The 102,445-nt window shown below is 47.6% G+C and overlaps 22 protein-coding genes across 22 annotated transcripts; 16 read left to right on the forward strand and 6 right to left on the reverse strand.

The window, feature by feature from the left end:
• Positions 1–222: 222 nt before the first annotated feature.
• RhiXN_05542 (glycoside hydrolase family 115 protein) lies at positions 223–4,663 on the reverse strand (the record flags this gene model as incomplete). Its single annotated transcript, XM_043325358.1, has 26 exons — positions 223–278; positions 332–432; positions 482–700; positions 782–1,336; positions 1,394–1,403; positions 1,458–1,542; positions 1,592–1,647; positions 1,708–1,760; positions 1,816–1,882; positions 1,937–2,091; positions 2,147–2,376; positions 2,429–2,501; positions 2,554–2,627; positions 2,680–2,752; positions 2,803–2,854; positions 2,903–2,926; positions 2,981–3,103; positions 3,162–3,200; positions 3,250–3,276; positions 3,335–3,409; positions 3,463–3,580; positions 3,632–3,768; positions 3,828–3,919; positions 3,975–4,032; positions 4,098–4,323; positions 4,376–4,663. The coding sequence occupies 26 exons, from the start codon at positions 4,661–4,663 to the stop codon at positions 223–225; spliced, it is 3,066 nt and encodes a 1,021-aa protein (XP_043180790.1).
• A 1,893-nt stretch (positions 4,664–6,556) lies between these two features.
• RhiXN_05543 (peptidase C14) lies at positions 6,557–14,919 on the forward strand (the record flags this gene model as incomplete). The annotated part of the gene is made up of 13 exons (XM_043325359.1): positions 6,557–6,904; positions 6,962–7,092; positions 7,149–7,287; positions 7,337–7,384; positions 7,433–8,971; positions 9,024–11,085; positions 11,140–11,353; positions 11,424–11,503; positions 11,662–11,774; positions 11,920–12,040; positions 12,449–12,566; positions 12,903–14,680; positions 14,735–14,919. 13 exons carry the CDS (start codon positions 6,557–6,559, stop codon positions 14,917–14,919), a joined length of 6,876 nt encoding a protein of 2,291 aa, XP_043180791.1.
• A 1,857-nt stretch (positions 14,920–16,776) lies between these two features.
• On the forward strand, positions 16,777–18,906 carry RhiXN_05544 (WH1 domain; the record flags this gene model as incomplete). The annotated part of the gene is made up of 10 exons (XM_043325360.1): positions 16,777–16,992; positions 17,045–17,134; positions 17,222–17,312; positions 17,371–17,648; positions 17,699–18,074; positions 18,128–18,259; positions 18,303–18,377; positions 18,434–18,517; positions 18,567–18,658; positions 18,712–18,906. 10 exons carry the CDS (start codon positions 16,777–16,779, stop codon positions 18,904–18,906), a joined length of 1,629 nt encoding a protein of 542 aa, XP_043180792.1.
• Positions 18,907–19,320: 414 nt separating this feature from the next.
• Positions 19,321–21,201, forward strand: RhiXN_05545 (uncharacterized protein; the record flags this gene model as incomplete). The annotated part of the gene is made up of 11 exons (XM_043325361.1): positions 19,321–19,347; positions 19,402–19,440; positions 19,496–19,708; positions 19,767–19,820; positions 19,877–19,954; positions 20,009–20,029; positions 20,083–20,115; positions 20,173–20,265; positions 20,320–20,681; positions 20,741–21,103; positions 21,156–21,201. The coding sequence occupies 11 exons, from the start codon at positions 19,321–19,323 to the stop codon at positions 21,199–21,201; spliced, it is 1,329 nt and encodes a 442-aa protein (XP_043180793.1).
• A 5,644-nt stretch (positions 21,202–26,845) lies between these two features.
• RhiXN_05546 (Retrotransposon-derived protein PEG10) lies at positions 26,846–30,342 on the forward strand (the record flags this gene model as incomplete). Its single annotated transcript, XM_043325362.1, has 3 exons — positions 26,846–27,398; positions 29,042–29,946; positions 30,004–30,342. The coding sequence occupies 3 exons, from the start codon at positions 26,846–26,848 to the stop codon at positions 30,340–30,342; spliced, it is 1,797 nt and encodes a 598-aa protein (XP_043180794.1).
• Positions 30,343–35,434: 5,092 nt separating this feature from the next.
• RhiXN_05547 (Retrotransposable element Tf2 protein) lies at positions 35,435–40,025 on the forward strand (the record flags this gene model as incomplete). Its single annotated transcript, XM_043325363.1, has 3 exons — positions 35,435–35,971; positions 36,043–36,588; positions 36,639–40,025. The coding sequence occupies 3 exons, from the start codon at positions 35,435–35,437 to the stop codon at positions 40,023–40,025; spliced, it is 4,470 nt and encodes a 1,489-aa protein (XP_043180795.1).
• A 1,697-nt stretch (positions 40,026–41,722) lies between these two features.
• RhiXN_05548 (Retrotransposon-derived protein PEG10) lies at positions 41,723–43,253 on the forward strand (the record flags this gene model as incomplete). Its single annotated transcript, XM_043325364.1, has 3 exons — positions 41,723–42,082; positions 42,150–42,560; positions 42,657–43,253. 3 exons carry the CDS (start codon positions 41,723–41,725, stop codon positions 43,251–43,253), a joined length of 1,368 nt encoding a protein of 455 aa, XP_043180796.1.
• Positions 43,254–43,489: 236 nt separating this feature from the next.
• On the forward strand, positions 43,490–45,919 carry RhiXN_05549 (Retrotransposable element Tf2 protein; the record flags this gene model as incomplete). The annotated part of the gene is made up of 1 exon (XM_043325365.1): positions 43,490–45,919. The coding sequence occupies one exon, from the start codon at positions 43,490–43,492 to the stop codon at positions 45,917–45,919; it is 2,430 nt and encodes an 809-aa protein (XP_043180797.1).
• Positions 45,920–46,456: 537 nt separating this feature from the next.
• Positions 46,457–49,828, reverse strand: RhiXN_05550 (Retrotransposable element Tf2 protein; the record flags this gene model as incomplete). Its single annotated transcript, XM_043325366.1, has 1 exon — positions 46,457–49,828. One exon carries the CDS (start codon positions 49,826–49,828, stop codon positions 46,457–46,459), a length of 3,372 nt encoding a protein of 1,123 aa, XP_043180798.1.
• A 35-nt stretch (positions 49,829–49,863) lies between these two features.
• RhiXN_05551 (Retrotransposon-derived protein PEG10) lies at positions 49,864–51,063 on the reverse strand (the record flags this gene model as incomplete). The annotated part of the gene is made up of 1 exon (XM_043325367.1): positions 49,864–51,063. One exon carries the CDS (start codon positions 51,061–51,063, stop codon positions 49,864–49,866), a length of 1,200 nt encoding a protein of 399 aa, XP_043180799.1.
• A 1,100-nt stretch (positions 51,064–52,163) lies between these two features.
• Positions 52,164–52,943, forward strand: RhiXN_05552 (uncharacterized protein; the record flags this gene model as incomplete). The annotated part of the gene is made up of 1 exon (XM_043325368.1): positions 52,164–52,943. One exon carries the CDS (start codon positions 52,164–52,166, stop codon positions 52,941–52,943), a length of 780 nt encoding a protein of 259 aa, XP_043180800.1.
• Positions 52,944–58,315: 5,372 nt separating this feature from the next.
• On the forward strand, positions 58,316–63,004 carry RhiXN_05553 (peptidase C14; the record flags this gene model as incomplete). Its single annotated transcript, XM_043325369.1, has 7 exons — positions 58,316–58,537; positions 58,591–58,721; positions 58,772–58,910; positions 58,960–59,007; positions 59,056–60,594; positions 60,647–62,711; positions 62,766–63,004. The coding sequence occupies 7 exons, from the start codon at positions 58,316–58,318 to the stop codon at positions 63,002–63,004; spliced, it is 4,383 nt and encodes a 1,460-aa protein (XP_043180801.1).
• A 766-nt stretch (positions 63,005–63,770) lies between these two features.
• On the forward strand, positions 63,771–64,268 carry RhiXN_05554 (Copia protein; the record flags this gene model as incomplete). The annotated part of the gene is made up of 1 exon (XM_043325370.1): positions 63,771–64,268. The coding sequence occupies one exon, from the start codon at positions 63,771–63,773 to the stop codon at positions 64,266–64,268; it is 498 nt and encodes a 165-aa protein (XP_043180802.1).
• Positions 64,269–67,517: 3,249 nt separating this feature from the next.
• On the forward strand, positions 67,518–68,198 carry RhiXN_05555 (uncharacterized protein; the record flags this gene model as incomplete). Its single annotated transcript, XM_043325371.1, has 2 exons — positions 67,518–67,523; positions 67,788–68,198. The coding sequence occupies 2 exons, from the start codon at positions 67,518–67,520 to the stop codon at positions 68,196–68,198; spliced, it is 417 nt and encodes a 138-aa protein (XP_043180803.1).
• Positions 68,199–68,489: 291 nt separating this feature from the next.
• Positions 68,490–71,637, forward strand: RhiXN_05556 (Retrotransposable element Tf2 protein; the record flags this gene model as incomplete). The annotated part of the gene is made up of 3 exons (XM_043325372.1): positions 68,490–68,589; positions 68,746–69,082; positions 69,240–71,637. The coding sequence occupies 3 exons, from the start codon at positions 68,490–68,492 to the stop codon at positions 71,635–71,637; spliced, it is 2,835 nt and encodes a 944-aa protein (XP_043180804.1).
• A 183-nt stretch (positions 71,638–71,820) lies between these two features.
• On the forward strand, positions 71,821–72,678 carry RhiXN_05557 (uncharacterized protein; the record flags this gene model as incomplete). Its single annotated transcript, XM_043325373.1, has 1 exon — positions 71,821–72,678. One exon carries the CDS (start codon positions 71,821–71,823, stop codon positions 72,676–72,678), a length of 858 nt encoding a protein of 285 aa, XP_043180805.1.
• A 3,169-nt stretch (positions 72,679–75,847) lies between these two features.
• On the reverse strand, positions 75,848–80,802 carry RhiXN_05558 (Retrotransposable element Tf2 protein; the record flags this gene model as incomplete). The annotated part of the gene is made up of 6 exons (XM_043325374.1): positions 75,848–77,936; positions 78,072–78,590; positions 78,649–78,695; positions 78,758–78,987; positions 79,155–79,829; positions 79,887–80,802. The coding sequence occupies 6 exons, from the start codon at positions 80,800–80,802 to the stop codon at positions 75,848–75,850; spliced, it is 4,476 nt and encodes a 1,491-aa protein (XP_043180806.1).
• Positions 80,803–83,640: 2,838 nt separating this feature from the next.
• On the forward strand, positions 83,641–85,821 carry RhiXN_05559 (WH1 domain; the record flags this gene model as incomplete). Its single annotated transcript, XM_043325375.1, has 11 exons — positions 83,641–83,662; positions 83,912–83,976; positions 84,029–84,118; positions 84,206–84,296; positions 84,355–84,632; positions 84,683–84,989; positions 85,043–85,174; positions 85,218–85,292; positions 85,349–85,432; positions 85,482–85,573; positions 85,627–85,821. The coding sequence occupies 11 exons, from the start codon at positions 83,641–83,643 to the stop codon at positions 85,819–85,821; spliced, it is 1,431 nt and encodes a 476-aa protein (XP_043180807.1).
• Positions 85,822–86,235: 414 nt separating this feature from the next.
• On the forward strand, positions 86,236–94,497 carry RhiXN_05560 (Multicopper oxidase; the record flags this gene model as incomplete). Its single annotated transcript, XM_043325376.1, has 28 exons — positions 86,236–86,262; positions 86,317–86,355; positions 86,411–86,623; positions 86,682–86,735; positions 86,792–86,869; positions 86,922–86,942; positions 86,996–87,028; positions 87,086–87,178; positions 87,233–87,594; positions 87,656–87,898; positions 91,380–91,461; positions 91,519–91,781; positions 91,924–91,990; positions 92,042–92,199; positions 92,247–92,362; positions 92,414–92,430; positions 92,481–92,626; positions 92,679–92,767; positions 92,821–92,908; positions 92,964–92,967; positions 93,020–93,064; positions 93,118–93,225; positions 93,285–93,342; positions 93,400–93,638; positions 93,688–93,844; positions 93,894–94,201; positions 94,256–94,370; positions 94,424–94,497. The coding sequence occupies 28 exons, from the start codon at positions 86,236–86,238 to the stop codon at positions 94,495–94,497; spliced, it is 3,297 nt and encodes a 1,098-aa protein (XP_043180808.1).
• Positions 94,498–95,141: 644 nt separating this feature from the next.
• Positions 95,142–95,588, forward strand: RhiXN_05561 (Copia protein; the record flags this gene model as incomplete). The annotated part of the gene is made up of 1 exon (XM_043325377.1): positions 95,142–95,588. One exon carries the CDS (start codon positions 95,142–95,144, stop codon positions 95,586–95,588), a length of 447 nt encoding a protein of 148 aa, XP_043180809.1.
• Positions 95,589–97,440: 1,852 nt separating this feature from the next.
• On the reverse strand, positions 97,441–100,734 carry RhiXN_05562 (Retrotransposable element Tf2 protein; the record flags this gene model as incomplete). The annotated part of the gene is made up of 1 exon (XM_043325378.1): positions 97,441–100,734. The coding sequence occupies one exon, from the start codon at positions 100,732–100,734 to the stop codon at positions 97,441–97,443; it is 3,294 nt and encodes a 1,097-aa protein (XP_043180810.1).
• A 113-nt stretch (positions 100,735–100,847) lies between these two features.
• On the reverse strand, positions 100,848–102,041 carry RhiXN_05563 (Retrotransposon-derived protein PEG10; the record flags this gene model as incomplete). The annotated part of the gene is made up of 1 exon (XM_043325379.1): positions 100,848–102,041. One exon carries the CDS (start codon positions 102,039–102,041, stop codon positions 100,848–100,850), a length of 1,194 nt encoding a protein of 397 aa, XP_043180811.1.
• Between the last annotated feature and the right edge of the window lie 404 nt (positions 102,042–102,445).

Raw genomic sequence — 102,445 nt, forward strand, 5'->3', positions numbered from 1 at the left:
ATATGGATGACCTCAAAACGAGCACCTTCTGCCTTACTTTTATCGGTAGGGAGATACTGTTACCGTATACATATATTTCGACGCCACAAGTGCCGGTTTCAGATTTGCCGCAACTAGTGAGCAATTGACTCGATAGCTCGCCACATGTATTCGAGATATGAAGTCAGATCAAATTTTCAGTAATACCCTAATCGTCGTATATACAGTTATTCGGAGCCATCCCTATACTAGAATGGATTCAGGGGGACCAAGATAAGATGGTCGTACTCCGCCAGTATCTTTAAAAGGAGGTTAGTTAAAATTTTCATTGGGCAAGATTGCTAGTACATACCTATCACGAACTTCTGCAAAACTACTGCCGGTTCCAACATCCATACCTTCAATGTATGCGCACCTGGAGAAACCGCATGCGTCGTTTTGGCATAGGTAATACTAAGAAACGTGAGCCAGGCGAGTTTGATCGCGTGTGCATATGACTCACGCATTAGCTACCCATCCGTCAGGACCTCCCCATCCTTGAGGATCACTCCGCGAATTCGTGACAGGGGAATAGTAGATGGATTGTGGGGGAGCCGAGTCTATTTGTACAGCAAATCCAACTGGTCGATCATTTCCATTTCCATTAAGCGCGGGAGAAATGAATGAGGTAAGCGTAATGTTTCCGTTTTTAGGGGTAGTGAACGTGTAGAAATCGTATTCCCTATTACATTTGGGGTCAGCAAAGTTTTGCGAAATAACAAAAGGTGCTGCGCCAAGGAGTCATCTCAGAGAGACAACTCACAAACTAGGTCCAGAGCCAGCGGCAAACGCCTTCCCGTTGTTAGCAAGTACAGGATAAGGAGTGACCGCCCCATTCGTCCTTCCTAATCCAGGCAAGACTTGCCACGCCACTCCTCCGGTACTCGAGTTCCTGGTCGGATGGGTAGCTTCGATTGAAACACCGCCGTCGCCCTCCACAAACCCTTTAAACCCTGAAGCCGGAGAGCGTCCGTATGCTACAAGGTTGACGGTCACAGAAGTAGCACCTCCAACCTGTTTGGAAGCCGCGGATTTAAGAGAGATGGCCGCATAGCCGGCAGAATTCCCGAGCTTGGACCAATCCACTGAGATAGACAGTCGCGTCTCCGGCTTTGAAGGAGAGATAGCTCCGGACGAGGGAGTGATGGTAAGCCAGGATGCGTTGGAAGATGCAGTCCAAGAGAATGTATTTGGCCCACCAGCGGAGACGTCGATATAACGGGTCTTACTGGGAGTAAAAGGATCCAGAGGAGGAAGCGATGGAGGAGGGCAATTATATCCTTGTTCGCATTGGTTACTGTTGTCTCCGGGCCAAGCACTGAGATATTGGACCAGAGCTCAGCGAATATTCCAGGAAAGGTTTGGTGAAACTCACCCAAGGGACCCTGACAGTGGGACTTGGTAAGACCACTTTATTTCTCTCATATCTATTCACTCACCCTCAATAGTGACTCGCATCGGTCCAGCAAGCGCCTGTTTCTTCGCCGCCACACGATTTACAGCGGGCATGGTGTTCGTCATGGGCTTTGGAAAAGGTTAGTAGGGTTTCGAATCAAGGGTAATGGGCACACACTTGCTGCCAATAATAATAGCCAAGATGAGTCTGATCCATGAAATGATCCCATTTGCCTAATCACCGCGCGATGGTTAAATTCGAGTCGCAATTCAGTTGCTTGGAAAGTAACCTACCACCGAGTAATTTGTGGTATTGATCTTCAAGTTCCCAGTCGCTATCAAAGATTCTGGAAAAGAATGATAAATAAGCACATCATAAATATATGAGCTTATGATCCATACTTGGCTGCTTGATCTGCTAGGTCATTTGTACTGAGCCTTGCCTGAGATGCGTACAAGTTGTTTCTGCCTAAAATTCCAATTCAGGCGGGGAGAGCTGAGCTTCGTAAGATTTCAAGCTTACCAACGGTGTAGTACAGTTCTTGTACGATAGACGATGCCTGAATTGGATGATGCACGAGTTGAAAATAAGCTGGCTTCGCCCCCGAGGGCAAAGATTTATAAATGGCATCGGATCGAGAAAGCATATCCTTCCACGCCGCCACAATGTTCTCAGCCCTAAAACCCAATAAGACTTCTACTTAACAGGGGTTAGTAGGCCTACAGCACTCACTCGTGATAATTGACCAAGGAATAGGTTGTAGTATTTAGAAGCTCGTGCTTTCTCCTTGCATTCATCCTGGTCATATTCCGTACTAGCCCTGCAATTTCCGTAGATTTCGACGGTAGGTTGAACTCGCGAGTCGCCCATTGAGTAACAAATGTCTCGATTGAGTCATTTCCTATGCTACGTTCGCGCCAACGGTTAACGTCACGACCGAGTGCAATAAAATATTCAATCGCCTAAAGAGCTCAGCTATTAGATAAATTCATATGACGAACTCAGATTACCCACCATCTCGTACGGCTTTAGGTCTCCAACGTTCACAATCCACATCGAGTTCGCGCCACGATCTGATGCAAGGACCCTATTTCAAAACGAAGATAAGCGACCACACAGAGTATGGGGAATAGGCTTACATTTGCTCGTTAACCTTTTCTAACTGAGTAGTCTGGATCCACTTGTAGTCTCGGGGGTTGCCAACATAATCAAACTAATTGGATTCAGCCAGACGTTCGATATGTTCATTGGGTCATGGCACGCACATGGTAGTAAACACCAGCCCCTCCCGTGCGATTACGCTCATTTTCGAGTGGGAAGCGACGAATGTTTCCCCAGCTGTTAGACAATCAGTCCCGTAGCCATAGTGTACACATGAGAACACGCACTTGTCGTCAGCCCATAGTAGTATAACATCATCCGGAACGCGCATCCCGTCCTCTACAAACAATCAGACAGTGCAGTTTTTCTAGATTCTGAGGCTCTAACCGTAGTAGGATTGTACTTCCTTATCTACGAAAAGGAACTTTTAGAGCAAGCTTTCATTAGAAATTCGATTCCACGTACACAGACACCACATTTGTGGAATAGTCGATGCATCCGAGGTATTGTAGACCTGGGAGAGAATCTTGCGCTGAGCGTCTACCACTGTCTCAAGATTCTTGATATTCGTCGATTCCTCGAGAGGTACTGTATGTCACGTAAATCAGTATTGGGTAGCGCGATAGACTCGAATATGATAACTCACGGTCACCCTCCCCGCGCATCCCAAGAGTAAATACGGTTTCTACCGAAAGTTATGTATCACGATTCGTTTAGGGATCATTATCACATACCATAGGATACCACGCGTTGGACACCCTCTAAGGCATCATTCACCAGATTAGATGGCTATACCCACTTATATCTGGAAATACGCACCAACCCAGTACTTGGACACATTCTCTGCGTTAGAGGTGAAGTTCCACTTCCCACGAGGCGATCGGTTCCATTCATCTTTATATATATTAGATATCTCCGAAGCATGTTTCGACTACAATGCAACTGACTTGGAGTAGACCTCGCCATAGGCTCCTGATGGGACGTGCCCATCACAATTCCATAGTGATCGGCCAGCGCTCCGTTGGCGGCGTCATCTACGTAAAACATCCCACTCCACATGGCAGGCTTTTAATCCGTATTAGCGTTTCCATTCCTAATCTGATTCGTGCTACTCACCCATAGATAGTTGGCCCTAAGCCTCAACAGTAATTCAAACACATTTGCGTAAAATAGGTGATTAAACGGTGCGCCTGTACCATTTGTGAATTTTTCCTGTGCCCAAGACTGGATGGCTGGTTGTTCATCATTGATGACTGGATATGGTTTGATTAGGTTGATCAATTCTGAGACATCGATCGCGGAGTTTACCCACATATTCCCCGATATTTCACAGTCGGTTCGCCATGTGCGCAAGTGCCGATAAAGTACACATTGGAGTGTTTTTGTATAGGAACGTCTGCCCACCTATTGAAATAAGATCAAAATCCAGAGGATCGACGTGTGAGATCAATTAACTTACCAGTACCAGGGGCTCACACCCGACTGCTCGCTCAGCTCGTAAAGTCCATATATAGTGCCTGGGATGCGAGTTAGATATGCCATCGATGTAAAGAATGCCGATTGGACTTGCCTCGTTTGTCACTTCCGACGATAACATACGCTTTGTCAATACCAGGAAGTGGGTCGGACACTTGTTGAGCAATATAACTCTCCCACTTTCCAGAGACGGCCGATACATCCAATTTTGTGGAGTTGATCACTGCTGCGATCAAATCCGAGTGACCAAGGGTACCAACGATAATCGGAGTTTTAGTTTGAGAAGCAGTTGATGAAGTCGCGTTCACAACGGTAAGTGTCTTTCCCGTTACCTAGAGAGACATCGTGTTAATATAATCAGATGTAATACTCACCATCACGTACTGTGCTCAAGTCTTTAGCAAAGTCGCCAGCAGCACGAACTACACCCGGCCATTCATCCGGCGCAACAAGCACCCGAGCGCTACCGGTGGCTGCGACCTGGAATCCTCCGGCCTTGGAGTCAAAAGAAACGCAGTTGCCGCTAGAGATCGTAAAGACAGGTCTCAGCAGTGCAAGGCCCAGTATCAAGGACCGAGGAAGCAACATGGCAAACTCTGAGAAAGTGAACAAGCCACGCTCTGCTAGTCGCCAGGTGGTGCCCCGCGGGGCCCACACTGCGCCTTTATTCATTTATAGTGTCGCCCACGCAACGAAGCACAAGCCTCGGTCACCAGCCTAAACTGGATGGTTTGCCGACCAAGTCATAAATTGCCCCATTTGGGTGGGAGCCCGCAGAAGGCTCGTTATTCCAAGTACACTATCTCCGGTCATACGACTCTTTGTGCCTAGACAAGGATGCGTTAAATTTCGATTGAGAATGCACGTACATGAGAGAAGCTCCGAGGTCACTCCTTTGGGTTCGAACGATCTGGTTTTCAAATTAACCTGTCACATGGATTGGAAATTCGCCGGTGCTTGCTTTTGACCACACTTACATCCGGTCCGTTGCTGGCTCGCTGCCCAGCATGCGCAGTTGCAGCATCAAGGGGTTTGCGAAGGCTCATCAGAGTAGTTTCGCACACTTTGGGGCTCACTTGGCTATGAAACCACTCGAATATTGGTTGCGGATGAGGCATGATTCAGTTACCTCGTCGACAATATAAATCTATACCGACCAGAAGTAGTTAAGGAAACTGTAATACAGTATCACGGCTCATAAATTACAACAGCGAGCTCAATCGCAGCACTGCCGGAAAAGAGTGGTCTTTCTCATTGAAGTTAAAACGTCAAACGTTCCACGTTCGTTCTGCGCATGATTGACAAAGCCAAAAGTGTTGAATTTGTTTGGATTCATATGCTTCAATTACTCTTCTTCTATTCCTCTTCAAAGTTCAACTGCCCACAAAGCGTACGCCCTCGTTTATAAGGAATACACTTCCGTTGGGTGAAATATTGGGCTACGCCGTGCTCCCCTTTATCAATGACTTTATTGCACTCCAATTAGAATTGAAAGGCCAGCTATACGTATCCTTATGAAACAATTTGCTTGTGGATTGCTATACTTCAAGATACTGTTTGTCACTTTAAACTTCTTCTTCACAAGCGATAAAGCGATGTGTTTGAATCATGTCATCGAGCGGAGCCGGCGACAGCAGTTATTCAAACGAGCTTTTGCATTTGAGTAATAAGTACGTATAATCCTTCGTACCAATCCGTAGCCATTAGCCAGGACAGAAATATGTAATCCAATGAAGAGCTTGAGTTCGGATGCTGGCCATCATGCATAAACATGCCGCAGCTGAACAACCACCTGTGAACCTTGCTAACGCATACATCTACACATAAGAATACCAATGCCCAGGATTGTATAATATAATTACCGCGGTCAAATAAAAGGTCCACCTTGTTATGTATTTTAGTAAAAAATGACTTACCGACATCATCTGTACTATAACATTGTGATTTGGGACTATTGTTCTGGTCAAAATTCACTACACAACTCTTGCTCTAATGCTTGATACAATTGAAATATTCTCTACGAAGTTATAATTAATCAAATTTATCAATAGGCAACAAATTCCCCAAGCAACTGAACACGCTAACTATCACCATGATCTTGTCAATCGGAGCAGTTAGGAGATTCTTGAACTGGGCTTGGCCAAACGCTTTCTCAACTATATGGTATGACTTGGAAAAATGACATTATATGCTCAAATGATGCTAGGATATCTCAAGAAGTGCCTCAAACACAATTCAAAAGAGTCGGTCAGCAAAGGGTGTGGCAGGCAAGGTAGGTGCAGTGTCCTGATTTCGATGTTCTTGCTTATTTCATTTATCATAAGTCACATGTAAACTTGTATCCCTCTAGTTCTATTAAGCAACTTAAAGTAGGGGAGGGGTGGATCATAGCATTTGAACCCGCAGCCGGTACTCGTGTGCATCCGCTCTAGTCCCGATATCTGCATCAGTTCCGAAGCACGTGACAGTACAAGGGTATGGGCACAGCTGAACGGATCCATTCGGCTCTTAGCGCTCAAACACATGAGTGGTACACAACCGCAACGCGGCATAATGCCGTTCTTAATGAACCTAAGCGATTCGCTCAAATATTCAAAAGACAAGTTTAAAAGACGCCTGGGCATGAGATCTAAAGACGACAGTCGCCCCTCTTCTGCGATAGGTTCCCATCCATGTCCAACACCCTTATCCGAGCCTGCTCAGCTTATTCCACCTGCGGCTACGTCTACTGAGGATGGCTCGCAGGTTGTTGCTTCTGATCCGTCAGTCTCCGCCGATAGTACTATAGAAAAACCCTCGGGCGCCTGGAACGCAATTAGGGCCCTTCTTACTACCCTCGAGTCGAGTACTGATGCGTTCGGCCCACTCAAGTCAGCGATCAGCGGTCTCAAGGGACTTATAGACATATACGAGGTATGAACCCTTCTCTTATCGAAAACCTCTATCAAGATGCCATCAGCGCTTGAACAGAACGCATGCAAGCAGCGCAAGGAGTATAACGAATTAGGTATCAGGCTAAAGGAAATATTGCAAGATCTAGCAGATCATATCGAGCGACCAGCAGGACTTATAATGACCAAGAGTGTAAAACGGATCCAAGAGTGAGTATATCGGAGTTTGAATCTGAGTATGATAGCGTCGCTTACACAAGTTGTAGCGAAATCATGCAAGAAGCCAAGAGAGTGGCCAACAAACAGGCAAATAAGACAGGAAGACGGTTGATAGATGCTATGGAAGAATCTGACGGAATAATGGAATGCTACCGCCGTATTGATGGTCACCTGCGAAGAATCACGGTGAGTCTTGACAGGACGATCACACATCATCCTGACCAATTCTCAATAGCTCAACGCGAGCATGGGCGCCCTGGAGGCCATCAAGGAGCATACATTAGTGCGTGAAATTATCGAGTCAAAAACTCTGGTCTGATGTCTAGTCAAGGAGTCACGGATGAACAGAATGTCGCCCCACACGTCCGCAACGTACAACTCTGCCGAATCATTGGACGTCCAGAGGGGAATCTGTACTTCAGGAACCCGAAAAGCACAAATCAAAGAGCTGATGGAATGGGCGAATATGCCAGACACCGGAAAGACATGCTGGATGAATGGAATGGCCGGCACAGGCAAGACGACCATTGCATACACTGTGTGCAGCAAGCTCGACAAATCCAACCGACTGGGCGCCAGTTTTTTTTGCTCGAGGGCAATCGCAGAATGTCGTCAAGTCAAGCATATAATCCCATCCATCGCATACCAGCTTGCCAGATTCTCGCGCCCCTTCCAACGTGCACTAGCCGAAGTCCTTGAAGAAGATTGCGATGCCCATACTCGAGCACTAAACTTGCAATACCAGAAGCTTATTATCGACCCGCTAAAAGCCGTGGAGAAGTCCCTCCCGGAAGATTTTATTGTAGTTATTGACGCCCTGGACGAATGCGAGAGTTTGACAGCCGTTGAGCAAATACTGGAGCTACTCCTGTCGACTACTCACACGCTCCCCATCCGATTTCTCATATCCAGCCGCCCAGAGCGAGAGATAACAGAAAGAATAACAGGGCGATCGAACGGGCAGGACGAGGCCCGACTTGTACTGCATAACCTAGATTCGAATATGGTGAAGACTGACATCGAAACATATATGCGCGAAGAGCTGAAAGGGATCCCGCTGAAAGACTCGGAGTGGACTATTATGATCGAACGCTGCGGGGTGTTGTTCATCTATGCGGCTACCATCTGCCGTTACATCAAGAACGCAAATAAAATGAAAACGCTGAAAAAAGCCGTGAAGGTGATCATTGACTCGGGATCTGCTTCAATGGAGAAAGGAGACGAACGTATAATCGACGAGCTTTATAAGACTATTCTCGACAATGCCTTCAAGGGGACTGAACTGAACGAGACAAATAGGCGAACAATGAGAGAAGTACTTGAAACGGCTGTGTGTGCGACAGAGCCAATGTCGTTGGACGCTATGGCTAGCCTGCTGCAATTGGATAGTGCTGAGGAAGTGGACGCCCTCCTAGGCCCCCTTCGATCGGTGCTAAACATAACGAAAAAGACCAAACTTGTAACTACTTTGCATGCATCATTTCCCGACTTCATACTTTCGCAAGGCCGCTCTGGTAACTATTACTGTAGCCCAAACACCCGCCACGCGACGATCGCGGAAGCCTGCTTACGACTCATCGACGGTGCCGAGCCAGAGTTCAACATATGCGCACTGCCTTCTTCCTTCTTGCTAGACGACCAGGTCAAAGACCTCGCCCACCGGGTCACCCACTCAATCTCACCCGGCCTCGCATATGCATGTCGCTACTGGACCACCCACCTCACTCTCGGCGAACACACGAATCGCCTGACTGGGCTTGTTGGCGGCTTCTTCCAGTCCAGGCTGCTGCTATGGATGGAAGTCATCAATCTCACCAAGAACATACGTTATGCGACATCCATCATACAGAGCGCCGAGAAGTGGTGTACCGTAGGTTGCGAGCTTTATCTAAATTCCACACTCTGATCCGGCTTTATTACAGGAGCGAGACGTACCCGAACATATCACAAAGCTAGCCCACGACGCATCTCAGTTCGTATCGGTCTATGCCAACCATCCCGTATCTCAAAGCACTCCACACATCTACACTTCCATGCTTCCCTTCTGGCCCAGATCTCGGCCACTCTCGGCAGCATACATGCCAAGAACATCCGGACTTGTGCAGCCGACAGGAACAGCGATCGATCGACGACGACTGGCACTCATAGCCACCTGGAAGGTCTCGACCGGGGAAGTGAGGTCGATGAGTCTGTCAAGAGACGGAAGACGACTTGTGGCACCTACCGCAGACAGCATCGAGGTGTACGATACGACGACGGGCGAGAGTGTGGTCAGTCTCACCGAAGAGCGCACAAAGGATGTCTACTACGTTGCGATATCTCCCGACGGATCCAAGGTGGCCTTTTCTGGCCTTGGTGGTACCCCATATGTGTGGGACACCGCCAACGGAAGCGCGGTCACGCAACTGCTTCCTGATGGCGTGTCCGGTGGTCATTCGCTTGCATTCTCGCCTGACGGGTCTCGCGTCGCCTGTGGCCTGAGGAACGGAAAGGTGTACATCTGCGCGTTGGGACCAGACGTCAGCGCTCATGGTCCGTTCACGGGTCATATCACGTACGTCAACTCAGTCGTGTTCTCTTCCCACGGCTTGCATCTTGCATCTGGATCGAACGACAGGACTGTGCGAGTGTGGGATGTACAGACAGGCCAGCCGGTTGGCACGCCCTTCGAGGGTCATACTGCTGAGGTCTGGTCAGTCTGCTCCTGTCCCACTGACTCGCGCATTGCCTCGGGCTCTTGGGATAAAACGATCCGAGTGTGGGATCCGCAAACTGGACAGACGGTGCTAGGACCACTCACGGGACATTCTAGCCATGTATTCTGCGTTGCGTTTTCGCACAACGGTGCTTTCATTGCCTCTGGATCAAAAGACAACACAATCCGAGTGTATGACACGCGTACGGGTCACATAGTGCTTGGACCACTCGAGGGACACACCAACGCCATCAGATCGGTCATCTTCTCTCCAGACAGCACTCGCCTGTTCTCTTGCTCAGACGACGGCACGGTACGCGTATGGAACGTGCAGGACATCGACACCTCCAATTCTCTTCCGACTGCCTCATCTCTTTCCTCTCGTATCTACTCCATCCGATACTCTCGCAGCGGCACACGGGTTGTCTCTGGCTCAGAAGATGGGTCGATACACGTGTGGGATGTGGCGACCGGTCAGCTGATGCTCGGACCACTCCATGGCCATGAGGGCGAGGTTGCATCTGTGGACTACTCAGCCGATGATCGGTACATTGCGTCTGGTTCAGGAGACAGGACACTGCGAATCTGGGATGGACTGACGGGACAAGACATCCACGGACCGATGGAGGGGCATAGTCGATGGGCGAACTGTGTGCGATTCTCACCCGACAGCACGGTCGTTGTCTCAGGGTCTCATGACCTCACTGTCCGAATATGGGATGTGAGCACCGGCCAACAAGTGACCCAACTGTTCCAAGGGGATGGCTGTATCCACTCGGTTGGGATCTCTCTTGACGGTCATCGAGTTGTCTGTGGCTTGATTCATGGCAAGATAGTCGTACTAGACCGACATGGCGGCACCACCCTCGTTGGCGCAATCGATGCTCACAAGGCCCAGGTTCTTTCGGTGGAGTTCTCCCAAGATGGCAAGCGCCTCGTCTCAGGGTCGCCTGACAAATCAGTGAGAATATGGGATGCAGAGACATGGAAGCAGCTTGTTGTTTGCGGCGAGAGTGGTGGCGCCCACAGTAGCTCGGTTTCCGTGTCGTTCTCACCCAACGGTCTGTATGTTGCATCTGGGTCTTCTGACCATACTGTGCGCGTGTGGGACTCGGAGAACGGCAAGCTTATACACGGTCCTCTGAAGGCACATACCGATCGCGTGGAATGCATCCAGTTCTCACCTGATGGCTCACACCTCGTTTCGTGCTCGTGGGACCGCACCATTCGATTCTGGGACGTATCGCTTCTGGGAACACATTCACAAGAGAATGCAACCACAGGCACGAGTGCGTGTCGATATTTCCCGTCTTGTTGTTTCATTTGCTGACGCGTCCTATTAGACAATGCTGGAGCAGGCGTTCCCACTTCTGACTCCCATGTGTCTCATTTATCCTCTCTGGATGGCGATGGCTGGGTGGTGGACTCGCACGGTCGACGACTAGTATGGGTCCCATCAGACCTTCGCACCTATCTGGCACTCCCCCCGACCTCCTCGATCATCGCTGACCAAGGGGCTTTTACTCTAAACACGGACGGATGGAATATAGGAGATAGGTGGATGGAGTGTTACCAGCCTTAGGGCCATGTATACGTTCGAGACAATGCATCACATATCATGTATCAGCTACTGCACTAGCATGGACCAATATCAGTTTCGTTATGATGCTGAGAAAGTAACGGAAGAAAGAGGCATTAACATGGCTGGTGTGTTATCATCACCGACGGGCTTTACAGAAAGTGCCACATCGAAATGAAACCTATGCTCCACTTGAGTAATGATGGTAAATGGGTTACGCATTCATTAGTAGTAGGTGTAAACTACAGCTCGTTATTCGGCTCATTCAGAGCATTGGCTATCGCAGAAGGGAATGGACGTCCACTGAGCTCATGTATTCTTGCACTCTTACGAGCTGGCCAAGTTATCAAACTCGAGCACCGCGAGATTGTCAACTACCACCGTAGCCTTAGTTTACACGTATGTAAAATCATGGGAAGCACCAACCGGAAGACACTATCCATCCTCCTGGATGAAACCCTTGGCAGTCCGGCTCGCTAGGCTCATCACAACCAGGTCAATCACACCAATTCCGTGTGCGTCTTGATTATTCTTACCTCCACAGCAAGCAAGACAGAGTGCGTTCGGGTTCGGAGCGAATACTCGACAGCTGGTTGCTGAAAGTGTCGTCAAAGTTATGGCGCGCGTCGCTAGAAGGTGCATTCGTGTGAGAGACGCTTTCGGAAGTGCGTGCGCATCGTGATTATACTTACTTGATCGGTAGAGTTCTCGTCTATAGGAGTGGGTCAACGCGTTAAGCTCTGCTTTGACGGATGATTTTTTTTCTTACGCATATTCCGGTAAAGTTGGGCTCTGTACAGTAGTACAGCCCTCCGTTGAGCTGTGTCTGCCGTTTGTCCTACATTTCCACTGAGCTCGATGGATGCAATGTACGCCTCCCCAATCGACTTACAAAAGGTGCACCAAGAGCTACTGCGATATAGGATAGTACGATGATTAAATAAGATTGCATATTGGTTAGAGGCCTAAGGGAAGTCGGGTTATCATATACAAAAGTTAGTGCTGACGGTCCACATACCTCTTGCTACACCTTTTATACCGTTTCATCTCCATTTATCTGACTTTTTGCGTAGCTGTTCGGCATCCGTGTGCACTGATCGTATCCCGGCGCGCCCGCCACGGCAGAATCATGATGTATATGAGCTCTAGCAACCATGATCTGCTCGATTCAATGACGCATCCAGGCGCCGGGTAGCGTGGGGTGCGTGCCGTATGGGCACTTGATTTTACGTAATTAGTTCACAGTCGAAGGCGGATGCTCTATACGTCCTGGCGGTGTCGAGTCGATTATTGTTCTAAAAACTGGCTGCGGAATAAATAGTGACTGTGAATTTGTGAGCCCTTCGATTGCCCTGGAAAGGCCATGGCAAGCAAAGCGAGATCACAGGTAGAAATAGAAAAGAGCACGCCGAGGAAAGAGCACAAGGACAGAAGCTCGTTCCGGTTGCGCGCGCCGAGTAGAGATCACATGATGCTTGAGTGTTCCAACGCATGATTACGGAGAGCTGCCGACTGGCTGCGTCGCAGGGTGTTCCATGATCCAAGTAGTCAACTCGGCATCGAGGTGTACGATACGACGGGCGAGAGTGTGGTCAGCCTCGCCGAAGAGCGCACAAAGTATGTCGAATCCGCTACGATATCTCCCGACGGCTCCAAGGTGGCCTTTTCTAGCTATCGTGGTACCCCATATGTGTGGGACACCGCCAACGGAGGCGCGGTCACACAGCTGCTTCCTGATGGCGTGTCCGGCGGTCTGTCGCTTGCATTCTCGCCTGACGGGTCTCGCGTCGCCTGTGGCCTGAGGAACGGAGAGGTGTACATCTGCGCGTTGGGACAAGACGTCAGCGCTCATGGTCCGCTCATGGGTCATACAACAGATGTCTACTCAGTCGTGTTCTCTTCCGATGGCTTGCATCTTGCATCTGGATCGAGCGACAGGACTGTGCGAGTGTGGGATGTACAGACAGGCCAGCCGGTTTGCACGCCCTTCAAGGGTCATACTGCTGAGGTCTGGTCAGTATGCTCCTGTCCCACTGACTCGCGCATTGCCTCGGGCTCATCTGATAGAACGATCCGAGTATGGGATCCGCATACTGGGCAGACGGTGCTAGGACCACTCACAGCACATTCTGGCGCTGTATACTGCGTCGCGTTTTCGCACAACGGCGCTTTCATTGCCTCTGGATCAGCCGACAACACAATCCGAGTCTATGACACGCGTACCGGCTACACAGTCCTTGGACCACTCGAGGGACACATCAAATACATCACCTCGGTCATCTTCTCTCCCGACAGCACTCGCCTGTTCTCTTGCTCAGCAGACGGCACGGTACGCGTATGGAATGTGCAAGACATCGATACCTCCAATCCTCTTCCGGCTGCCTTGTCTCTTTCCTCTCGTATCTACTCCATCCGATACTCTCGCAGCGGCACACGGGTTGTCTCTGGCTCAGCAGATGGGTCGATACACGTGTGGGATGTGGCGACCGGTCAGCTGGTGCTCGGACCACTCCATGGCCATGAGGGCGACGTATCTGTGGACTACTCAGCCGATGATCGGTACATTGCGTCTGGTTCAAGAGACAGCACAGTGCGAATCTGGGATGGACTGACGGGACAAGACATCCACGGACCGATGGAGGGGCATAGTGATTGGGTGAACTGTGTGCGATTCTCACCCGACAGCACGGTCGTTGTCTCAGGGTCTGATGACTGCACTGTCCGAATATGGGATGTGAGCACCGGCCAACAAGTGACCCAACTGCCCCAAGGAGATCAGTGGATCCTGTCGGTTGGGACCTCTCCTGATGGCCATCGGGTTGTCTGTGGCTCAAATCATGGCAAGATAGTCGTGCTAGACCGACATGGCGGCACCACGCTCGTTGGCCTAGTCGATGCTCACAAGGACTGGGTTCGTCCGGTGGAGTTCTCCCAAGATGGCAAGCGCCTCGTCTCAGGGTCGGATGACAAATCAGTGGTGATATGGGATGCAGAGACAGGGAAGCAGCTTGTTGTTTGTGGCAAGACCGGTGGCGCCCACAGTGACTCGGTCTCCTCTGTGTCGTTCTCACCCAATGGTCCGTATGTTGCATCTGGGTCTTGGGACCATACTGTGGGCGTGTGGGACTCGGAGAACGGCAAGCTTATACACGGTCCTCTGAGGGGACATACCGATATCGTGCGATCCATCCAGTTCTCACCCGATGGCTCACACCTCGTTTCGTGCTCGTGGGACCGCACCATTCGATTCTGGGACGTATCGCTTCTGGGAACACATTCACAAGAGAATGCAACCACAGGCACGAGTGCGTGTCGATATTTCCCGTCTTGCTGTTTCATGTGCTGACGCGTCCTGTTAGACAATGCTGGAGCAGGCATTTCCACTTCTGACTCTCACGTATCTCATCTTTCCTCTCTGGACGACGACGGCTGGGTGGTGGACTCACACGGTCGACGACTAGTATGGGTACCATCAGACCTTCGCACCTATCTGGCACTCCCCCGACCTCCTCGATCATCGCTGACCAAGGGGCTTTTACTCTAAACATGGACGGATGGAATATAGGAGATAGGTGGATGGAGTGTTACCAGCCGTAGGGCCATGTATAATTTCGAGGCAATGTAATACACGTATCATCATATATCAACTACTGCACTGGCATGGGCCGATATCAGGTTCGTTCGGATGTTGAGAAAAGCAACGGAAGAAAGTGGCATTAACATGGCTGGTGTGTTATCATCTCCGACGGGCTTTACAGAAAGTGCCACATCGAAATAAAACCTATGCTCGGCTTGAGTAACATTGGTAAATGGGTTACGCATTCATTAGCAGTTGGTGTAAACTACAGCTCGTTATTCGGCTCATTCAGAGCATTGGTTATCATAGATGGAAATGGACGTCCACTGAGCCTATGCATTCTTGCACTCATACGAGCTGGCCAAGTTATTAAACTCGAACACCACGAGATTGTCAACTACCACCGTAATCTCAGTTTACACTTACGTAAAATCATGGGAAGTACCAACCGGAAGACACTATACATCCTCCTGGATGAGACCCTTGGCAGTCCGGCTCGCTAGGTTCATCACAACCAGGTCAATCACACCAATTCCTTGTGCGTCTTCATTATTCTTACCTCCACAGCAAGCAAGATAGAGATTGTTCGGGTTCGGGGCGAATACTCGAAAGCTAGTTGCTGAAAGTGTCGTCAAAGTTATGGCACCCGTCGCTAGACAGTGCATTCGTGTGAGGGACGCTTTCGGAAGTGCGTGCGCATCGTGATTATACTTACTTGATCGGTGGAGTTCTCGCCTATAGGAGTGGGTCAACGCGTTAAGCTCCGCTTTGACGGATGATTTTTTCTTACGCATATTCCGGTAAAGTTGGGCTCTGTGCAGTAGTACAACCCTCCGTTGAGCTGTGTCCTGCCGTTTGTCCTACATTTCCACTGAGCTCGATGGATGCAATGTACGCCTCCCCAATCGACTTACAAAAGGTGCACCAAGAGCTACTGCGATATAGGATAGTACGATGATTAAATAAGATTGCATATTGGTTAGAGGCCTAAGGGAAGTCGGGTTATCATATACAAAAGTTAGTGCTGACGGTCCACATACCTCTTGCTACACCTTTTATACCGTTTCATCTCCATTTATCTGACTTTTTGCTTAGCTGTTCGGCATCCGTGTGCACTAATCGTATCTCGGCGCATCCGCCACGGCAGAACCATGATGTATATGAGCTCCAGTAACCATAATCTGCTCGATTCAATGACGCATCCAGGCACCGGGTAGCGTGGGGCGCGTGCCGTATGGACGCTTGGTTTTACGTGATTAGTTCACAGTCAAGGGCGGATGCTCTATACGTCCTGGCGGTGTCAAGTCGATTATTGTTCTAAAGACTGGCTGCGGAATAAATAGTGACTGTGAATTTGTGAGCACCTCGATTGCCCGGGAAAGGCCATGGCAAGCAAAGCGAGATCACAGGTAGGAATAGAAAAGAGTACGCCGAGGAAAGAGCACAAGCATAGAAGCTCGTTCCGGTTGTGCGCGCCGAGTAGAGATCACATGGTGCTCGAGTGTTCCAACACACGATTACGGAGAGGTGCCGACTGGCTGCGTCGCAGGGTGTTCCATGATCCAAGTAGTCAACTCGGCATATTGCTTTCCCGATTAATTATATAAGACATGGTAGCATGCGTAATGAACTGCCGACGCGAAAGATGATGATGCATTCTTGGGGAGAAGATGATGGTCATTGCCAGTGGCCTTGACGAGGACCCTGGAGTGTTTCGTCATATGCGACACAGCCACAGACGCCACCGCAGCCAAGCGCCGAGCTATCTAATCTCACGACCCACCACCACCTAACGGTTGGTCCAAACATCCAACATAAACCCCGATGCCGTCCGCATCGACAATAACGGCCTCGGAAAAGGCGACAGTCAAACAGCACTTGCCGTCTAGCACGACCAAGATCCACACGGCCACTGTTGCTCGAGTGTACTATGCTCACCCTAATCCGAACGAATGGAGCTATTCGGGGATACAAGGGGCGCTGGCGTTTGTGAGCGACAAAGTGCGAGGAGGGTTCTGGTGGAGAGTGGTGGATCTACAGGTGCGCTTAGAATTGGTTCATCCTTACTTGAGATTAACGGGAAGATTGGCAGGGCACACGCGGTATCATCTGGGAACACGAAGTCTACGAGCCGATACTTTACACCCAGGACCGACCGTTCTTCCACTCGTTTGCAGGTGATGTGAGTACATTGGGCTACGCGGCCAGCTGCGGTGGATAATCATCACAGCCCGCGGTTGGTGGGCACGATGGGCTGACGTGAGACCAGGAATGCATGATTGGATTCTCGTTTCCTAACGAGGGCGAAGCGTTGACAATGTACAAGAAGTTTGAAAAACGCGGCAAGCTCTCGACTGGGGGTGAGTGATTCGTATCGCGCGATCCGCGCGTGAGGCCTTACGATGAATTTGATTACAGGGAAAGCGAAAGCACAGCCTGCGACACCATCGACTCCAACTAGATCGAAAACAAAGAGCAAGAAGGGCAAGATTGACAAATCGCTAATATCTGCACCGTCGGGATTCCATCATGTTGCTCACATGGGCTACGACGCGGAGGGCGGGTTCACATCCACTGGCCTTGATCCATCCTGGCAGGCACTTTTGGAGAGCCTGGGTCAATACGGCGTGAGTAAGAATGACCTACAAGGAAACGAGGACTTTATTCGCGGCTTCGTGGAGGAATATCGTGCACAGGTAGGTGCCGCGACGCGTTGATTGTGTTTGGGGACTAATTGTCGCGACAGGAGAAAGCACAAGTCCCTACCAAAGCCGCTCCGCCTCCCGTAAACCCGCGTGGAGGCGGGAAGAAACCCCCTCCTCCACCTGCTCCTGTCCGCAAACGTGGTGCTGAGACACGGGAAAGTATCAGCAGCCTTCCTCCTGCGACTCCAGTAGAAACATTCACTCCTACCCCTGCCCCTGCACCTCCGAGTAACGCACCTCCACGCCCTCCAAGTGCTCCACCACCGCGTCCACCTACTAGCGCACCTCCCCCACCTAGTGCTGCGCCTCCGCCTCCGCCAAGTGCGCCTCCTCCACGTCCGCCGACAAATGCACCTCCCCCACCTCCAGCCGCGCCACCCCCACGACCGCCAACAAGCGCTCCTCCTCCACCGCCAGGTAAGATATACTCTCCCATATTGCATCGTTGTTTTCTTACCTTTCGCTTTCAGCTGCCCCTCCTCCACCCGCACCCCCCGCTTCAGCCCCACCCCGTCCTCCGGCTGCTCCTCCCCCGCCTCCAGCTCCCCCTGCGAGTCGCAACGCGCCACCGCCACCGCCACCACCTCCAGGCAAGTTGATTTGTTGCCTGCGCAGTTTTAGTCATAACACATTTTTATTTCATAGCCGGCGCGCCTCCTCCGCCCCCACCACCTCCACCTCCCATGGGTGCGCCACCGCCACCCCCTCCTCCCCCACCTGGTAAGTATTACCTTTCTCGAGCCAAATGTAGGCTCACTCAAACATATGCGTATTAGCTGGCATTCCACCACCGCCACCGCCCCCTCCTGGTGCTCCGCCTCCACCTCCACCTCCTGGTGCCCCTCCACCACCGCCATCAGGTAAATCACTACTCTCACAGTTCTGTGTATTTACTCACAGCCTTCCTAGGAGATGCCCCGGGAAGCATGCCAACCGCTCAACCTGGTCGTGCAGATTTGTTAGCTTCGATTCAAGGCAAGGGTATTCATTCTCTCCGAAAGGTAAATTCCAGTATCATATTATTTGTGTCACCCCCTCACTGATCTCCTCTCAGGCCCCAGCAGCCGACGAAGGAAGTTCGAGCGCCGGAACAGCTGCAGCAGCCGCAGTCGGAGGAGCGGCAGTAGGCGCAGCAGCTGCTTCGGGCGGAGGTGACTTGGCCAGCGCCTTGGCTGCTGCCTTGACGCAAAGGAATAAGGCGATTGGGGATAGCAGTGACGAAGAAGAAGATGACGACTGGGATGACTAGAAGGAGAATGCGAAATGTAGAATGTATCGTACACCCCCCCTAATAGGACCGGATATTGGATTTCTGCGTTGCGTGGACTCGGTGGCTGGGCCTGACAAGTTGTTAACGTGGCGGTCATTTAACTAAATTGGTGGGGCTTCAAATAGGCGATCGCCTATACATTCGTGCTCCCTCTCGGCGCTGCTACTAATCTGTTCGTAATTCATCCACACCGCCCCAAGTGTGATCGACACTGCCGCCGGCTCGTCACTCGTATTACCAATCTGGTGACTTCGGTGTCGTGCAGTTCACCGAACCAACGCCGCCAAACGCACCACTACATCCAGCCACTACCTGATAAATTTCTGAATCCTAGGCACGAAGATAAACCCAGCATCACGAGACACCGAGCCGTCATTTTCCAACCACGACGAGATGGAAACGAGTTACAAACCTCATTCGGTATGTTTTGGGTTCTCCAAGCTGTTTTTGTGCATTATACTTATGGATAGATAGTATAGTCGCGCAATCGCGTTACCGAGCTTACCTCCAGGGGTAAATTAGATTTAATTTCAACCGAGTGGCTCGTTGAGGATCGCTTTGTTATTAGGTCTCTTTGGCGCCTATTGGTGGACAAGCAGGTCTAAAGCAGTGGGTTTGGGGATTATCATCCACTCCGGTCCCGCACTATTCCCAGGAAGCTATTGAACTTTGTCAAAAGCGATGGGAAACAAAGTGGGGTTATTACAAGGAGACACAGCAGGAGGAGCACTCGCTTTCAACGTTGGGGAAACAGGCGTTGTTCGCACATGTCCAACATCTGGTAGGCTAAATTGTCTTCCTCTATACTGAGTGCCATCCTAATGTATTTGAGTGTGTAGGAAGAAGAGTTATCTAGGTTACAGTCTAGGTTCACTGAGATGGACACTTCCGAGGTGGGTTTCTTGCTAGCGGGGTTGCTTAGTGGCTATATGAAAAAACATGGGGTCAGGCGTCGGCAGAAATGGCGTGTGGAGTACAATTTTTGCTTTCGTTGATTGAAAGTCAAACACCTGCGCTTTTTAGACTTGTGAGTTTTTCTTCTCTCTCTTCATTTCGAGCTGACCCTTGAAACACACCATAGAAAGCGGCCGAGATGGATAGTGTATGTGCTCCTTTCTATTACTGGCTTGTGGTGTTCACTCCTGCGATGAACAGGTGGCTGAACCTCTGGAAGTATTAAAGAATGAAGTCAGTGGTTTTTTAAAAATTCTCTTGCCGGCCTCGTTCAATGGGCATTAATTCTAGGTCAAATTAATCGATCAAGTGTACCAGTTTGCTATCCAATCCCTAGATACCATCACAAGACTTCGTATGCAGCAAGTTCTCGAAATGCGTGCGGTAATTGCATTCCGTCTGTTGATCACCAGCTCGCTCTAATATATTATGGAATAGACGATGGATCCAGACCTAGAGTCGGCTCGTTCCATCTTAGTTCGCTCGGAGCTCGAAGACCAGAAAGGCGATTCGGCCTCGGATAGACGAGAGGCCTATATGCCGAGTGCATCAATTAGAGAGTCCCCAGGTCAGGATATGTCAGATCCCGCTCCAGGTCCTTCTCGAATCGCGGCCAACGAGCGAACAATACCCCCAAATGGTGTGGTGATGGACGAAAAAGGGATAATACAAAGAGGGCCGAATTGTTTCAGCTATCCACCGAATACTAATGGCGCAACCACTGTCACTCGTGGGTCAGACCGTCCACCGGTCCCAGCTCCACCTGTCACACAGGCTCTAAGTACTGCAGCGTCTCATCGGTACGTCGTGCACTCAACCAAACTGGGCCCGTCTCTAATTGAAAACGTTCATCGAACAGTGCCACTCTCCTCTCGCTCAGTGCCATCTCCTTTTTTGGCGCTGGCATGGCCTGGGCAACGGTATTCTCGGGTACTCGTGGAGATTTAGTCCTCATCTCATGGGCAGCCAGTTGCTTTATTGTCGCCACCGCAACTGCCGCATGCGGAACATCGCTGTTGGATGCGGATGGAACACTTGTCGAAAGGTTTATGGCCGTTCGCTGGACTGTTCGTGTCCTTTCTTTGTGTGCTACCATCCATGTGTTTGTGGGAATTATGTTGGTTAGCGCTGCTATACTTATTTTAGATCCGAACATGGATTCACCAGCAGGGGGAACAAATGGCCACCGGTTTAATGTTGTCGCCGAACGGGTGGCTGGAGGGTGTTCTCTGGTGATTTGTGGGATAGCGGTCTTGTTGACGTTCATTGTACAGCGGAGATATAGGCGTAGGACTTGGTTTTCGATATGATCTACCGTAGTCTATCATAAGTTTACAATTTATCCATTGTAGATTACTTAATTCTCTCGATAAGAACTTGGCTGTACCAGTGCATGATTATATATAACTTGTAACATCATTCGCCCCTTCCCCGTTGTGCAAAGTGCATCAGGACCTCCTCTACGAATCGAACGGATCGCTCGGATTTCGATACCTCAAGGCTGTCTGATATAGATCCTCCCCATGCATGCACACATGTGTCGAACCAGATGATAATCAAACAGTTTATTTTGTAAAGAAGTGCAGCTAATGACGTAAAACTGAGCTCGATATAAAGGCACTTTGACAGACTAAGAGAGGGATGATGAAAACCGTTTGCTTGAGTGCGGTGAATGTTTTACTCTTTTACACTAAGTACAAGAGATATCTCCGAGGAATAAAAGTCCTCGGAGTGCATATGAGAAAAGGAGATACGGAAGATACAGGAGAACAAGCGTATGGATATCTATGGGGATGTTTCGAATTAAGTGCATATGAGGGAATGTATGCGAGGTGTGTCCGCATGGTCGTAATTATGGCGCGACTATGCGTCACGTTCAATAACATGTATATAGGGAGCAATGCACTGGGAGGAGGGTCCCGTTCTTGAGGTGGTCCAGATGTGTCAAAGATGGAGGTTTTTGGGCACGTCTTGATAAATCCTGTGATTTCTCAAGATGTGACTCAGGTTCAACCTTTTGGCGCATCTGGTCGGTGGATCTTGATACGCACGTGAAGCAGATGTGAAATAGCGCTGGGCGCTTGTTGTCATACAATTTATTGTGAAATTATCCGTATTATTCATTGGACCATAAGTATGTTGTATATTGAGTGATTATATGTACATTGTCTCAGATCCATCCCCCTCATCGTGGAATCAGCATAATATTTAATATCAGCCCGGCTCTGGTGCTTGCGATGAAGCGACCGCTCCCGTTGACTGTGATCTTTGAAACCGTAGTGACAATGAGCGATGAATATTGAGGATTGGTGCGTACCGTTTTGCTCCCTTCTACGCCCCTATGGGCGATGGCTAGGCTTACGAGCCAACCCTTGTCAATTTTTGAGGTACCGGAGGGATTGATTTTACGCGGTTGGGGGTATAAAACAATCTGTATAAGTGTAGTCAACTCGAAATTGCTTTCAGCCAACGAAATGAATGCACACAACCCACCTGCTCCTCCAACGGCTAGTCGGGCAACCTCTAGTCCGCAGCAAAGCCCCCAAACTGCCCTGGCGAGTCAAACTACAAATGCCGCAATGACGGTGGGACTTATTCAATTGACTTTGCGTGTTGAAGGAATTGATGAACGCATTTGTTTCCACCAAAGCCACATAGACAACCTTCAAATCAATGGGGCAATAAGATTGGGAACCTGTAATAATAATAGTTAATTATCAGAACATACTCATTAGTTGCACATTTGGGGCCCCTTTGTCTTGTCATAAACACTCACCCAGTCTCAAGCCCTCTACTCTTGATTCTGGAGCTACTGGCGGTATTACAACCTGCCTTGCTAGCCATTTTTTCTGAGACCAATAACTTTGTTTGCGTAACTGGTGCTGGCGCCATGCTGAATATTTTGGCATCTTAAACCCCTCATGAGTCCGCGTGCACTTCACTTTGCAACAACATTTGCAAAATTTAGCATAATTGGCAGGCTAACAAAGAGCGCCAATAAGAGGTAGACTAGGAGCAATAAATTCATACCATTTCTCAGGTCAAAGGTATTCATGAATTGGCCATGTAACAAGTGTCATAAGGTCTTGTGGCAGTGGTTGGCAAGCTTAGGGGGGTATGATATTTTATTCTGTTTACATGGTCCACTACATCACATTTAAGGTCCATCTGCAAGTGTTCAAGATGTATGCAAGATGGCACGTGATGTCCAGATGTATCAAGATGTGCAATTGGATACATCTGGGGTGCATCTGATGGTATCCAAGATGGGGCTCTCCTCCCAGTGATGTAGAGAATACAATGGTCTTGATTGTTCTTGACAGACTGTTCATTGTGTACCCAAAAGTTACAGATAGTCCATCCCTGGGGTTTGGTTGCCCAGGAATCTGTACCCTACTGGAGGTAGGTATGCTTGGTTGGGGTGCAGATGTGAAAGTCCAGCCCCTGGTGGGGTCTGGATCCTTGTCTTCTTCTGGGGTTGGACTCTGGCTGGGGTTGGATTTTGACTAGAGGGTTGGATTTCTGCTGTCCTCCAGGGTTGGATCTCCACTCAAGGGTTGGACTTGGCCTGGGGGTTGGACTTTACTAAGGGGCTGGACTCCCACCTGGGGGTTGGACTCTTGCAATGTCCTGGGGTTGGACTTTTGACCTTTGGGGGGGGGCAGACTTTGCCAGGGGTCAGACCCTTGTTGTCTTTGGGGGGTCAGAATATTTCTGTAGGTTGGATTTTCCAAGGTTCAGGTATTTCAGTAGGTGTTGGCAGGGGTTGGGAACCCAGTTAGGAGCTGTCAGTCAGACTCTCTGACATAGAACAATTGCCTGTTGTATGTATTAATTACATAAGGCAAACAATTAGGACATACCTTGGTCCTATGAAAGTCCTGCATACACCAATTAGCCAATGACATATGTACTTGTGCAAGTACCTAGATAGCAAAATGATGTATACCCATTGCTCATCAAAAATAATCACTAGAACCATGTTGTCATGCCCTAGAGGCATGACCACCTTAGAATCCACTAAGTCAAAGAAATAGTGAATATATGCGCTATTTTCTTGAAGATTTATGGATATATGCATTTGTATGCTGTTTAGGCGCTGAGCGCTTATTATGTAATCCAATCACATGACTAAAGGTCATGTGATCACGTCTTTCTTATCTCTGGTCATGTGACCTTATCTTTGTTGTTATGTTTGTACATGTAATTACTCTTCCCCTTCTCTGTTGAATATATAAGGAGGGTTCTGAGAGCCTTAAGCCTCCAAACTCACCCTCTTATCCCCCTTCCTACATCTACCTACCCTAAGACATACACTTAGAGTATTGCCTGAGAGCATACCAGTCCCTGTCAAAGGTTCTTAGCCCTGCTGTCTTTGCAGTATAGTGCACTTTACTATATCAGGTCTTGTCCTATTCCTTTCCTGGCATTGCCTTTGAGCATTGTTAGGCCCTACTAGCTGATAAGTCCTATATTAGGCAATAGCTTGTTAGGATTACCCTTTGGTAGTTGTTGGCTCTGACACATGTCAGATTAAATAGATAGGTGGATTACATCACCTATCTATGAGCCTTGAAGTATGCATGGGGCTGTGGCTGTTATATTGGTGTTGAACTTGCTGCTGGCAGTCATGTAATTGTAATACTACATTTGTTTCAAATAGTATAGATAGGTATATACATTGGAAAATATCTAAATGTGCAAGCTCAGTGTTATGTATCACATAATATTTCATTCACAGCTCACCATCCACAATAATCTGCATATATCTGACTTTCTGATTTAAGTGACCATTTGTCTCTTATTTCCATTATTCCTGTCATTACTCTATGTAATGCTCATATTGACTGTATGTGTTACATGTTGTTCAATAGAGCTCCTTTTGCTTGTTTTAACACTGCCTGTCACATGCTCATACAATAAGATCTCATGGAGATATTAGCTTCACAGGATTCTATCTATGTGGCTCAAGTACCTTACTAATCATTATATTTATATCTTTACATCTAGCTCATCACATGACTAGCTCCAACTTGGGAAATGAACCTTATTCCTGGCTTAGTTGAGTCATACCTCTCATGAGATTACTAAGGTTTTCCTTATTTATTAATTTCTAGTGGCACTGCAAATCCTGCTTATGAGTCATTCTGCTTGCCACCAGAATGACTCACACTAATGACTCACTCTAAGTGCTCATTGGCTGCCAGGCATTTCTTGATAGACTGAGTCATGTATTTAGATGTTTCTATTTTTAACTAATTGCAGTTTGTTACACTCCCAAGTTTTATACCATTAGAATTTGTTATAACCTCCTTACCTATACCACTGGATTTGCCTGATTTTTCTGATATTTTTAGTATTTTTTCCGAACTTGATATCTATTGTTTTTCCATCACATGACCTTGGCGCTTATTATGCCAAGATGCTGCGCCAAGATGCCGTGCCAAGAGCGCTTAGGAGAAATCCACGCTTCTGCGCAGCCCACAGCATGCTTCTCTTTTCATATAGACTCTTCCTTTCTCATGTGCATTGACCATGTACATACTTCTCCCTTGTCTATAAAAACAGCAGGAAAATTGCTTGGAGACCCCAAGTTGATTTTACCTTGTCTCTTATTCACTAGAGAAGGTATCCAGCCAGCTAAGTAGCCAGCCCCTAACAGTCCTCAGAAGCCACTCACCCTTTACTTTACCTACCACACCTCCCAGGCCTAAGGCCCCCATTGTCAGTAGATAGTAGTAGGTTGCCTTATGCAATGTTAGTATAGCCTAGATAAGTAGATTACATAAGTCTTGCTTGTAGTAGTACGGCCATAAGCGCCTGCTCCCACTAGTGTGTACCCACCTTACAGTGGTGTACAACATTGTAAAATCAACTTCTTGTAGGCTTGATTGACAAACAAGAAGACTCCTAGTACTAGCACAAGGGAAAAAACCGTGATTGGGGCCACCTTGTGGGACATAATAATCAAAAGTCCCCCACCCCCACGTAGTACCAAATTGCTATAAGGCTAAAGAGTCCTATTGTCCGCATACCATGTGTTTTGCTGGAACACAGCAGTTAGCAACCTTAGTCAGCTGAAACACCCACTTGTAGAAAACCCGCTCATATCACAATTGCCAGATGTCCTAGACGTCCTTAGGGGCCGTCTAGGTAGCGGGCGCTTGTGGCCATATAGAACTGAGTAAAACCGCTTAAGGCGGTGGAGAGGCTACCTATAACAACTAACTAACCAAGTACAACAACCAAGGCCCTAGTGGCAATGGCAAGCTATGTATCTACAATGAGAGAGTTGCTTAAGGCAATAAGTACAGGTGGTGACTTAGTAGTTACTGGCCTAAGGCCTTGTACAAGTTAGAGATGCAACAAGAGGTAATCAACCTGGGTGTTACCATGGTTGGTTGGCCTCCTTATATATTCTACAGAGTAACTAATTACAAATACATCATATCCAATATGTGGTCCAATAAGAACCCCGCTCCGCAGTTGGCCTTACTCATGCATACATGTCACTGACATGTCATGATGACATCATGGGTGGAGGTGGCTACGTAGCTGATTAAGCGCAGGTAGGGGCGTGGCTTGGCGCTTAGCGTATGATATAAGCGCCAATGTCACGTGATTGAAAACATTGTCCGTTTGCCTTTGTTTAAATCCAAGAAAATGGGAATAAATTCCCTGGTATTGAGTGTGTCTACGACACCAGATCTGTTGATTTGTTGTAGGGACTATTCAATGCTAGGTGCTTGATGCAAAGGTTTAGCGCTCACACACTACACAAAAACTGCTCATAAGTCCTGTATCAGGCAACTCTCCCCACACCGTTTCAAACATTCCATCCACACGCTCTGGCGTCCCACACCCCTACTCCTGTCCTTCCAGTTGCTCCAGTTGCTGCTCTGTTCCACCCCATTCCCAACTGCCCACTCACAGCCCATCTCTCTCTTTGCAAAACCTGCCAAGAATGGAACCAGAGCCGTCCCTTGGCACTCTCCTCAAGGCTATCACAGCCCTCACAGCCACAGTTGGGTCCCTCCAGGACCAAATCAGAGCGCAAGGCCAACAGCTCAGTGAACTCAAGGAGACTGCCAACCTACTTGGCAATAAGGACCAAGGAGGAGCCCAAACCCAGCCTGGCCCATTGACTGGGCCTATCACCCCTCCTACCCAATCAGGAGGGGAAACCCACACTCCAGGAATGGTTAGGCCTGGACTCAAGGCCCCTTTCCACCCATCCAGGGGCACCGGCTTTGACTCAGAGGAGGAGGAAGAACCCAGGCAAGCCCTCAAAAAAGAGCCTTGCAACACGCCTAAACGGAGCCTCAGCTCCCTCACCCCCTTTGACTCAGGGTCCTCTGTAAAGCGGCCCAAAATGGAACTCCCCAACCCATACAAGGGGGACTCCAGGGGACGCAAGGCAACTCAGTGGCTGGATTGCATGCTGCTATGGGTCGCTGTTGTAGACACAATCAATGCCAGGGAATTTATTCCCATTTTCTCGAATTTAAACAAAAGCTGTTGGACTATATTTTTGATCACGTGACCTCGGCGCTTATATCACACACTAAGCGCCAAGCCACGTCCCCATCCGCGCTTAATTAGCATATGTAGCCACCTCCACCTATGACATCATCATGACACGTCAGTGACACGCATGCATGAGTAAGGCCAACTGCAGAGCAGGGTTCTTATTGGATTAAGTATTTGATATATTGTATTTGTAATTAGCTTTCTTGTAGAATATATAAGGAGGCCAACCAACCATGGTAACACCCAGGTTGATTACCTCTTGTCACATCTCCACATTGTACAAGGGCCTACTGCCCAGTAAAACCTACTTAGCCACACCATCCATGTTGCCTTAAGCAGCTTCTCTACTGTATTTACTTAGCTTGCCATTGCCCTTATGGCCCTGGTCTCTGTAGTATAGTTGGTTGTTGTTGTAGGTAGCTTGCTCACTGCCTTAAGCAGTACTTACTTAGAAACGTCCAGCTGCAAGCGCAACCCTCCTCAATGTCCTTACAGACATCTAGGACACTAGGTAATCAACCTTAAGTTGGTTGCAAACCATGCCACTAGCACACCCACCACTCAGCTCAACAACAAGAAGGCCCCTAGTACTAGCACAAGGGAAATCACCTGATTGGGCTTGCCTTTTGCTATCAATAATCAAACTAGTGTTGGCCCCAGGTAGTACCAAATTGCTATAAGGCTAACAGGTTCTAATTGTCCGCATACCCCAGGTTGCTGCACCCTCTACCTGCAACCTTAGACAGTTGATCCACCCGCTTGCAGAACACCTACTCCACATCACGCCCGCTCATGGCTGTTGATTGGTTGAAAGGACTGTCCAACACTAGGTTGGTTGAGACAAAGGTTTAGCATTTGAGTAGTAAAGCGCTCTATAAGTCCTGATATAGTGTTATAAACCCCTAACATATACCATTAGAATCGCCTGAATTTTCTATTATTTTTAGTATTTTTTACGGACTTGATATCTCATGTTTTTCGATCACGTGATCTCGGCGCTTATTATGCCGAGATGCCGCGCCGAGATGCCGTGCCAAGGGCGCTTAGGAGAAATCCATGCTTCTGCGCAGCCCGCAGCATGCTTCTCATTCATCTTCTGTACTTCTTTCTCTCACGCGCACAGACCATGTAGATAGTGCGCTTTGTCTATATATACAGCAGGAAAATTGCTTGGAGACACCAAGTCAATTTTACCTTGTCTCTTACTCATTAGAGAAGGTATCCAGCCAGCTAAGTAGCCGGCCCCTAAATAGTTCACAGACGCTCACCACCCCCTTTACCTACCACACCTCCCAGGCCTCAGGCCCCATTGTTGCCAGTAGTTAGAAGTAGAGTGCCTTAGGCGCTATTAGTATAGCCTTAGATAGTTGTCTTACATAAGCTAGTGTAGTAGTACAGCCTTAAGCGCCCGTCCCCATCAGCGTGTACCCACCTTACAGTGGTGTACAACATATAGGCACACTTGGCTGTTAGGCCACCATTTCCACCTCCCACTTGCCCACCATTACCTTGCGTACCCCCACTTGCTCATCCTCACGGGCCTCTTCCCACGCTGGCCGCTCCTACCCGTCACATCCCATGGCAACCTGTTCCCGGCCACCCTCTTGAACCTGCTCCCCTATTGATCAAGGGGACTTGGGACCCTTCCTTCCGTCAACCCCCACTGTCAAAATTGGGGAAGTCTCCCTTGAGCGCATCACCTGCCTACTCCTTGGCCTCCTTGGCCAAGTTGAACAACTCAAACAAGAGGTTGCAGAAATCAAGGAAGCAGGGGTCAAGACCTGCACCAATGTCAAAAATATCTCCCAAACTGTTGATGTTGTCAAGGATGGGCTTAGAAGCCTCCAATCACACAGGCCCAGAACCCCAGAAGATACCAAGCCCCCGGTTGTGGAAGCAATGCCACGCCCCTTATCAAAGGTTGACCCTATTGGATCAACTAGTTGGGTCTCCTTCTGGGACAAACCTTCTAAGGGCCCCCAAATCTTTGCCCAGCCAACTCCAGTCCAAGCAGTGCCCCTGCAAGTCCCATCTCCCATTGCATCTCCACGTCTCCAATCCCCAATTGGAGCCCCTGCCCCTCCACCTCCGGCTCCAGCAACCCACTACCCCACTCCAGTCAAGGTTGACCACCCTCATGCCCACACAGGCAAAATAGGGAGCAAAGCAAAACAGTGGTTGACTTGTATGCTGGCCTGGACCCGCCTCAACTTGCGGATGTTCCCAACCAATCAGGAGGTTCTATCCTTCCTCTTGATGAACATGAAGGATTCCGCTGGGGCCTGGGCCCACCCTCACTTAGACCAACTAGGCTCACACCAAGCCATCATACAAACAGTTGAGGGTTTTAAATTGGAGTTCTTGGCGGCATTTGGCAACCCTGACGCCACTAGGGCCGCCAAACGGAAGATCACTACGCTCACCCAATCCAGCACATGCGCGGATTATATTACAAAATTCAGGACCCTGGCAATGGAACTGGATTGGAACAACGCAGCCCTTAGAGGCCAGTTTGCCCAAGGCCTCCATTGGGAGGTCAGCTGACAAATTGCAACCTGCAAACACCGCCCCCAAACCCTCCTTGAGCTGCAGAATGCAGCACTTGTCATTGACAATGCTCTCCGCAAAGAGTGTGCTAGCCATCCACCAAAGGATAATAAGTCTAGCAGACCATCTAACCCCACAAGGGGGACAAGTACTGGCCAAGCCACTTCCGGTTCAAAAAAACTCTCCAACAATCCCAATTTTGTGTCAGAAGAAGAAAGGAATTGCTGCCGTGCCGCTGGCGCTTGTATCAAGTGCGGCAAAATGGGTCACAAGTTTGCAGAATGCCGCACGGGTTGGAAAGCCACCCCAATTGAGGATAAGGGGAAGGCAAAAGAAACCGCCAAAATTGGCAAAGAGTCTGGACCCAAATCAGGAAAAGACTAAGGGTACCTGCTGCCGCGCGCAAGGACCCCAAGGACTCTGGTTTGGCTTTGGAAATTTGTAATATATCAGTTAGTCACAATAGAATCACTGTTAAGAGTTGTGTAAATACAGGAGTAAGAAAGATTTACTATATACAAAATGTATATGAGAATTGTCCTAGACATCTGTAAGGACGTCAAGGGTGCGGGCGCTTGTGGCCGTGTGACTAATACAATAAACCGCTTAAGGCGGCAACGGGGTACCCTACAACAACAAACTAACTAACTACGGTGACCACGCGCTATAAGGCGGCGGCGAGCTACGTATGTACAGTGAGGACAACGCTTAAGGCGTGTATCTAAGTATCTTACTGGGCTGTAAGGCCCTCGTACAGTGTAGGATGCAACAAGAGGTAATCGACCTGGGTGTTACCATGGTTGGTTGGCCTCCTTATATATTACAGAGCTACCTAATTACAAATACAACTATATGCAATACCATATCAAATAAGAACCCCAATCTGCAGTCAGCCTTACTCATGCATACGTGTCACTGACATGTCATAGTGATGTCATCAGGTGGAGGTGGCTACGTATGCTGAGGTAAGCGTGGGTGGGGACGTGGCTTGGCGCTTAGCGTATGATATAAGCGCCGAAGTCACGTGATTGAAAATGTCGTCCGTTTGGGTTTGTTTAAATTCAAGAAAATGGGAATAAATTCCCTGGTATTGAGTGTGTCTACAACAGAATAACTAAGAACTGGTATTAAGAATCAGAATATATGCACAGAATATATGCACAATATAGGCTAGGTTATCAGGAATAACAACTCCTAACAAATAGTCTAGCAACTATGAAGTGCAGGTGGTTGGTTATGTATAGTACCTTAGACTAATGTTACTTAAGCCTAAGTGACCAAGGGTATGTATACTTAAGGTCTCTGGGATAGTACCTTAAGTAAGAGGGTTACCTGACTAATGTACAGGATTTATAGGATTTGCCTAATAAGTATAGGACTTATATATGCTTAAGTAAGACTTAAGACTTATGGGGTTTACCTAAAATATATCTAGGATTTATGAGATATTGTAGGTAAAGATATCTACAATATAGGGGTTATGGTGGATTGAAACACTATCACTCAATCACAACAATCCTTACAGTATTGTTGCACTATAATCAATGTTGAACTCAACAACTGTGACAGTCAAGGGGCACAGGGTTGCAGTAAGTACACTAATAGGTTACCCTGTGTCTGTTGGGACTGGCCTATGGTCTTAGTGCGCTGAATAACCTCCTATGCTATTTACAGTGAGTCAATCACTAAAGTAAATGCGCAGATAAGCTGTTAAAGGCTTGTGTGTATATGTCAATATATAAGAGTGGATAAATGGATGCATTAGAAGCGTCTTCACAGGGTCCTTTTATACCCTGAGAAGGCGCACAAACAAGTATATACATGATTGATACCAAGAGGGGGTACAGGGGGTATATGTGGCAACTGAAACACTTGAGGGAGCCAATACTTTGGTACATAGTAAACAAACAACAGATCCTAATATTTGCCTCAAGGCAATGTTTGCCCCAAGGCATTATTTACCTGTGTGGGTCCTTAGATGTCCCAAGGCTAAGTGTTTCATCCTTGGAGTAAACAGTCCCAAAGGTAGGATACCTCTGCATTGGGTACTTACAGTAAATGGGGCATAACTCAGCCAAATGTTGTCCGTTTTGGGAGTTTGACCCAGCGTTCTGGAGCGCACAAACATGCGCACCTAAGCGCAAGCGATTCGGCAGTGTGGGATGCCCGGGTGATGGAGAAAAGGCGCATTTAGTGCGTCGGCGCTTAAGGGCTGATTAAGCGCCGGAGCACTTGTCTATGCGACAGGGGGGACCCTGAATATTTCTGTGTGTAGCCACAAGATAGAATCTTGAATAATAAATACTACAAACAAGAGAAATATTACTTGTTACTGTTTATCTACTCAGCTGAATTTATATATATTTAAATGAGTGAGAAAACAGCATATATGCAAAAGGCATTGCATATTAAGGGTATTCCTGAGCTTTGTAGGTTTTGTAAAGGTTACTATTGGATAGAGGGACCTTGAAAACCTTAGTTCGCATCTTTATCTCATTTGTTTACTGTAAGATTACTAGTGTAATTAATAAAATAAGTACAGATTAAAGAAGAAATGCCATATCCATAACAATTAGTATGTTTTATGGACTTGATATCTTTTGTTTTCTAATCACGTGATCTTGGCGCTTATTATGCCAAGATGCCACACCAAGATGCTGTGCCAAGGGCGCTTAGGAGAGATCCATGCTTCTGTGCAGCCTGCAGCACAATTCTTATTTCACTTGTATACTTCTTTTCTCACGCACACAGACCATGTAGATAGCGCTCCTTTGTCTATATATACAGCAGGAAAATTGCTTGGAGACCCAAGTCAATTTTACCTTGTCTCTTACTCATTAGAGAAGGTATTCAGCCAGCTAAGTAGCCAGCCCTCAGTAGCATAACACGCTTACCCCACTTATCTTACCTACCACACCTCCCAGGCCTAAGGCCCCATTGTCAACAGTAGATAGCAGTAGGTTGCCTTATGCAACAGTAGTATAGCCTAGTTAAGTAGATTACATAAGTCTTGCTTGTAGTAGTGTGGCCACAAGCGCCTGCCTCCACCAGTGTGTACCCACCTTACAGTGGTGTACAACACAGTTCAACCCAACAGCAGTCACATTCCATCCTAGTCATATCTGTGCCTTCTGTTGAAGACACACGTGTACCAAGGGGATTTATTCTAATTTTCTCAATTTTAAATGAAGACAAATGGACTACATTTTCAATCATGTGACTTTGGTGCTTATGCCATACTCTAAGCAACAAGCCATGTCCCCATCCGCGCTTAATCAGCATGTGTAGCCACCTCCACCTATGATGTCATCATGACATGTCAGTGACACATATGCATGAGTAAGGCCAACTATGGAGCAGGGTTCTTATTGGATTAGGTATTGGATATAGTTGTATTTGTAATTAGATAGCTCACTCATTTAAATATACATAAATTCAGCTGAGTAGATGAACAGTAACAAGTAGTATTTCTCCTGTTTGTAGTATTTATTATTCAAGATTCTATCTTGTGGCTACACACAGAAATATTCAGGGTCCCCCTGTTGCTTAGGCAAGTGCTCTGGCACTTAATCAGCGCTTAAGTGCCAACACACTAAATGCACCTTTTCACCATTGCCCAGGCATCCCACACTGCCAAATTGCTTGCACTTAGGTGCGCCTGTTTGTGCGCTCCAGAAAGCTGGGTCAAACACCCAAGACAGACAACATTTGGCAGAGTTGTGCCCTGTTTACTGTAAGTACCCAATGCAATAGTATCATACCTTTGGGACTGTTTACTCCAAGGATGAAACACTTAGCCTTGGGACATCAAAGGATCCTGTTATAACCTCCTTACTTATACCATTGGAATCGCACGATTTTTCTATTATTTTTAGTATTTTTTACGGACTTGATATCTTTTGTTTTTCGATCACGTGATCTCGGCGCTTATTATGCCGAGATGCCGCGCCGAGATGCCGCGCCAAGGGCGCTTAGGAGAAATCCACGCTTCTGCGCAGCCCGCAGCAGGCTTCTCATTTGTCTTCTATACTTCTGTCTCTCACGCGCACAGACCATGTAAATAGTGTGCCTTGTCTATATAAACAGCAGGAAAATTGCTTGGAGACACCAAGTTGATTTTACCTTGTCTCTTACTCATTAGAGAAGGTATCCAGCCAGCTAAGTAGCCGGCCCTAAGTAGTTCACAGACGCTCACCACCCCTGTTGTACACCACTGTAAGGTGGGTACGCGCTGGTGAAGGCGGGCGCTTGTGGCCGTACTACTACACTAGCTGATGTAATCTAACTACCTAGGCTATCTACTGAACTAACTAAGTCGCTTAAGGCAACTACTAACTAACTACTGATAACGCGGGGGGGCCTTAGGCCTGGAGGTGTGGTGAGTAAGGTAAGGGGTGTTGCGTTAGCAGAACTACTGGGGGGCCGGCTACTTAGCTGGCTGATGCCTCCTCAATGGATATGAGACAAGGTAAAATCGACTTGGTGTCTCCAAGCAATTTCCCTGCTGTATATATAGACAAAGCACACTATCTACATGGTCTGTGCTTGTGGGAGAAAGAAGTAACTAAGACAAATGAGAAGCGTGCTGCGGGCTGCGCAGAAGCGTGGATTTCTCCTAAGCGCCCTTGGCACGGCATCTCGGCGCGGCATCTCGGCATAATAAGCGCCGAGATCACGTGATCGAAAAACAAAAGATATCCAGTCCGTAAAAAATACTACAAATATCAGAAAAATCGTGCGAGTCCAATGGTATATGTTAGGAGGTTATAACAACCCCCTTGACCTATCACACCTCCCAGGCCTCAGGCCCCTTTGCCGTCAGTAGTTAGAAGTAGAGTGCCTTAGGCGCTAGTAGTATAGCCTTAGATAGTTACCTTACATAAGCCAGTGTAGTAGTACAGCCTTAAGCGCCCGCTCCCATTAGCGTGTACCCACCTTACAGTGGTGTACGACATTGTAAAATTGACTTTCTGTAGGCTTTGATTGACAACAAGAGGACTCCCAGTACTAGCACAAGGGAAAAAACCGTGATTGGGGCTACTTTGTGGAGCATAATAATCAAAAGCTCCCCACCCCCACGTAGTACCAAATTGCTATAAGGCTGACAAGCTCTGATCGCCCGCATACCCCAAGTTTTGCCGGAACTCAGTACTCAGCGACCCTAGACCGCTGAAATACCCGCTTGCCAAAAACCCGCCCATATCACAACCGCCAGGTCTGTTGATTTGTTGTAGGGATAGTCCAACGCTAGGTACTAGATGCAAGGGTTTAGCGCCAGCCCAGTACAAAAAAACCGCTCATAAGTCCTGTCACAGGCACCCCACTCCCCCACGCCGTTTCAAACATTCCATCCACACGCTCTGGCGTCCCACACCCGTACTCCTGTCCTCCCAGCCGCTCCTCCCAACGTTCCGTGGCAACCCACTCCCAACCACCCTCTCGCGGCCCATCACCCCCTCCGCAACACTTGCCCGGAATGGAACCAGAGCTGACCACTGCCGCTCTCCTTGAGGCTATCCTCAACCTCACCAACCAAATCGGGTCCTTGCAGGCCCAAATATCATCACAAGGCCAACAGCTTGCAGAGCTCAAAGCCATATGCAAGGAAACCAACAACCTTGTTGGTGACAAAGATCAGGGCGGAGCCCAAACCAAGCCTGGCCCATCGACTGGGCCTGTCACCCCTCCTACCCACTCAGGGGGGGAAGCCCACACTCCAGGCACGGTTAGGCCTGGGCTCAAAGCCCCATTCTGCCCCTCAAGAGGAACGGGTTTTGACTCAGAGGACAAAGAACCAAGGCCTCCCAAAAAGGAGCCTCAAGGAACGCCTAGAAGGCACTTGGGATCTCTCACCCCCTTTGACGCAGGGTCCAGCGTGAAAAGACCCAAGATGGATCTCCCCAACCCCTATAAGGGTGACACCAGGGGACAAAAGGCCACTCAGTGGCTTGATCAAATGATGCTATGGGTAGCTCTCCATCGCAATCAGTTTGACGAGGAAGAGCAGATGGTTGTGTGGATTTTATATCACATGACAGATAAACCGCCAACTGGGCTCTCCCCATCATTGGGAATATCATCAAGGGCAAGGGTAACCCTCCTACCACCATCCAGGCCCTAACGGCCAAATTCAAGGAAGCCTTTGCCAATCCCGACGCCAAATGGGCCGCCGCCAGAAAAATTGCGGCTCTTTCCCAATCTACCACCACCTCCGAGTACGTCACAGAGTTCCGCAATCTCATGGCGGAGCTAGACTGGAACAAGGAGGCCTATATTGCGCAGTTCACGCAAGGCCTCCACTGGAAAGTGAAGGAATTGCTATCAACCAAAGATAGCGTTCCTGACAAACTCAAAGCAATTTTTGCAGCTTCCATAAAAATTGACAACATTTGCTGCAAAAATGAGGAGAACCGCCCAAAGAAGGCGCCCGCCAAGTCCCCGGTCACCGCGACCACCACCTCCACTAGCACCACTCAACGGGTCCGACTATCAGAGGACCCCAATTACGTTACCCCGGAGGAAAGAGACCGTTGCCGCGCATCTGGTCTCTGTGTCAAGTGCGGTCAAAAGGGGCATGGCATCAAACAGTGCCCTAATGGTTGGAAGGCAACTATCAAGGAAGTTGCCAAGGTAGCTGAGGAGGAATCGGGAAAAGAATGAAGTCAAGGACTGCTGCCAAGCCCCCAACCAAAAAAATGGACAATCTAGATAGTGTAGAATTTGTATCTCTTGCCCTAGATTCAAATAAAAAACCTCTATTATTCATCAATCTATATGTCCAAAAATTCCCGGCAGAACCCCTCAAAACCCTCATTGACTCCGGAGCCACATTGAATTTCATTTCCCCCTTGATTGTGGAAAAATATAAAATACCAAAAACCCAACTCAAAAACCCACAAGTTGTGAGAATGTTAGATGGTACAATTTCACAGACTGGTTGCATATGGCACCAGGTTCAACTCGCGGTCTTGGCCAATGGCCACCCCCACACTATCCCTTTCCTTGTTTGCCCCATAGGCAACACACCGGCTATTCTAGGCATGACATGGTTAACGGCAGAAGCTCCTTTGATTGATTGGCAACAGGGACTAGTCACCTTCCCTGAACAAGTTCAAATTGCCTCTGAAGAAGAAGCGGACTCAGACCCTTTAGCAGACCTCCCCCCTCAGTACCATGAGTTTGCTAAAGTCTTTGGCAAAGAAGAATTTAAGGTCCTCCCTCCACATAGGGAGTATGACATCTCTATAGACCTTGTCCCAGACGCCAAACTGACCCCTGGCCCCATATACGGCATGATGGATGCGGAATCTAAGGCGTTGAAACAACACATCAACAAGGAATTGGCAACGGGCAAGATTTGCCCCAGCACCTCATCCGCCGGCGCTCCCGTCATGTTTGTAAAGAAGGCAGATGGCTCACTAAGATTGGTAGTCAACTACAGGAAGCTAAATGACGTCACGCACAAGAACGTTTATCTGCTCCCTAGGCAGGACAACCTCATGGCTAAACTCAGACACGCCAAAGTATTCACCAAATTGGACTTACGCTGGGGATACAATAATGTTTGGATCAAGGAAGGCAATGAATGGAAGACGGCCTTCAGAACCAAATATGGCCTATTCAAATACTTAGTCATGCCATTTGGTCTCACAAACGCCCCTGTTGCTTTCCAACATTTCATGAATGACCTATTCAGGGACCTCATCAATGTCACCGTGGTTATTTACTTGGACGACATACTGATCTTCTCAGAAGACCCCAAGGACCACCCAACCCATGTAAGGGAAGTCCTGCCACGGCTACTAAGGAATCAACTGTTCTGTAAACTCTCCAAGTGTCATTTTCACGTCACCACAGTAGACTATTTGGGCATTGTCATATCCCCCGCTGGCTTCTCCATGGACCAGAAGAAGATTGAAGCAGTCACATCTTGGCCACAGCCCAGAACGGTCAAACAGGTCCAGGCTTTCTTAGGGTTTGTCAACTACCTCCGCCGGTTCATCCCCAATTTCAGCTTGGTAGCACGCCCCCTCCACAGTCTCACAAGGAAGGAATCCCCATGGTCTTGGGGGAACCAGGAAGAAGAGGCGTTTCAGGAATTAAAAACCCTAGTCACCAGGTCCCTGGTCCTAATACACTCCAACCCAGCACTGCCTTATTATTTAGAGACAGATGCATTGGGAGTCGCCATGGGAGCTATTCTAAGTCAAAGAGGATCAGATAACCGGTTGCACCCCATTGCCTATATGTCAAAATCCTTCTCAGGTGCCAAAGCCAACTACAACACCCATGACAAAGAGCTTCTGGCAATTATAAAAGCATTAGAAGAGTGGCGGATTTTCCTAGAAGCAACGGACAGACCAATCCAGGTTTTTACAGATCATAGAAACCTGGAATATTGGATGCAGGCACGGACATTTAACAGAAGGCACGCGCGCTGGCGGATCTTCCTGAGCGACTTCAACTTTGAGATACACTATTGCCCAGGAAAACAGTCAGGAAAACCAGACGCCCTGTCCAGAAGGTTGGACTACACGGACAGCCCTCAGGAACCAGAAATCATGCTCCCAGCAGAGGTCTTTGCCAACACGTCAGAAGCAGAACTTGAAATTGTCACAGAAATCCAAGGAAAACTGAAGGAAGACCCCTCCCTGGAACCTATCATCCGTTTCCTGTCAGAAGACGCAGATAACGCACCCCCGTCCATCCGCAAGGTGTATAGGGATTATGATTGGGAGGAAGACCTACTATGGTACCGAGGGAAGCTAGTGGTCCCAGACTCAGAAATCCTGAAAGAACAATTGCTCAGAGAATTCCATGATTCACCCCTAGCAGGGCATCCTGGACAACAAAGAACCCTGGAGCTCCTGAGTTGCAACTACTGGTGGCCAGGAATGAAGTCATCCGCCAAGGAATGGGTGGAATGTTGTCCTACCTGCCAAGCCAATTGTTGCGCCCATGCCCCTGTCATTGCCCTGAAGCCCTTAGAAGTTCCCCCCTTCCCGTTCCACACAATATCCTATGACTTCATTACAGGATTTCCCAAATCTAGCGGGCACAACGCAATCCTGGTGGTAATTGACTCCTTTTCCAAATTTGGCCATTTTATACCAACCACAAAGAAGATTACCGCCAAGGGCCTAGCAGACCTGTTCACTACCCACGTGTGGAAACTTCATGGGTTACCAGTCAAAACCATATTGGACCAAGGAACCACATTCACAGGAAAGTTCCTCAAAGCCCTTTACCAACAATTGGGAATCAAGCCCTCCTTCTCATCGGCTTATCACCCGGAATCAGATGGTCAAACAGAACAAGTTAACCAATTCATCAAGTTTTACCTCAGATCATACGTAGCCGCCAATCACTCAGACTGGGCTACTTGGCTCCCCTTGGCAGAATATGCATACAATAATGCCAAACATGCCGCCACCGGGAAAACCCCCTTTGAACTGGTTTATGGAAGAAACCCGGTAATGAACCCGTCAAACGTCCCAGCCAATGTACTGGAGGCAGACGCCGTAGCAGATACCCTAGCCCGGGAATGGAAGGAGGCAGAAGCAGCCCTGAGAATGAGCAAGGAATGGATGAGCAGGAGTCAAGGAATTGTGCCAGAATATTCAATAGGCAAAAGGGTTTGGCTAGATGGGAGGAATGTTGAACTTAGGACCAATTCAAACAAGCTAGACCCCAAGCGACTTGGCCCCTTCAAAGTCATTGAAAAAATCTCTAGCCACGCCTACCGCCTAGAATTACCGGAATCCCTGAAGATCCATAACATGTTCTGTGTGGGATTATTATCTAAGAGCCACAAATCCCCAAGTCAGCATTTTCCAGAAAGACCCCCTCCTGAAACAATAGAAGGGGAAGAAGAATATGAGGTTGAACAAATCATTGACTCTAAGCAACAAAAGGGAAAATGGTTTTACTTGATTAAATGGAAAGGGTACGGACCAGAGGACAATTCATGGGAACCTGAAGAACTGCTGGATCACAGCCAAGAAGAGATCAAGCGCTTCAACCAAGCTAGACTCAGAAAGGCTTGTGACGCCGCCAAGAGCCTTTAAGGGGGGGCAATGTTATAACCTCCTTACTTATACCATTGGAATTGCACGATTTTTCTATTATTTTTAGTATTTTTTACGGACTTGATATCTTTTGTTTTTCGATCACGTGATCTCGGCGCTTATTATGCCGAGATGCCGCGCCGAGATGCCGTGCCAAGGGCGCTTAGGAGAAATCCACGCTTCTGCGCAGCCCGCAGCAGGCTTCTCATTTGTCTTCTATACTTCTGTCTCTCACGCGCACAGACCATGTAAATAGTGTGCCTTGTCTATATAAACAGCAGGAAAATTGCTTGGAGACACCAAGTTGATTTTACCTTGTCTCTTACTCATTAGAGAAGGTATCCAGCCAGCTAAGTAGCCGGCCCTAAGTAGTTCACAGACGCTCACCACCCCCTTGACCTATCACACCTCCCAGGCCTCAGGCCCCTTTGCCGTCAGTAGTTAGAAGTAGAGTGCCTTAGGCGCTAGTAGTATAGCCTTAGATAGTTACCTTACATAAGCCAGTGTAGTAGTACAGCCTTAAGCGCCCGCTCCCATTAGCGTGTACCCACCTTACAGTGGTGTACAACAGATCCACACAGGGAAATACTGCCTTGGGGCAAACATTGCCTTGGGGCAAATATTAGGATCTGTGTTGTAGACACATTTGATACCACGGAATTTTTTCCAATTTTCTCAATTTTAAACAAAGACAAATGGACTACATTTTCAATCACGTGACTTCAGCGCTTATATCATACGCTAAGCGCCAAGGCACGTCCCCTCCCACACTTACCTCAGCATACGTAGCCACCTCCACTTGATGACATCACTATGACACGTCAGTGACACGTATGCATGAGTAAGACCAACTGCAGAACAGGGTTCTTATTGGATTAGGTTTTTGATATAATGTATTTGTAAATAGCTTGCTTGTAGAATATATAAGGCGGCCAACCAACCATGGTAACACCCAGGTCAATTACCTCTTGTTGCATCCCCTATACTGTACAAGGCCTTAGGCCAGTAACTACTAAGTCCCCCACCTGTACTTGTTGCCTTAAGCAACTTCCTTGTTGTAGTTACATAGCTTGCCATTGCCCAAAAAGCCTTGGTTGTTGTACTTAGATAGTTAGTTGTTGTAGGTAGCATTGTCACCGCCTTAAGTGGGTTGACTTAGTTCCATACAGCCACAAGCGCCTGCTGCCTTGACGCCCCTTGCGGACGTCTAGGACACTAGGTAATTGACCTTAAGTTGGTTGCAAACTGTGCCCACTAGCACACCTACTCAGTCAACAACAAGAAGACCCCCTGTACTAGCACAAGGGAAATTGAGTGATCAGGATTGCCTTTTGCTGTCAATAATCAAACCAGCGTTGTCCCCACTCAGTACCAAATTGCTATAAGGCAGACAGGTTCTGATTGTCTGCATACCACCAGTTGCCGCACCCTTTGTTAGCAACCCTAGACAGCCAATCCACCTGCTTGCAGAAGCACTGCCCCGTATCACGCCGTCCACAGCAGCTGATCAGGATAAGAACTGTCCAACGCTAGGCCAGTTGAGGCAAGGGTTTAGCATATACACACAATAAAGCACTCATAAGTCCTGCCACAGGCACATACCAGCCCCCCCATCCTCCACCATTCTCTCTTGCACTCCCACGTGCTCTTCTTTGCAGGCTTCTTCACATGCTGGCTGCTCCTACCCCCAACCTACCATGGCAACCTGTTCCAGGACAGCCTCTCAAGCCCAATCCCCCTTTGATCAGGGATACATGGAACCCCACCTTCCAACAACCACCTCTGTCAAACTTGGCAAGGTATCCCTTGAGTGTGTCACACGCCTCCTCCTTGGCCTCCTTGGCCACGTCAAATGGCTCAAAAGGGAAATTGCCAAAATCAAGGAAGCAGGGGTTGAAACCCAAACCAATGTCAAGAACATATCTCAAACCGTTGATGTTGTCAAGGATGGGCTTAGAAGCCTCCAACTCCAAGGACCCTGCACACCAGAAGGGCCCCAGCCAAAAACCGTGGAAGAAACACCATGCCCCATACCAAAGACCAAGCCTGTTGGATTAGTTAGTGTCATAAACAGAGGAAAATAGAACTAGCCGGAATTGAACCAGCTTGACCACTAAGCCATAGAGCCCTATTATTCCTCTGCTGACAACCCATGATTACACCTGCTACCCCCCAAATTTGGGCTTGGGCCAGCATGCAACCACTTGTACTGGTCATGTGACCGTGTCCAGGACAGTTAGTAGGCCGCCCTTCTGGACCAAACAGCTGCAGGCCCCTGTCCCCATCACCCAGCCAACCCTAAGAAGAACTGTGCCCCTGCAAGTCCTGTCTCCCCCTCCATCTCCGCGTCTCCAATCCCCAATTGGAGCCCCTGCCTCTTACCCACCAGCTCCAGCAGCCCACTACCCCGCTTTGGTCAAGGTTGACCACCCCAATGCCTACACAGGCAAAACAGGGAGTGAAGCCAAGCAATGGTTAACCCAGATGATGGCCTGGACCTGCCTAAATTTGCGGATGTTCCCAACCAATCAGGAGGTACTATCCTTCCTCCTGATGAACATGAAGGATTCCGCTGGGGCCTGGGCCCATCCACACCTTGACCAGCTTGGATCACACTGAGCTATCATCCAGACCGTTGAGGGTTTCAAACTGGAGTTCTTGGCAGCCTTTGGCAACCCTGATGCCACAAGGGCCACCAAGCAGAAAATTACCACCCTCACCCAGTCCAGCACATGTGCGGACTACATTACAAAGTTCAGGACCTTAGCCATGGAACTGGGCTGGAACAATGCGGCCCTTAGAGGCCAGTTTGCCCAAGGCCTCCACTGGGAGGTCAGCCGCCAAATTGCCACCCACAAGCAACACCCCCAAACCCTCCTCAAGCTGCAGAATGCAGCACTTGTCATTGATAATGCTCTTTGCAAAGAGCACGCTAGCCACCCACCAAGGGACAATAAGTCTAGCAAACAAACCAACCCCATAAGGGGGACAAGTACCAGCCAAACTACTGCCGGATCAAGGAAACTCTCCAACAACCCCAACTTTGTGTTGGAAGAGGAAAGGAATTGCCTCTGCACCGCAGGCGCCTGCATCAAATGCGGCAAAATGGGCCACAAGTTTGCAGAATGCCGCACGGGCTGGAAAGCTACCCCTATTGAGGACAAGGGGAAAGCTAGGGAAACCGCCAAAGTTGGCAAAGACTCCAAGTACCAATTGGGAAAAGAGTGAGGGTACCTGCTGCTGCGCGCAAGGACCCTAAGGACTCTGGTTTAATGTTAGAAATATGTAATATATCCGTATCAAAAAATGCACCCCTCTTCACCATTTCTATACAACCAGAGAAGAAAGCGGAAAAACTAGAAGTCCTGATTGACTAAGGCGCCACATCATTGTTCCTTCACCCCTGCACTGCTGAGACACTATGTCTACCACTCATAGATCTCCCTCAACCCTGCACCATTACTATGCTTGATGGGCTGAGCCCCCAGGCCGGAAAAATCTGGAAGAAGGCACAACTAACCTTCCTACTTGATGGCAAGCGTATGACAGAAACCTTCCTAATCTGTAATACTGGGTCCCATGCTGCCATCTTAGGAATCAAATGGTTGGAACACCATAACCCGGAAATTGACTGGAATTCACAAACTCTCTCCTTTCCCCATGCACCACCAGAGCACATGGCCATTGCTGAAGAAGAGGAAGCCAACAAGAACCCCCTAGAAGGAGTACCCTCAAAGTACCACCAATACGCCAAGGTATTTGGAGAAGAAGAATTCAACAAGCTTCCTCCCCATTGGCATTACAACATTGGGATAGAACTCACAGAAGAAGGCCCCCTCAACCTGCCCCTATACAATATGACCAACGCCAAATCTGCCACACTCAAGGATTGGCTCAGGGACAAGCTTAAAGCAGGGAAGATCCGCCCTAGCAAGTCTTCTATCAGCTCACCAGTGATGTTTGTTCCAAAGAAGGATGGTTCCCGCTGCTTGGTAGTGGACTACCGTTGCCTCAACAATTGGACAAAGAAAAATGTTTACCCACTACCCCGTCCCAATGATCTCATGGCCCAGCTCCGTGGGGCCAAGGTCTTTACCAAGTTAGATCTAAGATGGGGCTACAATAATGTCCAAGTTAAGGAAGGCAACAAGTGGAAAACCGCTTTCTGTACCAAATACGGCCTCTATGAATCACTAGTCATGACATTTGGTTTGACCAATGCCCCCGCCTCTTTTCAACACTTCATGAACAACCTGTTCAAGGATCTATTGGATGTATGCATCATCATTTACCTTGACAACATCCTGATCTACTCCAAAGATGACGCATCCCACACACAACACGTCCATGAAGTTCTATGGCAATTAATGGAAAATCAGCTATTTTGCAAGGCCTCAAAGTGTACCTTCCATGTAACATCCGTGGAATACCTTGGTATAATTGTCTTGGATAAGGGATTCAGCTTGGATAAGCTCAAAATCCAAGCAGTTCAGGAATGGCCCACACCCACAAAGGTCAAAGAAGTCCAGTTGTTCCTAGGTTTTGCCAACTTCCTATGTCAGTTTGTTGCCAACTTTAGCCACATGGCCAGGCCCTTACACAACCTGGTCAAAAAGGACACTCTGTGGAAATGGGACACTAAGGAACAGGAGGCTTTCCAAAGGCTAAAGGAAGCCATAACCAACGCCCCAGTATTCCGCCACGCCAACCTTGCAAAGCCTTACTTCCTGGAAATTGATGCATCTGGTGCAGCTCTGGGTTCCATCCTTAGTCAACAACAGGAAGACAGGTGCCTACATCCACTTGGTTTCCTATCCAAATCATTCAAAGGAGCCAAGCAGAACTATGACACACACAATAAGGAGCTTCTAGCAATCATCTGCTCCTTTGAGTATTGGCACATATTCTTGGAAGGAACAGAACACCCAATCACTGTTTTCACAGACCACCGCAATCTAGAATATTGGAAGGAATCCCGCACATTCAATCAACAACACGCACAATGGCACCTACTCTTGGCTGGTTACAACTTTCAAATTGTCTACAGATTGGGAAAGCAATCCAGAAAACCCAATGCCCTGTCATGCCAACCCAATCATGCCAATATCCCACCTACCAACCAAACCATGCTCCCCAACCCTGTCTTTGCAAACGTGGCACTAGTACTACCGGAAAGGGAACTGCAGCGCCAGATCAAATCATTGCTTGATCAGGATGAGTCCCTGGAGGAAATCCTTCAATTCCTACAAAACAAGTCCAAGGCACCTCCCTCCATCAAACACGCTTTCAAGGATTACAAAATGGAGGCAGGTCTTCTCTTCTACCAAGGATGCATTGTAGTTCCAGATGTAGGGACCTTAAGGATAGATCTGCTACGCATCTTCCATGATAGTCCCCTAGCCGGTCACCCTGGAAGACAACAAACCCTGGAATTGGTCTCTAGGAATTACTACTGGCCAGGCATCCATGCAGATATGTACTGGCATGTTGACTCCTGTGAAACTTGCCAGAGAATCTGGAAGCCAAAATACACATCCATTCCCCTGCAACCACTAGAACTCCTGTCACAACCTTGGCAACATGTATCATATGACATGATTGTAGACTTACCCAAGGATGGAAGTAACAACTCAATCCTGGTGATCATTGACAGCTTTACAAAGTACGGGATATTTGTGAAATGCTCCAAAAAACTCAAAGCACCCAAGTTGGCAGAACTATTCCTGGAGAATGTGTGGAAACACCATGGCATGCTGGAAAAGACCATATCTGACAGAGGAAGGGTCTTTAACAACAAATTCTTATGGGCCCTGTACAAACGCCTTGGCATTGACCCTCACTTCTCCTCAGCATACCACCCTGTCGTACACCACTGTAAGGTGGGTACTTGCTAGTGAGGGCGGGCGCTTAAGGCCGTACTACTACAAGCACACGTATGTATCTGACTAATCTAAGGCTATACTACTAGCGCTTAAGGCGCTCTACTGCTAACTACTGCTGACGAAGGGGCCGGAGGCCTGGGAGGTGTGGTAGGTAAGGTTAAGGGGTGATGTCAGCTGAACTTCTGGGGGCCGGCTACTTAGCTGGCTGGAGCCTCCTCAATGGATATGAGACGAGGTAAAATCAACTTGGGGTCTCCAAGCGACTTTCCTCTTGTATTTATACACAAGGGGACTATCTACAGGTGGTCAAAGCTCGTGAGAAGGGAATCACAGATATGAAAAAGGAAGCGTGCTGCGGGCTGCGCAGAAGCGTGGATTTCTCCCAAGCGCCCTTGGCACGGCATCTCGGCGCGGCATCTCGGCGTAATAAGCGCCGAGATCACGTGATTGAAAAACAAAAGATATAAGGTCCGTAAAAAATAGTAAAAATATTAGAAAAAACGTGCGAATCTGATGGTATAGTTTAGGAAGTTATAACATTGCCCCCCCTTAAAGGCTCTTGGCGGAGTCACGAGCCTTTTTCAGTCGTGACTTGTTGAAACGCTGGATTTCCTCCTGGCTGTGTTCTAGAAGTTCTTCCGGCTCCCAGGAGTTGTCTTCCGGACCGTAACCCTTCCATTTGATTAGGTAAAACCATTTACCCCGTTGTCTCTTGGAGTCAATGATTTGTTCCACTTCGTATTCTTCTTCCCCTTCTATTGTTTCAGGAGGGGGTCTTTCTGGGAAAGGTTGACTGGGGGATTCGTGTGTTTTTGATAATAATCCCACATAGAATACATCGTGGATCTTGAGGGTCTCTGGTAATTTGAGGCGGTATGCGTGACTGGATACCTTTTCAATTACCTCAAACGGGCCTAATCGTTTGGGGTCCAACTTGTTGGAATTCGTCCTGAGTTCCACGTTCTTCCCATCTAGCCAGACTTTTTCCCCAACTGAATATTCAGGGATAGTTCCTTTATCCCTTGCCATGCGTTCCTTGCTCATTCTGAGGGCTGACTTGGCTTCTTTCCATTCTCGGGCCAGTGTGTCTGCTACGCCATCTGCTTCTGGTACGTTGGCTGGGATATTGGAGGGGTTCATTACTGGATTCCTCCCATAAACCAATTCAAAGGGCGTTTTTCCCGTGGACGCGTGTTTGGCATTGTTGTACGCATATTCCGCCAAAGGAAGCCAGGTGGCCCAGTCTGAGTGATCGGCTGCTACGTATGATCTGAGGTAAAACTCAATGAACTGATTTACTCTTTCCGTCTGGCCGTCTGACTCTGGATGGTAGGCCGAGGAGAAGGACGGTTTGATTCCCAGTCGTTTGTACAGTGCCCTGAGGAATTTTCCGGTAAACGTGGTTCCTCGATCCGATACAGTTTTGACGGGTAGTCCATGAAGTTTCCAGACATGGGTCACAAATAGGTCCGCTAGTCCCTTAGCGGTTACTCTCTTGGAAGTAGGAATGAAATGCCCAAATTTGGAAAAGGAATCTATTACTACCAGGATTGCGTCGTGACCGTTGGACTTGGGAAAACCCGTGATGAAGTCGTAGGAGATTGTATGAAATGGGAAAGGTGGGACTTCTAACGGTTTTAGAGCAATGACAGGTCCATGGGCGCGACGGTTGGCTTGACAGACTGGGCAGCACTCTACCCATTCTTTTGCGGATGACTTCATTCCTGGCCACCAGTAATTGCGGCTCAGGAGTTCCAGGGTCCGCTGTTGACCTGGGTGACCTGCCAGGGGAGAGTTGTGGAATTCCCTGAGTAATTGTTCCTTCAAGGCCTCTGAGTCTGGGACCACAAGTTTCCCTTGATACCATAGTAGGTCTTCCTCCCAGTTGTAATCTCTGTAAGCTTTCCGAATGGAGGGAGGAGCGTTATCCGCATCTTCAGTTAGGAACTGGATGATAGGCTCAAGGGATGGGTCTTCTTTTAGCTTGGCGCGTATCTCCGTGACAATTTCCAGCTCCTCTTTTGATGTATTGGCAAAGACTTCTGCGGGGAGCATAACCTCTGGTTCTGGTGGGGTATCAACGTAGTCCGATCGCCTAGAGAGGGCGTCTGGTTTCCCTGATTGCTTTCCTGGGCGATAGTGGATCTCAAAGTTGAAATCGCTCAGGAATATGCGCCATCTTGCATGCCTGCGGTTGAATGTCCGTGCCTGCATCCAATACTCCAGGTTCCGGTGATCCGTGAACACTTGTACTGGTTTGTCTGTCGCCTCTAAGAATATCCTCCATTCTTCCAGTGCCTTGATGATAGCCAGGAGTTCCTTATCATGGGTGTTGTAGTTGGCTTCTGCGCCGGAAAAGGACTTGGACATATATGCAACTGGGTGAAGGCGGTTATCCTCTCCTTGTTGGCTTAAGATGGCTCCCATCGCTACTCCCAATGCGTCTGTTTCTAGGTAGTAGGGAAGGCTGGGGTTGGAGTGGATGAGGACCGGAGATTTGGTGACAAGACCCTTTAGTTCCTGGAACGCTGCTTCCTCTAGGTTGCCCCATGACCAGGGGGTTTCCTTTTTGGTAAGATTGTGTAACGGGCGTGCAACAGAACTGAAGTTGGGGATAAACCGGCGGAGGTAATTGACAAACCCTAGGAAGGCCTGGACCTGTTTAACTGTTCTGGGTTGGGGCCAGGACATGACGGCCTCAATCTTCTTCTGGTCCATGGAGAAGCCCGCAGGGGATATGACAATGCCAAGGTAATCAACCGTAGTGACGTGGAAATGGCACTTTGAGAGTTTACAAAACAGCTGATTCTTCAGTAACCGGGATAGTACCTCCCTGACATGAGAAGGGTGTTCTTCAGGCTTTTCCAAGAAGATCAGGATATCATCCAAGTATATGACCACTGTGACGTCGATAAGGTCCCGGAACAAGTCATTCATGAAATGTTGGAAGGCGGCGGGGGCATTGGTAAGGCCGAACGGCATTACCAGATATTCGAATAGCCCGTACTTGGTTCTGAACGCTGTCTTCCATTCATCTCCTTCTTTAATCCTGACGTTGTTGTAACCCCATCGTAGATCCAGCTTGGTAAACACCTTGGCATGCCTTAACTTGGCCATTAGGTCGTCTTGTCTAGGAAGGGGGTAGACGTTCTTATGGGTGACCTCGTTCAGCTTCCTGTAATCAACGACCAATCTAAGGGATCCGTCCGCCTTTTTGACAAACATGACGGGAGCTCCGGCAGAAGAGGTACTAGGACGGATCTTTCCTGTTGCCAATTCTTCGTCTATGTGTTGTTTGAGTGCCTTAGATTCTGCATCGGTCATTCCATATATAGGGCCTGGGGACAATTTGGCGTCAGGAACAAGGTCTATTGCGATGTCGTATTCTCTGTGGGGAGGTAAGACCTTGAATTCCTCCTCGCCAAATACTTTAGCAAACTCATGGTACTGAGATGGGAGGTCTGCTAGAGGGTCCGGGTCAGCTTCTTCTTCCGAGGCAATCTGTGCTTGCTTGGGAAAGGTAACGGTGCCTAGGGTCCAGTCGATGAGGGGTGACTCCTGAGAGAGCCATGTTATGCCCAGTATGGCAGGTGTGTTCCCAATGGGGCAGACTAGGAAAGGAATGGAGTGGGGATGGCCATTGGCCGAAACCGTGAGATGAACCTGGTGCCAAATGCGACCAGTCTGGGAAATAGTACCGTCTAGCATTCTCACAACTTGGGGATTTTCGAGTTGGGTTTTTGGAATTTTATATTTTTCCACAATCGAAGGGGAAATGAAGTTTGATGTGGCTCCTGAGTCAATAAGAGTTCTGATGGGTTCTGCCGGGAATTTCTGGACGTATAGATCGATGAATAATAAAGGTTTTTTATTTGAATCCAGAGCGAGAGATACAAATTCATAACTATCTAAAATGTCCATTTTTGGAGTCGGGGGCTTGGCAGCAGTCCTCGACTTCAGTCTTTTCCCGACTCGGCATCTTCGGCAACCTTAGCCACCTCCTTGATTGTGGCTTTCCACCCATTGGGGCACTGCTTGATGCCGTGGCCCTTTTGTCTGCATTTCACACATAGCCCAGATGCGCGGCGGCGGTCCCTTTCTTCTGGGGTGACGTAATTGGGGTCCTCTGATAGGCGGACCCGTTGAGTGGTGGTGGTGGAAGTGGTGGCCACGGTGGCCGGGGACTTAGCAGAAGCCTTCTTGGGGCGATTCTCCTCATTTTCGCGGCGGATGTTGTCAATTTTAATGGAGGCCGCAAAAATTGCCTCAAGTTCATCAGGAACGCTATCCTTGGTTGACAGCAGTTCCTTGACCTTCCAGTGGAGGCCCCGCGTGAATTGCGCGATGTAGGCCTCCTCGTTCCAGTCTAATTCCGCCATGAGATTGCGGAACTCCGTGACGTACTCGGAGGTGGTGGTGGTCTGGGAGAGTGCCGCAATCTTTCTGGCAGCGGCCCGCTTGGCGTCGGGGTTGTCAAAGGCCTCCTTGAATTTGGCCGTGAGGGTTGGGATGGTATTTGGGGGGTTGCCCTCGCCCTTGATAATTGCCCCAATCAGGGGAAGAGCCCAGTTGGCTGCCTTGTCTGTCATGTGGTATAGTATCCACACAACCATCTGTTCTTCTTCATCGAACTGATCCCAATGAAGCGCGACCCACAGCAGCATACGGTCCAGCCACTGGGTTGCCTTTCTTCCCCTGGAGTCCCCTTTATATGGGTCAGGGAGCTCCATTTTGGGCCGCTTTACGCTGGACCCTGAATCAAATGGGGTGAGGGAGCTGAGGCTCCGCTTAGGCGTGTCGCGAGGCTCTTTTTTGGGAGCTCGCCTGGGTTCCTCCTCTTCTTCTGAGTCAAAGCCCGTTCCTCTTGATGGGCGGAAAGGAGCCTTGAGTCCAGGCCTAACCGTTCCTGGAGTGTGCGCTTCTCCCCTTGGGTGTGTGGGGGGAGTGACAGGCCCAGTCGACGGGCCAGGCTGGGCTTGGACTTGGGGTCCTCCTTGATCCTTGTCGCCGAGTAAGTCGGCGGTCTCCTTGCATATGGCCTTGAGCTCAATGAGCTGTTGGCCTTGGTTGCAAATTTGGTCCTGCAGGGACCCAACTGTGGCTGTGAGGGCTGTGACAGCCTCGAGGAGAGCGCTAATGGTCGGCTCTGGTTCCATTCCTGGCAGGTCTCGCGGAGTGGGAGATGAGCTGCGAGAGGGCGGTTGGGAGTGGGCTGGAACGGAACGACGGGAGGAGCGACTGGAAGGACGGGAGTAGGGGTGAAGGGCGCCAGAGCGTGTAGATGGAATATTGGAAACGGCGTGGGGGAAAAGGTGCCTATATCAGGACTTATGAGCGGTTTTTTTGTAGTATACTGGCGCTAAACCCTTGCGTCTAGTACCTAGCGTTGGACTGTCCCTACGACAAATCAACAGACCTGGCGGTCGTGATATGGGCGGGTTTTCAGCAAGCGGGTATTTCAGCGGTCTAGGGTCGCTGACTACTGAGTTCCGGCAAAACTTGGGGTATGCGGGGGATTAGAGCCCGTCTGCCTTATAGCAATTCGGTACTACCAGGGACCAATGTCTGTTTGATTATTGAAGACGAAAGGCGAGTCCAATCTGGTGTTTTCCCTTGTGCTAGTACAGGGGGTCCTCTCCTTGTCAATCAAGCCTACTACAAGTTGATTTTACAATGTCGTACACCACTGTAAGGTGGGTACTTGCTAGTGAGGGCGGGCGCTTAAGGCCGTACTACTACAAGCACACGTATGTATCTGACTAATCTAAGGCTATACTACTAGCGCTTAAGGCGCTCTACTGCTAACTACTGCTGACGAAGGGGCCGGAGGCCTGGGAGGTGTGGTAGGTAAGGTTAAGGGGTGATGTCAGCTGAACTTCTGGGGGCCGGCTACTTAGCTGGCTGGAGCCTCCTCAATGGATATGAGACGAGGTAAAATCAACTTGGGGTCTCCAAGCGACTTTCCTCTTGTATTTATACACAAGGGGACTATCTACAGGTGGTCAAAGCTCGTGAGAAGGGAATCACAGATATGAAAAAGGAAGCGTGCTGCGGGCTGCGCAGAAGCGTGGATTTCTCCCAAGCGCCCTTGGCACGGCATCTCGGCGCGGCATCTCGGCGTAATAAGCGCCGAGATCACGTGATTGAAAAACAAAAGATATAAGGTCCGTAAAAAATAGTAAAAATATTAGAAAAAACGTGCGAATCTGATGGTATAGTTTAGGAAGTTATAACACACCCTCAAAGCAATGGACAAATGGAATGGGTCAATCCTTCCATTGAGCACTTCCTCAGGGCCTACTCAGGGGTCAATCAAAGGGACTGGACCAAATGGCTCCCAATGGCGGAGTTTGCCTACAACAATGCAGTACATAGTAGTACAGGCAAAACCCCTTTTAAAGCCTTGTATGGGTTGGAACCTACTCTAACCCCATCCAATGTACCAATGGATGTCCTGGAAGCCAATGACCTTGCTCAGAAAATGGAAAAACAATGGAAGGAAGTAGAGTCTGCCCTTTGGCAATCCAAACAGTGCATGATCACCGGAGAAGAAGGGAACCCAATAGAGTTCAAGAATGGAGAGGAGGCTTGGCTTGACGCCAAAAATGTCAACCTCAAGACCCTAAGTCCCAAGCTAACAGAACAACGCCTGGGACCATTCAAGGTTGTCAAGAAGATTTCCAATTGGGCATATTGTCTAGAACTCCCACCAACCATGCGTATCCACAATGTCTTCTATGTAGGGCTATTGTCTAAAGTCAAAAAGGATAAAAACTGTGCCTTTAAAAACCGCCCACCACCAATTACTGTGGACAGGAAAGAAGAATACAAGGTCAAAGGCATAACAGATGCAGAAGAAAGAAACAGGAAGTGGTTCTTCTGGGTCAAATGGAAAGGTTATGGGTCCAAGGAAAACACGTGGGAACCTCAAGAAAACTTGAAAAACGCCAAAAAAATTCTAGAAAAATACAAAAAAGATATGAAAAAGAAGGCCCTTGGCGCCGCCAAGGCCCTTAGAGGGGGGGCAGTGTTGTAGACACATTTGATACCACGGAATTTTTTCCAATTTTCTCAATTTTAAACAAAGACAAATGGACTACATTTTCAATCACGTGACTTCAGCGCTTATATCATACGCTAAGCGCCAAGGCACGTCCCCTCCCACACTTACCTCAGCATACGTAGCCACCTCCACTTGATGACATCACTATGACACGTCAGTGACACGTATGCATGAGTAAGACCAACTGCAGAACAGGGTTCTTATTGGATTAGGTTTTTGATATAATGTATTTGTAAATAGCTTGCTTGTAGAATATATAAGGCGGCCAACCAACCATGGTAACACCCAGGTCAATTACCTCTTGTTGCATCCCCTATACTGTACAAGGCCTTAGGCCAGTAACTACTAAGTCCCCCACCTGTACTTGTTGCCTTAAGCAACTTCCTTGTTGTAGTTACATAGCTTGCCATTGCCCAAAAAGCCTTGGTTGTTGTACTTAGATAGTTAGTTGTTGTAGGTAGCATTGTCACCGCCTTAAGTGGGTTGACTTAGTTCCATACAGCCACAAGCGCCTGCTGCCTTGACGCCCCTTACGGACGTCTAGGACAATCTGTTATTATTTACCATGTACCAAAGTATTGGCTCCCTCAAGTGTTTCAGTTGCCACATGTACCTCCTGTACCCCTTCTTGGTATCAATCATGTATATACTTGTTTGTGCACCTTCTCAAGGTATAAAAGGACCCTGTGAAGATGCTTCTAATGCATCCACTTATCCATTTATCCACTCTTATATATTGACATATACACACAAGCCTTTAACAGCTTATCTGCGCATTTACTTTAGTGATTGACTCACTGTAAATAGCATAGGAGGTTATTTGGTGCACTAAGACCATAGGCCAGTCCCAACAGACACAGGGTAACCTATTAGTGTACTTACTGCAACCCTGTGACCCTTGACTGTCACAGTAGTTGAGTTCAACATTGAGTATAGTGCAACAATACTGTAAGGATTGTTGTGATTGAGTGATAGTGTTTCAATCCACCATACCCCCCATATTGTAGATAGCTTTATCTGCAATATCTCTTAAATCCTAGATATATCTTAGGTAAACCCCATAAGTCTTAAGTCTTGCTTAAGCATCCAGAAGTCCTATATGTATTAGGCAAATCCTATAAATCCTGTACATTAGTCAGGTAACCCCTTTACCTAAGGTACTATCCCAGAGACCTTAAGTATACATACCCTTAGACACTTGGGCTTAAGTAACATTAGCCTAAGGTACTATACATAACCAACCACCTGCACTTCATAGTTGCTAGACTATTTGTTAGGAGTTGTTTATTCCTGATTAACCTAGCATATATTCTGCATATATTCTGCACATATATTCTGATACTTAATACTAGTTATTGGCTATTCCCATATACATTTTGTATATAGTAATTCTTTCTTACTCCTGTGCTTACACAACTCTTATCACCTTCACTCTTACCACTCACAGTTGACTGTCACTCTTGTGTTTGGGCTTGCCCCCCTCAACTGTGTGATATATTGTGCCTCAAGATTTCAAATAACTTAAACTTGTATAAGTGGATCTCCCAAGTACCCATAGTGTGGAAAGGTTGTAGACCTGATACAGAGTTCTTAGGTTAAGTGAACAGAAGGCAATCATCCTTAAAGAAGGATATATACTAAGTAACCAGTTAGTTCCTGCAACTAGGAGTGAAACTTACATAACTATCTCTGCCAAAGGGAACCTGAGCCAGTACTCTTGCTCTTACAGACAAACTTACTAAGACACTTTACACTGAGAAAGGATATATCTGTAGTTGATTGTATTCAAGATAGCTAGACCCAGAGAACCCTAAAGAAGCTACTTGTTTACTTAGCTTGGAAATTGGGAATCTTCCAACACAGACTCTGCTCAGCAACAGAGTCTCAACCTCCTTTCCCCCAATTTACAACACTTATCATGCCAAGATGCTGTACCAAGGCCTGCCAAGATGCTGTGCCTGGCCTGATTAAATATCATCCATGCTTCTGTTCAGCCTGCAGCATGCTTCTCTTTATATTTAATCTTCTTTCTCCCACATTCTTATCTATTTGTGTCCTAGAATTGGTCTGGGACAGCATGGAGACTGGTGCTTACAGCCAGAGGGTACAAATGATAACCTGCTTAAGGTGGTGACAACCTATACTACAATGACTAACTACCTAACTACAGTAACTGAGCTGCATAAGGCAGTGGCAAGCTATCTAAGTACAACAAGTAAACTGCTTAAGGTGGCATGGACTAAGTATCTAAGTGGGATCTGGGCTATAAGGCTGTTACACCCTCAAAACATATACCATTGGAATTGCCTACTTTTTCTAATATTTTAACCATTTTTTACATACTCAGGATCTTTTGTTTTTCAATCACATGATCTTGGTGCTTACCATGCCAAGATGCCATGCCAAGGACACCTAGATAAACTCCTTGATTCTGTGCAGTCTGCAGCATGCTTCCTTTTCTATACTTAGTTTCTTTTCCCACGGGCTTATCAATTTGTAATTAGTATTTTAGGTGTATATATACAACAGGAGAATTGCTTGGAACCCCCAAGTTGATTTTACCTTTTCTATCATCACAGACAGGTACTCAGCAGTCAACAGTAGATGTCCTAGATGTCTGTTAGGATGTTGAGGGTGCAGGTGCTTGTGGCTGTGTGGAATACAAGTAAGAACTGCTTAAGGCAGCAACTATCTACCCTACAATGTCTAACTACTACACTACAGTGACCAAGGCCATAAGGGCAATGGCAAGCTAAGTAAGTACAGTGGACTGAATGCTTTAAGGTGTTGTATCTAAGTGTTTACTGGCTGTAAGGCCTTGTACAGTGGTTGGAGTCCAACAAGAGGTAATCAACCTGGGTGTTACCATGGTTGGTTGGCCTCCTTATATATTACAGAGGTAGTGTAATTACAAATACATTCTATCAAATATTGTATCAAATAAGAACCCTGCTCTGCAGTTGGCCTTACTCATGCATATGTGTCACTGACGTGTCATGATGACATCATAGGTGGAGGTGGCTATGTATGCTGAGTGAGTGCAGATGGGACATGGCTTGGCGCTTAGTGTATGATATAAGCACCAAAGTTACATGATTGAAAAACTAGTCTGATTGCCTTTGTTTAAATTTGAGAAAATGGGAATTTATTCCCTAGGTATAAGTGTGTCTACAACAGTAGAGTTGGGAACTTACAGTCCCTTCACTTACCAGTAGTACAGTAGATAACACCATCCTTGCCAGCCTAAGGCCCTTCCCCATTGTAGGTAGTAGTTTGCACACTGCTGTAAGTGGTTTGATTAGTAATTAGCCTTAGATTAGTCTGATCCTCACTGTAGTAGTACAGCTGTAAGCGCCTGCCCCACTAGCAAGTAGCCCACCTTACAGTGCAGTTACAACAAAAGGTCAGCTACCAGTTTGCATTTCACCAGTAGTTCCAACAAGTTTTTTCTCATAGGACTTCAGCCCTCCCAGCATTGACACCTCAATATCTCCCTCAGATTTCCATATTTGGAAGTGATTTGACTTTGAGCTGAATAGAATTGGCCCACTGTATTTTTCTATGAATGTTGCAGATTTTTCACTTAGCTTGTTCAGAATTCAGTTTTTGACCATAGGTAGATTTTCAGCCAGTGATGAAAGTGATAGCTAACTCTCTGTGGTCCAATGGTTAGACCTCAGCATGTTCTTCTGCATACTGACCTAATGATGCAGAGGTCCTGTGCTCTATTCCCACCTGTTCCCAAAATTTAACTTTTTATTTTTTCAAAACTTGAAGAGATGTTTGAATTTTCCTTTTTTGGAAAACCTAACCTAACCTATGCTGTTTCCTCTGCATTTCCTCTGTGTTTCCTCTGTGTTTCCCCTGTGTATCCTGTGTTTCTTGAGTGTTTCTTGAGTGTTTCTCAGCACATCAGAAACAGCTCTGATTTTGAGAAGCAAGCCCAATGTTTCAGAGCACTTCTCAACAAGCCAAATGTTTCTCAGTGCATAGAAGCTTACTAGATGTTTATCAGGCCTATGAAACTAACTGTGTGTTTCAGCACACATCTTTTCCAAAATGGTTTTTCTTGATGCTGTTGACTCATGATTAGACAGACAAATGCACAGAGTATATCTTTAAAGCCAAATCCAGTCTTTGTAACTTGTCTATCTCATTGTAGCTCTGGGATTAAGTACAAGTAGGACTCTAGTTCATACATTGATCCAGCTGGATGGTTAGAAGTAGGGCTTGAATGACAATGATTGGAAAGAAGAGGTTGAGCCCAATCATGTCATGAGGGGCCTAGAACCACTCTTTTTGTCAATGGATCCATGCAATAGATACACTGAAAATCCTCATGCTGTCCATATCCACCATGACCTCAACAATGCATGCACCCGCCCAGAAAGTTGTAGTAGGATACTTGATATCATCCCTTGCCCATTTGTAAGAACACTATACTTGGCTGGTCTGAACAAAAAATGATAATCAAGACATTGACATAATGCGGCTTGGGAATGCCAAGCTGTGGGGTGCATTGATAGTGAGTGTTGAGCGCGCAAGCAAGCTTAAACCAAGACCAATACACAGCTACAAAATACAAAAGGTCATGCGCAAAACGTATGGGGCTGAATCATTGGGCTTGGATTGCGCTAGTTGGTATCTGACACTAATTAGTTTGCACACCAGGAAGCAGGAATGCTGGGACTACAATATTGGGCTATAAAGTTGATCAAAATGGATCTGGTACGTAGATGGCTACAGTCTACCTTTCATTATTTACACAGGTATATCTGGGGCTGTAGTAAACAGCGCGCAACTTGTATATACTAGATCACCGGCACACCACAGGTTTACATATCAAAACTTGGGTAATCATGATTACAACCAAGCTGTTACAAAGCAGGGTTAGTCAAGTACCAGAACATGAGTGCCGGTTTGGTAAGACAAGGAGTGCAATCATATAAGCATATAACTGATTTATATGCCCACAGCGTCTTGAAACCATATATCTTTAGTTTGTACCAATGTTCTCTACGACTCTCGCAGTGAAGCACATCACCGTATCACAATTGCTGCGACGTCAGGTCGACCTCAGAGTATGCCTGACTTGTATGCAGCTCAAGACACCAACTTCTCTTCATTTGTGTTCTTGCGCATGGACGGGTTCATAGTGTTGTACATATCAGACTACCGAATAGTATGTCATTCTCACCTCGCTTTCATGCCAGAGCCGGACACCGGCGTTCGGCTAGCACCCCGCACCACGTGACCTCAACTACGGTATAGATCTTTGCCGGATATGCTCATCGCTTGACGCCGACATCTACTTATCATACACTGACATACGCCATCAACCCGCAATGCCATTGTTGTCTCTGAGCGAGTCGCTCGCTCGCGTGAAGCATAAACTGAAGCAACGCCTGAGCATAGGCGCAACCAATAACACCCTAGGTAGCGGCTCTGTCAGTCGGATGTGGCCTAGCGTGACCGCCTTGCTCAGCCAGCTCGAGTCGAGTGCCGAACCGTTCGGCCCACTCAAGTCCGCGATTAGCGTACTAGCCAGACTAGCTGAAGCTTGCGAGGTACGGGCTGTCGTCAGTCCCATCGATAGTGCGGTGGACTGATCGTCGCGCAGGGTCTATCGAAGGAACAAAGTGAATACGAGCAACTGCGAAAGAAGATTGACAAGACTCTGAACGATATATCCACGCATATGAGAAGCCCGGCGGAAGGCATGATGACGGACAGTGTCAAGCTGATTTGCTCGTATGTCCGTCTCGGATGGCACCAGTGGCCAGCGCTAACGAGCCCGAAAGAGAGATCGAAGCAGAAGTAAGCGCCCTGGATGCGAAACAGGGACTGAGTACGGGAAGGCTACTGGTGCGTGCCACGGATGGGCTAGATGAGGTGATGGAGTGCTGTCAGCGTGTCCACGATCATCTCGAACGTCTCACTGTGCGTCCTGCGTTGATGCTCTTGGCGATCTCTGACCACGTGTCTGCAGCTGAATCTGAACCTAAACATACTCCAAGGCATATCCGAACAGATGCTAGTGCGTGTTCGAACAGCATCTCATTATTGCGGCTGACGGTCCGCCTAGGAACTCATACTCGCCAAGATGACGCCCTCCATGTCAGCGGTCTACAACTCGGCCGAGGCCGCCGAAATCAAGCGAGGAGCATGCACAGAAGGAACCAGGGAGGCGCAGATCAAGCTGCTGCTGGAGTGGGCCGACGAGCCAAGCTCCGGTAGGACATGCTGGATGAACGGAATGGCTGGCACCGGAAAGACCACGATCGCATACACCGTGTGCACCGAGCTGAAGAGTAAAAACCAACTAGGCGCAAGCTTCTTCTGCTCACGGACGATCCCGGAGTGTCGTCGAGTCAAACACATCATCCCGTCGATTGCATACCAGCTCGCCCGTTTCTCACTTCCTTTCCGATGCGCGCTTTCTAAAGCCCTCAGCGCCGACATCGATGCGCATGCTCTAGCGCTGAATGTGCAGTACAAGAAGCTGATCGAAGACCCGCTTGCGGCGGTCAAAGACTGCCTGCCGGCTGACCTGATCGTAGTGATCGACGCGCTGGACGAATGCGACAACGAAGATAGCGTCGGCCAGATACTCGAGCTGCTGATGCCCGCCGCACACACGCTTCCGATCCGATATCTGATATCCAGTCGGCCGGAGAAAGAGATCACGCGCAACATGACTGGTCGACTCGATGGACATGACGATGCGCGGCTTGTGCTGCACAACCTGGACTCGGGCACCGTCAGGTTCGATATTGATACTTATATGCGCAAGGAACTTGCGGATGTCCCGCTGAACGAAGATCAGCGGCGTAGGATCGCTGACCGTTGCGGAGTACTATTTATATATGCATCGACTACCTGCAGGTACATCAGACAAGCGCACGAAATGAACACGCTGCACTCGGCTTTAGGCGTCATCATGCAGTCGGCATCCAGGTCGATGGAGTATGGGGGCGAAGAAGAGATCGATGAGCTGTACAAGAACATTCTGGATACGGCGTTCAACAAGGCCAGCGTAAACCAAGCAGACAGGCAAAAGATGAGGGCGGTGCTGGAAACGGCGGTATGCGCGATAGAGCCGATGACGAAAAGCGCGATCGCTGGTGTGCTGTCTCTGGACAACGATACGCAAGTGGACCGACTGCTGCTTCCGTTTCGATCAGTGCTGAACGTGGCTCAGAAGACCGGACTTGTGAGCACGTTGCATGCATCATTCCCGGACTTTATGCTTTCCCAGATTCGGTCAGGCCAATATCATTGCCCACCAAAACTACGTCATACAACGATTGCGGAAGCCTGCTTACGACTCATCGACGGTGCCGAGCCGAAGTTCAACATATGCGCACTGCCTTCTTCCTTCTTGCTAGACGACCAGGTCAAAGACCTCGCTCACCGGGTCACCCAGTCGATCTCACCCGGCCTCGCATATGCGTGTCGCTACTGGATCACCCACCTCACTCTTGGCGAACACACGAATCGCCTGACCGGGCTTGTTGGCGGCTTCTTCCAGTCCAGGCTGCTGCTATGGATGGAAGTCATGAGCCTCACCAAGAACATACGTTATGCCGCATCCATCATACAGAGCGCCGAGAAGTGGTGTACCGTAGGTTGCGAGCTTTATCTAAGTTCCACACTCTGATTCAGCTTCGTTACAGGAGCAAAACGTACCCGAACCTGTCACAAAGCTAGCCCACGACGCTTCTCAGTTCGTATCCGTCTATGCCAACCATCCCGTATCCCAAAGCACTCCACACATCTACGCTTCCATGCTTCCCTTCTGGCCTCAATCTCGGCCACTCTCGGCAGCATACATGCCAAGAACATCTGGACTTGCGCAGCCGACAGGAACAGCGATCGATCGACGCCGGCTGGCACTCATAGCCACATGGAAGGTCTCGACCCGAAACGTGGAGTCGATGAGTCTGTCAAGAGACGGAAGACGACTTGTGGTACCTACCGCAGACAGCATCGAGGTATGCGATACAACGACGGGGGAGAGTGTGGTCAGCCTCGCCGAAGAGCGCACAAAGAATGTCGACTACGTTGCGATATCTCCCGACGGATCCAAGGTGGCCTTCTCTAGCTATGGTGGTACCCCATATGTGTGGGACACCGCCAACGGAGGCGCGGTCACGCAGCTGCTTCCTGGTGGCGTGTCCGGTGGCCATTCGCTTGCATTCTCACCTGACGGGTCTCGCGTCGCCTGTGGCCTGGAGAACGGAAAGGTGTACGTCTGCGCATTGGAACAAGACGTCAGCGCTCTTGGTCCGCTCATGGGTCATACCTCATACGTCAACTCTGTCGTGTTCTCTTCCGACGGCTTGCATCTTGCATCTGGGTCGTACGACAAGACTGTGCGAGTGTGGGATGTACAGACAGGCCAGCCGGTTAGCACGCCCCTCGAGGGTCATACTGGTCCAGTGTGCTCAGTATGCTCCTGTCCCACTGACTCGCGCATTGCCTCGGGCTCACTTGATAAAACGGTCCGAGTGTGGGATCCGCAAACTGGCCAGACGGTGCTAGGACTACTCACAGCACATTCTGGCCCTGTATACTGCGTCGCGTTTTCACATAACGGCGCTTTCATTGCCTCTGGATCAACCAACAACACAATTCAAGTATATGACACGCGTACCGGCCACACGGTGCTTGGACCACTCGAGGGACACACCAACGCCATCAGATCGGTCATCTTCTCTCCCGACAGCACTCGCCTGTTCTCTTGCTCAGACGACGGCACGGTACGCGTATGGAACGTGCAAGACATCCATACCTCCAATCCTCTTCCGACTGCATCATCTCTTTCCTCGGCTATCCTCTGCATCCGATACTCTCGCAGCGGCACACGGCTTGTCTCTGGCTCAGAAGATGGGTTGATACACGTGTGGGATGTGGCGACCGGTCAGCTGGCGCTCGGACCACTTCATGGCCATAAATATGGTATTTTATCTGTGGACTACTCAGCCGATGATCGGTACATTGCGTCTGGTTCAGAAGACAAAACACTGCGAATCTGGGATGGACTGACGGGACAAGACATCCACGGACCGATGAAGGGGCATAGTGATTGGGTGAGGTGTGTGCGATTCTCACCGGACAGCACGGTCGTTCTCTCAGGGTCTAATGACGGCACCGTCCGACTATGGGATGTGAGCAACGGCCAACAAGTGACCCAACTGTTCCAAGGAGATCGCCGGATCCTGTCGGTTGGGACCTCTCCTGATGGCCATCGGGTTGTCTGTGGCTCAAATCATGGCAAGATAGTCGTGCTAGACCGACATGGCGGCACTACGCTCGTCGGCCCAATCGATGCTCACAAGGCCTGGGTTCGTTCGGTGGAGTTCTCTCCAGATGGCAAGCGCCTCGTCTCAGGGTCGCATGACAAATCAGTGGTAATATGGGATGCAGAGACAGGGAAGCAGCTTGTTGTTTGCGGCAAGAGCGGCGGCGCGCATAGTAGTCTTTTCCTCTCTGTGTCGTTCTCGCCCAACGGTCTGTATGTTGCATCTGGGTGTTATGACCATACTGTGCGCGTGTGGGACTCGGAGAACGGCAAGCTTATACACGGTCCTCTGAAGGCACATACCGATCGCGTGGAATGCATCCAGTTCTCACCTGATGGCTCACACCTCGTTTCGTGCTCGTGGGACCGCACCATTCGATTCTGGGACGTATCGCTTCTGGGAACACATTCACAAGAGAATGCAACCACAGGCACGAGTGCGTGTCGATATTTCCCGTCTTGTTGTTTCATTTGCTGACGCGTCCTATTAGACAATGCTGGAGCAGGCGTTCCCACTTCTGACTCCCATGTGTCTCATTTATCCTCTCTGGATGGCGATGGCTGGGTGGTGGACTCGCACGGTCGACGACTAGTATGGGTCCCATCAGACCTTCGCACCTATCTGGCACTCCCCCCGACCTCCTCGATCATCGCTGACCAAGGGGCTTTTACTCTAAACACGGACGGATGGAATATAGGAGATAGGTGGATGGAGTGTTACCAGCCTTAGGGCCATGTATACGTTCGAGACAATGCATCACATATCATATATCAGCTACTGCACTAGCATGGACCGATATTAGTTTCGTTATGATGCTGAGAAAGTAACGGAAGAAAGAGACATTAATATGGCTGGTGTGTTATCATCACTGACGGGCTTTGCAGAAAGTGCCGCATCGAAATGAAACCTATGCTCGGCTTGAGTAATAATGGTAAATGGGTTACGCATTCATTAGCAGTTGGTGTAAACTACAGCTCGTTATTCGGCTCATTCAGAGCATTGGTTATCGCAGAAGGAAATGGACGTCCACTGAGCCTATGCATTCTTGCACTCATACGAGCTAGCCAAGTTATCAGAATCGAACACCGCAAGATTTTCAACTACCACTGTAGAAATAACTTGTATATACTAGAATAATCTAGTATCTTCGATGTAATCAAGTCAGCGTGAACTAACCATTAAGATGTATGCGCAGTAATGCGCAGTAAGTACTCGACACCCATATAAGTGACTCGACTGGTTTGTTTGCGGGTATATAAGGGGGGCCAGTTCTGCCTCCTAACGATTCATTCTCATTCTCATTCTCATTCTCATTCTCACTTAATCTCACTCTTGTTCACACTTTGTAATTAGTTAGATATAGATATAGATTGGTTTCTATATACATACATAACTTCTTTCTACAGGTTACAAGCCCCGCCTGAACGCTTATAGCCTACTTGTACATAGAAACTTATATATACAAACCAAGTACTCAACCTAACCCTTAGTCACTATGACTGACCCCTCAGGAGCAAATGCCGGCAGCGCCAGCAGTTTGCATTGGATCCCTCCCTTACAAGGAGCCAACAACTATAACGTTTGGCGTATCCAAATGGAGGACATACTCACCAACCTCAATTTATATGAACATGCAGACGGATTGAAACTCAAACCAAATCCTAAGGTAGCAGTTGCAATCACTGGCTGTAAAGACAATGAAGGTAACCACTTACCTGACTTGGAAGTCAACAGCAATAACCCCTTATGTGTGTCTTGGATTAAAGCCAACCGCAAAGCGCTATCAAACATAAGACTAAGAGTTGATGGAAGTGTACTTACTCACATACAAGGTTGTACAACTGCTGCCAACGCCTGGTCCATGTTAGAAGCCACATTTCAAGTCAAAGGTACTGTTGGACTCATTGACTTATGGAGACAATTCTTCAGTCATTGGATGACCAATGGTGAAGACATTGGGGAACACATCCAGCAAATGCGCAGATTGTCATGACCCAAGAGGCATGGACACAGATACCCTATTATTCTATTATCTTTTTATCTAAATTTTACGAATTATATGGACCAGGGGATGTTCCCAACATGACCACAGGCCATGCAGGACTCCCCTGGCAGAGCAATCAACATAGAATGTGAATGGTCCCTTTGTTTAGCCTGTTAGCTTTGTCCTCTGGTTACTTAGTGACCATATGTCCTTAGTTGCATTGTTCTATTGTTCTCTTAGTTACCCATACCTTTGTAGTATGTCTTCCATTGTTCTCCTTTGTACTTTACAGTTCCCTTGTTCTGTATGATGTATATAATGAAGGGAGAGTTCTGGCATTCAGACCAGAACTTGACCTCCTGTCAATCTACTGACTACCCTCCCCACTCTCCTGCTCTACTCTAAGGGGTCTTGTGCCATATTTGGCAAGTAAACTCTCTCTCTAAAGTGTTGGTTGCAGTCTTCTGCTTATCCCCAAAGCCAGCACTGCCTCTTTAGGCATATATCCCATTCTTCATTAGTCAGACTCTGACACAGATGGTACCAACAAATAAACAGTATCAGTAAGGACTTATGCACTGAGGTTGACTGGATAACAACGCTCATTGCAAGCTTACCTGATAGCTGGGATACGTTTATGCAATTGGTAAACTTCCAATTTGATCTAGACAACAAGAACAAGCAAGCAAATCAAATCAGCAATTTGAGGTTGCAAATATTAGCAGAATCCCACCGTAGAAATACTAGAGGTAATGATGGAAAGGCATTCTTTAGTACAAACAAACCAATTGTAAATAGAGCTATATGTACCAATGGTAAAGGTCCAGATAAGACTAAGTCAAAATGCAACAACTGCGGACATGTTGTAACTGCACTGTAAGGTGGTTGTTGTAGACACATTCAATACCACAGAATTTATTCCAACTTTCTCAATTTTAAACAAACTTGAATGGACAACATTTTCAATCACATGACTTTGGCGCTTATATCATATGCTAAGTGCCAAGCCATGTCCCCATCTGTGCTTAATCAGCCACATAGCCACCTCCACCTATGATGTCATCATTGTTGAAATATCATGTAAATACTAGATTCTTCTAGTATGTTCCATGCGCAGTAATCAAGTCAGTAAGTACAAGCCATTCAGTGCGCAGTCATATGCGCAGCACTTTACCATATCACTTGGTAGGCTTCTTGGGATATATAAAGGCCTGCACACAACCCCTCTATCCTTACCTCTCTCTCTCTACTTCTCTTTTACTGTCTTTACTTTTGTATACAATTTAGTTTAGTAATACATTTATATATACATCTATATACATCAGATTTCAACAATCATGACACGTCAGTGACACATATGAGTAAGGCCAACTGTGGAGCAGGGTTCTTATTGGATGAGGTATTGGATATAATGTATTTGTAATTAGCTGTTCCATAGAATATGTAAGGAGGCCAACCAACCATGGTAACACCCAGGTTGATTACCTCTTGTTGCATTCCCCAACTGTTCAAGGGCCTGAAGCCCAGTAACTACTTAGATACTCACTTAGCACCCTGCTGTTATGGATATGACATTTCTTCAATAATCTGTACTTATTTTATTAATTACACAAGTAATACTACAGTAAATAAAATGAGATAAAGATGCAAACTAGGGTTTTCAAGGTCCCTCTATCCAATTGCAGCCCTTACAGAACCTATAAGCTTCAGGAATACCCTCAATATGCAATATCTTTTGCATATATGCTGTTTTCTCACTCATTTAAATATACATAAATTCAGCTGAGTAGATAAACAGTAACAAGTAATATTTCTCCTGTTTGTAGTATTTGTTATTCAAGATTCTATCTTGTGGCTACACACAGAAATATTCAGGGTCCCCCCTATTGCATAGGGAAGTGCTCCAGCGCTTAATCAGTGCTTAAGCGCTGACGCACTAAATGCGCCTTTTCTCCATCACCCGGGCATCCCACACTGCCCAGTCGCTTGCGCTTAGGTGCGCCTATTTGTGCGCTCCAGAACACTGGGTCAAACACCCAAAACAGACAACATTTGGCAGAGTTATGCCCCATTTACTGTAAGTACCCAATGCAGCAGTATCCTATCTTTGGGACTGTTTACTCCAAGGATGAAACACTTAGCCTTGGGACATCAAAGAACCCACACAGGTAAATACTGCCTTGGGGCAAACATTGCCTTGGGGCAAATATTAGGATCTGTTGTTTGTTTACTATGTACCAAAGTATTGGCTCCCTCAAGTGTTTCAGTTGCCACATGTACCTCCTGTACCCCTTCTTGGTATCAATCATGTATATACTTGTTTGTGCACCTTCTCAAGGTATCAAAGGACCCTGTGAAGATGCTTCTAATGCATCCACTTATCCATTTATCCACTCTTATATATTGACATATACTGTTGTAGACACACTCAATACCAGGGAATTTATTCCCATTTTCTCGATTTTAAACAAAGTCAAACGGACAACATTTTCAATCACGTGACTTTGGCGCTTATATCATACGCTTAGCGCTGAGCCACGTCCCCAACTGCGCTCACCTCAGCACACGTAGCCACCTCCACTTGATGACATCATTATGACACGTCAGTGACACGTACGCATGAGTAAGGCCAACTGCGGAGCGGGGTTCTTATTTGATACAGTATTTGTTATAGCACATTTGTAATTAGCTAGCCTGTAGAATATATAAGGAGGCCAATTGACCATGGTAACACCCAGGTTGATTACCTCTTGTTGCACTCCACATACTGTACAAGGCCTTACAGCCAGTAACCACCTAGATACACGCCTTAAGCATTGCCTCACTGTACTTAGGTAACTTGCCAACGCCTTATAGCGTCTAGTTGCCATAGTTAGTTAGCTTGTTGTCATAGGTAGCACCCTTGTTGCCTTAAGCAATACGTACTTAGTCCATACGGCCACAAGCGCCCGCTGCCTCAACGCCCCTTAAGGACATCTAGGACACTAGGTAATCAACCTTAAGTTGGTTGCAAACCGTGCCCACCAGCACACCCACTTAGCTCAACAACAAGAAGGCCCCTAGTACTAGCACAAGGGAAAATCAGGTGATCAGGATTGCCTTTTGCTGTCAATAATCAAACCAGCATTGTCCCCACCTAGTACCAAATTGCTATAAGGCTAACGGGTTCTAATCGTCCGCATACCACCAGTTGCCGCACCATTTGTTAGCAACCCTAGACAGCCAATCCACCCACTTGCAGAAACACTGCCCCGCATCATGCCCGTCCACGGCAGTTGATCAGGGTAAGAACTGTCCAACGCTAGGCCGGTTGAGGCAAGGGTTTAGCGTACACATACAATAAAGCGCTCATAAGTCCTGATATAGGCACATACTAGTCCCCACCCACCTTCCACCATTACCTCCTGCACCCCCCCTTGTTCTTCCTCCCGGGCATCCACCCACGCTGGCCAGTCATACCCCACACATCCAATGGCAACCCGCTCCCGGCCACCCTCTTGAGCCCGTTCCCCTGTTGATCAAGGACAGCTGGAACCCCTCTTTCCGCCAGCCTCCTCTGAGCTTGGCAAAGTATCTCTCAAGCGGGTCATCCGCCTCCTCTGGGGACTCCAATCCCAGGTTGACCGCATCAAGCGGACCCTCTTGGAACAAACCAAAATTAGCCGAGAGGTTTGGACCAATGTCAAGAACATCTTGCAAACGGTCAATACTGTCAAGGATGGGCTTGCCCAACTCCAGCACTCCCAGGGCCCCCACACCCCAGAAGAACCAAAACCTCCTGCGGTCAAGGAAACTCCCAGGGCCGCGCCCAAAGCTGAGCCTATTGGCAAGGCTCAACCATTCCTTGGGGCCCCAGCCCCTATCATCTCCACAGGGGCTCCCAGGCGCGACCCCCTCTCATTATTCAACCCATACCCTGCCTCCTCCTTCCCTTCATGACTGGCTCCAGCCCCCCAAGGACCTCCACCAGCGCCTATCGTCACCCTGGCGCAGCCTCCAGTCCCCTCCACTGTAAGGGTGGACCACCCAGATGCCTTCAAAGGCAAAATAGGGTTGGAGGCCAAACAATGGCTAACACGCGTGTTGGCCTGGGTTTGCCTCAACCAGAGGCAGTTCCCCTTGGACCTGGAGGTCCTCAGCTTCCTTCTCATGAACATGGAGGAAGCAGCAGGGGCCTGGGCCCATCCCCACCTGGACCAACTAGGGTCCCATTGCGCACTCATCCAAACCATGGATGAGTTCAAAAACAAATTCCTGGCTGCTTTTGGCAACCCAGATGCAACCAGAGCAGCGGAGCAGAAAATCACTTCCCTCACTCAGACCGGCACTTGTGCCAAATATATTACTAAGTTCTGCACGCTGCAAATGGAACTCAACTGGAACAACGCCACGCTCTGCGGCCAATTCGCGCAAGGAATTCACTGGGAGGTCCAAAGACAGATTGCCACAAGGGAAAGGCAACCCTGAACCCTGAGGGAGCTGCAAGACGCTGCCCTCATCATTGACAATGCCCTCCGCAAGGAGCAAGCCAGCCACCCGCAACAGGGTAGTAAGCCTGGTAAAACTTCTTCCACCCCCAACCGGGGGGCAAGTACCGGCCAACAGGCCACAAAAACCGGTCCCCTCTCCTCCAATCCCAACTATGTCTTGGAAGAGGAACGCAACCGCCGCCGCGCAGAGGGCCTCTGTGTCAAATGCGGTAAACCAGGGCATAAGTTTGCCAAATGCCGGACTGGATGGAAGGCCACCCCCAAGGAGGATAAGGGGAAGGCTAAGGAAACCGCCAAAACTGGCAAAGACTCCAAGTACCAATCGGGAAAAGAGTAAGGGTACCTGCTGCCACGTGCAAGGACCCTAAGGACTCTGGGCTTATAGAATTTTGTAACATATCCAATAGCATCAATAGAATCTCCCCTCTTTTTACAATCTCAATTAAGCCAGAGAAACAAGCAGAACCACTAGAAGTCCTGATAGACTCAGGCGCCACCTCATCTTTCCTACACCCCGTACCGCCAAGGCACTACGCCTACCTCTCATAGACCTTCCCACTCCCCAAACCATCACTATGCTCAATGGGTCAAGCCCCCAGGCAGGAAAAATCTGGAAAAAGGCCAACCTTACCTTCTCCTTTGATGGCAAACAAATGACCAAGACGTTCCTGATCTGTAACACAGGGTCTCATGCTGCCATCTTGGGATTGAAATGGCTAGACGCCCACAACCCAGAGATTGATTGGAACTCGCGCACCTTAACCTTTCCTCATGCCCCACCTGAACATGTGGCCATTGCCAAGGAGGAAGAAGCAGACAATAACCCCCTTGAAGGAGTCCCCTCCAAGTACCACCAGTATGCTAAGGTATTTGGAGAGGAGGAATTCAATAAGCTCCCCCCTCATTGGCACTATGACATTGCCATTGAACTCACGGAAGAAGGCCCACTCAATTCCCCATTGTATAGCATGACTGACGCCAAGTCCGCCACACTCAAGGACTGGCTCAGGGACAAACTCAAGGCCGGAAAAATCCGCCCTAGCAAATTGTCAATCAGTTCTCCTGTCATGTTTGTACCCAAGAAGGATGGAACCCGTTGTCTGGTTGTCAATTACCGCCACCTTAACAATTGTACCAAGAAAAACGTTTACCCGCTACCCCGTCCTGACAACCTCATGGCCCAACTACGCGGTGCCAAGGTCTTTACAAAGCTTGACCTATGCTGGGGGTACAATAATGTCCAGGTAAAGGAAGGTGACAAATGGAAGACTGCCTTCCGCACTAAGTACGGCCTCTACAAGTCCCTGGTAATGACATTTGGGCTGACCAACGCCCCTGCTGCCTTCCAACACTTCATGAACAAACTGTTCAAGGACTTACTGGATGTATGCGTCATCATCTACCTTGATGATATCCTGATCTATTCCAAGGATGACGTATCACATACTCAACATGTTCATGAAGTCTTACGCCACGTCATGGAAAACCAGCTATTCTGTAAAGCATCCAAATGCACCTTCCATGTCACGTCAGTAGAATACCTGGGAATTCTTGTATTGGATAAGGGGTTTAGCCTGGATAAGCTCAAGATCCAGGCTGTTCAGGAATGGCCCATGCCCACCAAGGTTAACAAAGTCCAGTCCTTCCTTGGGTTTGCAAACTTCCTACAACGCTTTGTTGCCAATTTCAGCCACACAGCCAGGCCATTACACAATCTGGTCAAAAAGGATACGGCCTGGAATTGGGGTACCAAGGAACAAGAAGCTTTCCAGGGTCTAAAGGATGCCATCACAGACGCGCCGGTCCTCTGTCACGCTGATCCAACCAAGCCTTACTTCTTGGAAACAGATGCATCAGGCGCAGCCTTGGGTTCCATACTCAGCCAAAGACAGGAAGATGGACGTCTACACCCACTGGGATTCTTGTCTGAATTGTTCAAAGGTGCTGAGCAAAATTACAACACACACAACAAGGAACTCCTGGCCATCATCTGTTCATTTGAGTACTGGCGTATCTTCCTGGAAGGGACTCTTCACCCCATCACAGTTTTCACGGATCATTGGAATTTGGAATATTGGAAGGAATCAAGAACATTTAACCGTTGCCATGCACAATGGCACCTTCTGCTAGCCGGGTACAATTTCCAGATTGTCTATTGCCCCGGGAAGCAATCAGGGAAACCAGACGCCCTTTTGCGCCGTTCAGATCACGCCAATATTCCACCTGCAGATCAAACCATGCTCCCAGACCCCATATTTGCCAACGTTGCCCTAGTAACTCCCAAAAAAGAGCTACAACGCCAGATCAAGGCTTCCCTAGACCAAGATGAATCCCTGGAAGAAATCTTGCAGTTCCTACAAAATGAGTCCAAGGCACCACCCTCCATTAAACGCGCATTTAAGGATTACAAAATGGAGGCCGGCCTATTGTTTTACCAAGGACGGATTGTAGTACCAGATGTAGGGACCCTAAGGACAGACCTACTTTGGATCTTCCACAATAGTCCATTGGCGGGCCACCCAGGCAGACAGCGGACCTTAGAATTGGTATCCAGGAACTATTACTGGCCTGGCATCCGTGCTGACATGTACTGGCACGTTGACTCATGTGGAACCTGCCAAAGGATCCAAAAACCCAAGTACGCGTCCATCCCACCTCAACCTCTGGAACTCCCATCACGCCCTTGGCAACATGTATTGTACAATATGATAGTAGACCTGCCAAAAGACGGAAGCAACAACTCTATACTAGTCATTGTGGATAGCTTTACCAAATACGTCATCCTGGTAGAGTGTTCCAAAAAGCTCAAAGCCACGGAACTGGCGGACCTATTTCTACGCCACGTATGGAAACGTTACGGCATGCCTGAAAAGACAGTATCAGATTGAGGACAAGTCTTCAATGATAAATTCCTGAAAGCCCTGTACCAACGCCTGGGGATAGACCCCCACTTCTCCTCAGCCTACCATCCTCAAAGCAATGGACAGACAGAGCGCATAAACCCTACGGTTGAACATTTCTTAAGGGCTTACTCAGGAATAAATCAGAAGGACTGGGTCAAATGGTTACCAATGGCGGAATTTGCCTACAACAATGCAGTACACAGTTCAACAGGCAAATCCCCATTCAAGGCACTGTACGGTTGGGAACCTTCCTTGACCCTGAGTAACGTACCAACAGACGTCCCTGAGGCAGACAACTTGGCAACCCAGATGGAAGCACAATGGCGGGAAATAAAGGCTGCGCTCCAGCAATCAAAGATATGCATGATAGCCAGAGAAACAAGAGAACCACTTGAATTTGAAATAGGGGAAGAAGTCTGGCTAGACGCCAAGAACGTAAAACTAAAGACCCCAAGTCCCAAGCTAACCAAACAACGGCTAGGACCCTTCAAAGTAACCAAGAAAATCTCCGACCGGGCATACCGTCTGGAACTCCCGCCAACAATGAGGATCCACAATGTCTTCTATGTAGGACTACTGTCCAAAGTCAAAAGGGACAAAAAGCGTAACTTTGAAAACCATCCTCCACCAGTCACCATAGATGGAGAGGAAGAATATGAGGTAGAAGGAATCACGGACGCAGAAGAGAGGGAAGGGAAATGGTTCTTCCAAGTCAAATGGAAAGGATACGGCTTGGAAGAAAATACGTGGGAACCCCAAGAAAACCTAGAAAACGCGGGGAAAATTTTAAAAAAGTACAAAGAAGACATGAAAAAGAAGGCCCTTGGCGCTGCCAAGGCCCTTAGAGGGGGGCAGTGTTGTAGACACACTCAATACCAGGGAATTTATTCCCATTTTCTTGATTTTAAACGAAGTCAAACAGACAACATTTTCAATCACGTGACTTCGGCGCTTATATCATACGCTAAGCGCCAAGCCATGTCCCCAACTGCGCTCACCTCAGCACACGTAGCCACCTCCACTTGATGACATCATTATGACACGTCAGTGACATGTACGCATGAGTAAGGCCAACTGCGGAGCGGGGTTCTTATTTGATACAGTATTTGTTATAGCACATTTGTAATTAGCTAGCCTGTAGAATATATAAGGAGGCCAATTGACCATGGTAACACCCAGGTTGATTACCTCTTGTTGCACTCCACATACTGTACAAGGCCTTACAGCCAGTAACCACCTAGATACACGCCTTAAGCGTTGCCTCACTGTACTTAGGTAACTTGCCAACGCCTTATAGCGTCTAGTTGCCATAGTTAGTTAGCTTGTTGTTGTAGGTAGCACCCTTGTTGCCTTAAGCAATACGTACTTAGTCCATACGGCCACAAGTGCCCGCTGCCTTGACGCCCCTTAAGGACGTCTAGGACATATACACACAAGCCTTCAACAGCTTATCTGCGCATTTACTTTAGTGATTGACTCACTGTAAATAGCATAGGAGGTTATTTGGTGCACTAAGACCATAGGCCAGTCCCAACAGACACAGGGTAACCTATTAGTGTACTTACTGCAACCCTGTGACCCTTGACTGTCACAGTAGTTGAGTTCAACATTGAGTATAGTGCAACAATACTGTAAGGATTGTTGTGATTGAGTGATAGTGTTTCAATCCACCATACCCCCCATATTGTAGATAGCTTTATCTGCAATATCTCTTAAATCCTAGATATATCTTAGGTAAACCCCATAAGTCTTAAGTCTTGCTTAAGCATCCAGAAGTCCTATATGTATTAGGCAAATCCTATAAATCCTGTACATTAGTCAGGTAACCCCTTTACCTAAGGCACTATCCCAGAGACCTTAAGCATACATACCCTTAGTCACTTAGGCTTAAGTAACACTAGTCTAAGATACTATACACAACCAACCACCTGCACTTCATAGTTGCTAGACTATTTGTTAGGAGTTGTTATTCCTGATAACCTAGCTTATATTGTGCATATATTCTGTGCATATTTTCTGATTCTTATTACTAGTTCTTAGTTATTCCCCTATACATTTTGTATATAGTAATTCTTTCTTACTCCTGTACTTACACAACTCTTAACAGGCAGGCGCTTAAGGCCATACTACTACACTGCAATCTAACTATGTAAGGCTATCTATTGTCTGACCGCTTAAGGCAGCATCTACTGGTGTATCTACATTGACAAAGGGGCCTGAGGCCTGGGAGGTGTGGTGAGTGAGGATAGGGGGTAGGTCTGTGATACTGCTGGGGGGCCAGCTACTTAGCTGGCTATGACTGCCTCCTCAATGAATATGAGACAAGGTAAAATCAACTTGGGGTCCCCAAGCAATTTTCCTGCGGTATATATAGACAAGAAGGTAAATACATGTGGTCTGTGCGTGTGTGAAAAGAAGACTACATGGGAAGTAAGAAGAGTGCTGCAGGCTGTGCAGAAGTGTGGATTCCTCCTAAGTGCCCTTGGCACAGCATCTTGGTGCGGCATCTTGACATAATAAGCACCAAGATCACATGATCAAAAAACAAAAGGTATAGAGTTTGTAAAAAATATTAAAAATAATAGAAAAATCAGGCAATTCCAATGGTATATGTTAAGAGGGTGTAACAGTCTCCCAAGGTTCCAAGCAACATCCTGGGGAAGCAGCATTGCATTTGGTTAGCCAGAAATCTTAGGAACATATCCAAAACAAGTGTGTGTTATGAAATTTCTGAGTGGCTGAGTAGATACTACACATGACCACTATTGGCCCAGTTTTACTGCAATTGCCCAATGGTGCCCAACAGTACCTGAGCATTTCTGTCCTGGATGTCTATAAGGACGTCAAGGGTGCAGGCGCTTACAGCTGTGTGGAGTACAAGTAAGAAACCGCTTAAGGTGGTGGAGGTCTACCCTACAACGTCTAACTACTATCCTACAATGTCTAAAGCTGTAAGGGCAATGGCTAGCTATGTAAGTACAGTGGAGTCAATGCTTAAGGCGTTGTATCTAAGTGTTTACTGCCTGTAAGGGCTTGTGTCCTAGACGTCTGTAAGGATGTTGAGGGCGCAGGCGCTTACAGCCATGTGGAGTACAATGGGAAACCGCTTAAGGCAGTGGAAATCTACCCTACAATGTCTAACTACTAAACTATGGTGTCCAAGGCCTTAGGGGCAATGGCGGGCTATGTAGGTACAGGAGTGGCAATGCTTAAGGCATTGTATCTAAGTGGTTCCTGCCTGTAAGGGCTTGTACAATAAGGGGATGCAACAAGAGGTAATCAACCTGGGTGTTACCATGGTTGGTTGGCCTCCTTATATATTACAGAGGTGACTAATTACAAAATCAATGTACATGTGAAAGGAAGCTAACTATTGTAAATAAGAACCCTGCTCTGCTAGCAGTCTTACTCATGCATATGAGTCATAACCCATATCTGGAGGGGTTATTACCATATATATCCACTGTCAAAGATATATATAGTATATATGATGCACAGTGATATATCAATAATATAAGTTGCTGGGGGACGTTGCACTCCCCCGCCCCCTAGCCGCGGGCCAATGTTAATTCCCGCAGGCAAGGTCTGAATAATATATTATTATAGAAGAGATTATGTCATCCCCCCCCCACCTCAAATCTGTAGTAGTTTAGTATAGTATTTGATAAAGGACTGGAGGGGGGGAGGTCATGTGACCTGGACTTAGAGAATATCACTAAGTCCAGCCATGTTGACCATAAGTCTCTTATATGTGGGAACCTGGGGGTTCTGAGTGAATAAGTGCGAGTATATGCGTGTTTCCGGTGACCGTAGTGTGTACCATGAGTGCCCTGGTATGTGAATAGAGGGCACAATAGGGGTGTGGCTCATGACATTGCCCCCCCTTTTGCGCCTCTTTAGGGGACTTGAAGAGGTGCATATCTGTTAGAGTGAGACACACTCATATAAGCAGATTTCCCCTTTATTGTCTTCTTTTTCTTTCCTGGGGTTTTGATTTCAGTAGGTAGAGGCCCATTAGGGAACTCCTTTTTGAATCTCTCCATGATCTCAGGCAGTTGGGCAATCTTTTCAGCCCTCTCCATGGTATCCTCTAGCTCATCATATCCTTTCCATCTGACCTGATATCTCAGCCCTTCTTTGTCCTGTCTCCATGCCACAATTTTTTCCACTTCATACTCCTCTTCTCCTTACTCTGTTATGATGGGGGAGGTTTCACTTGTCTTCTGTGGAAGTCAGTGTCCTCTTTGAAGGGAGCCAGGAGGTTGAGATGGAAGACATTGTGGATCTTTATGGTGTTAGGAAGGTCTAGTCTGTAAGCATGGGATGAGATCTTTTCAGTGATAGTGAAGGGTCCGGCTTTTTTGTTGTCCAGCTTCTTTGCAGGTCTCTTTGTTTGGATGTTGGTGGTCATTAGCCACACTTTATCTCCTACTTTGTATTCCTGTCTGGGTGCCTTTTCCTTTGCTTTGTGGAACTCCATGGAGGCCTTGACTTCATCCCAGATTAGTTCCATCTGTTTGGTCATGTCTTCTGCATGTGGTACATTGGAGGTGGTAGGTGCAATACTCCATCTTGGGTGCATTCCATACACTGTCTCAAAGGCTGATTTGCCAGTTGTAGAGTTGACTTGATTGTTGTGACAGAACTCAGCTATAGGTAGCCACTTTGCCCAATCATCTTGTGCATAGTTGCAGTAGCTGCGCAAGAATCCCTCCAACCATTGGTTTGTTCTTTCTGCCAGGCCATCTGTCTCAGGGTGATAGGCAGTAGAGTATAGAGGCTTTATTTCCAATTTCTCATATAAGGCCCTTTGGAATTCATTGTTAAATACTCTGCCTCTATCTGAGATTGTTGTCCTAGGGGTACCATGCAGTTTCCATACTTCCTTGATAAAGATTTCAGCCATTTCCTTAGCATTGGTTTTTTCTATGCAAGGGATGAAATGGGCCTGCTTTGAAAAGCGGTCTATTACCACTAGAATACTGTCATATCCATTGGATAGTGGAAGTTTGACTATCATGTCATAGGCAATATCCTCCCAGGGCCTGCTTGGAATAGGTAGTGGTCTTATGGGGGCTGTATGTTTGTGGCCTTTACTCCTTTGACAGTTTTCACATGATTCCACATATCTGTTTACTTGGGCTTTCATTCCTGGCCAATAGTAATCTCTTGACAGGAGTTCCAAAGTATGTGCTTGCCCTTGATGGCCAGCAATGGGGGAGTCATGGTACTGTTCTAGGAGTTCAAGTCTGATAGCCTTGCTGTCTGGTACAAAGATTCTTTCCTCATACCATAGGAGTTCTTCTTTCCATTGGTATTTAGTAAACTGTTTTGCTACACTAGGAGGAAGTTCTTCCTTGTGTTTGACAGTGGCAATCAGTGTTTGAATTGACTCATCTTCATCCTGAGCCTCTCTGATCTGAGAAATAATGTCTGTTGTTACCTCTGCCTTCATTACCAGGAAGTGTTTAGGATCAATCATTATCTGTTCCTTGTTGGGAATGTCTAAGTGATCAGGTCTTCTTGATAGGGCATCAGGCTTTTCAGACATCTTTCCAGGTCTGTAGACAATGTTGAAGTTGAAGGGTGCCAGGATTTGGTACCACTTTGCATGTTGCCTGTTGAAGGTGTGAGCTGTCTTCCAGTATTCCAGGTTTTTGTGATCAGTGTAGACTGTGATGGGCTCAGTTGTGCCTTCCAGGAAAAGTCTCCAATGTTCCAGGGAAGTAATGATGGCTAGTAGCTCCTTGTCATGTGTGTCATAGTTGGTCTGGGCATCATCAAAGCTCTTTGATAGGAAGGCAATAGGGTGTAGGTAGCCATCAGTGTGTCTTTGGCTAAGGACAGCACCCATAGCTACTCCAGAGGCATCAGTTTCTAAGAAGTAAGGTTTCTGGGCATCAGGGTGAATAAGTACTGGGTCCTTTCCAATTTCCTCCTTGACTCTATCAAAGGCTTGCTGTTCAGCTTTACCCCACTTCCACTTTACTTCCTGCCTGGTAAGTAGAGTTAGGGGTTTTACAATAGTGCTGAAGTCCTTGATAAAGCATCTGTAGAAGTAGGCAAATCCTATGAAAGACTGCAGTTGCTTGACAGTCTTAGGTTCCTTCCATTCCTGTACTGCCTTGATCTTTTCTTTCTCCATGGAGATACCTTCTGGGGTAATCACAATGCCAATATAGGTCACTTCAGTGGTGTAGAATAGGCACTTTGCAAGTTTCAGGTACAGGTTGTTGTCCCTGATTCTTCTAAGTACTTCCCTGAGATGTTTGGTGTGTTCTTCTCTATTCCTAGAGTAGATCAGTATATCATCTAAGTAGATAATCACTGACACATCAATCATGTCATGGAAAATATGATTCATCAACCTCTGGAAGATTCAAGGGGCATTTCTCAAGCCAAAGGGCATCACACAATACAGAAAGAGACCATCCTTTGTCCTGAAAGCAGTTTTCCATTCCTCTCCTGCCTTGATCCTGATGTTATTGTATCCTGACTTCAGATCAAGTTTGGAGAAAATCTTGGCATCCTTGACCTTTTCTAGAAGGTCAGACTGCAAGGGCATGGGGAATTGATCTGTGATGGTGATGTCATTGATCTTCCTATAGTCCACTACTAGTCTCAGTCCCCCATCAGCTTTCCTCACAAAGAAGCATGGGGAAGCAATAGGAGAGTGACTTGGTTCAATTTTCCCATCCAATAGTTCCTTTTCCATATATTCCTTCATGGCTTTGGACTCTGCTGGAGACATGGGATAGGCTTTAGCAGGTTTTGGAAGGTCACTCCCTTCCTTGAAGTTAATGGAGCAGTCAAAGGATCTGTGTTGAGGGAGTTGTTTAAAGAGCTCTTCAGAGAATACATCTTGGAAGTCTTCTATCTCAGAAGGGAGTTCCAGTATCTCTGCCAGTTTTCCTTTCATAGGTTCCTCATCCTTGTAGCTTCATGAGAAATCCCTCCAGCAGATGGTAGGGTTGGCTTCTCTTAGCCAGGAGAGACCTAGGATGAGTGGAGTATCTCCTAGTGGCATAGCATAAAAGGTCTGTCTGAAAGTTCTCCCTTCAATGATAAGGTTTAAGATGGCCTTATATCAAATTTTTTCTTCTACTTCTTTCCCATCAATGGCTATGACTGTCCTAGGGGAGTGGAGCTCAACCAGAGGAATCTTGAGGTTCCTAGCAAAGGTAATATCCATGAAGTTTTGTGAAGAGCCAGAGTCAATAAGTGTTTTAATAGGGTCCATGATTCCCTCAATGGAAGTGTAAGTGGATAGAGTATCATTTGTTCCTTTCATAATATACACTTCATCACTATCCTCTGAGGGTTCTAGGGGAGTCTCTGACATGGTTACAGAGGCCCTTGGTAATTTTTTGACTCTATGGATTCACAATCCTCCTCTATCCTTTTCTCTGTCCCTATCTTTCCCAGTACTGGGTCAGGTTTGTAGAATTTCTCAGGGCATTGTTTTATCTTGTGAGTCTTGCTCCCACATTTTGGGCATTCACCTGCTTGGCTTCTCTTCAGAAAAGTCTCTGTAGGGAAACTCTCTGTAGGTCTATAGTTGTTGGTCCTTCCTTTCTTTAGGATACTAGGTGGTGTAGTAGTGTCCCTGATTGAAGCTGCCTGTTGAAGAATGTCATCAGTCCTGATGGCTACTTCAATGATTTGCTCCAAAGAGTAGTTGTCAATTTCAGGAGTAGTGATCTTCATGCGGATCAATTCTGACTGCAGGTTAATCTTGAGTCCCTTTTTGAAGGTGTCAATGAGAGCTTTCTCATCCCAATCAAGATCTTCCTTTAAAATTTGGAATTGACTGGCATAAATTTGTGCTGATCCAGTTTGTTTTAGGCTATTGATCTCCCTAATAGCCCTATCTCTTTTGGATGGATCACTGAAGTTGAGTAGGAATGCTGCTTTGAATGCATTCCATGATGTCAGGTACTCATGAGGTTCATCACTGAGATGTTTCTGCATCAGGGGACTGGCCCATTTGACTGGTTCACCCTCTCCCATATTGGTTAAGGTGGCCCTGATCTTTCTTTCATCAGTGAAGGTACCAGGGTACTCTTTGAAATACATTTCCATCTTCATGATGAATGTTTCAGCTTCAGTACCTCTTTTTCCATTGAAGACATTTGGCTGTTTAAGTCTGGCTTCCTTTGGGATGGAGGTTCTTCTGACTGGAGAAGACTGTCTCTGTCTAGAGAGGTGAAGACTATCACCATCCTCTTACTCACTGTTGCTCTCAGTCTCAGTTCTTTCTGTTTCTGGTTCTTTAGGTAGTCCTATCTTCCTGTCTACCCCCAAAATTGCTTCCAAAAGTCTTTCCTCCATGGTAGCTATTCTGGATTCCACATCTTGAAAGAGTTGAGGCAATGCATCCACCTTGTCTTGTAGCTCCCCTACTTGATTTACAAGGTGGTTATGGGCTGTTTGAGCTGCTCTTTGCTCCTCAGAGACTTCACCTAAGCTCCTTCTTATATAGTTGGTCTGTAGGTTGAGGTCTGCTACATCTCTGCCCACTTGTCTCAGGGCAGCTGCACTTTCAGAGCTATTAGCATGTATGTATTTGATAGGGCCCATCTTCAAGGCAATGTCATCTTTGATATCATTGATGGCACTGCTGATGGCTGCTTCTACCCTGATTTGAGGCATCACCTGATGGCTCTTGGCCTCATAGTCAGCTATAGCAGCCCTGGATAAAGGTAACCCCTGCATAGGTATCTGGGGTTGTGGTTGGTGTGCAATTAATGCTGCTGGCTGGTGACCCAGTGTTGGTTCCCCCAGCCTTTGGTCAAGCTCTACAGGGCTTGTTCTCCTACTAGATGTAATGGATGCAGGAATGCTCTGTAGGGCTGTTTCATGATACCCCATATTGGAAGTGCTTCTTGTTCTGGCTTGTCTTATGGTGGTACCAGTAAGGTTGTGTCTCCTAAGAGTGGTATCCCCTTCCTGGGCAGTAATGTCTTCTATAGTGACAGAAGATCTGTTGGAAGGCTGGATATGAGTGGCTGGTAGTGTAGGAGGTGTATCCTGTACTACTATGGGTTCTAAGCTAGAAGTGTCAGTAATCACAATGCTAGGGTGTTCTACTGTACTATCATCCTCAATCACAGTAGTTTCATCCTCAGAGCCAGGCATTGATCCTGGCATGACAGATTGTCCCCTTGCTGTATAGGTAGGAGAAGAGGCTCTAGAGGTTCCTACAGATGAGGTTCCTGAGATTCCCCTCCTTCTTGCTGGTCCTTCATCAAAGGTTGAAGATCAACTAGTTCTAGTAGGGTTTCTTCTAATATCTGCACCCCCTGGGGCACTGTCAGGTTCAGGAGTGGCAGACATGTGTTTCAAAGAAGTGTTTCCTTAAGATAAGGCTATCTTAATTGATAGTCAATGATACCTCAGTATCTTATTCAAATAGAATACTCAAAGAGCTTCTATTGATCAGAGCAAAAATAGCGCAACCCACAAAGAGGTCTTTAGCTGTTTGCAAGTAAAGTAATGGACACCTAGGGTCCAAGTGATGAGAAGACTCTGATGGTACTTCTTATCACAAATCAGATAGAAGGGTCAGTGGAGACCCTTTTGTTGACAGTTGTTGATAGTTGAATTTGAAATTAATCACTCAGTTGCTCTTTTTCAGGTGTAGCAGCACCTGCTTGTCCCTATAGGTTGTAAGACAAGGGAAAACAAGCTGGCTTTCTAAGCAGCTTGTTCTGCCCCTATATATACCTGGGCATCACTTGGGTCTATATACATATTTCAAATTGAAGCACAGCCTCTCTGAGCCATAGCACAGCCTCAAGAAGCAATATGAGTCAAAGAACCATGTGGCAGTGCTTGATTAGCCAATCAGATGTCAAGAAATATACTGGTGAGGTGAGATCTTGGCGGAGTTGGTTCTATTTTTAGCACATGATCACATGGAACACCGCTTAAGTATGACTCATACTCTTGGCACGCACAGCCACAATATAAGTATGACTCATCCAATTTCCTTATATGGTAATCCTATTCCCCAATCCAGCCCAGTTTTTCCCAGAGATCAAGCACAGCCATCATCATGTGATTGTGGCAGTGCAGGTACTACTTGATGACTAAGCATTTGTCATCATGCAAAGTCATACTTGATTGGTCATCAATGAGTAGATCATGTGATTTGTCTGCTGACTCATCATAGTTCAGCTGACTAAGCTTAGTCATCCATGCATTTCATCTTCTTTCCTAATTTGGAAAGGGGATTGCCATTTTTGGTAAGTCTATGTTGCTTAGTCTCTATTTGTCTTGAAAGTCTTCTTCAAGTTATGTCTTTTCCTAATTAGGAAGGTGAGTTACCATAAATGGTAATCTGAAGTTGTGTTGTTGGGACAATATGTTGTGCATCATTGATGTAGGGGCATTAGTCATCCCTACATCCCCTATAGGCAATACATATACACATATATATGTATATACTGGGTATAGGTAAGCAGCTTGATTTCAATGTCATAACCCATATCTGGAGGGGTTATTACCATATATATCCACTGTCAAAGATATATATAGTATATATGATGCACAGTGATATATCAATAATATAAGTTGCTGGGGGATGTTGCACTCCCCCCGCCCCCCTAGCCACGGGCCAATGTTAATGCCTGCAGGCAAGGTCTGAATAATACATTATTATAGAAGAGATTATGTCACCCCCCCCCACCTCAAATCTGTAGTAGTTTAGTATGGTATTTGATAAAGGACTGGAGGGGGGGAGGTCATGTGACCTGGACTTAGAGAATATCACTAAGTCCAGCCATGTTGACCATAAGTCTCTTATATGTGGGAACCTGGGGGTTCTGAGTGAATAAGTGCGAGTATATGCGTGTTTCCGGTGACCGTAGTGTGTACCATGAGTGCCCTGGTATGTGAATAGAGGGCACAATAGGGGTGTGGCTCATGACAATATGTGTCACTGATGTGTCATAGTGATGTCATCAGGTGGAGGTGGCTATGTGTGCTGAATAAGTGCAGAGGGGGACATGGCTTGGCGCTTAGTGTGTGGTATAAGCGCCAAGATCATGTGATTGAAAATGTTGTCCATTTGAGTTTGTTTAAAATCAAGAAAATTGGAATAAATTCTGTGGTATTGATTGTGTCTACAACAGCTTGTACAATTGGGGGGATGCAACAAGAGGTAATTGACCTGGGTGTTACCATGGTTGGTTGGCCTCCTTATATATCACAAGGGAGATCTATTTACAAATACACAATATGCAATATCATAACCAATAAGAACCCTGCTCCACAAGCAGCCTTACTCATGCATATGTGTCACTGACATGTCATAATGATGTCATCAGGTGGAGGTGGCTATGTGTGCTGAGTAAGCACAGATTGGGATGTGGCTTGGCGCTTAGCATATGATATAAGCGCCAAAGTCATGTGATTGAAAATTAAGTCCAATTGCCTTTGTTTAAATTTGAGAAAATGGGGATATATTCCCTGGTATCAAGTGTGTCTACAACAATTTCAACTTGTCCATGTATCATTACATAATTGAGTAACTTACAGGCCAAAACCTGCCCCTCCTTTCTTACATGTAAATAACCACTGTAAATATTGTTTGTAACTATTTATGTAAGTATCTTTGGATTTCTAATGGTACCCTAATACTGTTTTGTTACACAGTTATAATGCTTGCACTATCCAGACACTTGGGGACCAATTTCTGAGCTGTGGTGATTGTGCCATCACTTTGCTCTCAAAGCACTGTAGATATCCTTGTCAGCTTATGATCTTATTGTGTGACCCATAGAAACACTTGTTCAAGCTTGCAATTCAGGTTGCACTCACGTTTGATTTTTGAGCAATTATGCCCCAATAAAAATACTTGTGCAAGCTTCCCTCAACCAAAACATTGTTGTTGTCTAAATTGTCCAAGTGTTTGCCCTCCACATCTGGTGCCTCTATCTCATTGGAATAGCTGTTGGAGTTTCTTAGATTTTGGTGGCATATTCAATGTTTGGCACACAAGTACCAGGTAAGTGCTCAGAATTTTCATTACATTACTTCCAAATCAGACTTTGAATATTTGTAACTTCACTTCCTTGAATATTGATACTAATACTATCTACTTTACATCTACAGCCCAACCCCTGTCAAAAATTGAGGTCACGTGACGGCTCTTTAGGAGGACCCTAGATTCTGCCTCCGGCAGAGGCGGGGAAGTGGTGACAGGCACTGTATGCTCACCCTAACCCGAACGAATGGAGCTATTCGGGGATACAAGGGGCGCTGGCGTTTGTGAGCGACAAGGTGCGAGGAGGGTTCTGGTGGAGAGTGGTAGATCTACAGGTGTGCTTAGAGTTGGTCCATCCTTGCTTGAGATTAACGGAACGGCTGGTAGGGCACACGCGGTATCGTCTGGGAACACGAAGTCTACGAGCCGATACTTTACACCCAGGGCCGACCTTTCCTCCACTCGTTTGCAGGCGATGTGGGTACATTGGGCTACGCGGCCAGCTGCGGTGGATGATCATCACAGCCCGTGGTTGGTGGGCACGATGGGCTGACGTGAGACCAGGAATGCATGATTGGGTTCTCGTTTCCTAACGAGGGCGAAGCGTTGACGATGTACAAGAAGTTCGAAAAACGCGGCAAGCTCTCGACTGGGGGTGAGTGATTCGTATCGCGCGATCCGCGCGTGAGGCCTTACGATGAATTTGATTACAGGCAAAGCGAGAGCACAACCCGCGATACCATCGACTCCTACTCGGTCGAAAACAAAGAGCAAGAAGGGCAAGATTGACAAATCGCTGATATCTGCACCGTCGGGATTCCATCATGTTGCTCACATGGGCTACGACGCGGAGGGCGGGTTCACATCTGCTGGTCTTGATCCATCCTGGCAGGCACTTTTAGAAAGCCTAGGTCAATATGGCGTTAGTAAGAATGACCTACAAGGAAACGAGGACTTTATTCGCGGCTTCGTGGAGGAATATCGTGCACAGGTATGTGCCGCGACGCGTTGATTGTGTTTGGGGACTAACTGTCGCGACAGGAGAAAGCACAAGTCCCTACCAAAGCCGCTCCGCCTCCCGTAAATCCGCGTGGAGGCGGGAAGAAACCCCCTCCTCCGCCTGCTCCTGTCCGCAAACGTGGTGCCGAGACACGGGAAAGTATCAGCAGCCTTCCTCCTGCGACTCCGGTAGAAGCATTCACTCCTACCCCTGCCCCTGCACCTCCGAGTAACGCACCTCCACGCCCTCCAAGTGCTCCACCGCCGCGTCCGCCTACTAGCGCACCTCCCCCACCTCCAGCCGCGCCACCCCCACGACCGCCTACAAGCGCTCCTCCTCCACCGCCAGGTAAGATATACTCTCCCATATTGCATCGTTGTTTTCTTACCTTTCGCTTTCAGCTGCCCCTCCTCCACCCGCACCCCCCGCTTCAGCCCCACCCCGTCCTCCGGTTGCTCCTCCCCCGCCTCCAGCTCCCCCTGCGAGTCGCAACGCGCCACCGCCACCACCTCCTCCTCCAGGCAAGTTGATTTGTTGCCTGCGCAGTTTTAGTCATAACATATTTTTATTTCATAGCCGGCGCGCCTCCTCCGCCCCCACCACCTCCACCTCCCATGGGTGCGCCACCGCCACCCCCTCCTCCCCCACCCGGTAAGTATTACCTTTCTCGAGCCAAATGTAGGCTCACTCAAACATATGCGTATTAGCTGGCATTCCGCCGCCGCCACCGCCCCCTCCTGGTGCTCCGCCTCCACCTCCACCTCCTGGTGCCCCTCCACCACCGCCATCAGGTAAATCACTACTCTCACAGTTCTGTGTATTTACTCATAGCCATCCTAGGAAATGCCCCGGGAAGCATGCCAACCGCTCAACCTGGTCGTGCAGATTTGTTAGCTTCGATTCAAGGCAAGGGTATTCATTCTCTCCGAAAGGTAAATTCCAGTACCGTGTTATTTGCGTCACCCCCTCACTAATCTCCTCTCAGGCCCCAGTGGCCGACGAAGGAAGTTCGAGCGCCGGGACAGCTGCAGCAGCCGCAGTCGGAGGAGCGGCAGTAGGCGCAGCAGCTGCTTCGGGCGGAGGTGACTTGGCCAGCGCCTTGGTTGCTGCCTTGACGCAAAGGAATAAGGCGATTGGGGATAGCAGTGACGAAGAGGAAGATGATGACTGGGATGACTAGAAGGAGAATGCGAAATGTAGAATGTATCGTATACCCCCTCTAATAGGACCGGATATTGGATTTCTGCGTTGCGTGGATTCGGTGGCTGGGCCTGGCAAGTTGTTAACGTGGCGGTCGTTTAACTAAATTGGTTGGGCTTCAAATAGGCGATCGCCTATACATTCGTGCTCCCTCTCGGCGCTGCTACTAATCTGTTCGTAATTCATCCACGCCGCCCCAAGTGTGATCGACACTGCCGCCGGCTCATCACTCGTATTACCAATCCGGTGACTTCGGGGTCGTGCAGTTCACCGAACCAACGCCGCCAAACGCACCACTACATCCAGCCACTATCTGATAAAATTCTGAATCCTAGGCACGAAGATAAACCCAACATCACGAGGCACCGAGTCGTCATTTCCGGACCACGACAAGATGGAAACAAGTTACAAACCTCATTCGGTATGTTTCGGGTTCTCCAAGCTGTTTTTGTGCACTATACTTATGGATAGATAGTATAGTCGCTCAACAGCGTTACCGAGCTTACCTCCAGGGGTAAATTAGATTTAATTTCAACCGAGTGGCTCATTAAGGATTGCTTTCTTATTAGATCTCTTTGGCGCCTATTGGTGGACAAGCAGGTCTAAAGCAGTGGGTTTGGGGATTATCATCCACTCCGGCCCCGCACTATTCCCCGGAAGCTATTGAATTTTGTCAAAAGCGATGGGAAACAAAGTGGAGTTATTACAAGAAGACACAGCAGGAGGAGCACTCGCTTTCAACGTTGGGGAAACAGGCGTTGTTCGCACATGTCCAACATCTGGTAGGCTAAATTGTCTTCCTCTATACTGAGAGCCATCCTAATGTATTTGAGTGTGTAGGAAGAAGAGTTATCTAGGTTACAGTCTAGGTTCACCGAGATGGACACTTCCGAGGTGGGTTTCTTGCTAGCGGGGTTGCTTAGTGGCTATATGAAAAAACATGGGGTCAGGCTTCAGCAGAAATGGCATGCGGAGTACAATTTGTGCTTTCGTTGATTGAAAGTCAAACACCCGCGCTTTTTAGACTTGTGAGTTTTTCTTCTCTCTCTTCATTTCGAGCTGACCCTTGAAACACCATAGAAAGCGGCCGAGATGGATAGTGTATGTGCTCCTTTCTATTACTGGCTTGTGGTGTTCACTCCCGCGATGAACAGGTGGCTGAACCTCTGGAAGTATTAAAGAATGAAGTCAGTGGTTTTTTAAAAATTCTCTTGCCGGCCTCGCTTAACGGGCATTAATTCTAGGTCAAATTAATCGACCAAGTGTACCAGTTTGCTATCCAATCCCTAGATACCATCACAAGACTTCGTATGCAACAAGTTCTCGAAATGCGTGCGGTAATTGCATTCCGTCTGTTGATCACCAGCTCGCTCTTATATATTATGGAACAGACAATGGATCCAGACCTAGAGTCGGCTCGTTCCATCTCAGTTCGCTCGGAGCTCGAAGACCACAAAGGTGATTCGGCCTCGGATAGACGAGAGGCCTCCATCCCAAGTGCATCAATTAAAGAGTCGTCAGGTCAGGATATGTCAGATCCCGCTCCGGGTCCTTCTCGAATCGTGCCCAACGAGCGAACAATACCTCCAAATGGTGTAGTGATGGACGAAAAAGGGATAATACAAAGAGGGCCGAATTATTTCAGCTATCCGCCGAATACTAATGGCACGGCCACTGTCACTCGTGGGTCAGACCGTCCACCAGTCCCAGCTCCACCTGTCACACAGGCCCTGAGTACTGCAGCGTCTCATCGGTACGTCGTGCACTCAACCCAAACTGTGGTCCATCTCTGATTGAAAACGTCAATCGAACAGTGCCACTCTCCTCTCGCTCAGTGCCATCTCCTTTTTTGGCGCTGGCATGGCCTGGGCAACGGTATTCTCGGGTACTCGTGGAGATTTAGTACTCGTCTCATGGGCAGCCAGTTGCTTTATTGTCGCCACCGCAACTGCCGCATGCGGAACATCGCTGTTGGATGCGGATGGAACACTTGTCGAAAGGTTTATGGCCGTTCGCTGGGCTGTTCGTATCCTTTCTTTGTGTGCTACCATCCATGTGTTTGTGGGGATTATGTTGGTTAGCGCTGCTATACTTATTTTAGATCCGAACACGGATGCACCAACAGGGGGAACAAATGGCCTGCGGTTTAATGTTGTCGCCGAACGGGTGGTTGGGGGGTATTCTCTGGTGATTTGTGGGATAGCGGTCTTGTTGACGTTCATTGTACAGCGGAGATACAGTCGTAGGACTTGGTTTTCGATATAATCTACCATAGTCTATGACAAGTTTACAATTTATCGATTGTAGATTACTTAGTTCTCTCGACCAGAAATTGGCTGTACCAGTGCATAACTTGTTACATTCTTTGCCCCTTTCCCATTGTGCAAAGCGCCTCCGGACCTCCTCTGCAAATCGAACGAATGACTCTGATTTCAATACCTCAAGGCTGTCTGATATCGATCCTCCCCATGCATGCACACATGTGTTAAACCAGATAATAATCAAACAGTTTATTCTGTAAATAAGTGCAGTTAATGAAGCGAAACTGAGCTCAATAAAAGGCCCTTTGACAGACTAAGAGATGGATGATGAAAACCACTTGCTTGACTGCGGTAAATGTTCGACTCTTTTACACTAAGTACAAGAGATATCTCCGAGGAATAAAAGCCCTCAGAGTGCATATGAGAAAAGGATATACGGAAGATACAGGAGAACAACCGTATGGACACCTATGGGGATGTTTCGAATTAAGTGCATATGAGGGAAATGTATGCGAGGTATATCCGCATGATCGTAATTATGGCGCGACTATGCGTCACGTTCAACAACATGTATATAGGGAGCAATGTAGAGAATACGATGGTCTTGATTGTTCTTGACGGACCGTTACTGATTCTATCTAAATCTTGTCCTTAGTGAGTCCCTTCTCGCTTCGGCTATGGCACAGTCGCCCCTCGCTCTTCGATGTTTATCGCTTAGTGTGAGATCTCCCGTTCTTATAAACCGGAAGCCGAAGTGCTGATGTGGGGCCACAGAGTTTTTATTTGAATGCTCAACTGGCTCTGCTTTATATGTGTAAGGTTGAAGAATTCGTACGGTAACTGTAATGTTAGTAATCAAATGTAATAAACAACCTTGCGTGAATCAATACGAGTGAGACGATAGTAAACCAGAGCTTAGAGTCAAGCGAGTTGGCTATCGAAGTCAATCGAATTAAAAGTATTAAAGTACAAAGTCGTTCGTCTGCATGCTAACTATCGATAGGTCTTTTTATATGTTTTCTACACAGGTATTCTGCTGTCGCATATACCTGCGTGTGGTAACATTCGGTCTTATTCCGATTCTTGGCCTAGCACTTGTGCTAAGGCTTTATTTCATTATATCTTATCATTAACGTCCGCAGCTACTGCGGGCTTGTTTGTTACTGCGGTATGAAATATATTATGTATTTGATTTCTCTTTATGGTGTGTAAGGTTCGGGGGCCTCGGGGCCGTGTCCCGTGGTCACGTGTTCCTTACAATATGCTTGTAATCTGCTTTTATTCAGGCGAATTTCAGTGTGCATAATAGTATCTCTGAAAAGATAATATGCTGAAAAATTGCACGCCATTTTCATTTGGAGTTGACCTAAAAGGCAGCATGACATGTGTCGATATTTAGTATCCATAATGAAAAATACCCATACAGCTACTCATTAAATTGCACTGAAAGTGGTCATTTTTTGAGTATCATACTAAACTACAGTTTCTTGTCTGCATACGGTGTATGTAATTCTTGGTCTTTGACAATGTATGTAATATTATCGGGACTTCCGGCCAGAACCACTGCGAGGACAATCTAGTCGACCAAGATTACACCCTTTTTGTCATCACCTTGCATGGAACCGATCATCAAGTGCCTTAGCTTCAACTCAGCGATCACTTAATAGACGTGATTCACTTCCATCATTCACCCACGACCAGCAACCAAATTCTATTTTCCCGTCGATGCCTTGGTGCAATGCACTATTGTGTCATACGAATGTTACACTAGGTAGTGTTGTTACCATAAATGACCACCCTGGACTAAGTACTTGTACGCCCAGTTGGGTATAGTCAAGAAATTTGCCAATTATAATTTCTAACAGAGAAGTGACTGGGCGCGTGCATATGCGTAAAGCAGCCAAGAAGGGGCGAAGAGGCTCATATGATAATTAATGGAAGCTGAAGCTCTTGTTGATTCTATACCCTAGATGCATAACCAACACTATAACAGGCGCCTTCCCCGTGTATTCGTGTAAACCCGTCACAAAACTACGTTCGACCGAGGACTTTTGACCTTCTCCCAGCACGATGGAATACTGCTACGGGATGGGACTTACCCTTCCAGCCGGTCGTCGGCAGAGACAGGGAACTCATGACAGGGACACTGAAAGAGATTGCGCGAAATGTCACTGTATAAAAGGTACGAGGTTAGAGGAACATGAAATAGGCGAGCCTCATCTTCTCATCCAGACCGCCCATACTATGCGATTCACATTTTTTCCTGTCCTCTTGCTTGTGGCTGTCACGAGGGGCGCACCTTCCGCGAGTATAATAGTGTAGTAAGGATGGCCTGTTCGATGAGTTACTTTAACTTGGATAGACAAAACGTGATTCAATTGTAGGTCGTTTTGATGTTTGTACTGGGAAAACCACTAAAGCTGTGTAAGTAATATTTATGGTGATGCTAAGACAATGCGCCGAAGGGTTTCATGCCAACTAGCTAGGTGCTTTTGGAATGGAATTAGTACGATGCCTTTTTAATTTTCAAACGCCAGTTTACTAATGATTTTTCTATAATAATAGTACCAATTGTATGGATTACCCTTGGACATTTAAGACCTTTCGTTCAGCAACGAGCTATATGCAGCAAGCTCCATGTACCGTATGGAGGCTTGCTCTATTTTTTTCGCCTATTGCATATATCCAACCCGTTAGCTCAACACTAGTGAGCCAGGCTGCGAAGGTCAAAGGACACCAATATTATTCGAAATGCCCGGTTGGTAAAATTAATTTGTTTTCACTTATCGTTGGCTTATCTATTGTGATTGAGTGGTCTAATCTAGAATAACTATGCAATATCCGGAGTAACGCCTTTCTCATCAGTGTAAGCTCAGTTTCACTATACATGTAATAAAGCTAAGACACAACACTGTGAGCCTGACTATAGCACGAGGACACCTTCAAGTCAAGAAAGGCGGTTGTGCCTGTCCGACAACGGCATCTATATCTATCTGGTTGGTTACACGGTGGGAGTATTACTCATGCTTTGCACACTAACCGGTATTCAATCCCCCATTTTGTGAATATGTATGCATTCGACCTCAGCCTCACCCCGAATCCAAAAATAGAAACGAGGTGAGATATCCAGGGAGTTAAGCGCCTAAAGGCATCCTGATTTGATCCCGGTTTGATCTCAACCATGATTGATCCCAAGAACGCGGCGAATTACCGTTGATTCTTTCATGACCGGCGCAGCTTTAGCTCTTTAGGCATTAACCTTATGTATATTGCGCAGTGATACCTACTCCGGTAACCTACCGCCCCGTGCTCCAAGGGCAGATGATTTGTTTTGTGTTGGAAAGATGAGGAACCATGCGGTATGTTAATTAGTGCCTGTACCTGCTCCATGATCTCATCCGAGAAGCCTTGTCAAGTACGTCGTCCACAAAAGGGAAGGTCTCGCCAATGACCTCACAGCCATCTCCACAAAAATTGTCACACATACTTTTCATTCCAATAACGGAACTTCTAGGATCATATTGTGGCGCGCACTAGCGCGGAAGACCATTGCCGACGGCGGTCCTGGTCGTGAGATTGCAAGGAAGGAGATGCGAGGCGGGCGCACTAAGACTATCTTTGGTGTGTTGCCGCCCACCTTGGGACTCGCATTATTGACTCATTCCCTGTTGAGGAAAAGGTCAGTGAAAGACTCACCGGACGTATTGTCTATAAAGGCTTACAACTCATACGACGAGCTCTGTATCTCTCATCTACTCTCATACATAACTGATCCTGGTGACACTTCAATTGCACATTTTTATGAAAATGCAATTTCGAAGCATCCCGCTCCTTTTGGGAGCGCTTCTCCCGGTGGCTCAAGCTACACTTCGTCAACATACTCTGACGGTTAGTCTGTTCCTCGACTTGTGGAACAGTATTGATAGCGGTGGTTTTTAGGTCACCAATGGCACAAGCAACGCCGACGGGCACACTCGTTCTTCGTTCCTAATCAATGGCCAAACTCCCGGGCCGCATTTTGTCTGGGACGAGGGCGATGATGTTTCTGTGACTGTCATCAACAACGCCGGTGACCCTATTACTATTCACTGGCATGGGTATGCAGTGTTTTCTCCCTTCGATCATTCTTTAACCGTTAGAGTAGAATTGAGCAATACGGAACACCTTGGTCTGATGGCGTCCCCGGCCTGGCACAATATCCGATCAGACCCGGCGAGAACTTTGTATACAATTTTACTCTCTATCAATCCGGCTTCTATTGTAAGTGATTTCTCGCGACCCAAGTGACATATATAATTAACTTGTTTGAAGGGTACCATTCTCATTACGTAAGTATTTAGATATTGAACGATGAGAGACTCAACCAATATTTCCATAGAAAATGCAACTCGATGATGGTCTCAAGGGCACTATATATATTCGTCCGGACCCAAGCAAGCCCAAGCCATTCAACCAAATCTCCAATGATACAACTATTCTCGGACAACTCAAGAACGCTGAACTCAACCCCTTGATGCTTAACATGTAAGTATAATACTATAGCTCATGGATAAATACTGAGGCTAGTATCACTTAGCTATGATTATAAACATTACACTTCGGAATACTGGATGTCCGAATGGGAACGGACTGATGTTGAGCAACTTTGTATTGATAACATCATCGGTACGCAACTCCCTTCAACATGTCCACTATAATTACTAAAGTTTCCTATGCAGTTAACGGCAAAGGACAGGTTCAATGCCCTAATTTGGATGAAATAACCGGCCTAGCCGCCTCATATCAGAAACCATTGACTAAGAAAGGGTACGCAGTTCACTTATTCAAATGCTTAGTTGCAGTTTTCTAACACCTTTCCTAGCTGCGTATGTTCGGAGATCTCGTGTCGGTATTCGAAACGCTAACGGTCGATTTCAGATGTATCCCAATAACACACTAATGTTCCCTTACTCGGACTCCAAGGTCGGGAATACAAACGAAGAGATGTCTTAAATTCCTTATTAATGATCCCGTAGCCCTCAACAGTTGACCCAAAAATGTGGTATGATTGTACAAACACAACTACGCCTTTTGAGGTTTTCACTGCCAAGGAATCCGATGGCTGGGTTTCATTCATTTTGCTAGTATGCATAGATTCTCTACGCGGCCCTCTTTACTAGCACTAACCCGGATGGTGAATTAGAATAGTGGCGCACTTTGGGACCTGCGAGTGTCCATCGACTCACACCAGCTGTACTTCTGTAAGTTTTGTCCTACCTTACCTGATGAGACTTTAATTAAATTGCATGTGCATACAGTCGCTGCTGATGGCCACTACACCCAAATTCAAGTTGCGACCTCAGTCCTTATCCCTATCGGCGAACGCTACCAGTTTTTCGTTAAACTTGACCAAACACCCGGAGATTACATCATTCGTACTGCCGCGGTCGTACTGCCCCAACTCATCAATGGATATGCCATCCTCTCCTATACTAGTACAGGCACTACTGGCGCTGGTCTCGTCAGCGCTACTACTCTTCCGGCCACCAAGACCCCTGTAAGCAACTAGGTGACTCATGCAAACTTTTGCTAACCAGTTGGTCTAGTACATCGACTACGCTGGCGGTATCATCAACGGCGGCGTTGACCTTATAACCGCCAACCTGGCCCCTTATCCTCCTAATCCTCCTCCTCAAGGCAGGGCCGATCTAACTTTGTCCCTCAATGTGACACGTACTAGCGAGTTTGGATGGGTTCTCAATGGTAAGCCTACCAGTACTTTGGAGCAATGGTTCAACTAATCCATAAATAGGCAACACATGGAATCAGCCCGCCGATGATTATACACCCCTCCTTTTCCAACCAAGCGAGATCGCATCCCTCGATCCCAAAGTGTATTTTTCATACGCAAACGGTACCTTGGTCGATCTTATTTTCACTGTCACAGCTGGAGATCCTGCAGCTCATCCTCCTCATCCTATGCACAAGCACGGTGTCAAGGCTTGGTTGCTTGGCTCTGGTACTGGCGAATTTCCATATGCGACCATCCAAGATGCTGTCGATGCTGGGTATAGCGGTATCAATATTAAAAACCCTCCTCTACGTGATGACTTCCCTACTGTAAGTAAACGGGACACATATTTCCAGTCGATGAGCCTAACGTCATACATATAGCCTGGAGATATCACCGGAAAGGCATGGATGGCAGTTCGTTTCCGCGCTGTTGACCCGGGCCCAGTTATTCTCCACTGTCACATCGACCCCCACCTTGCGACTGGCATGGTTATCGGTACGTTAAAACACCTTACACGTTGTAGCAGGTGCTGATCTTTGGTCAATCAGTTCTGCTCGAAGGTGCTGAGAAGACTACAAGTGGCTATGTCCCAAGCTATTATCTTGCCAAGAACAAACCGTGATTGCTTTGTATCCAGATACTGCACTTTAATTCCGTCCAGTATAGAGTTCCGCATTTGCCCTTAGGATTTAGTGTGTTAAATATTTATTTATTTTTCGTTTTCTGGCTTCCTTCGGGTTAGCACGTTGTTTTTGACCCTATACTCCAAACCGAGCTTGCTGAAGCCACACACGCCGAGTACAATAACCTTCCGGCGCTAGGACTCATATGCGTCTTAAAATTATTGAAATGCACTATGTATAGCCACGCTACGTAGGTCTCCATCACTGGTCCGAGGTGGGTGCAGGTGGATGTGTTGAAATATCTTGTAAATACTAGATTCTTCTAGTATATTCCATGCGCAGTAATCGAGTCAGTAAGTACGAGTCATTCAGTGCGCAGTCATATGCGCAGCACTTTACCATATGACTCGGTAGGTTTCTTAGGATATATAAAGGCCCGCATACGAGCCCTCTATCCTCACCCCTCTCTCTACTTCTCTTTTATTGTCTTTACTATTTGTATACGATTTATATTAGTTTAGAAATACATTTATATATTCATCTATATACATAGCATTTCAACAGGTTATGAGCCCCGATTGTACGCTCAATAACCAACTGTAGATAGATAGATATATAACACACTTACTCGAGTATATTAAACATGGCCGAAGCTGTAGCAAGCACTTCAGCCCCCGGTGCAGCTAGTGGAACGCACCGGATTGCACCCCTTCGGGGAACTGAGAACTATAATATGTGGCGCATACAGATGGAAGATATATTATCAGATCTTGATCTATATGGCTACGTAAACAAGACGATTATTGTACCTAGCAAGACTGTGCTGAAAACCGAAAGAAACCGGAAAGATGACAAGGGCAAACCATTGCCCGACTATGAATATACAGCAACTAACGACGAGTACACGAAATGGATTAAAGCCGACCAAAAAGCATTATCAAATATAAGATTAAGAGTCAACGGAAGTGTACTAAACCTAATACAGGGATGCACAACGTCCGCCAACGCTTGGAACGCCCTCGCGACGACTTACCAAGTCAAGGGAACGGTTGGACTTATTGACCTACAAAGAAAGTTCTTCAGTCATTGAATGACTGATGGCGAAGACATCAAGGAACACATCCAACGCATGCGCAGATGGTTCCAACAAATAAACGATATTAGTCCCGGCTCATGCACTGAAGCCGACTGGATCACAACATTGATAGCAAGCTTACCTGATTCATGGGATTCGTTCTCCCAATCAGTAAGTTTCCAATTTGATCTACAAGATAGCAGCGTGCTATCAAACCAAGTAAATGACATTAGATTGCGCATAACAGCTGAAGCACATAGAAAGAACGCCCAAAACCCAGAAGGGAAAGCATTCTTTAGTACAAACAAAGCAAGCTTCAATAAACCTATACGTACCGGCAGTAAGGGACCAGATAAGTCCAAGTCTAAATGCAACAACTGCGGCAAGATAGGACACTGGGCAGCCAAATGTAGGGGCCCAGGTGGAGGTGCATACAAACCCGGTCAGAACAATGGCAAAGGAACAAATAGAAAGTTCAATGCACCAAATAAAGCCCAAAACGGCAATGCAAGGACGCATATAGCCATTGAAGACAATAACAACCATGCCAACTATGCGTTCTCAACCCTTGAGAATTTGAATCTATATGGAAGTAAGCCAACAAACACCTGGATTGCTGATAGTGGAACGACAACTCACATAGTGTTATAACCTCCTAACATATACCATTAGAATCGCCTGAATTTTCTACTATTTTTAGTATTTTTTACGGACTCAATATCTCATGTTTTTCAATCACGTGATCTCGGCGCTTATTCATGCCGAGATGCCGCGCCAAGATGCCGTGCCAAGGGCGCTTAGGAGAAATCCACGCTTCTGCGCAGCCTGCAGCATGCTTCTCTTTTCACATGGACGCTTCCTTATCTCACGCACAGACCATGTACATACTTTCTCATTTTCCTATATAAACAGCAGGAAAATTGCTTGGAGACCCCAAGTTGATTTTACCTTGTCTCATATTCATTGAGGAGGATTAGTCAGCCAGCTAAGTAGCAGGCCCCCAGTAGTACTCAGACGCTCACCACCCCTTAACTCACCACACCTCCAGGCCTAAGGCCCCCTTGCATTAGTTAGTAGTAGTAGCCCGCCTTAAAGCGGAATTAGTTTAGCCTTATCAGTAGATTACGTACGTGTTGCTTGTAGTAGTACAGCCTTAAGTGCCTGACTCCACTAGCGTGTGCCCACCTTACAGTGGTGCATGACATTGTAAAATCGACTTGCTGTAGGCTTTGATTGACAACAAGAGGACCTCCAGTACTAGCACGAGGGAAATCACGTGAACGGACTCGCCTTTTTGTTGTACACCACGGTGATGTGGGTACTCGCTAGTGGTGGGCGCTTACGGCCGTAACTACTACAACACTGCTTATCTAATCTACTGTATCTAAGGCTTATACTACTGGTTGCGTAAGGCAACGTTCTACTAACTACTGGCAAAGGGGGCTTAGCCCAGGAGGTGTGGTGAGCGTAATAAGCGGGGTTAACTTCTGGACTACTGGGGGCCGGCTACTTAGCTGGCTGAGAGTGCTCCTCCTCAATGGTATGAGACAAGGTAAAATCGACTTGGTGTTTCCAAGCAATTTCCCTGCTGTATATATAGACAATGCGCACTATCTACATGGTCTGTGCGCATGAGAGAAAGAAGTATAGAAGACAAATGAGAAGCGTGCTGTGGACTGCGCAGAAGCATGGATTTCTCCTAAGCGCCCTTGGCACGGCATCTCGGCGCGGCATCTTGGCATGATAAGCGCCGAGATCACGTGATCGAAAAACATAAGATATTAAGTCCGTAAAAATACTAAAAAATAATAGAAAATTCGTCCGATTCTGATGGTATATGTAAGGAGGTTATAACATTGCCCCCCCCTTAAAGGCTCTTGGCGGAGTCACAAGCCTTTTTCAGTCGCGACTTGTTGAAGCGTTGGATCTCCTGACTATGCTTGAGTAGCTCCTCTGGTTCCCATGAGTTATCTTTGGGTCCATATCCTTTCCATTTGATTAAGTAAAACCATTTACCCCGTTGTCTTTTGGAGTCAATGATTTGTTCTACCTTGTATTCCTCTTCTCCCTCTATTGTTTCAGGGGGAGGTTGTTCTGGGAATGGCTGGCTTGGGTTTTCGTGGACTTTGGACAATAGCCCCACGTAGAATACGTTGTGGATCTTCAGGGTCTCCGGTAATTTTAGACGATAAGCGTGGCTGGAGATCTTTTCTAGGATTTCAAATGGTCCTAACCTCCTTGGGTCTAGTTTATTGGAGTTGGTTTGTAGTTCCACATTCTTTCCGTCCAGCCAGACTTTTTCGCCAATGGAGTACTCCGGTGTGGTTCCTTTTAATCCTGCCATTTTTTCTTTTGTCATTCGTAGAGCGGATTCTGCCTCTTTCCATTCCTGGGCCAGGGTATCAGCCACGTGGTCAGCTTCTGGTATGTTTGTTGGCACATTGGATGGGCTCATCACAGGGTTTCTCCCGTAGACTAACTCAAAGGGGGTTTTTCCAGTGGCGGAGTGTCTAGCGTTGTTGTAGGCGTATTCCGCTAATGGTAGCCATGTAGCCCAGTCCGAGTGGTCCGCTGTGACATAAGATCTGAGGTAGAACTCAATGAATTGATTCACCCTTTCTGTCTGTCCATCTGATTCTGGATGGTAGGCCGAGGAGAAAGCGGGTTTGATCCCAAGGCGTTGGTAGAGAGCTCTCAGGAATTTCCCAGTGAAGGTGGTTCTGCGGTCCAAGACTGTTTTGATTGGCAATCCATGAAGCTTCCAGACATGCGTGATGAACAGGTCTGCCAGACCCTTAGCTGTGACTTTCTTCGTGGTAGGGATAAAGTGTCCAAATTTGGAAAAGGAGTCAATGACCACCAAGATTGCGTCGTACCCATTTGACTTTGGGAATCCTGTGATGAAGTCATACGAGATGGTGTGGAAGGGAAATGGTGGGACTTTGAGGGGTTTCAGGGCAATTGCCGGCGCGTGGGCTCTTCGATTTGCTTGGCATATTGGACAGCACTCAACCCATTCTTTTGCTGAGGACTTCATGCCAGGCCACCAGTAGGACCTACTGATCAGTTTGAGTGTCCTTTGTTGTCCTGGGTGGCCCGCTAGTGGGGAATTGTGAAATTCTCTTAGCAGTTGTTCTTTAAGGGGTTCTGAGTCCGGTACCACTAGTTTCCCACAATACCATAGGAGGTCCTCTTCCCAGTCATAATCCCGATAGGCTTTCCAAATAGAGGGGGGTGCGTTATCTGCGTCCTCTGTTAGGAACTGGATGATGGGTTCCAGGGAAGGGTCTTCCCTTAACCTGTTCCGGATTTCCGTGACGATCTCAAGTTCTGCCTCTGATGTATTGGCAAAAACCTCTGATGGTAGCATGACTTCTGGTTCTACTGGGGAGTCTATGTAGTCTGACCTTCTGGAGAGGGCGTTGGGTTTTCCTGATTGTTTCCCTGGGCAATAGTGTATTTCAAAGTTGAAATTGCTCAGGAAAATCCGCCAACGTGCGTGCCTTCTGTTGAACGTCCGTGCCTGCATCCAATATTCCAGGTTTCTATGGTCTGTGAACACCTGGATTGGCCTGTCCGTCGCCTCAAGGAAGATCCGCCATTCCTCTAATGCCTTGATTATGGCTAGGAGTTCCTTGTCATGGGTGTCATAATTAGCTTCGGCGCCGGAGAAAGATTTGGACATGTAAGCCACTGGGTGTAAGCGGTTATCCTCCCCTCTTTGACTAAGGATTGCTCCCATGGCTATTCCTGACGCATCTGTTTCCAGGTAGTAGGGCAAATTGGGGTTCGAGTGGATCAGAACTGGTGCCTTGGTGACCAATGCTTTGAGTTCCTGGAAAGCCTGTTCTTCTAATACGTCCCATGACCACGGGGAATCCTTTTTGGTGAGGTTGTGTAAGGGGCGTGCAACAGAGCTGAAGTTGGGGATGAAACGCCTGAGGTAATTAACAAAACCTAGGAAGGCTTGGACCTGTTTGACCGTTTTGGGCGTGGGCCAGGAGGTAATGGCCTCAATCTTCTTTTGGTCCATTGAGAATCCAGCTGGGGAAATGACAATACCAAGGTAGTCCACCGTTGTGACATGGAAGTGGCATTTGGAGAGTTTACAGAACAACTGGTTCTTCATCAACCGTGAAAGGACTTCCCTGACATGGGAAGGGTGGTCCTCAGGCTTCTTGGAGAAGATCAGTATGTCGTCCAAATAGATAACCACCGTGACATTGATGAGGTCTCTGAACAGGTCGTTCATGAAGTGTTGGAAGGCGGCTGGGGCGTTGGTAAGGCCAAAAGGCATCACTAGATATTCAAACAGCCCGTATTTAGTCCTGAATGCCGTCTTCCATTCATCCCCTTCTTTAATTCTGACGTTGTTGTAACCCCAGCGCAGGTCAAGCTTTGTGAATATTTTGGCATGTCTTAGCTTTGCCATCAGGTCGTCCTGTCTTGGGAGTGGGTACACGTTCTTGTGAGTGACGTCATTGAGTTTTTGGTAGTCCACAACCAATCTAAGGGATCCGTCTGCCTTCTTTACAAACATGACTGGGGCGCCCGTGGAGGAAGTACTGGGGCGGATCTTGCCCGTTGCTAGTTCTTCGTCAATATGTTGTTTGAGGGCCTTAGACTCCGCGTCAGTCATGCCATAAAGGGGACCTGGGGATAATTTGGCATCCGGAACAAGGTCTATAGATATGTCATACTCCCTGTGTGGAGGGAGGACCTTAAATTCTTCTTCGCCAAAGACCTTGGCAAACTCATGGTACTGTTCCGGAAGATTGGCTAAGGGATCAGGGTCTGCCTCTTCTTTGGATGCAATCTGAATTTGTTCGGGGAAGGTAACCGTCCCTAGGGACCAATCAATCAAGGGTGACTCCTGAGTGAGCCATGTCATGCCGAGGATAGCCAGGGTGTTGCCTATGGGGCAAACCAGGAAGGGAATGTGGTGGAGATGGCCATTGGCCAAGACCGCGAGTTGGACCTGGTGCCATATGCAACCAGTCTGAGATATGGTACCATCTAACATCCTCACTACCCGTGGATTTTTGAGTAGGGTTTTTGGGATTTTCAATTTTTCTACTAGAGTGGGGGATATAAAATTGGAGGTGGCGCCGGAGTCAATGAGGGTTTTGATGGGGTCCGTCGGATAGTCACGCAGTATCATGTCAAGAAAGAGTAGGGGTTTTTTGTTTGAGTCCATTGCAATATTTACAAATTCTGAGACCGATACATGCGATTCTAAATTAGAGACCAAGGGCTTGACGGTAGCTCTTGGCCTTACTCTTTTTCCGACTCGTCCTGGGCCACCTTGGCAGTTTCCTTGGGAGTGGCCTTCCAACCATTACGGCACTGCTTGATTCCATGGCCCTTCTGCCCACATTTGACGCACAGCCCAGATGCACGGCGGCGGTCCCTTTCCTCCGGAGTGACGTAGTTAGGGTCCTCTGATAAGCGGACCCGTTGAGTGGTGGAAGTGGTGGCCGTGGAAACCGGGGACTTAGCGGGGGTTTTCTTGGGTTGGTTCTCCTCGTTTTCCCGACAAATGTTGTCTATTTTGACGGAGGCAGCAAATATAGCCTCAAGGTTGTTGTCCGGGATATTGTCCTTGGTGGACAGGAGTTCCTTCACCTTCCAGTGAAGGCCGCGCACAAACTGGGCAATGTACGCCTCAGTGTTCCAATCAAGTTCTGCCATAAGATTGCGGAACTCGGTAACGTACTCAGACGTAGTGGTTGTTTGAGTAAGCGCGGCAATCTTCCTGGCGGCTGCCCGTTTGGCGTCGGGGTCGGCAAATGCCTCTTTGAATTTGGCCGTTAAGGCCGGGATAGTGGTAGGGGGGTTTCCCTTGCCCTTGATGATGGTCCCTATGATAGGGAGAGCCCAGTCGGCGGCCTTATCAGTCATGTGGTAAAGGATCCACACAACCATTTGTTCTTCTTCATCAAATTGATCTCGATGAAGTGCAACCCACAGCAGCATGCGATCCAGCCACTGGGTTGCCTTTCTTCCCCTGGAGTCCCCTTTGTATGGATCGGGGAGTTCCATCTTGGGTCGCTTCACGCTAGACCCTGAGTCGAATGGGGTAAGGGAGCTGAGGCTCCGCTTAGGCGTGTTGCCAGGCTCTCTCTTGGGGGCCCGCCTGGGTTCTTCCTCTTCCTCTGAGTCAAAGCCCGTTCCTCTTGATGGGCGGAAGGGGGCCTTGAGTCCAGGCCTAACCGTTCCTGGAGTGTGCGCTTCTCCCCCTGTATGTGTAGGGGGAGTGACAGGCCCAGTCAATGGGCCAGGCTGGGCTTGGACTTGGGGTCCTCCTTGATCCTTGTTGCCAAGTAAGTCGGCGGTCTCCTTGCATATGGCTTTAAGCTCAATGAGCTGCTGGCCTTGAGATTGGATTTGGGCCTGCAGGGACCCGACGGTGGCTGTGAGGGCTGTGACAGCCTCGAGGAGAGCGGTAAGGGACGGTTCCGGTTCCATCCTTGGCAAGTCTCGCGGAGTGGGAGATGCGCTGCGAGAGGGTGGTTGGGAATGGGACGGAATGGAACGACGGGAGGATCGGCTAGAGGGACGGGAGTATGGGTGTGGGACTCCAGAGCGGGTAGAGGGAATGGTGAAAACGGCGTGGGGGGAGTAGTGCCTTTATCAGGACTTATGAGCGGTTTTTCTGTAGTATACTGGCGCTAAACCCTTGCGTCTAGTACCTAGCGTTGGACTGTCCCTACAACAAATCAACAGACCTGGCGGTCGTGATATGGGCGGGTTTTCAGCAAGCGGGTATTTCAGCGGTCTAGGGTCGCTGACTACTGAGTTCCGGCAAAACTCGGGGTATGCGGGGGATTAGAGCCCGTCTGTCCTGGACACGGTCACATGACCAGTACAAG

Source organism: Rhizoctonia solani, chromosome 6, assembly GCF_016906535.1.
Source record: "Rhizoctonia solani chromosome 6, complete sequence".
NCBI classification, from domain to species: Eukaryota; Fungi; Basidiomycota; class Agaricomycetes; order Cantharellales; family Ceratobasidiaceae; genus Rhizoctonia; species Rhizoctonia solani.